This window comes from Ictalurus furcatus, chromosome 7 (assembly GCF_023375685.1).
Source record: "Ictalurus furcatus strain D&B chromosome 7, Billie_1.0, whole genome shotgun sequence".
NCBI lineage: Eukaryota > Metazoa > Chordata > Actinopteri > Siluriformes > Ictaluridae > Ictalurus > Ictalurus furcatus.
In genome coordinates this window covers 24500889-24615326 of record NC_071261.1, presented here as the reverse complement: position 1 = coordinate 24615326, position 114438 = coordinate 24500889, and the positions used below count along the sequence as shown (strand labels likewise).

General features: G+C 40.1%; 9 protein-coding genes across 14 annotated transcripts; 1 reads left to right on the top strand and 8 right to left on the bottom strand.

The window, feature by feature from the left end:
- Nucleotides 1-1207: 1207 nt before the first annotated feature.
- pygmb (phosphorylase, glycogen, muscle b) lies at nucleotides 1208-16397 on the bottom strand. The gene is made up of 20 exons (XM_053629395.1): nucleotides 16037-16397; nucleotides 14357-14458; nucleotides 14057-14135; nucleotides 13855-13958; nucleotides 13576-13707; nucleotides 11942-12053; nucleotides 11629-11711; nucleotides 11317-11460; nucleotides 10296-10388; nucleotides 9353-9499; nucleotides 8072-8235; nucleotides 7683-7797; nucleotides 6593-6694; nucleotides 5996-6143; nucleotides 4378-4436; nucleotides 4069-4210; nucleotides 3627-3834; nucleotides 2986-3120; nucleotides 2694-2760; nucleotides 1208-1656 (listed from the first exon to the last, which is right to left on the bottom strand). The coding sequence occupies exons 1-20, from the start codon at nucleotides 16277-16279 to the stop codon at nucleotides 1507-1509; spliced, it is 2529 nt and encodes an 842-aa protein (XP_053485370.1). The 5' UTR covers nucleotides 16280-16397; the 3' UTR covers nucleotides 1208-1506.
- Nucleotides 16398-18963: 2566 nt separating this feature from the next.
- On the bottom strand, nucleotides 18964-32097 carry sf1 (splicing factor 1). Its single transcript, XM_053629396.1, has 12 exons — nucleotides 31685-32097; nucleotides 29593-29721; nucleotides 27512-27587; nucleotides 23259-23411; nucleotides 23074-23163; nucleotides 22673-22856; nucleotides 22444-22559; nucleotides 21599-21706; nucleotides 21299-21482; nucleotides 20863-21085; nucleotides 20532-20696; nucleotides 18964-20403 (listed from the first exon to the last, which is right to left on the bottom strand). The coding sequence occupies exons 1-12, from the start codon at nucleotides 31914-31916 to the stop codon at nucleotides 20081-20083; spliced, it is 1983 nt and encodes a 660-aa protein (XP_053485371.1). The 5' UTR covers nucleotides 31917-32097; the 3' UTR covers nucleotides 18964-20080.
- Nucleotides 32098-33868: 1771 nt separating this feature from the next.
- On the bottom strand, nucleotides 33869-38631 carry rbm4.1 (RNA binding motif protein 4.1). Of its 2 annotated transcripts, none has more exons than XM_053629397.1 (3): nucleotides 37684-38631; nucleotides 36543-36982; nucleotides 33869-36074 (listed from the first exon to the last, which is right to left on the bottom strand). In XM_053629397.1, exons 2-3 carry the CDS (start codon nucleotides 36952-36954, stop codon nucleotides 35200-35202), a joined length of 1287 nt encoding a protein of 428 aa, XP_053485372.1. In that variant the 5' UTR covers nucleotides 36955-36982; nucleotides 37684-38631; the 3' UTR covers nucleotides 33869-35199. The 2 variants fall into 2 exon arrangements, with proteins under 2 accessions (XP_053485372.1, XP_053485373.1); XM_053629398.1 differs by having other exon boundaries at nucleotides 33869-34938.
- A 544-nt stretch (nucleotides 38632-39175) lies between these two features.
- LOC128610222 (RNA-binding protein 4.1) lies at nucleotides 39176-43019 on the bottom strand. 2 transcript variants are annotated; one of them, XM_053629399.1, is made up of 4 exons: nucleotides 42946-43019; nucleotides 41706-42139; nucleotides 40563-41314; nucleotides 39176-40345 (listed from the first exon to the last, which is right to left on the bottom strand). In XM_053629399.1, the coding sequence occupies exons 2-3, from the start codon at nucleotides 42115-42117 to the stop codon at nucleotides 40581-40583; spliced, it is 1146 nt and encodes a 381-aa protein (XP_053485374.1). In that variant the 5' UTR covers nucleotides 42118-42139; nucleotides 42946-43019; the 3' UTR covers nucleotides 39176-40345; nucleotides 40563-40580. The 2 variants fall into 2 exon arrangements, with proteins under 2 accessions (XP_053485374.1, XP_053485375.1); XM_053629400.1 differs by having other exon boundaries at nucleotides 42939-43014.
- A 524-nt stretch (nucleotides 43020-43543) lies between these two features.
- rbm4.3 (RNA binding motif protein 4.3) lies at nucleotides 43544-47830 on the bottom strand. Its single transcript, XM_053629401.1, has 4 exons — nucleotides 47715-47830; nucleotides 46260-46703; nucleotides 45496-46152; nucleotides 43544-45191 (listed from the first exon to the last, which is right to left on the bottom strand). The coding sequence occupies exons 2-3, from the start codon at nucleotides 46666-46668 to the stop codon at nucleotides 45524-45526; spliced, it is 1038 nt and encodes a 345-aa protein (XP_053485376.1). The 5' UTR covers nucleotides 46669-46703; nucleotides 47715-47830; the 3' UTR covers nucleotides 43544-45191; nucleotides 45496-45523.
- An 8577-nt stretch (nucleotides 47831-56407) lies between these two features.
- On the top strand, nucleotides 56408-58553 carry tifa (TRAF interacting protein with forkhead associated domain). Its single transcript, XM_053629390.1, has 2 exons — nucleotides 56408-56550; nucleotides 56732-58553. Exon 2 carries the CDS (start codon nucleotides 56770-56772, stop codon nucleotides 57343-57345), a length of 576 nt encoding a protein of 191 aa, XP_053485365.1. The 5' UTR covers nucleotides 56408-56550; nucleotides 56732-56769; the 3' UTR covers nucleotides 57346-58553.
- Nucleotides 58554-60962: 2409 nt separating this feature from the next.
- Nucleotides 60963-76087, bottom strand: LOC128610217 (cornifelin). Of its 4 annotated transcripts, none has more exons than XM_053629391.1 (4): nucleotides 75920-76087; nucleotides 63547-63670; nucleotides 61596-61756; nucleotides 60963-61446 (listed from the first exon to the last, which is right to left on the bottom strand). In XM_053629391.1, exons 2-4 carry the CDS (start codon nucleotides 63653-63655, stop codon nucleotides 61162-61164), a joined length of 555 nt encoding a protein of 184 aa, XP_053485366.1. In that variant the 5' UTR covers nucleotides 63656-63670; nucleotides 75920-76087; the 3' UTR covers nucleotides 60963-61161. The 4 variants fall into 4 exon arrangements, with proteins under 4 accessions (XP_053485366.1, XP_053485368.1, XP_053485369.1 ...); XM_053629393.1 differs by lacking the exon at nucleotides 75920-76087 and adding an exon at nucleotides 75439-75457; XM_053629394.1 differs by lacking the exon at nucleotides 75920-76087 and adding an exon at nucleotides 75390-75408.
- Nucleotides 76088-81770: 5683 nt separating this feature from the next.
- Nucleotides 81771-100285, bottom strand: fxr2 (FMR1 autosomal homolog 2). The gene is made up of 18 exons (XM_053629389.1): nucleotides 99944-100285; nucleotides 99597-99797; nucleotides 96516-96568; nucleotides 94813-94906; nucleotides 94265-94336; nucleotides 91148-91296; nucleotides 90727-90820; nucleotides 90502-90618; nucleotides 90035-90205; nucleotides 89518-89596; nucleotides 88930-89039; nucleotides 88551-88637; nucleotides 86819-87038; nucleotides 84668-84847; nucleotides 84331-84531; nucleotides 84128-84226; nucleotides 83809-83903; nucleotides 81771-83591 (listed from the first exon to the last, which is right to left on the bottom strand). The coding sequence occupies exons 2-18, from the start codon at nucleotides 99645-99647 to the stop codon at nucleotides 83481-83483; spliced, it is 1983 nt and encodes a 660-aa protein (XP_053485364.1). The 5' UTR covers nucleotides 99648-99797; nucleotides 99944-100285; the 3' UTR covers nucleotides 81771-83480.
- An 8678-nt stretch (nucleotides 100286-108963) lies between these two features.
- Nucleotides 108964-112868, bottom strand: si:dkey-165a24.9 (probable G-protein coupled receptor 132). Its single transcript, XM_053629388.1, has 4 exons — nucleotides 112535-112868; nucleotides 111930-112048; nucleotides 111214-111796; nucleotides 108964-110186 (listed from the first exon to the last, which is right to left on the bottom strand). Exons 2-4 carry the CDS (start codon nucleotides 111937-111939, stop codon nucleotides 109838-109840), a joined length of 942 nt encoding a protein of 313 aa, XP_053485363.1. The 5' UTR covers nucleotides 111940-112048; nucleotides 112535-112868; the 3' UTR covers nucleotides 108964-109837.
- Nucleotides 112869-114438: the final 1570 nt, after the last annotated feature.

Here is a 114438-nt window from a genome sequence, read left to right as displayed (position 1 = left end):
AAGCATATTTACAGGAAAACAAGACAACCTATAATTTAACTTGTACCACAGGGCTGTTGAATTCTTGATTCTGATTGGACAGAAGGTGTTGAGAGGAACTTCAGGATGCGCTGTTATAGGAAAATAATCAACTCCAGGGTGGTAACACATCACACACATCTCACAACCCAGTCTTTGATATTGTCGTGTTTTATTCCTTACTTTTAGCATCCTTTTCAGGCACAAAAAAGTCTCAAGACAAACATTTGATGAGAAAGATAAGAAATTTGCCTTTGTTAATGTTTGTAATGTTGATGAAGATTACATTCACTGAGCTATTTGTGAGAACTTATCCAATAGTCTATTCCATGACAGAGAGGCAATAGGCATGTGCTCTGTGGTATACTTTATTTCATTATTATTTTGAGTTGGTTTTTGCTGACAGATGTTGGCCCATGCTGTATGATCTGTCAGCTATTACAACCAACAGAGGATTAACATTCAGAGTACATTACAGAGGCACAGGTCCAAACTGCCATAGCTTATAGTCATGTACGTATAGCCATCACTTTTTTGACTATGATTAAACATATATTACACAGTTTAATATTTTTCACACTCCAGTGAAAGCACTTTGTTTAAAACACACTTCTAAATCTTCTATATTTTATTAAGCATAGATTTAAAAATATTTCAGTTTTTTAAAGTGGCTTGTTCACCAGTCTCTAGGGTTAGGACTTGTTGCATCATCTATAGGCTCTCATACACACTAGCACACATGTTCACGCACACAGACACGCAAACTAAGGCAGCTTTTCTTAGCGTGCTGTCAAACCGAGAAATTCCAGGAGCAAAGACAGCATAATGTATGTATGTAGAAGTGCCACATTACATCCCTATGCTTTTTGTGTGATTTACATGAATACTGAGCTTTAATGACTGAATGTCAGTTTATGTGACGTGACGTGATTAATAAACGGCCTCTATTAATATTAAAAACATATTAAAGCACTTCAGAAACACTACACACAAAATCGTGCAGGAATATCTCAATGACTCCAAGCAAGTAACAGTCATCCATGTGGCTGAATATGAGACACTGACAGAAAGACGTTCACTTAAACCTTCAGTGGTTGCTCTATATGTCACAGTGGGTCCACGTAAATTCTCTATAACTGGGTTGATCTTTGGTTAATGAGAAGAAGACAAACTAGACAGACCATATTGATACATTCAAAAAAAATATATTAAAACTATTAAATGCTTAGCTTTCTGTTCCCAGACCCATTTTAGTTCATCTGAGTAACATGAATAAAACATTCCTTTCTCGTGTTATTACACACCACACTGAAATTAATTTCTGAAACTGAGGCCAGGGAACCAGATCTCACAGGACAGGAAGACATTTGTAACACAATCAAGTAATGACAGAATCACACAGCACACATCTCCACAAGCACAATGCAGAAATTAACTAAATGTGAGAACAACTCCAGTTAAAAGAGCTTTTGAATGCTGAGTAGCTGCTTAGCGAGGGTCGTCTGGAGCGGCGATCTTCTCCAAACTCGGCTCCATACCCCAAATCTCACGGGCGTACTGAGTGATGGTCCTGTCACTCGAGAACTTGCCACAACCGGCTATGTTGTGGATCACCAGTTTGGTCCATTCCTTAGTGTTCTGTTTGGAGAACACCATTAATCATTAGTTCAGCTATAAATTTATATTTATATATAATACAACCATAGACAAGTATAGACAGTGACAGAAAGTGCTGTAAGACTCATCATATGACCACAAACAAGTATGACATAAGCTCACTGGAGAAAAAAAAGAATTAGCCACTAATAGAAGCATCTGAATATAACATTTCAGTCAGTAGTGCATATAGATGAATGTAAGTTTAGTTAGCTGTTGGTCAGGCTATGAGGTTTGCCTTTTAGGCTTCATGTCCAAGCAGAACACAACATTGACACTCTTCTGTTGCAGGATGACAACTGTAGGGTCAAACCTGTGTGTGACTTGTTCGATATACATAATCAAACACTCTGGCACTTTGACTGGTCAGTAAAATCCCATCTTAAACATTTAGGAGCAATTATTTGAATTGTGTGCAAGTGGGTTTAAACTGACAGGAGCTACCTCAAGACACTGGAGATGTTATTAAGGCAAGGCAAGGAGAGGCACAACCAAGTATTAGGAAAGAAACTAGACGTCATATTATTTATTTATTTATTTATTGCCCAGGGAGCTTAAGTGGATGAAGAACGGAGTGAGACCTACGGTTTAACACAAAAGTGCACTAAGTGCTAGTACTCAAGTGTGTTACAAAAGCTATAAAATACAGACAAAACTGCATGTTTATACTAAGGGTTTTGGGGTTGTTGTTTTTTTGTGTGGAAACAGATTTGTGGGTTATAAACACTTGTCAGAGTGTCTGCTTGATTATAGTTTATATTAAATGAACAACTACATTCCTAGAAAAAAGGGTACTATACTGAGGTTTGAAGGTTACCTTATAAGTATATGTTTGGGTTAGAGAAATGGAACCAGTCACTGAACCTGGTTCTAAATTTCAGGGTACATTTTGTACTTTGGGAAACACAATACCTTCATGCACAGCTGAGAAACTCCAGAGTATTGCATTTCTATGTACTTGTATTTAGAAAAGTGGCAAATGTTTTTCAACCTCTACTGAAAAGTTGCTGCGCACTAACCTTGTACACAGTGCTAACTCTCTCCTGGCATTTAATATAGTCCTCATAGTCCGCAAATACTTTGAACCTGCCAAAGGGAAACACAGACAATAATGGTATGGATATTTAATTAAGAATTTCCATGTGCCAAGACTAGGGAGAGGAAGAGGGAAAATCTTCTGTTCATATGTATAAAAGACAGTATAATGTTACTAATCCCCAATCGTAAAACATGCAACATTCTTATTCAAAGCCTATTCATATGCAACAGAGCAAGAGTTTAGTTTCCTGCCAGGGAGGAATTAGTTCTGACCTGTCATGATTCATCAGCATGTTGACGATGTCCTTGAAGAGGTCTGGCTGAGTGGGACTGAAAAATCCTCCAGAAATTTGATCAATGGCTTGCTTTAGCTCTGGGATGCGGTTGTAATACTCAGCAGCATTGTACCTAGAATGCATAATTATATGAAGAAAAAATATTTTTCAAACCGTGTTTGAAACTTTGCATTCAAACAAATTATCTATTTGCATTCAAAGTCCCATTTCTATTCGTATTTTTGCAAAATGGGACAAGACCAGAATGGGAACATCTCCTTACAAGACAATAGAGTGCGATCATCAAGCTGATGTCTAGAATTTACTTTTAAAATAATTTATGTTTTTAATACAGATAAATTAATCACTGCTTTGCTCATTCTCGTGCAAACTGTTCGAAGAAAAAAAAAACACATCCTTTACTACAGAGGCCACACCTCCTTCACTGAGATTGACAAGTACAGAGGCCACATCCCTTTCACTGAGATGTTGATGTTGTATCAGACTTTAGTAATGCAGAAACACTGTATACGCTCAATCATGAAGTCTTGTCCAATGCATGGTAACTTGAATGGGTCTGTCTTACTCATAGAGGGTTAGCATTAGCTACCCAGATTCATAAAGCAAATTTTTTTTTACCCTTTCTTATCCATGGCCTCGACATCCTCCACTCTCATTCCAAATATGAAGAGGTTTCCTTCTCCGGCCTCCTCTGCCATCTCCACATTGGCTCCATCCATAGTGCCGATTGTCAGAGAGCCATTCAACATGAACTTCATATTTCCTGTTCCAGAAGCTTCTGTCCCTGCAGTGGAAATCTGCTGAGACAGGTCAGCTGCTGGGATTGCTACATAGAGAATGTAGAGAAACGGAAAAAGATAAATAATTGTCCAAAAAAAAAAAAAACAATATGACTGTCAGAAAAATCCAAACATAAATCTAAATATGATGCAACTTTACATGACCACTGATCCCACAAATGGGGGAAAAGAAGCAGATAAGAAGCAAGGAATTATAAAGAGTACTACAGCAACCTTTTGTGAAATTGTAAACAAACTGAGTTTATAGCAAAACACCAAACCTTTCTCAGCCAGTGTAACCCTGTAGTTCTCCAGGAAGATGACTTTAAGGCGGTCTCCCACCACCGGGTCATTATTCACCACCTCTCCAATAGATGTGATGAGCTTAATGATCATCTTAGCCATGTGGTAGCCTGGAGCAGCCTAGTGTAAAATAATCAGTAACACAGCATGATTCAGAAGAATATAAAAACAGGAAAACCTCTCACTATTTAATTCCCAGTCAGCTACTGAGCGAAAAATAGCCAAACTAATTTATCCACATAATCACAACTCATGAAATAACCAAAACAAGACACGATCACACTCACTTTTCCTCCGATCATAACCGTCCTGGGTGTCCAGGCCTTGTTTGGTTCCTTTCTGATACCTGAGTGGAGACACATTAGTGTTATTTAAGCTCTACAACAAGGATCAATTGATTAAAGTGTTGATTAAAGTGAAATGCTGCACCATGTTCAAACAAATTAGTCTGTATAAAACTATTCCCACTACCAGCCTTGTTTAACGAGCCAGACAACCCAAACTGCAGCCTGAGATATTTTACATAATTAACAGTTTAAAAAAATATGCACACTGAAAAATACATCAAATGTTAAAGCTGCAGTGCTTAGGATTTTTGTTTAAAAATAAAAGAAAAATCTATTATATTGAGTCAGGAGAGAAAAAAAAATACTTAATATCTTGAATATAGTCAAATTTTTTTAGTATTTCCTGTTATAAGATTGCAATAAACTAAATATGAGATTATTAAAGCTATTCTGAGACATTTTTGTAAAGACATTTAAACTTTACATTTTCTTATTCTATTGGCAGATCGTTTTCCTTCTTTCTAGAAATAAGTGCTTAAAATGAGAAAACTTAAATTAGTAAAAAAAAAATTAAAAAAAAAAAAAAAGGAAAGAAAGAAAGAAAAGAAATAGGTTCCATAATCTTATTTTTTATGCTAAACTTATGATAGGAAATACTAGATGAATTTGACTATATTCAAGATATTTTCACTTGACGTTATATTTTGCAGTGAACAATTCGCAATCAGCGCCGGGTCAGGGGTGCCGGGTCGGAATTGGTGGAAAATATGTATGTGTACGTCATACACAAAATCAAATATGTCAATTTTAGGCATGAAAGATGTCTGAATATACAGACAAGAGACACAGCCAGTCAATCAGGAGGGAGAGAGAGTGAGGGCGAGAGCGAGAGAGAGAGAGAGAGAGAGAGAGAGAGAGAAAGAGAGAAAGAGAGAGAGAGAGAAAGAGGTTTAGCTTTTTGCTGCACAGATAAGGCATTTATATGTTCTCTAATATAGCGGGAAGGTAATAAATAATAGTCAGCCGATTAATCCTCCTTGTGGGATCTGTATCGTTACCCAGTAGTTGTGTTATGATAGAGTAATTGTGAGTTTCAATGTATTTGTGTATTTCAAACTCATCAGGCGAGTGTCTCTTCCGCTTGCCTGATTAATTGTCATATGACTTGGAGCGACAGATCCATTTTATACTTATATAACATATAACTATAACAGAGTCCCAGACCTGAATTTGTTTTTGGGTAGTTAGATTTAAACAGTTTTAAATCCATCGTGGTTTAATTTGCTCCTGCATTTTAACGTAGATATTTTACATCAGTGTAAACTTTACATTGACACTTAAGACACATGAAACAAACAGGTGTAAACGTCACACATATGATGGCATTTGAATAATTCAATTAAATCGAATGTTAATACTTGGGAAAGTAAATACTTTTAGGAAATATATAAAGAAACACTTTTTTAAAAATGCTGCAAACATTATACATAAAATTTCACTGGAAAATTCCTGGTGGTCTGGACATGTCTTATGTGTCTAAGTGTAAAGTGTACTGGATACTATCATTTTACTATTAATCACTGGTGATGAGAAGAGTTGTATGAAACGGTGTAATTACGGTTATAGAAAGTGATGATGTGCAGGCAGTTCAACAGCTGCCTCTTGTACTCATGGATCCTCTTCACTTGAATATCAAACATGGAGTTCGGGTTGATTTTAACCTTATAATGCTCTTCGAGATGCACAGCAAATTTCATCTTATTCTCCTGCAAATATAAAGTAGGTAAAAGGATGAAAACAGTAGAATATGAATCTAGAAAGACAAACCAAAGGACCCTTTATGGTGCTAGATTTCATCTATTTTTATATAAACGGGCCTGATGTTCCCAATATTTGTAGCGTTCTCCCTGTTCCAATATACCTACAAGACTTGTTTCAATGCAGATTTTAAGCAGCTCAAGCAGACAATTTAATTGTATTTGTTTTTATAATAATAATTTTTCAAACAAAAACAACAGATACTCATAAAGACTTTAAAAATTACCCGAACTGAGAAATGCTTATAGATGAAAAAGTCAGAGCATGCACTTAAATCTTATAATTATAGAAATTGAAGCTCAACGTTATTTGTTGCATAACAGCACAGTGTTGATATTCCCATCATCTGTCTTTCAGCACAGACTATACTGAGGATGAGCTCGAGTCGTCTCCTCACCTGTTTGATCTTGGCAACATCTCGGATGAAGGCCTCATCATCCACAAACTCCAGGAGTTTCTTCAGCTGATCCAGATCACGAATGTAGTCCTCACCGATTCGCTAATGTGTAACGTACAGGATTACATGGCACAAGCTTTAAAACCCATTTATCTCCTCAGTCTATTTACAATACATACTGGATCTTATAATAAGCAACATATTTTTTAAAAAACACGCAGTACTATTTCTCATTTACTGTCTATGCACCCTCCAAGTGATTCATATATGTGGGGCAGCCTGGGAAAACTCTTCACTTGGTGAAATGTTCTGCTTTATATAGTCCTAAAAATGATTTACCTGTTTACCTCCAAAACTGAGACGGGAAACAAATTGCCATTAATTATATTAAATGTTTCTATATTTAAAAAAATAAAAAAATATATATGTATATATATATACACACACACATATATATATATATATAGATATAGATATAGATATAGATATATATAGATAGATAGATAGATAGATAGATAGTATAAAAAAAATACTATAAAAAGGAGTAAACAGTAATAAACGAAAAAAAGGCAATATTAGATGGTTAGATGGTTAGATAGTAGATGGTTAAATCCATGCTGAGTGTGGCGCAGAAGCACCACAGCTGATATTTGTTGATAAACTGAACTGAACTGTCTAATGTCTAATCTGTTTTGCTACAGCACATAGCTAGCCAACAACTGTGTGGAGAAATCATAAATAGCTAGCAAGGTTTTCAATATCTTGAAGCAGACTATCTGTGTAACTGTTCATTAAACTGTCTCTTTACCTAACATGATCATTGCAGGAAGATAGCCAGGTCAAGATTAAAAAGCGAAAAAAAAAAATCCATGTCATTTGCATGAAAAATTTGTGTTTCTTAAAGTAGAGGTGTCGAAGTTTATTAAAGGCAAAAACCACCATTTTTGCCAGATATGTTTTTGATTTTTCAACATTTTGGACAGAATTTAGCCACAGTGATACCCGATGGGTTTTCCCAGACCGCCTTGTCAACTTATAATCAGCACCACATTGAAAGAAGGGCAAAGCTTTTCACTTTTGCACCTCTCACCTCAGCAATGACTTCCGCAAGGCCAGGGTTGCACATGACTAGCCAGCGGCGAGGGGTGATGCCGTTGGTCTTGTTCTGGAACTTCTGTGGGTCCACTTCATAAAAGTCCTTAAACCTGGAGACAAAACACTGTTTTCAGGAATGGACATTTACCAGAGCATATAATAACATCGTAACTCATCAAATATAAATCTATATAACAAGATGTTCCCATGGACTGTAGTGGCCAAATGAAGGTATTTAGTCATTTTAGCTTTGTGCACTTTAAACACTGCTGATCAGGATGTCACATTTCTGCATGCTCCCTAGTAAGTCATCTTCCCCAGAAAAGCTTCTCAGCACATGTATAGCTGCTAAATCTGATCCTACATGTAGTAGTTGACCCTTACACTGTGTTTTTGATGATTTCTGAGTGGATTCGAGCCACACCGTTTACAGCATGAGAGCCGACGATGCACAGATGAGCCATGTTGATCTTCTTCAGTCCTCCTTCTTCGATCAGAGACATGCGCCTCAAACGGTCGTTATCACCAGGGTACAGAGTGGAGATTCGCTTGAAGAAATAAAGAGATATACTGATCAGGTAAACAGGATGACAACAATAAATTGATGGACAACCTCCAGCACCACCTAAATGTAAATCCTAAATACTCATTAACATTCTGGATTAGATCATATTTTACATCTTTCAACCTCACAGACTAGCTGGATCTGGAAAAAGTTATATAAGTATATATGGGATATATATGGTTGTTTATTTCATTACAAACTGGAAATAAAAAGGTTTTAGAATTTTAAAATATGTAAAACAGAGAAAGCAAATGTTCAATATTAAATATTCAAGATTCTGCACTATTTCTAGGTCACTATTTAAACGTAAGCAAATTAGTGAATTTGACCATGTTATCTGCTTTGTGCAAAAGGTCCCGATTTTCCTCATTCCTAATCTCTTCTATCGAAGCATGTGTTCAGACGACACTCCGATGGATTCGCTCTAAAATGGATCATAAGATTGTGCTTCTTGTGAAGTCCATGCCGGCATGAGTGCACGCTGTCGTTAAAGGAAAAAGTGGGTGTGTCAAATCCTAAGAAACTCTGACGTTCATATAAATATTTCAAAGATTCTACTGTTTACTCAAGTTGTTCTCAGTAATATAATTTGTGATGAAAATTGTTGGATTAAATGAGAAAAGAATGCAAAATAGAAGCATTTTCACCAGTGCTCCCAGACTTTTTTACATCACAGTAAGTCTAACTAAATCCATTCCAGATTGTAACACTACAAAATGTGGAAAAGTTCAAGGGGGGTGAATACTTATGCAATGCGCTGTAACTATTAATTACACTTACTAAAACTAATAACCCAGATACACTATCTGCTTGTGATGCGCTTCTTCCTCTCAAACAGGCTAGGGATTTGTCCACCTCTGCAAGTGCTGGTTTGCATACTATGCACAGCATACAGCAGGTTTCAACCAGACACACAATTAAATACAGGTGTAAATGCATGTGGCATACAATCCGACCAAGTGTAAACATGTTCTTGTCATTAAATATAACATTAATATTTAAAATAATTAAATAATTAAGTCGCTTTGGATAAAAGTGGCAACTAAATGAATAAATGTAAATGTAAATTAAAATATAATAAAGAGGATTTCTCAGCTGACCTCCAGGTGGTGCTGGTTGATCTCGTAGATGATCTCCAGGTGGCGAGGCAGGAGGTTCTGGAACAGGTCGACAGGCCAACGCTCCAGAGCCTCTGGAAGGACGGTGTGGTTAGTGTAGGCGCAAGTACGCACGGTAATGTCCCATGCCTGCAAGATGAGAGAGAGAAGAAGAGGACTGAAAACACATGTAGGATAGGATCATGTTAGGAATAAAACCTGACGGGGGTCTGCCGTTATAGCAAAATAATCCGTGACGAGGTGGTGTGACCGATATGCATCATACCATTCCTCTATATTTGTTAAGGCTAGCATTTTTTACATTTATTAATGAACAATATGTCATATTTTTATCATTACATTTTTTATAGTTACATTCAATGTTGTGGAATGTCCACGACAAGTTAGTTCACCATCACTTTCTTGAAGTTAATTAAAACACACACACACACACACACACACACACACACACACACAGAGCTTGTCTTGTTACTGAGAAACTTGAAAAGCACAAAATCCTCCTCTCTGCTACTCTCCTGTGGCAGAAAACGTACTTAATGTGACTGACACTGGAGACTCCTTCCATAAATGTTAAGTAAAAGTCTCCTTATAGAATCATTATTGTTATATATTTTTCTTTGTTAAATAGAAAGCTGTCTTTTAATTGGTTTATTATTAGGTTTAGATTATGTGGAGAGTCTACCACACAAATCCATGTGAATTACAATAGAAATAATAATATTGTATTCAAACAAGCACATTTATATAAACCTGTGACTATCAGAGCTGTGCTGTTATAGAAGATTATAGAAGATTAGTCAACAACTTCTGACCAATCAGATTCAAAAGATAATCATCAATATATGCCTGGAGTAGTGGCCTGGAAAAGAATTTTACTATTGTATGTTATAATCTAAAGTACACAATGGAATAGACATCAGCATACTGTTTCCCAGGAGACTTTCTCCTCATCCAGCAGGATCCTCATCAGTTCAGGGATAGCGAGGGCTGGGTGTGTGTCATTCAGCTGGATGGCCACCTGAATGGCAAAACAAAGCAAGACAGGAAACAATCTCAGCAAGGAAAATCTCTCAGAATATACTGAATTACTCAGCTGAATTTAATTATGAGGGTGCATTATATGTATTAGTATATATTCTGTTATATATAATATTTTCTGTTCTTTCTTTTTTTTCATATCCTTATCAATCATAACACATTTACACATGATCTGTCAGTAGGTGTTGAGATAAGATCTTCCTTGCAATGTTATAAATGTTTTATTGTACATTTTACAGTAAAGTAAGATTTTACACTGTCTCAAAATCTAGTCTTAGAGTACCTCACAGTTTTATTGTAACGTTCAGAAAAAAAACATGTACACTTAACTGTAATAAGACTTTTAAAAACCCTCTGTGTGTTTAACCCTTTCTCGTAGTACACTGGCGTTCAATCAACTTATCAGTCATGTTCAATCAGTATAAACAAATGAATTATTTTATCACCACACGTCTGTTATAAGATTAGTCAGGACACTGTTGGGTTTCTGTATGTAGAGTATCATGACTCTATGTTTAGCTACTGATGAGAAGGGCGATGGGAAAGGGGAGGGGTGTGAGCCTCATGCTGGACAAACAATTCACACCTCTCCTCAATAATGCTGATAGAGATAAATTGGACAGCTAAAGCTTTTTTGATCTTTTTTGAACTGTCACAATAACATTACAACATTTAAACCTAGTAGGCTATGTAAAAAAATAAATACTTATGACCAGCTGAAAGTTCTTAAAGTCCCTGAGTGTATACTTTCATGTGAACCATTAACCACTACTGTGGGGTGTGACATCACAAATAAATTCAATGCTGATCACATTCAATGGCCCCCCGAAAAAAAAAACACATCCAGAAAAACATTTTTTTGGCCTCTGGTAATGTAATTGATCTATTTGGAGAATTCCGGTTCTCACCTTCTCAGGTAACTTGTTCAGGTCTGTGCGCACCACCTCTGTCGAGCCGAACTTAGAGGCCTTGAAACGGCGGATGATGTCCTGAAGAGTAGCAGCCACCACAAAGTACTCCTGTTTGAGACGGAGCTCCTTCCCCTCAAAGAACTGGCCCACACACACACACACACACACACACACAGACACACATTTAACAAATGCAGAGGTGTCATTTACTAACAATTCAATTCAACTGCAGTGAAAATAGCATACTACTTCATAGTGTGGCTATTTTCCTGTTGATCAGCTGAATTATTAATATAAAATTATACTCACATTGTCATTGGGGTAGAGCACGCGGGAAATATTCTCAGCCAGATTTCTGTCCAGAACAGCTTGGATGTAGCCCCCAACATTAACTGTTAAACACAGTGTGTATTAGTGTGTAACAAACGTGATTTTCAGATTCCTGATTTTCCCACAAGCATTTAGGATCCAAATTATTTCTACTATGTACATCACGTGTAAGAATAGTCTGAGTAGAGTAGTCTCTACAAATGAATAAAAATGTCTAATATTAGTGTTGATATTTAAAAGACATCGACAACAAATGGACAGTATATCCAGTGATTTATGCTGAAGTACTCACAGTCCTTGAGGTTAAATTCGCAGGGGGCTTTGGCTGACCACAGTCTCATGGTGTTAACTACATTGTTTCTGTATCCAGGGACTGGAGTGTCATACGGCAGGGCCAGAACCACCTGTTCAAACAAAACGGCCATGCTTTAAAAACAGCTTTTTTACCATCAAACACCAGCTCATGCCAATAAAGGCGAGACAATGACTATGGCATTTCAAAATACTTTACAATTAGTGAATAGAGGGACCGTAACTAAAGAATTACTGGCAACCCTGTCCATGAAGGTCACACCTATAATAAACGATGAACACGTTCATGAATAATGTTATAGTGCATTCATAAGCCGTTATGCGCACTGTTATTTATAAATTAGCCATGAAAATTCATTACACTTTGTAGCTATCTTTGTTATGCATTATGAGTTAACATGGTACATTTGAAGTAGTGTGCACATTAACACGTCACCTTTTGTTCTTTAATAAAAGAATTATACTAGACAAATGATGGGGAAATCATATTTAAAAACTTGACAACTTGTGAAATAACTCATCTACAACTAAACATAATGCACTAAGAAAACTAGAGCTGAATTTCTTTGTTATTGGTAATAAACACTGCTTATAATGCATTAACATTACGAACTCTGAAATCCGATATAAACGTTGTTATAAACTGTAACTTTTTAAAATATATATATATATATATATATATATATATATATATATATATATATATATATATATAATTATGTATGTGTATAAGATGCAATATTAATGTGTTATAACATGCTATGAATGTAATGTATTCATATGTAATTACACATTATGGCCTACATTATGGTCAAAAGTTTCTTTGCATAACACAAGTTTAAATGGGCGGTCTGATCAGGCCTAACTTCTGTCAGATGGGCATCATGCATATGCCACAATGCTGGAATTAGATAAACTATTGCTACATATTATTGCAGAGCTACTCAAATCTGAAACCCTCAAGGGCTTTATTAGCATCTTAATATCAAAGCTAGCTGTATTCAATTAAATTAGAGCTCAACCTACATGTACAGGTTTTGAAAACATAGTTTAGAAAATGTAAACATTTTTTACCTAGTCCTAAAATAATTTAGTAAATTATTGAATTATTGACATTCATTTTGTTTATCACTAAACTATCATCCCTAAACATGTTAGCTGAAAGGAGACGTGTTTATGATGTTTAAAAGTGTTTCTTCACCAATAACAATAATAATAATAATAACATTCTAAAGATATATTTTAAAGACTATGAACCAAGATTTAGCGAGTTTCATCATTAAAGGCTTGTTTTTACATTTTTTCCAGCCCAGAAATAAGCTCCTCTTCATCTATAACAGAGATCACCTTTTTCATTAAAAAGCAACTCATGATGCATATGTAGATATAACAGAAGGGTATGGAGTCAGTTGTGCGGAAGGGGTAGGATCGTAGCTGTTTTCACTGCATTTGAAGTTCATCTCAACAGTAGCAGGGAGCTCTAAAAATTACACACCGCTCCTTTAAATGTTTGTGATCTTTCTAACAAGCTGGTTCATTGTCTGTCAATTTTTGTGAAACATAATATTTCATGATCAGGACAGGACTCTACGTTGGTGCTGATTATGTTCATACCTGTGTGTCTACCCATTTGACTCCATCAGGATGGTGCTCCACTCGGCCGTAAAAGTGCACGGGGCGCATGTACTCGGGACGGGCCTTCTCCCACGGGTTACCATATCGCAGCCAATCATCTGCCTCCTCGACCTGTCAGACATCAGTCAAAGGCACTGTTGTGGAACTGCTAAATATGAGGTCTAATAACTTTAGACAGTACATTGCTGCTGCTCTCTCTCTCTCTCTCTCTCTCACACACACACACACACACACACACACACACACAAACACACTGACCTGCCAACCATTGACAATTTTCTGGTTGAAAATGCCAAACTCGTAACGGATTCCATAACCATAAGCTGCCAAGCCCAGAGACGCCATCGAGTCGAGGAAGCAGGCTATGGAGGATATACAGGAAGAAGAATATTTTTTCTAGAATGAATGACAAAACTCTTACATGCAGTTTAATAACAAACTGAGTCATATTGAATCTGACCTGCCAGACGGCCCAGGCCTCCATTGCCCAAGCCTGCGTCCTCCTCAATGTCCTGCAGCTCCTCCATATCCAGTCCCAACTACAGAGAGGATAGATTTAGAGACGTTTAATCAAGTACATGAAAGATACCACCTATCCTGAAAGGCACTTGTTGTTATTTGCACATTTCTCATTTCTCATTTCTCATAGTGGGGTACTCCCACTATGTGTCATTTGGTGAAGGCTGCATCACAGTTCTGTTCTGTTCTTTTAGTAGCAAAAATAGCTTTATTCGCCACTAGTTTTTACTGCATATCTCACCTGGTAGGTGGCCTCATCGCAGGCGCCCTCCAGGGCCAGATTGACCATGGTGTTCTGCAGGGTGCGCCCCATGTAGAACTCCAGAGAAAGGTAGTACACCCGCTGCAGACGGGGTGGGGGGGTGGGGGGGCAGGGGTTGGGGGATATGGGTGAGACGGTGTATTTGATCACAAATCAATACAATCATAATTACAATAAAATTTTATTTGTGTAACTCACACAGCTTTCAAATCATTAAGTTGCTAATCTAAGTTCATACACACATGATCAGACCAGCGAGGGTTAATGTGTGTGATATGTGCAGAGGCCCATCAGCTGGGTCTGTGTGCTCTTCAGTCCTTCACTACAATCTGTCAGCAAGGGTTCTCTCTCTCTCTCACTCGCTCTGTATCACCTCAGATTACACTTATGGTCTGTCACTGTAAGGAATGAAGTAGGGAGAACAACTGTGTGTGTGTGTGTGTGTGTGTGTGTGTGTGTGTGTGTGTGTGTGTATGTGTGTGACCTGGCATTTGTGCTTGTGTATAAATAACTGCATTGGTGAGTTTCTGAAAAGGTCTAACTGTCTTTGTGAAGAGGCCAGCCATTCATTCCACTCACACACAGACACACACACACACACACACACACACACACACACACCATAGAGAACAACATTACAACACAGACACTTCAGGGTTTTTTTTTTCCTAAAGGTGATGCCATTTTATTAATGTAGCTACATTTGCAGAACATAATTTGATGTTTTAAGTGACAGTGAGCTGCTCTGTGCTTTATAGTCACACAGCACAGCTGATAAATCAGCTTGCTTCCTCTCCGCCTTTCAGTCTGCAGCCTAAAAGTACAAACATCAATCCTCACATTGTACTTATGTAACAGGCTGAATGCATCAGGGCTGCCAGATTATCATCTCCATCCCTTACATAGCTATAAACAATTCCATATAAAAATAGAATGTACCTCTCCCAAATAGATCATGTTCCTTATACGTAAATAATAAATATAAAAATAATAAGAATTTTCAAAAAATGTCTTAATTTTAATCGAGTTTGGATTTGGATGTGTATGTGTTCTGTGAGCAGGAAAACACAATCTGGCAACACAGGGAAAGCTGATTCAAAGGAAGTGCACACAGAAGGGTAAAACCTGCAGGTTATATCTTTGTTAGGCAGTTCTCGACATTTGAAATACCCCAACACAGAAGCACACACACACACACACACACACTCAAAAGCTTACTATCCTTGTAAGGACATTCCATTAATACTATGATTAATTAATGCTAGGTTGACACCTAAATCTAACACTAATCTTAACCTCTAACCAAAAAGAAAGCTTTGGCTATTTAATCTTTCTATTTAATACAGCTTTGTTTTTTGTTTTTTTGCTGGGCCAAATGTCCTCGACAAGGTCAAAACTGTCAGATACCTCTGTGTTTGTTTGGATATTCGGTCCCCACTAAGATATAAACACTCGCGCGCACAGACACACTGCGCAAAATGGCTACGTGCTGACCTGCACACTAACCTACTGCATAGTATCCGTCTGAAACAGAACGCACCAGTGGAAACAGACTGTGCGTCACCATGGCGATCTCTCAGCCCGCACTACTTAGTATGTTAGTGCGCGGATTGGGACCGAGCCGCTATGTGAATGGAGGAACTGGCAATTCGTGCTTACTTTCGGGTCGGTCTCGTAGTAGTGCTGCTGTGTCCTGATCCATCTGCCCACTAGGTGGTCCCGCACGGTGTTGGCCAGCGCCAGGTAGTAATCCCGTTTCGTGGCCACATTGCGGTCCTTCACCAGGGTGAAATGCAGGTGCCGGTTGAAGTTGGTCTTAAGGTCGGCGACGTTTTCCACCCCGGCAAGACCGCGCACCGAGATCTGTTTCCTCCTGTCCTGGTCGGTCAGAGGCTTGGACATGGTGACAAGATGAGAGGCTTTATTTCAGAGAAGACGGTGAGCTGCAAGGACGCGACGTTTTAACTCTCTCTCGCTCTCTCTCTCTCTCACTCTCTCTCTCTCTCTCTCTCAGCTGCTGCGGTAGCGCCGAATAGCGATGTGTCATGGGGGTGGGCCAGTGGGAACTAGAGTTTTATACAGGGGGTGGCCACTGCTACTTTCGGGGGTACACACACACACACACACACACATACACAATGTTGAGATTCCATGTTTTATGGGGAATTTCCATAATGATTTTTATACTGTACAAACTGTATTTTCTATCCCCCTAAACTTATCCATCACATAAACATCACAAAAATGCATTTTTACATGAAAAAATGTAGTATGTATGATTTATAAGCTGTTTTCAACTTGGGGACCAAACATTTCTGGTATTGATAGTAATAACACACACACACACACACACACACACACACACTGTACTCACATGGTGGAAAGAATTGAGTCACCCTGTCTGTGTCTATAAGTGTTGTCCAAAATATTTTCAGAAAATAAAGCTTAAGCACTAAGGAGATGAGATACAGTAGTGTGTGTCTGTTACATGAACTGCTGAGTTTAAATTACTTCAAATATGATGTTTTCTTATTCTACGGTATCCTGCAACCATATTCTCTCATCCTCGGGTCGTCCGTGATTTGAAAACTGCACACGCTGCTGGTGAACATAAAATTTAAAAAACCCTCTTCTTTAAACAAACGATGTCAATCAGCATCAGCAACTGCCAGTAGTGAATAAAATGTTGGGGTGGCACCCGGGGTGGCCAATCGGATGTACCTTTTAGATTTGACAATTATTTACATACATTTTATGAAATGCAATGCATAGTGACATTATTCTGTTATTTACAATATAGAGTAATATTTTAGCAAACAACTGCAATAATAGTTATGCAAAGACAATCACTGGTCAAAATATCCCAAACGTTTTAGAGAGGGGGAAAAAACCCAGCAGTGAACCGTTTAAATGAAAGAGTCGGCTCTTATTGGTGAACCGAGTCAAATGATCCGACTCTCTGAAAAGAGCCGGAATTTTCATCACTACGCTGTACAGGCGCGCGCACACTCTCAGGTCCGTTAGGTTATTGCACTGTATGGAGCGTGCTGTTGCCAGGCAAGTTGCCAGATAGTGAGATTTCCCCGTCCAGCTGACCTTGTGCTAGTATTTTCACTTGGTGGTATTGTATCTAGTAATCCGACCATATATGACCATTTTATAGGTGAATAATAATTAACTGTAGACCGTTCGGTGATATAGGCAGTTTGTCAGCCTCCCAGATACATTCCTCAGAGGTGATCACCACATAATAATTACTGATCAAGCAATAATTTAGATCACAGGTTCCCAGCCCTGGGAATACTGTATATTCTTTATCTCTGTGCACTGCTTAAACACTTGGGTACAAAAAACTGTCACTGATTACGGTCTATTGCACCTCATGCTGTGATGTACATATAGGCCCTACAGAGTGTGAGTTGTAAAGTATGTCCATTGAATTAAGCACTGTCATATGTAGGGTATACAGTGTGTCACTGCAAACCAGCAAAAAATTAATGGTATGTACAAGCTTGGCCAATACTGGGGCAGTGGTGGTGGTTAAGGCTCTGGGTTACTGATTGGAAGGTCAGGGGGTTCAAGCCCCAGCACTGCCACAGGTGTGCTGTATAATGGCTGACCCTGCGTTCTAACCCCAGCTTCCTGACATGCTGGGGTATGTGAAGAAGAGAATTTCACTGTACTGTATGTGATCAATAAAGACTCATTAACAAAACTGGTTCTGATGATTATTTATAGCTTGGGGATGGTTCATAGTGAACTGAGGTTGGTTTTTATCAATGATTGTCCTAGAAACAGGAATCAACCTGCCAACCCTGGCAGAAAGCATCAATAAGAACTGAAACTACCATAATAAATAATGAATAAATAAAATAAAACGATGTGAATGAAGTGACTGCAGTTTTTACAGGAACAGAACGATATTGAACTGTTCAGACTTTCAAGAAATTTCACTTTTAATCAATCGTTTAAAAGTCATAACACTTTAAAGTATGGAAGTTTCTATTACTACCCTAAAATGGATTATGCTCCTAACAGCACATGCTGATGCATTTTATTCCTCTTATACTACAGCAGTTTGCCAACAAATTAAGTTTTAATGAACAACTTTTCATACTTTCTAACAGTTTATCTAATGCTGTAGAACAGTTATATGGCTGTAAACAGTCGGTCTCTCAGAACCTTAAATTTTTCTGTCCTGAAATTAAGAAGACATTAAGAAATACTTTTTTTTTCATGTTACCGATAAGCTGGAAAAAGCAGTGGCATCTGCACTGAAGCCTCTCCTGTGGCAGAAAACTAACCCCTACAAACCACTGAGACTGGACACTCCTTATTAAACACCACCATCAGAATAAAAAAAAATCATCAGCACAGAGGTTTAAATAGTTTTGTAAACGTGTCTGAGCACATGGGCTACAGGAGAGCTTTATATAGCAGCACTACCATAATAGGCACATTCCTGTTGAGATCCACGGCAAAAAGCAGGACGCTGAAGATTACCGGAATGACACTTTTCATTGGTCTTATGTTTTCAGGTTATTTGTATTGTACCTCAACCTTCAAAAAGAGAGATCACCATGGTGTTATTTTAATAGAAATGTAGAATCCCCTTTATTTTAAGAGTACAGGAACTTAACATATATTCACTTTGTCCATTTTGTACTGTACATACAATAAAAATAGTTGCACACTTTAGGACTGGAAAGCTGCACAAACAAAGCAAAAAAAAAAAAAAGCCTGGGGGGGGGGGGGGGTGGGGGAACAAAAACAAATTTAGACAACTATCAGAAGACCTAACAAACAAACCCAATGGACAAGGTTCACATCTTAAATCACTCTGTTTCAATTCCATTATTTTGCAGGAAGAACCCATTGTGAAGGTGCAATTTCCTGCAAAAAGACCTACACAACGGTTTATTTCATCACATCTTAAGCTTTCCTTTTCTTGAGGCAAAATCCTCAGACTTTCAACTTGTTTGAGTTGAGTGGAGCTCACGAAAAGACACTACAGTGAGAAAAGTGGGGCACAAGAGTGGGACGGTTTTCTTGCAGAAGCAGTCAGGAATACAAATGTAGTTAAACTCCTGTTTAACATCAATCGAGTGAAGTAGCTTCAAGTCTTTTATGCACAGACATTCTAAAATAAATCCTAAAACTAAAGACAACCAAACCTGGAACTGCAAAAGCACAACATAAGTGAAGAATATGCCCACCTATTTCTGTTACTATGTAAATGTGAAGCCATTTCAACTTTTATTTAACTGAAGTTATCATTACAAAAATATTCAAAACAACAAAATCTCTTTTTCTTTACCTATGAATTAACAAAAGAAAGCTTTTGGATGCCAAATGTTTTTGGATTCATTACAGAGGAAACTCTCTGATTTTGTAATGCATGGAAAAAAAAATTGGATGCTTAACATAACTGTTCAATTACTATGGTCTGGAATGTCACTTAGCACTGAAATTTGGGCCAACCAATGAAACGAAAGCCCTGCAAACACACATACCATTCCCTTCACATCAAAAAACAAAAATAATCTACCAATTGAGCAAACACTACAATTTTAAAATCAGAAACAAATTAAGTTAAGCAAATGTACATGTCAACTACGCCAGGCCCGCCCCCCGTATTAACAATCAAGTAGAACCAAGTCATGTTGTCCTCCAGCTTTTAGTATGTGGTTGATGTGGAGGTATTTAATTTTGGGGTGGTGGGGGAGGTGGGGCAGGTGGCATCCCAAATGGAGGCATTCCTGGGATTCCCATCATGGTAACAAAGTTGGGGTCCATGGGTGGTGGAGGTGGAGGGGGTGCATACATCATGCCTGCTGAGCCTGGTGGTGGTGGAGGGGGAGGAGGGGGGGCACCAGGGGGCAGTGGGGGCTGAACTCCAGGAGGAGGGGGCACCATGGAGGGGTTTCCCATAGGAGGAGGGGGCTGGGCAGCAGAGCTTGCTGCTGGCTGGGGTTGTTGCCATGGAGGCAGGTTACCCGTAGCTGGGGTAGAAGTGGTAGTGGTATCTGTAACAAAGACAAAAAAAAAAAAAAACCAAACACACAATTTAACACTCAAAAATTGAGTCTTGCGTTGAGTTGATTGAGTGCCATACACTCTAGTATAAAATACATTGCCTATGGTGTGTACTTACTCTGCTGCCATGGCAGCGGGGCACTAGTTGCCATGCTGCTGGTAGGTGGAGGGGGTGGGGCCTGCTGTTGCCAAGGTGGCAGAGGCCCAGATGGGGGTGGGGGAGGTTGGTTGTTTGGTGGCGGTGGGGGCGGTGGCATCATGCCCATAGGAGGAGGCAACAAACCTATAAAAGTGAAAAAGAATTTTAGGAGTTTGAATCAATACTTCCACATTTCATAAATACTACCTTGTGCCTTGTATTCTCCAATGCCATCCGTGTATGGTTCAATGACAAATTTGCTTTCTGCATTCATTTACAGGGTTTTTATTTTAACTGATTTGCAACTCACCCATCGGGTGTCCATGAGGAGAAGGGCCCTGGCCCATGGGTGGAGGGGGAGGTTGCATCCATGGTGGGGGCATGCCATTAGGGTTGGGAGGCATGGGTGGTCCACCCATGTTGGGCATGGGTGGAGGGAAATTGTGGGGACCTCCATGACCACCTGGACCGCCATGCATGCCATGGAAGTTTCTGTTGTCTGAATGGCCTGAGCTCATCCAGGGAGGACGGTTCTAAACAAGAGATAGGAGAGTGTAAGGAGGAATACGGAATAAGTGGGGTAGAGGGGTGTTTGTATGACCAAATCATACAAAATTTTAAATTGTGGGTGTGCAGTTCTGCTATTATAGATTTACTGTCCTTTAGAGCTCAGATCCACACTTATCCAACACCTGTGATCCAGATAAAGGTGGAGAAACAGAGCAGAACAACCCTGGTGTACTCACTGGAGGTGGCTGGTTGCTGTTAGGTCCAGTTCCTCGGGGGCCACTGGGTGGGTTGTTGTGTCCACCACCGGGTGCGGGAACCGGAGCCTCTCCCAGTTCGGCCATTAGAGACAGATACTCTTTATCCATACGGGCCTTATCCTGGGCTGACTGGGGTGGATCACCTTGCCTCTGGGTATAAGTACTAAAATGGGATGAGATTCTCGGTTGAATACATGACGTTCTCAAAAGTGGACACACTACTGCAATATAGCAAACAAACACTTCAATAGGGATTCAAGCACAGGTCTGGCCTGTTACCTAGTAAACTTGCAGTCAGAGGCAATATGTCCAGCTCCTCCACACTTCGTGCACAGGGTAGTGTTGGTAATGCTACGAGGCTCAGAATTTTGCCATGGGCGCAGAATCCTGAAGAAGGAAACAAGGTTATGATGAAGTGCTAGTAGACAGATTATTTGGTTAATTTCATAAACAGGTTGGCATGCTATTCATATGCCTGTAAGACATGTTTTATAGCAAATTACTGCTTTAAAAAAATGTTTATCAAGGTCTTATTTTTTTTCCTCTTCTCATTATCCATCTGTACTGAACATTACAATGCAATCAGTAAAAAAATTAAGGGGCGAAAGGAAAGAAGAAAAAAAAAAAAAAAAAAAGAAGGAAGTAACCGACAATTTCCACAGGAAATAAAGACATTCAACATGTTCAAGCATCCAATAATCCAAATTTCCTTTTAAATCAGTTTAGAACATCTGAAGTTATCTCACTCTAGTAGCTGTCAAAATATCTGCTGAGGCAAGACTCTGACCAACTCTTTTAAACAAGGAGGGAACTGGCTGGTTGTGTCTTGCAGACCCCAAACCTTCATTTTTTGCACTCATGTTGCCTGTTGATTCAGAAAACATCCACTCTTCTATCTATCTTTCAGAGTTTAACAGTTTTTGGAAGGTCAACTTTAAAAGGAAACATAGAAGGGGCTGTGCTTATGCTCAACAGTCAAATCATTTCAAAGCAGGCCGATAAACAGGTTTGTAACTGCGTATGGGAAAATTTAGAGTCGTTCTACTATAAGATTTGTCTTTCAAGAGTATGATACTTTGCTTGTAGACCTAGGGCTAGGGTGTATTAAGCTTGAGGACCATTACCTGTTATCGTCCTCTCTCAGAGTGCCATTGAGTCGAGCCAGCTCCCTCAGCTGCATCTTCCTCAAGTCATTCTGATCCTCTGGGGTCTCAATACCCTGCTTCAGGATATTACGGATCTAGAGAGAACCCAAAAAGCAAATTCAGCCACGAGGTTCACAAACAATTGAAAAATAATGTCACTGTAGGGTGGCCTATAAAAGAAACAGTGTGTCCTACAGTCCTAACTGACCTGCTCTACGGCCTTCTTGACGTTCTCCATGGTGTTGGCAGTGACCAAGGCGTGTAGAGGCTCATCCTCTCCTGGGAGCATCTGTCCATCCTTACGGCCCACTTTGCCCTCCTTAACAGAACCCTTCCCACGGATCATGATCTTAGCACAGCACTCTTTCTCAATGTTCTTCAGCGTGTTGCCACTGTGTACCATAGAGGAAGAATGCAAAGGCAGTCAAGTTAACTCTGCACGTACCCAGAGACCTTTGGTTCTGTTTAACTCAACGTGTTCATCTAGACCAAGGTTCTTTCAACGTGTTCATTCAACATGTTCATCTAGACCAAGGTTCAAGGGTCAATTTTAGTCTTGGACACCCTCACTGCATTAGCAGTGTCCAGTGATGTATGGAGGGCACATACCGTGGCCCAATGAGAAGTCCAACAAAGTTGATTTCTGGATACTCGTCCTGTGGGATCATCACTTTATCACTGACTCTGGTGGCTGGAGGCCTGAAACATTAGTAATTAGTAATGGTTAACAGACAACAGCTCAAAAGCTAACACAATCAAACTTGACCACCAACCGAGAGGTCAGAAACGCTTACTTATAGTCAGCAGGTGGCTTAAACTCAGGGTTCAGCCCAACCATCTCAGTGATGAGTGAATGCCTCTCCTCTTCCAGTTTTTTTCTGGTTCGGTACTCACGTGTGTTCAACCTCTTCCCCTCGCTGTTATAGATTGGCTCGGGAGAAGGGGACCTGTTGGGGAAATCGAGAATACAAAGACAGAAAAATGTACCCACAATTTAAAGAAACTAAATTCTTTAAAGGAACGGCAAACAACACTCACTTCCCTAAACCTAACAAAACCCTAATTTATTTTCAGCTGGGTTTTTTTTATGGTCACTTTAGAAGTGCACAGGATGCCCCAGAATCATATCACACCAGAGCATAGTGATGGGGAAAAGACTGTTAAGTTTGGCAGAGAGAAGGGGAAAAGCTCTTTTTTTTTTAACCACTGAGGAGGATTAGAAATATAAGGATGCTCTCAATTTTAGAGATGGCAGCATATGAAGCCTGGCTGGGATACCCAAACATCAAAACAGGTATTTTATCTACTGTATCTATAACAGGGGCAAAAAAAATGAAATCAATTAATGTCCACTTTGGACAAACGGGGCAACCAACACAATTCGGGATCAGTGTCTCTCTGTGGAAACTGAACTACCCCTTCACACTGGAGCAGGCGACACTCTGGCATGAGAAGTCTTTGGATGAGTGTAGTAGACTTCACACTCCTGAGAAGAGCATTCTAGCTTCGGCTGCAATCGTTACCTTACCCTTGGATGCTGCTGAAAACCTGTTATGCTGCGTTATGAAGCTCTGTGCTTGAAAAAGGTTACGAGAGGGGAATTTGGGTTAGAGAAAATGGATTATGATTAGACAATAAACCTTTGAGAGAGGTCTCAAAAAAAGAGAGACGACGTTAATAGGTTCATGAGAGACAGCGCAAAAAGAAAAGTGAATCAACAAAAAATACCCCCAAGATTCAAGTCTCTCGCGTTTGGCTTGTAAACTCCAGCGCTGGCAACCTGAAAGACCCTCAACATTTTTTTTTTTTTGGCGTAGTGGAAGTGGGGGGTGTGATCCTAAAATCCTGGAGTGAGCGGATCTTCTCAAACATACCTTGTTTTTGGCCGTGCTGTGGAAACTTTGGATTAGGATCATGCTGGAGAGACTATGGCAGGAAGAGATAGCTGGCTAGCAAAGAGAGACTCGTGCTTGAGCAACATTAAAATTCCAGCTTTAAAATTAAAGGCTTATGCAAACTATGTGCAAGCCATCATTGTCATTAGGGTTATGGTTACACCAGGAAGGACAGCATTCTCCAAGAGAGGTCTTCCAGGGTGGAAATCTGGCATACTGTGAAAATTCCTGGACAACGTGGTGTAATCCCCTTTATGGAAAATCATTAGTGACCTTCACAAGAGTCAGCAATTCAAAACTGGAGAGTGTTTAAAATCAGTAAAACTAAACTACGGATTTTAGTAGGGGCTGTCTTAGCAGAGCTTAATCTGAAATACAGAAAATGAATATGTATTTTAAAATGTTCAGCTACACGTTCAAACCAATGACTAAAAAGGGAAAACATACACCTACAACTGATTTTCTTCTTATTCACATATTCATACAACCCAGTTCTTTCAGCTATTCTTTAGAGCAGTTACACGACAAATCTCTATAACTTCATGCATACAACTGCACTATGTATACATGACAATTAAACAATAATAAAAAATAAAAAAAATCAAAGATTACAAATATATATACCCCATTCGTCTGGTGGGAATCAGCCAAAACCTTAATGATATTTTTTTTTTTTTTTTAAACATTTGATGAAGCACATTATATTAGACACCCACCACCAACATTAAGTGCTCCATTAAGACAAATTTTAAGCTCAAATTCTGTGCATGAAAAGCAATACAGTAAACTGTCACATCTAGTACAAATATGATTAAACATTGGAATTTAATTTTAAAAAAATTCTACTGCCCTATAGAAACATAGAAATCTACTGTACTCTAGAAAAGAAAATAGAAATTCTTGCTAATAATGATATCTGAATATACCTCAAATCTGGAATAACGTTACTCTCCCTGTATTATTTAAAGTAAAGGAAGCATGCAAAATATACAGATATCTAAAACTAAAAACAACTTGATAAACATTTTAAACAGCAAGTTGTTAACGTGCACCAATTATGCTTTTTCAGATATTACCTTTCATGTAGTGTTATACTGCTCTTAGTGAATGTAAAAAGAAAAGAGAAAAAAGTCTGCAAAGTATCAAAAATCGCAAAAAGTGCATGACAAATTATTATTTGTCGTATTTATTATACGTTATATTATTATTAAATTATATGTATATATGTCGTATAATTATTAATTTATTAATTAAGTTATTGACTCCCAGAAGAAGGAACCGATTCTGAAACAGCCAAAATGAGCAGTCAGTAATTCCAGACTCACTTCCTGTAATAACATACGTAGGCTTGTGACCAAAAAAAAAACAAAAAAAAAAAACCTCCGCCTCTGGTCTTCACTGGCTGCTCGCGAACAACATGTACTTTGACCCGCCCTCAAACACTACAGTTGAGGTTGCATCCTAAAAGAGTTAGGTTCGTATCTAGAAGACGTTGTTTTCCGCGCTGCAAAAGCAAGACCACGTTGCATGGACTCGCAAAGGATGAGGATATAAAGAGTCAGTGGTTAGAATGCATTTTAAAATGATACCACAGCAGTTCAACTCCGATCTTTGTTTGTGTTCCTGTCATTTCATGGACGACTGCTTCTCAAATCTAGCTGAAGTCAAGGCTGGATTTGTGAAATGATTATTTATTAAAGAGGGGCTGTACACACTTCATTTGGACCGTCTTGCACCTCTGGATCACAACCTGCAAGTTGGATTAATTATTTATGTATATATTTTCTACCGAGTGTTCCAAATGCGTAGTTTTGTGTTGTATACGTGTACAGCCAGTGCACAGCGGTAAGCCTCTGCTAACCAGCTAACTCACATTATTGCCAAGCTACATATAAACTTACCACCGAGAAAAGTCCTGTTCTCGTCATGCTTTGCGATGGTGGTTCGGGTTGATCTTCCAACATATCATTATCGGACTCGGGCTCAAATTGATAAGGTAAAACCGACATTACGGAGATGAAACTCTGATAGGGTAGTGGGTGTTTCCTTCTCGACACGCGCTGTAAACGGTAGACCAATCACAAAAGACTGGCACATCTGACAGTTTGGGGGGGGGGGGGGGCCGGGTAAATTATGAGAAAATTAAAGCACGTTTTGACCTTGGATGCATGTAAACCTATTGTATGAAACAAAATGAGGCACGTTTCAAAACCATAATAGGTGCACTTTAAGGATAATATACACTTAGATAAATATTTGTACTCACTTGAACTAAACTACTAAGGGCAGGGCTTAAAATAGTATTAAAGAAAGAAAGAAAAAAACCCACACATTTGATGGGATTTAATCCATTTGTATTAAAAGCGAGCCAAGATTCTAGTTCTAATGTGAAGGAGTGAATGACTGTAGAAAGGATAATCTAAAGAATTTAGTTCACTTGTGATGCCAAAATGTGAAATGCTTCCTTTACTTTAATATTAATTGCTTAGCTTAAAGGTGAATGCCAGCAAAACATCTCCAGCATTTTCATATTTGCCTTGCTGACAATTTAATATGATACTGCTTTCCAGTATAGAGAAATATTACTTCTGTGTTTTCTAATTAAACCATTATACATGTCTGGTGGTTGAAAAAAAATTAAGTAAAATAATTCTATATACTGGAAGGTGTTCATCTGGTCAAATGCCATTTTCTCAGCAGGTCACAGACTGACAAATACGAAAATGATTTTTGGACAGAATTACCCTTAAGTGCCAAGCGTTCATCATGCCTTTGCCTATCCAGGTAAAATGGCTAACTGAAAAGGGGGGGGGGGGCAACTACTTTGACCACCTATACATTGATAATAAAAGTGTCAAGCAGTATAATGATGTTTTTAAAGTGCTACATGTTAACTTAAATAAATAAATAAATACAGGAGAAGCAAAGACATGATATCCCCTAACGTAATACCTGGATGATTACCAAATTTAGAACCTGCTTAAACACTACCATGGCTACATTTCTAAAGACACGACTGAATTACTTTCCTTATATGTATAGTTTGTATAAAACAGAGCCATTTTCTTTTAAGACTTGGCTTCATAATTGACGACAGATAAAAAGAGGTAAAGAAGGTGTTACTGTTGTTGGGTTTAAATGGTTATTCCGACCTGTCCTCAGGATTAACAGGGATTCCCAGGTCTCCTGTACGCAGTTTACGAGTCAGGTCTTCGATCTGCAGTTGGACTGGAAGAAATCAGGTTAGGAAAGAAAACAAAAAACAAGGATGGAGAAAAATGTGGTTAGCAGAAAAAAACACCCAAAACAAAGAGAGCATTTCATTTCTCAGTGGCACAGTCTGATTATAAGTCGTAAAAAGAAACAATATGATTAACATGATGCATAAGACTTTCAGTGCTATAGAACATTCTGAAACCCTTCCTAATATCTGGAAAGAGCAGACATACAGCTTTGGACTAGGAATCATAACTCCTATGCTCCTAGGGAGCCTGTAATGAAAGCAACGTTTCTTAGACACGCAGCAGAAGCAGTATATACACATGTTAAACACAACTGAAGAAAAAAAACGGACAGTTAAAATTTACATAAAGTGGGAAGGGTTTCAATTTAATTTCACAATCATTTCACAAAACATTTAATGAGAAAACGTTCACTGAGGCAGGCTTCCACTGAATGCCACCACACTCTTATTTACACGTCTTTACTATACAGTTTCACACAACTTTCCTTTGTTTCTGCTTAAAATCACTGTTTTCAGGTTATTCTGAACAACGAGTGGTGCCACAAAAAGGAAGTCTGCCAGAGGAAAGTGTAGTTTCTCTGAAAACTGACAAGTAATCATTCCTAGAAGTTTAGTGATCCATGCTGCATCACAACACTTACATTTCACTGTTTTATTGTGAACGCACCAGATTTGCGTGGTCACCGAGAAGAAGAAGAAAATAAATAAATAAAAGCACAGGGAGAAAGTTTGGCTGAGGATAAAGTCTCAGGCTGTGTGAACATTGCTGATGTCTTTAATGGAAATTGACGATGACTGACAGAGCGCATGTGCTAACCTACAAGCCCGTAGAGACGGAAAGTTACGTTTTGTATACAGCGTACATGATGTGTTTCGCCTACAACGAGAAATACGGGTGCCAAAAATAACAAACAAGTGAAGATATCAGAACAATTTCTAGAACACTGGAATACAAGTGGGCTTCGGGAGGGATCGACTATCATATTTTATTACTTGTCATTAACTCGTACCATTATCAACAGGCCCACGTTAGTGGTGACTTACCAGAAACAAGATCTATCCAACTCAATGCATTTATCTAACTAAATGCATTTGCATAGTTATAGTTTCACATATTGGATTTTAGATTGTTTCCAGCAATGTTTGTAAAACAAATCATCAAACTGACCAAGGTTAACCTGGAATAATAATTAGGCCATTATGATTTAACCTGCCCAGAGAGGTTTGCGCTGCAAAACCCATGCAATTTAACAGACCTAGGTGAAATGGACTGAGGAAATATTTGTGAAGGGACAGAGTATAAGATTAGTCACATGCGGTTTGGAATACAACTGACAGAAATGGAGACACCACACTGATTACACAGCGCACAAACACACAAACACACACACACACACACACACACACACACACAGGTGATGAAGATGACTGCAATTCATGTTAGCCCCGCTTTGCCTGCTCTGCAGCCAATCAGATTCCGGTTAAACCCTTTTCCATGGTTAACATGAGCAGCAATGATATCCTACAGCCAGACAACTCACAACATCAGAGAGACTGTGGGTAATATTACTGGGACAATATTACAAACAACTCAATCACAGTGCACAGTTTGTGCGATTTGAAAACATCCCTACCACAATTTGAGGCCGATTTAACGTGACCCTGTATTCTATATGTCCAGACATTAAAGGACACCACTGCAAACGTGTAGAGCTGGACTGCAGCTCACTACGCTAGCAGCGTTCTGGCATGCATGTTCATTAATGTCTGAACAACATGTAGCGGAATCAGTTCAACAACCACGTCCTCTGAATGATGTGCAAATTGTTACGAAGCAATGGGCACATAACTTCTCGTACTGAAAAGAAATGAACTTAAAAGGGAGCTGTTGGGATGTAGAGAGGGAGTATAAACTTTGCACGGTGTCCACCAACAAGACAGATTAATCAATCTCAGACATTCAGAGGAGAAATCAAGTACCATAATTACCTATATAAGCTCTCTCCTGTTCACGAGAAAGGCCGGGAGGGATGACGGTGGGCATTCCTGGGATAATGGTCTTCTGATCAGGGGTCTCGCTGCTCCAGCGACTCTTTTTCCTCTTCTTCAGACTCATATCTGTCAGAGATGAGTATTCGGGTATCAATGAACAGCACCGTACCAAACGTGTACACATCAGATTTAGAGAAAGGACTGAGAGACTGGTGGTAGACGCATATTGTACCAACACTCCTTGTACATTTGATCGGGTGAATCATAGAGATACAGGATGCCGACTGTATCCCATCAGTTTCTGTAGTATGTAAACCCATTCATCAGTGAAAAGGCACCACCAGAGTGTGTGCTACTGCAGACACTTACAGGCCACTTTTTTTTTTTTTTTAACCCACACCAGCCTAACTGGTATGAAGTTATAACTGTACAACTTCACCCTTGTATATCTAGCCTTTCATCAGGATCGGTTTCTGAATATTCTCAACGAGATGTGTTTCAAACCCTAGTAATGGTGATACACTTTTTCCAGTGCCAAACTCCCTGCCACGCAAGTCCTGGTGTTGTGCTAATAATAGTCTACCAAACATTGTCTGGTCATATGGCAGCCTCAATCCAATCCATCGATGGAAAAATCGCTGATAAATTGTTCATAATGAAAGACAGGCTTCGATCGGTCATGCTTTACCTGAAAATGGCTAATGGGTGCCTAACCAAGAACACACACACAAAAATAAACATGCCTCTGTAAAGATGTTTTCTACCTAGCACTATAATAACCTTTGAGTACTGCAATAAAATTGTGTACATCAGTTAGCATAACTAAGTAGATATGATGATCAATGGTAGCAACTAGGGCTGGAATGATCAGTCCAACATTGATTACTTTGATCAGAAAAATACACATTATAGGCACAGAAACAAAGCAGACTTACAGGGACACCAGTTTGTATGGGATTTCTGTCGTGTTCAGTTTTGTTGTGACTGTTGCGCCCAAAAACACTTTATTGTGCTGTGGATTTTTTTTTTTTTTCAAAATTTGCGGCACAATTTGAAGCTTTCTGTTCTTTGTTTTCTTTTGCGGAAAACTATTTGAATCGGCGAATTGTATTTGCACGGTCTTTCGCAGTAATGTTTGTGGGTAAATGAGTAAACCTTTTAGCTGTACTCATGTTCGAAGCATGTGAATCGAAGAGGGTTTTGGCTGAATGTGCGTTGTGATGACGCGTCTTGGTCCAAATCTGCGTTAGTTTCGAAAACTTGCAAGCTTCTCCAAATATTGCGGCATTTGCTTGATTTTGCGTTAATTTCTGCGATTGCAAAAATCGCAAAATCATGGCGGGACCAGGGACACATCTGCTCATAACCATTGAAAAAAAAAAAAAACATGAACAGAAACAAACCACAGAAAGTCTGATGGTTTCCACTACAAATACCATTACAAACCAACAGTTGATAAACCATTAATGGTCCTTAAAGGGTATCCACTAGATACCATTTAAGGATCAGAAATGGCACCAACAGGAGGCAACAAATTACCAGTAGGGACCATTACAGTTTCCATTAAAACCATTACACGTTCTTTGAGGGTTTCTGTTTTTTTTCCGTCAAGGTACATGGTACATATTGCGCAATTACAAAATGGCGAACTCTGCACGTACACCTTTTCAATCTTTACTCGGACCAGCGTATACAATACCATTCCTCCTTGAATCAGCAAAGCACAGGGCACAGTGGTGGGTCCTTGTTGAAATATCTGGCCAATCAGATATTTTAAAGAAAGATCTCTCTGTAATTTCTATGAAATTGTACGTGCAGATAATGAACATGGCGCTACAGCGTGGGGCTGCACTGCAGTCTCTGAGCCGCGGCGAACAAACACCAGGCTTTGGCTCCGTAAATTATCGAATAATTCGAATAGTCGACTATGTGGTTTTAAAGAGGTTTTTAAAAACTTGTGCAAAAGTAGTCTTGGTGTCTCGCGCCTTCGAACTGAAGTCCTAGAACGTTCTGGAGCGGAAGCCCCGCGCGCGTGCACCAAAATTAGCTAATGCTACTTAAACAGTATCCCACGCATATTATACTTTACCTCCGATCTGAGACTGCGGTCCGACAATGGGTGGGGTTGGAAATGAACCAGCAGCCCCGGGAAATCCTGGGAAAGCAGCACCCGGCATCTGTGGAAAGTTTTGGAGCGGGAAAGAGGCCGGAGGCCCCGGCGGAGGCATTAAGCCAGCACCGGGCCCCGAGTCGAAGCCCCGTTTAGCGCCGATACTCGGGTGCAGCTTCCCCAGCGGGGTTGCGTTTGCTCCCGTTGCCATTTCCTGGTGTATTAATTTTTCCTCTATTCGGTCGAGTTTCTTCTACTAATTTTTTTTTAAATAAAATCATAAGACTAACGTCTTCACGAAATTAAACTGGACCGCACCGAATACTTTACAACCTTCCTGTGTCACGATATGGTTGGCCAAGATGGCGTCGTTAAGGTGGACAAAGAACGTTCAGGGTCGACCTAGACGCCTTCTCATTGGTCAAAATAGGTATCAATCATGACGTATCCAAATATTATTGGATGGATATTCTGTAGGGTTGTGCCGCCTTGATTCTTTATTTAATTTTACCGCTATTGGATGAATCGACGCTCAATAACCAGAGCTCAAAAATACCTCATGCTGAACACGCATGGAGGAGAGCCATGTTCACTACACAGTGCACTGGAGGGGAGGAGGAGGTTTGGCATTTTGTGCATCAGCTCTAAAAGCTATAACACATAGGGAATTTTGAGCAGCCATTTGTAGGGAATCGGGTTCTGTTTCGGACGTGGAATAACTGGGCGATTTCAGGGGTAGTGATAGCTGATACACGTGGATTAGAAACTCCAACAACAAAAAGCTCAGCCATTTGGATCTGGTCCGGGGAAATAATTTTGTCACCACCAGACTCCATGTCACAGTCAAAATTCCTGCAATACAATTTTCCGGTTTATTGTAGAGCGACACCTGAGCATTAGTTAAACTTCTCAATTGATCCAGTGGTCATAAGTGCAGATTTTCCAACTTTTTGATATGTGCATATCATATTTGATTACATATATGCATTCATTAATTCATCATGATCATTGGCATATCTAATGACAAAAAAGGGTATATGAAGATGGACGATTTTATAAACACACTTAGCATATAATAAAAATAGAATAATTAGAAAACATTGAATAGAATAGCTTTAATATAAGATAAAATAATAGTTATAAGGTAATAGTTACGGTTGGCATGGTGGTTTAGTGGTTAGTACCGTTGCCTTGCACCTCCAGGGTTAAGGGCTTGAATCCCGTCTCCACCCTGTGTGCGAGGAGCTTGCATGTTCACCCCTTACTTAGATGGTTTCTCTGGGTACACCGGTTTCCTCCCAGTCCAAAGACAAGCGTTGTAGGCTGATTGGCATTTCCAAATTGTATATAGTGTGTGAATGTTGCCCAGCAATGGGTTGGCACCCCATCCAAGATGTCAACAAACAACAGGCCACAAACTAACCTTCTACATATTTACAGAATACTATACTTTCTAGCAAGAATGCAGACAAAATGGAGCCATAAGTGAGTAGTCATGAAAGGTGAGTTATAATGAAGGAAACAGAAATAAAGTCACTAAAAGGGTCAAGAGTTTCCCATGTTCTTCTCATGTCCACACAGTTTCCTCCCACCTCCCAAAAACATGCAGGTAGGTGGATTGGCTACACTAAATTGTCCGTAGGTGTGATTGCGTGTGCATGGTGCCAAGCCATGGACTGGTTCCCATCCAGCATGAAATACCCCCTGTGCCGTGTTCCTGGGATAGACTCCGGGTACGCTGCGATCCTGACCAGGATAAAGCAGTTACTGAAGATTAATGATTAATGGTTTAATATATGTGGGTGTAGAGGTAATTATCATTATTTCAAACAGGACTCTGTGCTTGGGTGTCACAGGGTGCGTGTTAAGGTATAGCGTATATACAGTACACTCAATTGGTAGATTGTTAGGTACACTCTTACCTGAACACTGCTTCATCTGTAACACTTATACCAGTACAGATACACACTACAACATCACTAATAGTGATGTATCATTTGTGATGTGATGTTTATCATTAAGTTGGTTCTTTTAGGTGAACATACATTGTTTTGTTAGAATTTCAGTTTTATTTATTCAGTTGTAGTGTTTAATAAAATAAAAATGTGAAAGTTTTTTTTTTTTTTTATAACTACAAGCATATACAGAACACACAGACATATGTCTGCATACATTGCCTTTATTAAGGAATAAATTGCAGTACAACTTTTAATATTACAAGGATAAATCCTATCGCCGGTGCAACTGCTGCTACTACTACTGCTGCCTATGACCTTTCCACTGGGATCATTTTATTACACAAGAAATTGGTTCATTTAATTAAAAACATCATAACACACTTTGTAGTGGTCTAATTTTATGTAGTACAGATCTATAAATTTACTAAAGGGGTCAGTACATTTACAATAGTCAAACAGAGTTATATTTTGTATGAAATTGTATGAAGTACTGTAGAAGCTGGCCTTCATGATGAATATTCATGCTGAAAAATTGTGAAGCACAGGAGGTGAACTGATTGTTCCCTCACAGAAATAACAAAACCAACAGTATTAAAAAATAATCACTGAATTCTAAGCAAGTACCAAAACTCTTCTTTTTTTTGATAGTAACAGAAATCACATAACGAGTTTCAACAAAGAAAGAAAATCACAAAGAAATTTTACGACTGCTCTTCAATCTGACTTTTCAGATCAAAGCTGATATTTACTCGTTCGGTTCAAAATCTACAGGTAGGTCTCAATCTGCAATATACCTGGTTTCAGCTGATTTATTCTATACACTACATATCGATTTGCTCCAATTTTGATTTCATATTACAACATTTTTAAGTAGATTAGTCCACATCTACATTAAAAACCATGTAACATCAAAAAGAATTTAAACCCCACCCAGTTGAGGATTATAGATATTATTCCTTAATTAGTATTCCTATGTGCCTTACATGTAAAAGCTTACAGAATTCAAAATGTGGAATTGTCCCAACTACTCGAGCAGGATTCAGTATGGATCTAATCATTGTTTTATCTCCTTGGGAGATTAAAAAAAAAAGCCAAGAAACTGAAACCAATCTGAAGATGTTAATGAAATGCTACTCTGATAACACCTACAAGTAATACAACTATTAGAATAAAGCACCTAATCTGCTCCACCACACTCAAGCACCATAGTATTCACTGTATGGTTAAAAGTGATGACTGAATGACTGTGTCTGTGGAGGCATGATTGAAGGACACCTGCAAAAAAAAAAGAGTCATCACAACACAACCAGTTAATCATTAGAGCAATCAAGGATTTTCTGCTAGGATTATGACTGCACCGTTTGAATAAGCTTAAACAATAACAAAAATCGACCACAGAATATTTCACATGATAGCATGACTACTACTCAATACAGAATGCTAGACGCGTCCAAAAAACATCACTAGCTGTATCAACATCCACTGTACTGTATAGTCTGTGTTGTGCACACTTATGAATCGCGCACAGGTGTTAGCTTAATACGCATAGCGTGCCCGGTCGGCGTAAGGATCCCGCGGCATGTCAAACGCAGAGCTCCGAGGAAGCGAAGAGATGGGGGCGACATGCGCACGATCATACGCGTATCCTTCCACCTCGAGGGGGAGCCTTCGAATTGGGCTCCTATCACGGCCGTAGTACGAAGAACCCGGAGCCTGAGGAGGAGCAAGGGGATTTCGCTCATAGAGGTCAAGGCTAGACGAGGGCATGCGCTCTGTGCTTATGGCCGAGGACGCAGGGGGAGGAGGAGGGCCGGGAAGCGGGACAGCTTGTCTGTCATCAAAATAATTGCCTCCATAGGGACGCGCACGATACTTTTCGTAGTAGTCCACCACCCCGTACGGATCCCGTTCATCATAGGACGCTCGCCGCGCAGGGAACCCGGGCACCGCGCTGCCGTAGCTGACGCCACTGCTGTATGCCGCCTCACTGCCATACGTCGCGCCCATGCCGTATCCCGCCGCGACACCGAAACTCATCGCACCATTATAGCCCGTGCCCGTGCTTGTGCTCGTTCCCATGCCTGTGCCCATGCCCATGCCCCTGCCATACCCAGGACCCCCATAACCAGTACCACGGGAGAAGCCTTGCACAGGCCCATAGTTGCTGCCAAAGCTCGGTTCGCCATTGAAGCCCTGTTGGAAACCGCGATCACCACCGCCGCCACTCGTACCGAACCGGGGAGCGCCATATCCCTCTGAGCCCTGGCCCTCACGATAGGAGCCGTTCTGGTCCAGTGGGCACTCTTTGGACCAGTGGCCTTCCTGCCCGCACCGATAACAACCCGTTCTCTCTCCCATTCCCGGCGCTGTACGCAGGCGGCTAGTCGAAAGCTTCACGCTCATCAGTTTGCCTTAGGGAAAAGAAAGACGGAAGACAATTTCCACGGTGCTTCTTAATAAATCCTAGCCAAACAAACTGAAAATCTGGGTTGTATGCAGAATTTAAGACTGGGCTGAAATGTGGCTATGGAATTTCGGAAGGACTTTTAAAAATGACTTAATCATAAGTGGCTAAAAATGATTCAGTACACACCTCAATGAAATACCTCGAGATTCTGAAGCATGCACCTACACAAAAACATTTATTTTATAGCTAACTTTTGAACAAGATGAAAAAGGGGTCAGTACTCCACTGAAATATGGACTTACTCAGATTTCAATGATCATATGGCCTCTGATATTGTACATGTACTTACCCACCTGCTTCACGCTATAAAACGGTACAAAGCGTTAAAACCACAATCTAAAACGCTTCAGATTTTGGATCATGAACACCTTCCATGGACAGGCAGACAATCTAGCTGTATATGCTGGTTCACCTTGAAATGCCGTGTTGTCTAGGCCTCGGATGGCCTCCATCGCGTCCTCTACCCGCTCCATGTGGACGAAGGCATAATCCTTTACTATGTCACACTCAACCACAGGGCCAAACTCTTCAAACTTGGCCCGCAGCTCTTGGTTAGTACAACTACTACTGATATTGCCTACGTGGAGCTTGGTGGAGGCTTTGGGTTTCCCTCGGCTCATCTCCACATTCATGGCCAGACCGTTGAGCATATAATGGTGAAGGTTGCGAATGGCTTCCTCAGCCTCGGCTTTGTTTTCCATGTGGACGAAGCCGAAGTTCTTCACGATGTCGCACTCGGATATTTTACCATACTGAGAGAACAAGGACCGAAGCTCGTCTGTAGTTGTGTTTGGGGAAAGGTTCCCTACGAAGATTTTGACCATTCTGGTGCGTTGAGGTCACAACTCAGGCCTGTATGGTGAAGCAAAAACACAAGTAAAAATAATAGCAACACTAACAGGTTAATATTTTTTTTCTAATAACACTCTAAGAAGAACTTAAAAAAAAAAAAAAAAAAAAAAAAAAAAAAAAGGTGCTTAGAAGATCTTAAAATGTACCCAATCCTCATTTTAATAAGAACCCCACCAGATGTTCATCATCAAGACCAGAAGTATTCATCATGGCATAAACACATTACTGGAAACAGAAATGGCACTTAAATGAGTGTGTGTGTGTGTGTGTGTGTGTGTGTGTGTGTGTGTATAATATAAGCTGCATGTAGCGGCTGGGCTTTTTCTGTTAGAGAACAATAGAGCAACGTGAAGGCAGAAACCGGAGCTAGCTTACAAGCAGCACCAGATTCACAAAACTGCCCAAACAAACACAATACACAGTACTGCAGAAGTCTAAGCGACGGAAATACAACTCATTATCTACTTACCTGATTATCTGCTTCCGCTCACCACAAATACACCAGCCAACAGTTCACTCGGTACGACTGGAGGATTTCAAATGAAGTGAACTAGCTAGCGAGGCTAATATAAAGCTGAGGCGACATCAGTGCTAACAAATATCGAAACCAGTGCTTTATCATCAATAATCATATCAACACCTGAGTCCTGTAATCAGCTAGACTCTAAAGGTGATATATATATATTGATTTAGCGACGTACCTTTACAGTAGTTTTTGAGAAATCGCCGGTCTGGCTTCAAATGGCGAGGACACACACACATACACGCGCACGCGCACACGCTCTCTCTCTCGCTCTCATTCACACGCGCACTCACACACACGCACACACACAGCGATAGAACACGTTCATTACTAGAGGCATGAATTAAACGAACTCTTAACCAAATGTAAGGTTGAACACACTGCAGTGTAAAGTAGGGGTTCACAAACTTTTTTACACACTGATCCCTTTAACTGCAAAACACGTTTTCACACACCCTTTGAGTGCAAATTCATTTTCAGCGATAAGCCATCTATTATTTGTTAATGTGGACATTTTAAGCTGCACTGTATGACCAAAGGTTTGTGGACACCTGACCGTCACACTCCTTCCTTTCCACACCATTTGCTACCCCAAACTGTTTTCCACAGTTGTGTAGGATGTCTCTGTATGCTGTAGCATTGCTTTCCCTTTCCATGAAGACATGGTTGGTCAAGGTTGAAGTGGAAGAACTGGAGTGTCCTGCACAGAGCCCTGAATTTCACCTCACTGAACACCTTTGGGGTGAACTGGAACGCTGACTGCACCCCAGGCCTCCTCGCCCAACATCAGTGCATGACCTCACAAATGCCCACAAACTTCTGGCCAGATAGTGTATTGATGTAGAGTGTGGAGACATAGAGCTTTTCTTTTTTTTAATTTCTGAAATTTCCACCAACAGGCCTACTTGTGATTTAGGATTAAACTGACCAGTCAAATATTTCTAACTTCTCTTTAACAAGCTTTTAGCTTGATAGGTTTTCTTACACCTTGACCTATTTGTAATAGGTTGAGGATCGTTATGATGGAGACTACAGAGGACTTCTGCATAAATCTGGATAAGAGTATCAAATGCTTTAAATGCAATGTAAAAAAAAAAAAAAAAAAAACAAAACTGTAGGAACTTAATATAATAACTTTGATAATGGTAGTGTCTATTTTCTCCAGACTTTGAGAACTACTAAATACAGAACATATCTATAGGACTACAAATGTATAGTGATTAATACTGTATATTGTAACTTTTTTTCTAGTTTAGCAAAAATAAGCATATTTTTAATCTTTGCACTGAGCAATTATGCACATTTGTTTTTGCTCTATTCGTATTTTAAAATAAAAAAATTTGTCATTTCACTGCTTTGGCAATGCTGTACCACTTCAACGGACACGAGAGTAAAGTTAATTGAATGTTTTTTTTTCCCTTACAAAAAAACTGAATTGTGTTCCTAAGGAAACCTGAGTCCAGATTAAATAAAAAAGTCGGCCAAACGTGGTCATCCCCATTGACACACCTTAGTTAATTTATTGTAAATTAAATCATACAGTTTGCAGTGAGCAGCCAGGAGGATCAGGAAAATGTCAACACTGAACTGGACATAAAAATATATTAGTTTAAGGGTGTAGGGTCGATATGTTTGGTTTTGAACCTTAAAACAAAGCGCAACACAGCACATTTTTCCACCATAAAGTATTGGTTTATTTTAAAAAAAAAAAAAATGAAGATACAAAAAACACGACTTCTTGAGGGAAATCAAATTTATAAACATCACAGATCTTACCAAGGCGCCCATACAGAAATGACTCTCACCAGAAGTCACTCAGGAGTCCCGAGTGATTGCTGGTCAGCACATTTCTATATTTACTCGATCTTACTTTACTATTATGTACAATCCTACCTCAGCTTTTCACCATACACTGCCACAAGGCAAACTCTGCACAAGTACCAGTTTTTCAAATAATCTAGCCCTGGCCTCTTACAAAATATCCTGTTGCCAATAGTCTGTACGGAAAAAAACTGTCTTTAAAGCATGTGTGCATGTAGAGATAAAATAATCCTTTCTTTAATCTTTCAAATTCATGACTGATGTACTTTACTTTGAATCTAATAAACTCTAACTCACCCTCAATCCCACATAGGGACAAAAAGCATCCAGAATCTTGATGTTACTTGAACATCTCAATTTGCCACTGTTCCAGCTCCCTAATTAAGTGTGCAGTATGAGAGACGAACAAGCATCAAGTAAGTGACAAGTCAGTGTCACAGAATGAAAGTAATAGGAATGTTTGTTTTGGGTTTCATTTTCTCCATTAAGCTTGGGGAAACCCCTCACTTAAACAGTGATATCAAGAACTAAAACAGATCGTCATCACATGACATGCAATGCTTGCTAAATGAAATAAATCTTGAAACTGGCGGTGTATTAGCACCCCCAAACAAAGCACGCACACAAAGTAACTAAATGGTAGATCAAATCAGGTCAGAAGCAAACAGCGACAATGTTTCTCAGTATTTGTGGAAAACTTTAAAATATTGTAGAAGAAATCTGCAAAAACTGAAATGCAAACATGCAAGGAACATTCGTACAAAGACTTGAACAGAAAATGTATAATAAGAATTTAGTATTCACACTGGGCAATGCAGAAAAGTCTATCTTAACAGCTCTAAATAAGTCTGAAAGTTAACCATTCAGAAGTTGAACGTGACTCTACATGATAATGGGCTGCATATGTCTTCTCAGTCCTGCTTCCTTCAAATCCAATCGTGTCTCCGGAAATATTTCTGTTCACCAGAGGAAGGTTGAGGGAATGACCGCTAAAAGAAAGTCCTGCTGTTTGAAAGCGCCTGGAAAGACAAAAATTTAGAGGATACATTTCTCAAGTCACCACTCAGACTTAGCCACACAACCCGAGAGAAATTCTTTCCCTTTACGACTTTAAACACTTGACGTGTTACATAATCATATTTCTTTGCTCTTAAAAACTGTCAGTGAAATGTGCATCGCAATACACCCTTGCGATCAGAACAAAACCACGCTGAGTCACGCCCCCCATTCGCTCACCTTGGCATTGCGCGCGGCTTAGATTTCATACCGAGCCCGGTCAGTGGGGGTGTCCCTGGCCCGCGACACGCTGTACGAGCTGCTCCTTGAAACCGGGGAAAGACGCGAGCGCTCATACGAGTAGCCCTCAGAGCCGGCGCCGACTCTTCGGATCGGGCTACGGTCCCGCGAGTAGTACGCCGAGGCCGCGGTGGCAGAGGACGGTGGCGGTAGAGCACGTCGGTCATAAGGGTCAAGGCTGGAAGGAGCCAACCGCATCCTTGAGAGAGAGGAAGAAGAGAGAGGGGGAGGAGGGGGAATGGAGAAACGTCTATCCTCGAGATAGCTAGAAGCAAACGGCCGAGCCCGATACTTCTCATAGAAATCGATGCTGCCGTAGTGCTCGTATGAGGTGGCCCTCTCTGGTAAGACACTCATCGGTTTGCTGAGGTACCGAGTTTCCCCAGCATACTCTCGTGAAATCCCGTAGGTGGGGGTGTGACTCACTGTCGGGACAGGGGGCAGTGCTGCTGGATAGCTCCGGCTGGGGAACGCTGCAGGGCCTCCACTGCCAAAAGCAGGACCTGCTCTAGGGAAACCCCTGGCACCACGGATTCCCCCCATGTGACCGCCGCCAAAGCTACCGTTCTGACTGCGCCTGCAGTCTTTGGACCAGTGACCGGGTTCTCCGCAGACGTAACAGCCGGTTATGTCTCCCATGCCGGGCACAGTGCGGAGGCGACTGGTGGACAGTTGTACATTAATCACCTTACCTTATGAGAGGAAGAGAAGACACGCAAGACATTGTCAAATAAACTTTCGCTTTTGCCATCACATCCAAGAGCATGAACAAAACCCATAACGCACTGACTCACTGTGGGATCTTGTATGCATCTAGTTCTTGATTAGACTATGTATTTACTTACGCACTGAAACGTTACATGAATGTAGACAAACAAAACGCTACTTAATTAGAGAGAAGGTTAGGAAAAAGTAGCGTGGCACCCGGTAACCGTAAAAAAACAAACAAACAAAAAAAAACTATCGCTTCTTCTTAGACAGATGGGAAGAATTCTGCACCTACTCAACTAGAAATACAAATCAAGAAAAACTTTAAACTCTGAATAGCTCTGCCTTTCTTCGTTTTTCTGTGAGAGAGTTCACCTTGGAAGGTAGCGTTGTCCAGCGCATTGATGGCCTCCATCGCATCTTCTCTTCTCTCCATGTGGACGAAGGCATAGTCCTTCACAATGTCGCACTCAACCACAGGACCATACTCCTCAAACTTGTCGCGCAGCTCCTGATTAGTGCAGCTACTGCTAATGTTGCCTACGTGCAGTTTGGTGGTTCCTTTGGGCTTCCCTCGACTCATCTCCACATTCATGGCCTGCCCGTGCAGTTCGTGGTGGTGAAGTTTACGCACGGCCTCCTCGGCTTCCTTTTGGGAATCCATGTGCACAAAGCCAAAGTTTCTCAGCACGTCGCAATCCGCAACTTTGCCATATTGCGAGAAAAGACTGCGCAGGTCTTCTTTGGTCGCACTCGAAGAAAGGTTGCCGACAAAGATCTTAACCATCTTTACTGCCGATTTATTGTTCCTGGGTAGAAAGTATAGTTGCGAGATTTACGTTATACAAGTTTCGTCGAGCGATATGGTTTAGCTAGCTTGCTAACAGATCACTTTAACGCGAGTCTAATGAGCTCGGAGTTACTCACCGGCCCTTGTAACTTTATTATTTTTAACCGCGGCATAACGCTCATGTATGATTAACGATGAAATGCCAAGGGAAAACACACGCACACAACCGACTACCGAAAGCGTTAAACGGAGCGGTATAGGAGCTAATGGCCCAGCTAGCCAAAACGATAGAGTTGTGCTAGCTGTATTATTAATGCCATGTTGCAGTCGGTAGTGTTCAGTCACCTCGGCTTTTAACCAGCATCGGGGGTTTATCAGGTGTTCAAACGTCTGAATCTCTTGCTGAATAAGAGTTTGAGCGACGACGCGGACGTCTGTGAGTAACCGGCCGTGAGTAGGTCGCTAGCAAGCCTGTAAAGTTAGCCAACACTCCGTTAAAACCGCCCACGAATGTACTAAACAGTGTGTAAATACACACCAGTGTATGTTCCCGTCAGCCACTCAGGGCGCGTTTCTGGTTTTGTAAACTATTTAGTACAGTGCGCGTAAACCCGTGTTATCAACACGAGGCCATAAAAGTTAGCCATAGCTAGCTAACCGAGTTAGCTCCCCGAGAGACGTAACGAAAACACTAGGCAACAACAAACAAAAATAAAGAGGGGCAAACAAGAGCAAATATTCTGCTATGGATTTATGTAATCTAAGAAACAAGTAATAATTGCATTTTTATAAGATAAGCATTCGTTTCAAACATTCACCTCTTACCGTAGAAACAACTACGAAAGCAACCGCCAAATGAATAAATCACGAAATGGCGTCGCCAGGAAGTCGACAAAGCACTTCCGGTACGGGGAACGCTCCACACAGCGTTTCACCAGCGTTGAAAAATGTCGGTAAAAAAACAAAAGAAAACCTTACATATATACAGTCCGTTGTCTTATGAGAAACTAATCGGTAATTAATTAAACCCATAATTACAAGGGATCCTTTATTTTTTGTATTATTTCAGTGTGAAGCGGGCGACGGTAGCTCAGGGGGTAAGACGCTAGACTACTGCTCAGAAGGTGCCGAGTTCAAATTCCAGCACCACTAAGCCGTCACTGCTGGGCCCTGGAGCAAAACCCTCAGCCATCACCTGCCCAGATAAGGGCGTCTGCTAAATGCCATAAATGTAAATGAATTAGTCCTTTATCAGGTTAATACTGGTGTGACAGTTACTGTCATGAATATACACCTGTGTAGAACAACTAGTTTTAACATAAGCTAAATATTATTGCTATATATAAAATATATATTTCCATCTCTTGCATTCATTCACAACTATAATGGAAAGAGTGTGGGTGGGGAAAAAACACAGTACAACTTTTGCCAAAATAATATATATGTTTTATTGTGCAATTTCATGAACGGCTGCTCGTCTGAATGTTATTCCAATATAGTTAACCTGCATGCATTAAGGTATCAAACAGTTCGAAAAGAAACATTTACAAAATGTTCACAACGCCCCATACCTAAGTAACAATCCCATAGAAAAAAATATATAAACCCATGCACGACCTGACCTGGAACAGCCCTTTTTTTTTTTGATTCCCCTGGATGCTTGCCTGTGCTACATAAAGTCCAGCCATGAGGAAGCGTTACCTGATCAGCCAGCTTTTCTAGTTTTGGCATGTTCACATATCTACAAATGATTTATCCAAGTACACCCTCACACAGCACTATAATAAGGATTGTGGAACAATGCTCAGGTTTCCAAACCCAGTACTACACAGCTTGAGTTTATACTTTTATATGTATATGGTTTAAAAACAAGCCAAAACCCACCCTTTCCCAGTGAAACTTTTTAGAAAAGAACTTGCAGCAAAATATCTACCTTTCTTAAGTTTCCTGAAAACTCCAATTATCAAACAGCCTTATTGCTTTTCCTCCACTTGCAACTTAAGACATGCAACATCATTAAAACACCACAATCAACTTACCTGAGTTTGTGTCAGTCAACTGGCAAGCAGTTTAATAAAGTGAAGGGCTGATTGTGTTTTAAAGTGCTTAAAACTTTGTCAATGGGCAATTCAGGCTCACAGCATTCAGAAGAGATGTTAGGCATGTGGGAACAGGTGGTTTAGAGTTAGAAGGGGATACGAGGGGCACAATCTAATAGCGAGCATCGCTTAAGGTGTCAAATGATCTATTGCAGTGGACATGGCAATATTCTCCATTACTAAGAGACAGCTAGCAGGAAGTTCCAACAGCGCTGCACCTCCCTCACGCACGCTCAAGTGACGCATTTATCGTCAAACTGACACACTGGATTATTTTTAATTAATATTAAAGTGATGTTTCAAAGGGAAGACAAATAAAGATAAAACAAATCGACGCATTAGTGTGAGACTTTTTATTTAAAAAAGAAACGATCCCTAAAAGAGTACATCGTATTAGAGGGGATGCCATTCTGACTAAATGTCAATCTAAAAGGAAAAACCTCAATTGAACAGTAGTCGCAATTATTGCTGACCTATTAGATGTTTAGATCGCAAGGCGCACATGTGTACCCATTAATTCTAAAGACGTGGCACTGTTCAAACGTTTTTACAGGGTTGAAGAAACAAAAAAGGGATGGGTTTCAAATAAAACAAAAGCGTTTTGATCTCACAAAAGGAAAGAAAAAAAAAATTACAAAATGTACACAATTCTGAACAAATAACAGCTTTAAGAGTTACCGGCTTGACAAGATCTAAAACTTTTAGCTTGTCTGCTGGATGCTTTCAGTCCAATAACCTACTGAACTCTATACAGTAAAAAAACAAGCCGAACAGAATAAGCAAATTACAGTTTAAGCAAGAGGACGAAATTGAGTCGGGTAAAAATCATTTAAGTTTAAAGCGTGAAGTCCGCACTAGAACTCTTCTGATAAGCGAGGCGCAGGCAAACGAAACGCGCTCCGTCAGACGAGGGGCGAATCGCGTCATGTGCACCTGGAGGCAACGACGACGATCTTGTCGAATAAATTACACCTGAAAAGAGAGCAAACCACATGAGTCAAGTGCCTAGGAGAACCATTTGATACTGCACTGATCAAGCCCACTGTGCCTTTTTTAAATTATACACAATAATGCCTTTTCGCAAAGTTTGTTTACTTTTACGCGCCTTAGCTAGACCACATGGTTAGTTCACTTTAGCCTTAATCATATTAGCTGATACAGCTGTATATTATGCATTCCCCTCACGTTACGCATCAATCAACAGCACGCAACGCAGGTTTAAGTGAAAGACTGGATCTTGCTTTAGGAAAACACTTTTAAGCCCCTTAGGCCTCACCTTAGGTACACAAGTGCAGAGATTCACTTTAGTATGTATAGCGCGGAGGTGGTGGCGGAGGCACCCTTTCAGTGTAGGGGTCCCTGGAACGAGGCGCATTGTACATTTGGTTCCGAGACATGGAAAGAGGCGAGAGACGGGAGCGCTCGTATGAATAGCCATTTCCAGCAGAGGCTGGAGGGGCTGGCGGTGCCCTTCCGATGGGGCTACGATCGCGGAAAAACGAAGACGGCGGGGGTGGGAGAGGGCGTCGATCATAGGGGTCGATATTGGAAGGGGGCATGCGCTCTCTCATCATGCCTGAAGGGGGTGGCGGGGGTGGTGGGATGCCGCCCATACGGCGATCCTCATATGAGGGCATACCATAAGGACGAGCACGAAATTTCTCATAATAATCCACTACCCCATTGCCCTCACGATCACCACCACCGTAGCCACCCCCAGGAAAGGGGGGGCGTCTGGGTGGAGGGGGTGGGGGTGGAGGTACGGCAGGAGGGTAACCAGGAGGACCAAAGCGGCCTCTTCCAAAACCAGGAGGGCCTGGCTGTGGGTGGTCACCAGGGAAACGGGGTGGCCAATAGCCACCTCTCTCTGGAGGACCGTAGCCATCCTCATCTCGCGGTCGGCTTTTGGAGATCTGGACATGAATCCTTTTGCCTGGGAAATAAAGAAAACGGGCTATTACAAAAACACCAATAAAGCATCAACAGGCTCATCACGTGCACACAAACTCAATACAATCTCAAGTGCTGAGAATTTCCTACCTTGGAAATCAGAGTTGTCCAAACCCTTAATGGCATCCATGGCCTCATCAGAGTTGTTCATGTGTATAAACGCGAAGTTTTTTATAATGGAACACTCTGTTACCGTCCCATAATCTTCAAACAGAGCTCTAAGCTCATCCTCTGCACCTTTCTCAACATTGGCCACGTGCAGCTTGACCGGGCCCTGGTTTTTGCCATGGCTGGCCTCAACATTAATGGGAGTGCCATGTAGCTTGTACAAATGGAGGTTGCGTATGGCCTTTGTGGCATTCTTGCGATCGTCCATATGAACGAAGGCAAAGTTCTTGATGATAGCACACTCTGTGACAGTGCCATACTGAGCAAACAGACCTTTGATTTCATCACTCTCTGCCTGGGGTGGCAGGTTCCCAACGAAGATCTTCACCATTGTTTGGGTGAACAGAAAGCAGAGCCTGAAACACACTGTGACAAATGGATAGGGTTGATCAGATATGCAAAACAATCAGTCTTGAAGAGAAAACGGGTGGAGCAAGAATAAGAGCCCTCCATCTCTATTCATAGGAGTAAATAATCAACTGTTCATTAAAAGTGTACAATTTCATATTATGTCTGAAGTTAAACGTATCTAACAGGAGCACTGGGCCGCTAAGCGTACCTGCTCTCTGAAGACACGTTTACTAAACCAGCCGGTTAGCTCTCTATACAACATGGCGGTGCATGATATAAACCAGGTGTATCCAAAACAAATTTATTTTAAAAAAAAATCTTATAGCACATTCTAGACACAACGGACTAAACTCGGTTATTAATCCGACTTCATGCAGGATTACGATAGCCTTCTTCACCTGGCTAGCGTGCTAATGCTAAGTCCGCCAATGGGATATACCATTTCACAATAAATTTCGACCGCGTTATAGAAGCGTTCAAGAACGCAACAGACAAGAAAACATTTACAAGATAGCTATGACATTATTTACGTTATATGTATAAGATTTAAGGTCGGCTTTACAGCCTCGTTACACGGTTGGTAGTGTACAATGAATGGCGGAAAGGCGCGAGGCAGCGACTTAAAATGGCGCCCGCTTTAGCTCTGAAGCTAGCTAAAGAGGTAACACGGACTGCCTCAAAGTGCTAAATGGATAAACTTATTTTCGGATATGTTGAAAGCGGCTTTTCAATTAAAACGAGTTAGATAAATTTTAGTTCGGTTTCACCGAACAGAGTTTTAGCACTAGTTTCAAATAACACTATTACCGATATTTGCAAACGCAGCGATATCGAAAGTTAACACTGCAAACTAGAAACAGAGCAGCTGAGGCGCAAAACAAACTTAAGGAGACTAAATATACAAACACGCGGAAATTTCGAATTCGGATTTCGAATCTTCAGAAAACAGCATTTCATAGTACAAAAATTGTATTAACACTATTATTAACAACAATTATTACCAGTACTGGCCTACGAACAACTTACCACTTCCCCCACGCCACAATGAGAGGAAACAGGAACAGTTGTCGTCTTAAATCTGCTGGTTTTAGCCCCGCCCGCTCACACGCTCAGCCAATCAGCGTGAGGCTACGTCCAAAACGCATACTTCCATACTGTATCGTTCATAAAATAGTACGTATCACAGACGGTACCGTACTAATGAGTACAGTAGTATGTGTTCTTGGACGTAACTTGAACATACCGCAAGGATGCGCTCCTTCTAGCGGGCTTAAATGAGACAGTCAGTACGTTTACATGGACAACAATATTCCGATATTAACCAGATTAAGGCAATACTCTGATTAAGAAACTACCATGTAAACATGTACACACCTTAATCACACTATTAACACTATTAACAACGAATTGTGTAGTCTTTTTCTAGCCATAAGGTCATACTCTCTTATTTTTAGAATTATTCTCATAACTCATACTGATCTTTCATAAACAATCTTGCTGCATTTTTATTATGTACAGTTGTGAATCTGGATTTATAACTGAGGAAGTGGGCACAAATGTGCACACTCAATACAGTAAACCCCCAAGGCAAGGTGGTCTGCCTTTTCCAATGTCTGTATATTTTTAGTATAATTTTTAGGGAAGGCCAATCAACAATTTTTCTGTTTCATCAAAAGTATTGGGTAATTGAGCAGCAGTGGTTCAGCAGTTAAGTCTATGGATTACTGGGTTACTGCCCAGAAGGTTGGGAGTTCAAGCCCCAGCACTGCCAAGCTGTCACTGTTGGACCCTTGAGCAAGACCCTTAATCCTATCTGCTCCAGGGGCACTGTATCATGGCTGACAGTGTACTCTGACCCCAGCTTCCTAACAAGCTGGGATATGCAGGAAAAAAAAAAGAAAAGAAAAAAAAGAAGAATTTCACTGTACTGTAATGTATACGTTACAAATAAAGGCTTCTTCTTTAAAAATGGTGCCTACTCAGTTAATTTAAACCCAGTTGTTATTTGCATTTGGCTATCATTCTAAATATACTACTGTTTTTTCCTTGAACAAACTCCCCATTCTTTATCATACCAACTTTAATCGTTTTTTAATTATTATTCCGTTCAGACTAAAACAGGAATTCAACCAGGTTTTGATCATGAGACCCAATGTTTTCAGCTTATTTACATAAACAATCTACAAAAAGCATGCAGATTCAATCAACAATACATCTGTTAGCACAACCTCCAGGTTTCTATGAAACTGAAATGATTTAAATCAGCATCAAAGTGGTTTGAAAACTCATGTCTGACACGTAACACCAAAGAATGTTTCTATATGCTTCTCATCTAGAAGATAATTTAACATCTGATAATTTAAATCACCTAACTACAAAACTTCCTTGTAAATCAAGGAACACCATGGCAGTACACTGTGTTTATATGTGGAGCTCACTCTGTGCTGTTTTGTATGTACAGTTGAAAGAAAATGAATGCACACCCTTTAACTAATTTCCTTATTTATTTGGCCTAATCTGGAAATAAAATAGAATACATCTACACAGTACACAGCATCATATGCAAGCATGTAGTCTACTAGCATAATTTTAAAAGTCAGAACAGTCCAGACTTAGAGCTGATACAGTGTATACAGCTTGGGGGAAAATGTTGTCCCAGTATGTGGTAGTCTTGGTTATAATTGCCCTGCATTGTTTTCCAGAAAGGGTTGCTTGGGCAACTGTGTTGCCTGGGTAAAGATAATCAGCACTTCTTGTTTGTTTCCTAATCTTGGAGACAGACAGGTTCAGGAGGGTGGTCACATTACAGCCAATTATTCTCTCGGATGATGCTCTGTAGCCAGGCCTTGTCCTGTGTGGTGGATGGGCTGAACAAGCACGAGAACAACACTGACTGTGGTAGATGGTACATTTTCAATTGCCTCAGAAAGTACATCCAAAGGGAGATTTTCCTGAGAGTACTCCAGTACTAAGAGAAGAAAATTGTTGATCCACCTACAAGGAGAGTCCAACACAGACATCTGGGAGAGTTTGGCCTGTTGGAGCTAAGGGAAGATTAAGTGCAGACAGAATCTCCAGATCTGTGCAATTCAGATGTTCAGGGTCTGTTTCAGATGAGGTAAGACAAATTAATGAGAATTTCGGAACAAAAGCAAAGCAACGGATATATAAATAAATTATATATATATATATATATATATATATATATATATATATATATATATATATATATATATATATATATATATATATATATGCATATGTTGTCGTTTAGGTCATAGATGATGAATTATATGGACAGAGTTAAAGGTCCAATGATTGATAAATAATGTCTGTAAGGCACGACATGACAGTTGATTAACACGAGGCTTTATTAAGGCTGGAAATATGGAGACAGACCATGGAGGAGGGAGGGGGACGGCTGGGGAGTTAAGGTGACAGTGTGAGCACGACTTGGTAAGAGGTGTGAACTGTGAGAGGGGAGGTTGGGTGGGGTGAGAAGTGGGGTTATTTTTCAGCTTTTCAAATCTGCAGTAGATCTCGTCTTTTGGACAGTTGGTGGGCATCAGTTGGGAGTCTAGTTCTTTTTTTTTGGTTGATAAGAGTCTGCATTTCTTTTTAAAACTAATGATGGCTCATTAACAGAGGAGTATTTTTTCAGTTTCTGCAGTTTGAAGGTTTTACAGTGTATGCTTGGCTGTTTTAAAGAGGCCTTTATCCCCACTTATAGAGATATAAATGTAAAAAAAGGGAGACACACCTTGTCTGCCATTCCTAGAGCCATCTTAAATCACACAGCTATAAATGTTACAGCTGTCATCTGATATAATTTTTTGTTGTTGTTGTTATTCCTATTTTATATTATAAAAGAATACAGGACTACAATCTTAGGAAAAAAATAATATCGACAACCCTTAAAAAGTAATATCTAGAACCCTTAAGATTTTATCAGATTTTGCTCTTCTGGGTAACCCTTAAAGGTTCCTTAAAGCGTAATTCCTTATCGTGAAGGGTTCCAAACTATAACAGTTACATAATCTTTTGAGGATGTACAAAATATCAAATTTGAAATTGATGAGGATGAGAATAAATGGTGCCACCACACTGCCACAGCACTGCCATGTCCTGTTTCAAGCGCTTAGGAGAGTTGCCATAAGACACACACACACACACACACACAAGGTCAGATAGCAAAGTCTCTCAGTTTATTCAAAAAGACAAGAGTTTATATATCAGACAATCAGACAGTTAGGTGCCTCAACAACAGTGTGCTCATTGTTCAAGGTAAAATGGTGGGCCGTCGGTACATCCCGTACCAGGTGCAATATAAGAGAAACTAGGAGAGAACGAAACATTCCTGTGATATTGGTTGTTGAGGAGACAAGAAAAAGGTCACAGTGTTCTCAAGAGAGAGAGAGAGAGCATTCATAAACTCATGAGCTAAAGTAAGAGAGCATGCCATATTAATATTTATCAATAACCCTTTTAGTAAGCTAAGAACCCTTGGCTATTTTTCTACGAGTGTGGAGAAGTATGTGATTTGGAAAATGAAAACTTTCACACAGTCACAGATAGGGTGTAACTTATATAGAGGGTTTTCTTACTCTCTATACAGTATGTACATTGATGTGAAAAAATAAGTACACCCCATGGGAATTGATTATGTTTTTGACATATTTGGACAAGCAATCATCTTTGAAACATTTGACTCATAGGCATCCACAGAAAAAGGCATTTTCTGAAGGTTTTACAGAACTCTTTATATCTTTGCATGATGACACCACACACCTCAATAGCAAAGGGAACATCAGACGCTAGATGTGAGAGATTTAAATAAGACAGGTCTTTTGTCCTCATCAATCCTGAAAAATTTAACAATAATTTTCAGGAGTACAGAAATAAATTAACTTCCTGATGAACACATTTAATCATAATTTAATAGGCTGCAAACACTGACGAGATGTCATGACCGCCAAGGGCAATTCCACCATGGACCATTAGAGGGCATGTCTGTGTTATGCTTGTGTTATGCTTGTGTTATTTGCACAATGTTTTTGATTAGCTAGCATTTTTCTTAGTGTTTACTTTCTAGTTTATTTAGTTCTGATAATCCTGGTTCCTAGCATGTTTACTCCTCGTGTTTGTTCCTTAAGTCCGTTTCCTTGAGCCCGTTCCCTGTGTTGTTCTGCAATAAGTTCTGCATGTGTATCCGCCTCTCTGAACTCTCCCCCGTGACACAAAAATAAAAATGACAACCATAAAATTGCCTATTTGGGAATTGTGAAACCTTAGCTGTGTCAGAAGTATTCTGCTTATGAGGAAGGCATGCATCAAGACTCTTCTCTGTTCTGGCACCTAGTTGGTGGAATGAACTTCCCTTAGATGTCCGAACATCTGAGTCCCTTGCAATCTTCAAACAATGACTAAAGACCTACCTCTTCCGGAGGTACTTAAATTAGCACTTTAATAAAAAATGAATTGTGTTGTCTGTGCATTCTCTTACTCTTACCCCAATAGAGTTTCTGACTGATGGTATTCTTTGACCTAGTGAACCAGTATCAGGATGTATTTATTGATAGAGACTTCAAAGCATATCTGTAAGTCTCTAAGTTCATCTGCCAAATGTCATAAATGTTCAATCAAATGTAAGTAGAAAGCAGCTGACTTGATGCCTATGCTGTCTCAAAAGCCAGTTGTCTTATAAAGACAGTGGTTTAATATTGTGAAAGTAGCTATAAGAAAATGCTTCAAGACAGGCCACGTTACACACATACGTTAATGGTAACTAATCCTAAAGTCCATTATATAAGATGGAATAAAGCATGGATAGGGAAAATGGAACTAATATTCTACACCAGTCATTTCTCACTAGAATAAAATCTTAAATCAAAAAATCTCCGGTGTTTTCCATTGGTATTTTTGTACAGGATGGCTTACACACTGGATCATGGGATGAGTAGGACAGTGTATTCAAAAATCAGCACCTTGGAAAGCAGTAGTCAATGAAAACATTGATTAGGACATGCCTTTATGCGTTCCTGCCTCCAAATACAGCCTTACTTGGAAATGAAAATAACAACAACATGGAGGATTATGGGTAAATTGTCAAGCCGAGTCATACTCAAGTAGCTCAAGTAGGAATAGCTCAAATACAAAAAGTGTTTTTCCTGTTCACAATGAACAATCCTAAACTAGGTTGAACTAGGTGAGTTAGAGCCACGATCCTCAAACTGGGGTCAGTGAAATATAGGGGGATCCATGATTTTAAAATGTTAGTGGAAATTACAACCCACCTTTAACAGAGTTATTAAAGTAAGTACTGTATTGTTAAGGTTACTTACATATGTGACTTAGAACAGGTTCAATCCAAGCCTAAATAAGTAAAAAACAAGTAGGCCTATAAATAATGTTAACTTGAATCTAATGACAATTCATTCATTTGTCCTCAGTAATCACTTTATTTGAGGTGGGAAACTGGGAAACAGTGCCCATGAGATGGGAAAACACCATGACCATGTCAGTGCACCATGCATACATACACATTAACACACACACATTCACACCTAGGGGAAATTTAGTCAATTCACCCTCTTGTATGTTTTTGGGAGGTTAGAGTAAACCAAAGAACCCCACACAAGCATCAAAATGGGTAAAGCATCTACACAACACTGCATCATCTCTAATAACAATTTTAATTTTAATATAAATACACTCCAGGGGGAACAATGGACCAAGCCCAAATCATTCAGCAGGAAATTAGCCAGAATTAAACAAATAGATAAAGTAACTTGTTATCTGATAGCTTTTTCCTTTTTCCTTTGATTTCTTTAAATGTTTAAGACTTGTGGGCAGCGTTTTTAAAAATTATTATTATTATTATTATTATTTAACATTTTGTATTTTTTTTTACTTTATTTTAATTGTGTACACCCAGACATGTGTTTTTGACATAAAACATTTTAATCATGACTTTTCTTTTGCATACAAGAAGAATAGAATACAAGAAGAAGAAGAATACAAGAAGACTTTTCCTTTGCATACAAGAAGAAACAGTGAATTTCTCTGTTTCTAACTTTCCCCAAAAACAGTTCACTACAGCAAATGGTGGCACAGGAGGTCTCAGGAGTGCATTTGTTTAATTCTTGCAATTTTTCTGACCAATGGTGTGGAGTTATTATATTTAGTTCCATGAAAAGCTTAATATTTTTGCCATTTTGGGCTTGGCCCATTATTTATTTATTTATTTATTTGCTCAGGAGTTCTGTTAATGTTCCTAATATCTAAATATCTTGGATGATGATTATAAAATAAAATATTTTTCACTTAAAGGGGTCCATGGCAGCAAATAAATAAATAAATAAATAAACAAATAAATAAACAAACAAATGAATAAATAAATAAATAAATAATAAAAGTTGAAAAACCCTGAGTTAAACCCCGACCATGAAGACGGCCTTCAAGATGTCGTCGGGGATTTCCCCAAGGGTTCATGGCCAGGGAACAAGGGAAAGTTAAAAAGAGCACTGAAACAGAAACATGGTCTCAAAGACAGAACTGTGTATTATGGTGTCTATATCTGTATCTATATCAGCTACTGCTCATATATATATATATATATATATATATATATATATATATATATATATATATATATATATATATATATATATATATACAGTATCTCACAAAAGTGAGTACACCCCTCACATTTTTGTAAATATTTGATTGTAACTTTTCATGTGACAACACTGAAGAAATGACACTTTTCTACAATGTAAAGTAGTGAGTGTACAGCTTGTGTAACAGTGTAAATTTGCTGTCCCCTCAAAATAACTCAACACACAGCCATTAATGTCTAAACTGCTGGCAACAAAAGTGAGTACACCCCTAAGTGAAAATGTCCAAATTGGGCCCAAAGTGTCAATATTTTGTGTGACCACCATTATTTTCCAGCACTGCCTTAACCCTCTTGGGCATGGAGTTCACCAGAGCTTCACAGGTTGCCACTGGAGTCCTCTTCCACTCCTCCATGACGACATCACAGAGCTGGTGGATGTTAGAGACCTTGTGCTCCTCCACCTTCCGTTTGAGGATGCCTCACAGATGCTCAATAGGGTTTAGGTCTGGAGACATGCTTGGCCAGTCCATCACCTTCACCCAACAGCTTCTTTAGCAAGGCAGTGGTCATCTTGGAGGTGTGTTTGGGGTCATTATCATGCTGGAATACTGCATACTGATCATGCTCTGCTTCAGTATGTCACAGTACATGTTGGCATTCATGATTCCCTCAATGAACTGTAGTTCCCCAGTGCCGGCAGCACTCATGCAGCCCCAGACCATGACACTCCCACCACCATGCTTGACTGTAGGCAAGACACACTTGTCTTTGTACTCCTCACCTGGTTGCCGCCGCACACGCTTGACACCATCTGAACCAAATAAGTTTATCTTGGTCTAATCAGACCACAGGACATGGTTCCAGTAATCCATGTCCTTAGTCTGCTTGTCTTCAGCAAACTGTTTGCGGGCTTTATTGTGCATCATCTTTAGAAGAGGCTTCATTCTGGGATGACAGCCATGTAGACCAATTTGATGTAGTGTGCGGCGTATGGTCTGAGCACTGACAGGCTGTCCCCCCACCTCTTCAACATCTGCAGCAGTGCTGGCAGCACTCATACATCTATTTCCCAAAGACAACCTCTGGATATGACGCTGAGCACGTGCACTCAGCTTCTTTGGTCGACCATGGAGAGGCCTGTTATGAGTGCAACCTGTCCTGTTAAACCCTGTATGGTCTTGGCCACCATGCTGCAGCTCAGTGTCAGGGTCTTGGCAATCTTCTTGTAGCCTAGGCCATCTTTATGAAGAGCAACAATTCTTTTTTTCAGATCCTCAGAGAGTTCTTTGCCATGAGGTGCCATGTTGAACTTCCAGTGACCAGTATGAGGGAGTGTGAGAGTGATGACACCAAATTTAACACACCTGCTCCCCATTCACACCTGAGACCTTGTAACACTAACAAGTCACATGACACTGGGGAGGGAAAATGGCTAATTGGGCCCAATTTGGACATTTTCACTTAGGGGTGTACTCACTTTTGTTGCCAGCGGTTTAGACATTAATGGCTGTGTGTTGATTTATTTTGAGGGGACAGCAAATTTACACTGTTATTCAAGCTGTACACTCACTACTTTACATTGTAGCAAAGTGTCATTTCTTCAGTGTTGTCACATGAAAAGATATAATCAAATAGTTACAAAAATGTGAGGGGTGTACTCACTTTTGTGAGATACTGTATATATATATATATATATATATATATATATATATATATATATATATATATATATATATATATATATATATATGATAAGGTCACAGTAATAAAGTAGACAAAAATAATAAATACTGCTGTAATGTTTTGAGAAGAGCTTCTTTAAGGCAGGACAAACACCGGCACGTGATAGATTTATTTTCTATCTGGGTCTGATATATTATAGTATTGTGTGTTTGGGCACAAAAAAATAGTTCTACAACCTTACAAGTTTTAAATCCGTGATTGCAACACTGAGTGTCACATATCTGGAATAAATTTCATTATACAGTAGTTTATTTCATATCGAAATTATTTAAAAGAAGGCTATTGCGCAACACTGGACTTTCCATGTCACGTGGAGCAGTTGTTCTATAGGAGCTGACGCAATCACCTTCTGTTTCCGCCCCTTGTCTGTGTGTGTGTTTGAAAACAACAGAGCTCCGTTAGTTTGAAGATGAGCAATGTGCTACACAGTCGAAGAGTGTTTCACTCCAAAGCAGAAGACAAAAGCAGGACGTGTTTAAGATAGTCCTTTGGTGTTAAAAGGTAGGCTAATCCAAAACAATAATAGCAAAAGTAGCAGCACTTATTTATTTAACTTATGTATGTAGTTATAACAATTCATAACTACTCTTTTTTAATGTAACTGTACACCTACTATGATGTTTAGCTTGTGAAGCATACCTACCTGTGTTAAAATGGTTTTACTTTGGTTTCTGTCCTGTAGTTAACATTCTAAAGAGAAGTCTGAGATCACCCAGAACAATGCTGGCTGTATCTCAAACCATGGTGACGGAGGAAAGCCTCACCTGTCTCCACATTCAGCTGTATCATCCAGACCAGTCCACGCAACCTTTGTTCAGCTTTCTGCGCATGAAAGAACCTTACAAGATCAGCGCCGAAGATCCCATCAGGCTGGGCCGAGATGGACAGTCGTGCTCGTTTGTGCTAAATGACACCCGTGTCTCCCGAAAGCAGCTCTCCATCCAGGGGTATCGCAAGGCTGGTAGCCCAACCCTACACTTCACTGTGCAGAACATGAGCCAGAGAAGCAAGGTTATGGTAAACGGGTACGAACTGGGCCATCTGGAGCGGGCTGATCTGCAGGAAAAGGCCCTGCTCAGATTTAGCAAGTATGAGTTGCTGATTTGGCAAGAGCCTGGTGAGGCACAGGACAGATTTGAAGTTTTGTTTGAAAAGCTGAATGTTTCCCCGTCAAGGGAAATGGGTATAGACGTGCCGTGCAGGATAGCAGTGATGGATACAGGTGTGAGAAACTGTCAGAATGGATCACCAATGAATCCAGAGCCACTGGAAAGTGATGAGACACTGTATATGTAGCAGTCAAGAGAACATATTTAGGGATCCAAAGATGAGCTGAGGGGTTATTTTTAGTGCAAGGATGGGTACGAGGCTGCTGATTTAGCACATGACATTTCCTCATTTCATTGTGTATGAGGACAGACATGTTCACAGTTACAGAGTCTTGGTTCTGTTCTGTCGTTCTTGTCATGTTTTTTTTTTCTTGCCTGAACTCTATCTTTTGATTCTGTTACTTAAATACTTTTTGTAAATTGTTGACAAATAGTTGAACAATATTTTGAGTAGCATTTCTGACTTGTTTACTATATTTTTTGCTAACTGCCACTGAGGCAGATGTTTAGCTTCTCTCTCTGTATAAAATTGTCATAAACACTTAACTGCACATTATTATTTATCTATGACTATCATTAAGACTAACTACCATGCATTTATTTAGTATGTACATATGTAGTGTTACACAGGCCATGGTGAAGTGTACGATAGCATACCATCCTTTTAGAAAATGTGAATTAGTTAAAGAAGCATTATTATTATTATTATTATTATTATTATTATTATTATTATTATTATGAACAACTCTCTCTTTTTTTTTTTTACCATAATTCTGTTTTAAACAAATAAAAACAATCTTGCAAACTTGCTGGAGTATTCAAAAATTTATTCAAAAATATTTAAAAAATTAAATGATATGAGATAACTTGTACTTGTTGTACAGTAATTCCAGTGAACACATTGTATGAACTACTGTGAAAGAAAGGGTGGACAATGTTTTCTCAAATATGTCAAGTATTCAGCACATTCTTTCAGTACAGATTACACTGAATGATAATAGACTTGAATTGGATTTAAAGTAAACAGGTCACATCTGGGTCATCAAGGCTCCTGTCTTATCACTAGCTATAGCCCTGTGAGAACAACAAAAAAAGCCAACACTGCCCTGGGCTGTTTCTCAGTAACCTGCAACAGGAAGCTCCTAGTCAGACACCCAGTCATAAGACGTGGCGCAGTGCAGAAGCTAGAAAACATATCTGGTTGATGAGTTACATTAAAATGTCTTTTGATAATTTGTAGGAGAGCCCTCTAAGATCCAGAATCAGCTGCTAAACCAATGAAAAGGCAAAAGGTTAAAAATAAAAATCAGATTTCATTGTTTGTTTCTTGTATGTTTGAAGGAGACACACAAACTATGTAATGCTATATTATCATCATATTCAGTAACTGCTTTATCCTGGTCAGGGTTACAGTACATCCGGAGCCAATTCCTGGAAGACTGGCTAAGAAATACGACCTGTATGGGACCATTGATAGGCGCCATACACACACATTCACCCACTTGTTCACACATGGGGCAATTTTAGAGTCACCAATTGACTTACTGAAATGTTTTTGGGAGGTGGGAAGACACCTGAGTACCTGCAGGAGATCCATTGGGAGAACATATGAAACTCCACACAGCCCTGAGCTTAGGATCAATCCCCATCCCCCAAAGCTCAATACACATAAGAACAACAACAAAAAAAACCTGTCCAGCAGGTTTATGGCACAGGGCCATAAAATTACATGACAGAACTCTTATCTTATCAGTATAGGTGGGTACCGATGGGAGAAGGATTCTTAAACTCAGTTAAGTTGAAGGTGTATTAGAAACCGAAAGAGTTGAGCTCATGGTGAAGTTGAAGCACTGAGGGGAATTTACTTTATTTCACTGAGTGACACCAGTTTTTGTCATAGCAGAGTCAAGGGTTATAGTAAACTGAAACTAAAATGATGAAATGTTTTGTGAACAGAAATGAATTCAGCGAGAAACTATGTATAATGTGATAATCATCTCTAGTAAAACCAACTGAAATTTATTTTTAAATAAATGGGTTCTATGTACACAAATGGTACATGATGATACAACTACAACTAAATGAAAAATGTCATGGTGTTCTCTCTACATTATCCAGTTTTCTCCCACTTCCAAAAAACTTATTGGCGACTTTATATTGCACCTAGATGTACTCTCTAGATCCAGGGTGCATTCCCACTTCCCACGCGTTCAGTGTTACAGTATATCCACCACAGCCTGATCAGGATAAAGTGGATAACTGGAGATGAATTTATAAATCTTAAACATGCCACATTAATTAAACATTAATAAAACAAAACAAAACCCCCCAACATTATGATGACATTACAAAGGACCATAACTTGCAGGCCCTATAAGATTACCTGGTAAATTTTAGTTTTAAGTATTGTCATCAGTTCTATTACAGTTGTCCAATGGTATAAATATTTCCCATTGTAGATTTAACGATAGTTTCTGGTTCAAACACCTGCATATCACCATGACTGCCACTGTTAAATAAAGGGTGAACTTGCACACAGTTAGATCAGGTGTATGGTAAGGAGAATTGAGCACAAACAGGTATTAAGACAGAAAAAATGAATTCAGGTCTAAAAGAGTTTATTATCTTATACTATCATCTCCCTGTGTTCATGTTTTTGATAATAGCTGAAGTTTTGCTAGGCATGCCACAGGCATGCCATTTCTACCGCTTGCTTGGGCTTGAACCCCTGATCTTCCAATCACCAGAGCAACCCAGAGCCTTAACCACCAAGCCACCACTGCCCCCACCTGTTGCCAAACTTATTAACAAATTCAAAAACACTGGAAGTGTTGCGCACCAACAGAAAAGTGAACGTCCACAAACAACCACTGACAAAGGCACAACAGCCGTGGTGCTGGCATACATAGTCCCCTATATACAGGGTTTTGGGATACCCTGTATATAGATGTATGATTCATAATTTGTAGTACTAGCCACTGTATTGCTATAATTTATAAGAACCTGTAAGAATCTATGAATATGAACAATTTTGGATGATTCCAGATTGTGAACAAAGCTCTAGATGCCAATTTGTTCTGGGAATCTGTAAAATAGAGAACGATATTATAATATATTCTAGAGCCATGGTTCTCAGAGTCCCCAGAGTCCGTATCCAGCATAACCAGGGGGTCCATATTTTTTTAAACTTTTAATCTACTAGTTTAAAAGTTGTTATGTCTCTAAATAATATCAACTTAAATATAATGACAATTTTAATAAAAAGGGGTTCTATGGGTAGAAAGGCTCCAATTAATGGCTAAAGTATTATTTAAATAATGTACCTAATAGTTTAATAGTTTGTATTTAAAAGAGGTCCCAATATTTAATAAGCTACAATAAATTTTAAGGTGGATATATTTATCATTCATTCATGCTACTATTACACATTATATCATCTATTACACATTATTTCCCAACACTGCCCTGGTGATTTGACAGACACTGACTGTGTATGAGTAATGAGCTCGATGTTGTGAATGATTTTCTGTTGTGGCAAGAACATGTGCTTTATTTACTTATTTGTTTTTAGCCACAAATCTACTGTATATTGAAGGTTTCAGCTATCTCATTATATATCTATAATATCTCATATTATCTATTATTGTCATAGGATATCACTGCAATAACATCAACAAGTGGCTATGTAAGTTAAAAAACCTAGACTAAATACCATATTTTAATTTGTGCTAAACCCTCCAAATGTTTTGAATTAGAAGGCTCACACATAGTCAAAGAATAAAAAAAACTGATAGTGCTGCATAATTAATATTGTGAAGTATTATGTTTTAATGATGCCTCCAAAGAAAAAAGGAACAGTTTTAACACAAAAATAGACTTTGTATACTTGTTGATATATTCTTTCAAACATACATAACGAACTGCAATCGAAACTATAAAAATGCAGGAAAAGAGATTCTACATAAAATACACTTTTTATAGAATTCTGTAGATTATATGTAGCTTATACAGCCGGATACAGTCCTGCACCATGAGGGTCAGTTGACTTGGAAGGCTGGGCGTACATAGGAGGGTTATTAGGCTGCAGTGGCTGGTAGCCCGGATTCACAGCAGGCTGCTGGTAGGACGGATTCACCATCGGCGCGTTCGCTGGTGCTTGGTAGGTCACGTTCACCGGCGGGTTCACAAACACCTGGGGCTGTCTGCGGAGCTTCAGCTCTCTGGCCATCTGACACCATGAGCAGATTCCACAGCAGGTCACCACGCAACAGTCATCACACATTGTGCCCTTGTAGGAGACAAGTCCACAGCAGATAACATCAGTCCGACAATCCAAAAAGCGTACAACTCAGTGCTGTTCTTTGGCATATTTGATTTTGGGTGCATATGGATTTGGAGCTGTAGTCTAGCCATAGTGCAGCTCAGAACATCATGTACCTGGATGCGGTATCTCTCTCTCATGGCACTTCTCACAGAATAACCAGCGGGTGGTATGAGGGCCCCGAAGCACAGATCCAGCAGAGGGAGACAAAGGCATTCTCCAAACTCTTGGCTGGTAGTACACATCAAACACCAGGGGCACCAGAAACCAAAACAGCCTGTGCAGACATATTTTGTGTAAATAAAAAAAGGAGATTTAAAATAAAAAAGGTAAAATAAGGATTGTAGGTAGTTCCCCCGGTGTATCTGACTTACCTTAGCCCCCTAACCTGTTACCTTTGCGTTTTCCATTCTGCCTGTCAATGGCTTTTTAAGCAATTCGATTTGGTGTAAAATATTTTACACAGACACATATCAGAAGACTTGTGTCTGGCTTGTCTTTAAAAAATAGTTCACTGTAAATCAGGATACCCCCATTAACTTGTGACTTGTGAACTTACAGTACCCTCTATTAATATTGGCAACCTTGGTAAATATGAGCAAAGAAAGCTATGAAAAATTGTCTTTATAGATCAACATTTTGATCTTTTGTTAAAAAAATTCACAAAAATACTCTGCTCTCATGGATATCAAAAAATTGCAAACAAAACACAGGTTTATCAAAAAAATTATATATATTTGTTAAATATAGGTATGCAACAATGATTGGCACCCTTTTAGTCAATACTCTGTGCTACCTCCCTTTGCCAAGATAACAGCTCTGAGCCTTCTCCTATAATGCCTGATGAGGTTGGAGAATACATGGCAAGGGATCTGAGACCATTCCTCCATACAGAATCTCTCTAGATCCTTCAAATTTTGAGGTCCACGCTTGTGGACTCTCCTCTTCAGTTCACCCCACAGGTTTTCTATGGGGTTGAAGTCAGGGGACTGGGATGGCCATGGCAGGATCTTGATTTTGTGGTCAGTAAACCATTTTTGTGTTGATTTTGATGTATGTTTTGGATGATTATCATGCTGGAAGATTCAACCACGGCCCATTTTAAGCTTTCTGGCAGAGGCAGTCAGGTTTTCATTTAGCATCTGTACAGTTCTGGAGACTTCCTGACCCCAAGATGCAACTAACTTTTTTTAAACAAAATATCAAAAGATTAAACAATAAAGACAAATTTTCACAGCCTTCTATACTCATATTTACCAAGGGTGCCAATATTAATGGAGGGCACTGTATTTCTTCTCTTTAACTCCAATTGTCATGACAAGTTTTAGATATTAAAATCAAGTTTATAACAAGTATATATATATTAAAAAAATGAAACTTAAAGTAATCCATTGTCTTGACTTGTAAAATGTAACGTTATGAGTTGAATCTTGTCTTCAAGTTGGGTTTACTCGTGTTTTCAAGGTAGCAGGTGAATTACGTTTCTAAGTTTAACCACCTGAAACGTTTTAGAGTGTTGTCGTTATAAACTAACACATTTCCATCATATTTTGTCTAGGTTATCTGGGTTTTTGAACATGTATTACACGACACAGGATGGAGAAACCATTATAACTATATTATATAGAGCTTCATACAGTAAATACAAAGGAGTAACAAATAACATAACTAACAAATACTCAAGTATTCAAATTATTTGGCCAGCAGAATAGTTTTAAGTTGTTTCTCCATTTTCTCTCACTAGCTAGGTCTATCACGACATTTTCCGGCTGGGAGGATGAATTTTAAAATGGAAAATTCCGTTTTAAAAACATGATGGCAGGCTTCACGTGTCTCGGACGAAGCATGTAGTAGTCGTACACGCTTCGTCCGAGACACGTGAAGCCAGCCATCATGTTTTGGAACATGGTGAGCTCATGCTGTGTTACGTGTGGTTGAGCTCATGCTGTGGTTGAGCTCATGCTGGTTGAGCTCATGCTGTGTTACATATAAATGCAGCATATAATAACTGAATTAAAAAACCACCACCTTTCCTCTCAATCAGATCATTTATATGCATATACTCACAGACGCTCATGTCGTCGCAGCAGTCACACAAGCCAGTGCTCCATGTGCTAGTTTTGGCATAAGCCGGCAACATCACCCCTGGCTGGACGGTGATTGTAGTATTAGCCATTATAGTAACTCAGTCCTAAAGAACACACACACACACACACACAGATCATAAATGCAGGTGCCAACATAATGGTACAGTAATACAGTCATCACAAACAATTTTTAACAATGAGCTCATATCAGTCTGGTAATTTGGCATTAAAATTCAACCAGGTCAAATGACAGTTGGCAAAGGGATCAAGAATATAGCAGTTATGAATACAGCAAGATCCAAAAGTGGTATAATGACTGAGTGAGAACGTCACAGACAATCCAAAGCCAAATTCATGTGTGGAAACTAAACTACAGTGCTGGTGGTTGAGTCGTATCTTATGGAAGGTTGAAACAACTAGTCTTATACCTTATTTTTAAATAGTCTAACAATTAAAATCATTCATTCATCTTCAGTAACGGCGTATCTTAATCCAGGTGCCGATGAATCTGGCGTCTATCCCAGTAATAGTGGGTTTGAGGTGGGTATATATTTTGGATGGCATGCCAGTCCGTCACAGTGCACCAAGCACACATATTTGCATATCTACAGGCAATCCACTGCAGGCAATCTACCTGCTATCTTTATACGAAGTGGCAGGAAACCAGAGACCACAGAGAAAAGCACAGAGATGTGTAGAGAACATGTGAAACTCATGTGGCTGACACTTTTATTCAAAACAATTTACAGCTGAGATATACAACTGAGCAAGTGAGGATTAGGTGTCTAGCTCAAAGACCCAATCTCAGCAGCTTGGTTGTGGGATTTGATCTCACAACCTTCCGATCACTAGATGCTGATTTAACTGTTGGGTCACAGAAAGCCATGAGAGCAACAGTAATCCAAGTCTGAATCACGGATCCTGGTGCTGTGTGTATACATTATTCTCCCTCAGCAAACAAGGATTGGCTGACATTTTCCGCATCTGACATTTGCTTCATTAGTTTTGCCCTGGAGCGACATGCTAACAAAGCGTAGAGCTTTAGCATTGTGCAACTAATTCGATGCAGCATACTTTTGTCTACTTTTGATAACAGTGTCATACAGAAACCACATACCACGTGCATTCAAAGTTAGTTCAATCCTCAACATGGTTTGAGAATGTTATGACAAAGACGTGTATGTTTATACAAAGCTAATGTTAGCAAATATTATTTCCTTTACTTGTTAGCATTGAAGCTCCAGTGACAAATTAAGGAAGAAAACATCAAATGTTTTGGGTAAATTCCAACAAACTGTTGCCAGAAAATCGGAAGCACACAATTGTATATAATGTCTTTGTATACTGTCACTGGAGCTAAGAGGCACAAACTTGTTCCACCATGACCACGCCCTTGTGCACAAACTGAGCTCCATGAAGACAGTGGCTGTGTCCGAATATCCCTACTACAGTGATATACATGCTGAAATTGTTTTTTCCCAATAAAAGATAAAAATATATTTCAGATTAAGCTCTGTTTTTACTAAACGTCTTAATACATGACACTGTATTAAGACCTTATTTTCAGATTAAATTTTTACTTCTTGTCTTTCATGCCATTCCAAATGCCACCCTGTTCAGATATAAACCCTTATAGGACGCCATCTCTGGCAAAGTGGATTATTGAAATTTTTAGCATAGTCAGTCCAGCAACCAGCATGTTTTTAGAGGTCAACCAGAGAACCTGGAGGAAAATCACATGGACATATGCAAAACTACGCACAGACAGTCATTTGAGCTCAGATTACAAACCTGAGCTGTGAAGCAGCAATACTGCCTATTGTACTGCCCTAGGTAAAATCCTTTTTAATTCTCAGTAGGGCATTTGGTAATCAGATACCTACAAATCTTTTTTTTTTTAAAACACTGAATCACTGCACAAAGTGAGAAACCACACATCAGTTTCAGGATAATGAACGATTAATGCCTTCATAGCATCAACAAGCTAGGAAGTTAACATGAAAGATGCCTATCTTGACTCGTGTGCTGTGGTCAGATACGACCAAAATCAGCTTTTTGGGCTTTGCACACTAATAATCTGCACATATAACTTACCCTTGGTAAATTACCCCTGGTAATGATGCTTGAGGCTGTTTGTTAAATGAGCCCAGGGGCGCTTATGTGGATTGATGGAATTTTGCTAGTTACCAGGATATTTTAGCTCTGCTTAACCTGGTTAGTTCTTCCAGGAGGTTAAGGGTATTCCTGCTGGGTCTGAATACTTGAATCAGCACCCTGAACTGATTCTAGTCTTGTCTAGGGAAGATTCTTCACATAGAAGAATTCCTTGCGAATAGTGGACTGATTGAAAACTCTATAAGTCACATTTGTGCATGCAGGTTTGCAAAATAGTAGACCAGACTACTGTTTTTAAGAGGACCAGAGATCAATTCTCTGAAGCGATCACAGGCTTGAAAACACCAATCACACTTCAGCAAAAATACCAAACTATGGTGTCAGAGCAACCCGAGTTCCAAAAAATACAATAAAATAAAAGCAAGTCTGAAAACAATCAAGTTCGTGAGCGCAAACGTACTTCCAAATCAACAAATCAGCCGAAGGAACGCAAACACAAACAACTATCTCAGTCCTCATCTCTGAACCCTGAAAAGGGAAACGCACAAATCTTAGAATATAAAGGAGGCTAATTTTTATGAAGGGTGCCAATAATTCTGAAGTTGCCTGCGTACCCTGAGCACTATCTGATAACAAGCTGAAACTTGAGGAACTGTTTTGGATGAGATTTACTCATACATTTCACAATCCAGTGTATAGAAAACCGTTGCTGAAAAAGAGTGTCGTTTCCCCTAACCTGCCATTGTGGTAAAGAAAAAAAGACGAAAAGAAGAAGAAGAAAAAAAAAACACATATTGTAACACTATCACACACTCATTTAGACATTTTTCAGCTCCTGTCTCATCAACATGTTCAGTTAACAGAAGGCTTGTCTTTCTATATAACATGATTCAAACTACATGTGACTTTGGATTTGACACGTACTAACGCTTTTTTTTTTAAATTAAATGCTTCATGTGTTTGAAATAAAATTCTGACAGTAAACATGAATGTTTTTTTGTTAACTTAATAGCTTCAGTTTTACACAGGGATTCTTCAAAGTTCAAGACTGTAAACTTTACTTTATAAACATAGTGAGGCATTGATTTTTTTTTGACACCTGATCTCATTATTCACATCTGCAACAAAGTCTATGAAAGTCCTTCCCCAGTTTATAACAGTACCTTAGTAAAACAACAATAGTTCACCTTCCCCTGTATTCATCACTAAGAGGAGCGTAGCACACACACAAAGACAAAAAAAAGCTCAGAAAATTAGTATACGTTTCCATTTTGGTCCAACATTTCACTTGCAAACATGCATATGAGTCACAGGCAGATGAAATCCACCCAGACTAATTTCACTGTTTCTAATTTCCTCTTTCTGCATTCTCCTTTCATTTTCTAAAGTGTACAGTGCATCCGGAAAGTATTCACAGCGCTTCACTTTTTCCACATTTTGTTATGTTACAGCCTTATTATAAATGGATTAAATTCATTATTTTCCTCAAAATTCTACAAACAATACCCCATAATGACAACGGGAAAGAAGTTTGTTTGAAATCTTTGCAAATTTATTAAAAATAAAAAACAAAAAAAAGCACATGTACATAAGTATTCACAGCCTTTGCTCAATACTTTGTTGAAGCACCTTTGGCACCAATTACAGCCTCAAGTCTTTTTGAGTATGATGCTACAAGCCTGGCACAGCTATTTTTGGGGAGTTTCTCCCATTCTTCTTTGCAGGACCTCTCAAGCTCCATCAGGTTGGATGGGGAGCGTTGGTGCACAGCCATTTTCAGATCTCTCCAGAAATGTTCAATCGGGTTCAAGTCTGGGCTCTGGCTGGGCCACTCAAGGACATTCACAGAGTTGTCCTGTAGACACTCCTTTGTTATCTTGGCTGTGTGCTTAGGGTCGTTGTCCTGTTGGAAGATGAACCTTCGCCCCAGTCTGAGGTCCAGAGCGCTCTGGAGCAGGTTTTCATCAAGGATGTCTCTGTACATTGCTGCATTCATCTTTCCCTCGATCCTGACTAGTCTCCCAGTTCCTGCCGCTGAAAAACATCCCCAGAGCATGATGCTGCCACCACCATGCTTCACTGTAGGGATGGTATCGGCCAGGTGATGACTGGTGCCTGGTTTCGTCCAGACATGACGCTTGCCATTCAGGCCAAAGAGTTCAATCTTTGTTTCATCATGGTCTGAGAGTCCTTCAGATGCCTTTTGGCAAACTCCAGGCAGGCTGTCATGTGCCTTTTACTGAGGAGTGGCTTCTGTCTGGCCACTCTACCATACAGGCCTGATTGGTGGAGTGCTGCAGAGATGGCAGTTCTCCTCTCTCCACAGAGACACGCTGGAGCTCTGTCAGAGTGACCATTGGATTTTTGGTCACGTCCCCGACTAAGGCCCTTCTCCCCCGATCGCTCAGTTTGGCTGAGCGGCCAGCTCTAGGAAGAGTCCTGCTGGTTCCAGACTTCTTCCATTTATGGATGATGGAGGCCACTGTGCTCATTGGGACCTTCAATGCTGCAGAAATGTTTCTGTACCCTTCCCCAGATCTGTGCCTCGATACAATCCTGTCTCGGAAGTCTACAGACAGTTCCTTGGACTTCATGGCTTGGTTTGTGCTCTGACATGCATTGTTAACTGTGGGACCTTATATAGACAGACATATATAGACATAGCCTTTCCAAATCATGTCCAATCAACTGAATTTACCACAGGTGGACTCCAATCAAGTTGTAGAAACATCTCAAGGATGATCAGTGGAAACAGGATGCACCTGAGCTCAAGTTTGAGTGTCACGGCAAAGGCTGTGAATACTTATTGTCACGAGTTCCCCTTTAAGCAGCGCACTGTGGAGCATGTGAGCGCGCGTGCACGAGCAGGTGCGCGAGCACCTGCTTTTCCCTTGTGGACAATCATGACATTTCTACGCGTGCATTTGTTTATGTTTCTGTCATGTCTCCTCCCCGTTCTGTCACTGGTTGTAGTTTCACGTGTGTCTGAACTGCCCTCAGCCGTCAGCTATTACGACGCTGAGTAGGTTTGTATAAATATCGCGCGCCTCCCAGCACACGACGCGGAATGTTGAATGAGTTAGACAGTCGATTAGTTTAGAGTCCTTACGATAGATAACCACAGTCACAGTCCATAGTTTCATGTTTCGATTCATAGTCTTAGTCTTAGTCTTAGTTCATAGTTCATGTCATGTTTAGTTTCGTTTGTTAAGTTCACGCTGGTTTCTCTGCTACCAGTCCCTCGCTGCTGTTTATGTTTCATGTTTGGTATATCGACCCTGTATCCCAAGACCACGACGTTGATTCCTGCCTTGCCTCGTTTATGCCTGTTTGCCGATCGCCTGAACCTTGCATGTTACTGGATTACGTTTTTGGATCACGTTTTGGATTTGTCTGCCTGTCTCTCTTTAAATAAAACTGTTGTTCAACCTGCGCTTGCATCCTACCTTATCTCCGTTGCGTCACGAAACGTGACAGAACATTCCGCCAATCATGGATGCAGCACGAGAACGAAGAGGACGCAGAACCCAGAGGTCCACGCCAATCATCCCCGCCTTGGATTCTATGCAGTTTTCGCAATGGACTTTCATGGACCTTCCCGATTGGTATGATGGCTTCTTTGGTTATCCGGACTATTTTATGATTGACTGCCAGAGTTACTTCTCCAGCCTGTTTGACCCGAAGCCAAGGGAGAAACAATGGATTAAGTTCATGATGTCCGGATTTTTTGGCCCAGCTCGCAAGTGGGCACAGCGAGTAGCAGCCATGAGACCCCGGGTACTGGAGGACAGTAGGCAGTTCTCGGACCTGTTTCTGAGGGAGTTTGGAGAACCAGGGCAGAGCTACAACTTGGATGAGCTGTTCAAGGGAGTTAATGTGGCGAACAGTGCTGATCTTCCATTCCACAGGCATTATGAGCGGATGAGCCACCAAGTTGATGTTAACACGGACAACCAAGTCCCTGAGGTCCAAGTCCAAGTCAAGTCTCCAGTCACTGAAGTCCAAGTCAAGTCTCAAGCTTCTGAAGTCCAAGTCAAGTCTCAAGCTTCTGAAGTCCAAGTCAAGTCTCAAGCTTCTGAAATCCAAGTCCAGTCTCAAATCCCTGAGGTCCAAGTCCAAGCCAAGTCTCAAGTCCCTGAGGTCCAAGTCCAAGTCAAGTCTCAAATCCCTGAGGTCCAAGTCAAGTCTCCAGTCTTTGAAGTCCAAGTCAAATCTCAAGTTCCTGATGTCACGCCCAAGTCTACCGACCCGGTCGCCCAAGTTCAGCCCACGCCCAAGTCTACCGACCCGGTCTCCCAAGTTCAGCCCACGCCCAAGTCTACCGGCCCGGTTGCCCAAGTTCTGCTCATGCCCAAGACTACCGACACGACCACCCAAGTTCTGCCAAAGCCCGAGTCTGCCAACACGCACAGCCAAGTTCTGCTCACGCCCGAGTCTACCGACTCGGCCGCCCAAGTTCTGCCCACGCCAAATCTATTCGTCTGCCGACACGCACAGCCAAGTTCTGCTCACGCCCGAGTCTGCCGACACGCACAGCCAAGTTCTGCTCACACCCGAGTCTGCCAACACGACCACCCAAGTTCTGCCAAAGCCCGAGTCTGCCAACACGCACAGCCAAGTTCTGCTCACGCCCGAGTCTACCGACTCGGCCGCCCAAGTTCTGCCCACGCCCAAGTCTATTCGTCTGCCGACACGCACAGCCAAGTTCTGCTCACGCCCGAGTCTGCCGACACGCACAGCCAAGTTCTGCTCACACCCGAGTCTGCCGACACGCACAGCCAAGTTCTGCCCACGCCCGAGTCTGCCGACACACACAGCCAAGTTCTGCTCACGCCCGAGTCTGCCGACTCGGCCGCCCAAGTTCTGCTCACGCCCGAGTCTGCCGACACGGCCGCCCAAGTTCTGCCCATGCCCAGGGTTCACCTGGTGATCTCAGAGCCCCAGCCTGAGATCTGCGAGGTGATCTCAACTCCAGAACTGCAACCTTCCAGTTCAGCTGTGGACGTTGCTCAGCCTCCCTGCTCAGCTGTGGACGTCGCTCAGCCTCCCTGCTCAGCTGTGGACGTTGCTCAGCCTCCCTGCTCAGCTGTGGACGTCGCTCAGTCTCCCTGCTCAGCTGTGGACGTCTTTCAGCCTCCCTGCTCAGCTGAGGTCGTCGCTCAGCCTCCCTGTTCAGCTGTGGATGTCGTTCAGCCTCCCCGCTCGGCTGAGGTCGTCGCTCAGCCTTCCTGCTCCATGGCGAACATCGTTCCCCCCTCCTGCTTCGAGGAGACCCACGCTCCTCTCCCGGGCCTCACGGAGACCCACGCTCCTCTCCCGGGCCTCATGGAGACCCACGCTCTGCCTTCATGCTCCGCCAAGGACGTCGCTCCACTTTCATGCTCCGCTGAGGACGTAGCTCAGCCTGTCTGCCCGGCTGTGGTCATCGCTCTGCCTACCTGTTCAGCTGAGGACATCGCTCTGCTTCCCTGCTCTGCCATGTACGTCGCTCTGCCTTGTTGTTTCGCCAGGAACGCCGTGCGGTCTCCAGGCTCTGTTTGGGACATTCTACCCAGGGGGCCGGGGCCGCCAATGGAGATGGATGTTTCATGGCACTCCGGGAGTGGTGCCCTTGGGGGGGGTTCTGTCACAAGTTCCCCTTTAAGCAGCGCGCTGTGGAGCATGTGAGCGCGCGTGCAAGAGCAGGTGCGTGAGCACCTGCTTTTCCCTTGTGGACAATCGTGACATTTCTACACGTGCATTTGTTTATGTTTCTGTCATGTCTCCTCCCCGTTCTGTCATTGGTTGTAGTTTCACGTGTGTCTGAATTGCCCTCACCCGCCAGCTATTACGACGCTGAGTAGGTTTGTATAAATACCGCGCGCCTCCCAGCACACGACGCGGAATGTTGAATGAGTTAGATAGTCGATTAGTTTAGAGTCCTTACGATAGATAACCACAGTCACAGTCCATAGTTTCACGTTTCGATTCATAGTCTTACTCTTAGTTCATAGTTCATGTCATGTTTAGTTTCGTTTGTTAAGTTCACGCTGGTTTCTCCGCTACCAGTCCCTCGCTGCTGTTTATGTTTCATGTTTGGTACATCGACCCTGTATCCTGAGACCACGACGTTGATTCCTGCCTTGCCTCATTTATGCCTGTTTGCCGATCGCCTGAACCTTGCATGTTACTGGATTACGTTTTTGGATCACATTTTGGATTTGTCTGCCTGTCTCTCTTTAAATAAAACTGTTGTTCAACCTGCACTTGCATCCTACCTTATCTCCGTTGCATCACAAAACGTGACACTTATGTACATGTGCTTTTTTGTTTTTTATTTTTAATAAATCTGCAAAGATTTCAAACAAACTTCTTTCACGTTGTCATTATGGGGTATTGTTTGTAGAATTTTGAGGAAAATAATGAATTTAATCCATTTTGGAATAAGACTGTAACATAACAAAATGTGGAAAAAGTGAAGCGCTGTGAATACTTTCCGGATGCACTGTACATTGTAGATGGTACATTCATTTATACACCCATGTTATTACTGAACAATGTTCATTTGTTCAACTATTTATTTAGACATCCATTATTATAATTATTGTAAGGGACAAATACTTTTCGTGCGCTGAGCATCAAAATACAGACGCGGATTTCTAAAATCTCATTCAAGTTTTGTGGAAGAATACAATTAGAAATTGCATGTCTGTGCAAAAAAAACCTAATCCATGAAGCAATGGTCAGTAAGATACAGTGCCCTCCACTAATATTGGCACTCTTGGTAAATATGAGCAAAGAAGCCTGTGCAAAATTCTTTGTTGAATTGTCTTTATTGATTTAAACTTTTGATCTTTTGTTCAAATAATTCACAAAAATACTCTGCTCTCACGGATATCAAACAACTGCATACAAAACAGGTTTATAAAACAAAAATTGGTACCCCTTTAGTTAATACTTTGTGCTACCTCCCTTCGCCAAGATAACAGCTCTGAGTCTTCTCCTATAATGCCTGATGAGGTTGGAGAATACATGGCGAGGGATCTGAGACCGTTCCTCCATACAGAATCTCTCCAGATCCTTCAAATTTCGAGGTCCACGCTGATGGACTCTCCTCTTCAGTTCACCCTACATGTTTTCTATGGGTTTCAAGTCAGGGGACTGGGATGGCCATGGCAGGACCTTTGTGGTCAGTAATCCATCTTTGTGTTGATTTTGATGTATGTTTTGGATCATTATCCTGCTGGAAGATCCAACCACGGCCCATTTTAAGCTTTCTGGCAGAGGCAGTCAGGTTTTCATTTAATATCTGTTGATATTTGATAGAGTCCATGATGTCATGTATCCTAACATAATGTTCAGGTCCTCTGGCAGAAAAACAGCCTCAAAACATTAAAGAGCCACCACCATATTTAACCGTGACCATGAGGTACTTTTCCATATGGCTACCTCTCTGTGTGTGCCAAAACCACCTCTGGTGTTTATTGCCAAAAAGCTTTATTTTATCTGACCATAGAACCCGATCCCATTTGAAGTTCCAGTAGTGTCTGGCAAACTGAAGATGCTTGAGTTTGTTTTTGGATGAGTAGAGGCTTTTTTCGTAAAACTCTTCCAAACAACTTGTGGGTATGTTGGTTACTTTGGATTGTAGTTTTGGAGATTTTCTGACCTCAAGAGGCAAATAATTTCTGCAATTCTCCAGCTGTGATCCTTGGAGATTTTTTGGGCACTCGAACCATCCTCTTCACAGTGCGTTGAGATAATATAGACACACGTCAAATTCCAGGTTGATTCATAACATTTCCAGTTGACTGGAACTTCTTAATTATTGCCCTGATGGTGGAAATTGGCATTTTCAATGCTTGTGCTATTTTCTTATAGCCACTTCTCATATTGTGAAGCTCAACAACCTTTTGCCGCACATCACAGCTATATACCTTGCCTTACCCATTGTTACGAATGACAAAGGGAATTTGGCCTATGTGTTGCCTCATATTTATGTGAAACAGGAAGTCATGATTGAACAATTTCCTGTGCCTAGTCACACTGGTGTACTAAAAAAATGGGAAAAAATCAATGGAAATATACTTCAAATATATATTATCCTCATATGAATTCATAGGGATGCCAATAATCGTGCCACAAATATATTTAACACATTTTTTTTTTGATAAACCTGTGCTTTGTTTGCAATTGTTTGATATCCATGAGAGCAGAGTATTTTTGTGATTTTTTTTTAACAAAAGATCAAAAGGTTAAACAATAAAGACAATTTTTCACAGCCTTCTTTGCTCATATTTACCAAGGGTGCCAATATTAGTGGAGGGCACTGTAAACTTCCTAACTCAAGTTTACTCCAAGACAGAAATTCTGACTGTATGACAGTTTGTTAAGCATATTAAACATTCCATCTTAAATACAAAGAATATAAATTGTACAGTGAAATTTACATTACAGATCCATGAAGGATGGATTTTTAATTTGTTTACCTAGAGCACTACAATTGTACCATAATGAGTTCTTTCCTGACAGAATTATAGCATTAAGGATTAGTCAGTTAAGCAATAAAAAAAAACTAAATAGTAAAATCAATTTTACATTCTAATAGATGCAAAAAAACACACATTGTACCTGCTGGAGTTGGATGGAAGATGTGAAGCCAAAAAGCAGACGGACTTTCTCTCTTACGTGCCTGTGTGTGTGTGTGTGTGTGTGTGTGTGTGTGTGTGTGTGTGTGTGTGTGTAAAATGTCAGCAGGACTGTGGACAGGTACAGGGACGGACATAAAAGGCACACCCATACTTTTTTTACACTGCTGTTTGTTTTGGCAACAATGCATTGGTGTAAAGGCAAATAATCCTTTTTTTTTAAAATGACAATCATTTCTAGAGTGTCCAAATTGTCCTTAGTGGGGTCAAGCACAAATGCTGTACCAATATAAGCTTTAAAATTTCAACTTTAAGATTTATATCTCTAGATAAATAACAGGCTGTCACTGCCATTGTGTTAAGACGTGACAAAAATTTAGAAGAAAAATAGCCTGATGCTACATTAACTGCAAATTTCCTGAGCATTGTACAGATGCTTGTAAATCAGATTTGAATAACTTAATCATAGCAAAACAAACTGCGAAAGGTTTGTGGCCGGAAACCCGAATGTTGCACTTGTATACCCACGAGGTACTTTTACTGCAGAAGCATATCAAAAACTAAACCTTGCCTACTGTTAGGTTAGTTGGTTGTCCCTATCAAAAAGGATTCCCAGGCCTTTAGAACCCTTAATAACCTTTAATTAATCCTTAAAGAACCACTTTTTTCTAAGAGAATACCAATAGGAAAGACTAGAGTTGCTACATTTTAAATACCTGACTGGTTCTAGGTAAGAATAAAATAATTAGCAATTATTTAGAGATTGTACCACACGTTTAACCAGTTAACGGATACTATGTTTACTCTCAGAAAAAGCAGGAAAAAAGGTCAGTAGACTCTCAGCTTTCCTTGTTGCTGGTGTGCTATCCTCAAGGGTACATCTTTTGTATCTTTAGCCTGTGTGGTTCCTTGAAAACGTCAAGTAGCTGTAGACATACCTTTAATGTAGGACTCGAAAAGCTAATTAAAGGTAAAAGAGTGGTCTTTATAGTCCGGTGATATAACTGAAATAATTTTAAACGCACACTACATTCACATTACCATGTAATATACACCCTATAGGTATGAAAGGCGTAGCAACCTGGTGAAATGGAAAGGTACAGGATTCTTGAAGAGTTTTGCTTTGGTACCTTTTTGCTGACAAGAAAGCAACTACACCGTTAAAGCTTCCTCTAGGGGAACGTTTTGGAGAGAAAAAAGAAAAGAAAAGAAAAAAAAAGTTAGCATCATTTATGATAACGTCTCGAGTACATCTTATGCTTTGGATTTTTTTTTTCCATGATTTGCGATGACACAGTTCTTCCATGCGCCCATGCTTTAATTCTATCTTTAAATTTTATTTATTTATTTATTTTAAAGCGTAATAATAATAATAATAAAACAACAACAACATTTGTACAAGCTTTGAAACTTGGTGATGGTATGGACCATTGTGGCTCTCGTGTCAGTAAAAAAATAATAATGAAAAGAATCACAGCCGAGTTTCGTTTATGTTTAACGTTTGCATCTAGTTTTATTGCATTTTACTGATGCCTGAACACAGCCATAAAAAGGTAACTACGTGGCGACGAGTTACAAAGAAAAGAAACAGCATAAGTTTCGATTTCTTACCAGTCTTAATCCTTCAGGAAGATGGTGGTATGTAAGCCACAGCCCTGTACTTGCTTGGTAAAAGACAGCCCCTCTGTATTGTTTGTCAGCTTTTACTCCCCTGTGGTTAATGCGTCACATCCAGTCACTTCTTCGCCTTTATGCAAAACGTCCACCTGAGTGGTAATGTCCTCTTTTGGTCTCCAAACTCTCGTCTAATCCCTGCTCTGTGAATAAAATGCAGCTGTATCGAGATTTAAAGTGTAGACCAAGAAACTTAAGGAGCAAGAGTGCAAGTTGAGTTTAAGGCTGTAGCATCAAATATTTTAGCGTTTATTTCCTGGTATTTACATCTAGATGTGTTAAACAACATAATACATAGAACTTTTTGTAATCAAATCACCCAATTTGTAGCTGAGCAAAAGTATTGGAACAGATAAATCAATAAGTAAATAACATTTTAATATCCGGTTGCATATCCCTTGCTTGCATCAAGCCTAGCACTCAGTGTCATCACCAAATTGTTGGTTTCTTCCTTGTGATACTGTTCTAGGCTTTCACCACAGCCTCCTTCAGTTATTGTTTGTTGTGCTGGGTTTCTCGATCCAATCTCCTCTTCAGGAGGTGAAATGCTGCTCAGTTAGGTTAAGGTCTAGTGATTGACTTGGCCAATGTAAAACCTTCCACTTTTCCCCACCCGATAAAGTTCTTTGTTGAGTTGGCAGTGTGTTTTGGATCATTGTCTTGCTGCATGATAAAGTTCCTTCCAATTAATTTGGATGCATTTCTCTGACAGAGAAAATGTTTCTGTAAACTTCTGAATTCATTCTGCTTCCAACATCAAAATTGCAGCTGGGTTTCATTTATGATTAACATTTGAATCTAGTTTTATTGCATTTTACTGATACGAGAAATCAGGCATAAAAAGATAAAAGGTAGCAATGAGATACAAAGAAAAAACACCCCCTAAGTTTTGTTCTCTTAATAGTTACATCATCAACAGAGATTAGTGAGCCTGTTCTAGAAGCACCCATGCAAACCAAAGTCATGACACTACCTCCACCATGTTTCACAGATGAGTATGTTTTGGATCATGAGCAGATCCTCTCTTTCTCCACACTTTTCTTATTGCTGATGAGTGGTTTGCATCTTGTGGTATGTCCTCTATATTTCTGCTCTCAAACTTCTTCGAACGGTGTATTGTGATACCTTCACCTCTGCCCTGTGGAGGTTGCTGGTGATGTCACTGACTGTTGTTTTGGGGGTTTTCTTCACAGCTCTCACAAGGTATCTGTCATCAGCTGTTGTTGTTTTCCTTGGCCGACCCATTCGGTGTCTGTTGCTCAGTACACCAGTGGTTTCTTTCCTTTTCAGGAGATTCCAAATTGTTGTATTGGCTATGTCAAATATTTGTGCAATGCCTCTAATTGACTTCCCCTCTTTTCTCAGCTTCAAAATGGCTTGGTTTTCTCCCATAGGCAGCTCTCTGATCTTCATGTTGGCTTATCCTTTTTTAACAACAAATGCAGTCTTCACAAGAGAAACTGAAGGCTAAAACCAAGAGTAGATGTTCAGAACTGTTTATTGTTTAAACAATCAATATAACAGGACACACCTGGGTAACAAGAAACACCTGTGAGACACATGTTCCAATATCTTTGCTTGTCTAAAAATTGGGTGGTCTGATTCAAAGTGTGTTATATGCCGTTTAACACATCTACATACAAATACCAGGAAGTAAACGCTGAAATTCTAAACTCTCTTCTAATATACATCGTTTGAGCTCAAACCCGAATTTCTTTAACCTACAGCAAAACAAATGAATCAGTTTATATAGTTTAATTCACACTTTCAGAAAAAATAGCACTAAACTGCACCTTTGCTTGGTGCTGAGCTGCGATCCTAAATCAACCTTTAATATCTATCTTTCATTTGGAAATGTAAAAAGATTTAAGTTACATAAGGTGTACTTTAAACTTTTCTAGGTAAACAATACATACTGAAGGTACAAAAGATGTACAAAAGAAGGTACCTTCAACTGAGAGCATTACCTCAGCAACAATGGCACGGTTTCGTACCCTTTCTTTTCCAGAGGTTCCCAGCCCTGGTCCAGGAATACACCTTGAACTACATATTTTAGTGTTTGCCATGCTCTAACACACCCACTTCAACTCATGAAATGCTGGTAATTAACCGATTAAATAGATCAGGTGTATTGGGAACAGAGAAACCACTGAAGTGTGCAGGACAAAGGGTACTCCAGAACCAGGGTTGGGATCCTGTGTTCTAATGTATACAAGGACTTTGACTTAGTTGTTGAGTGCTCATTATGCTTATAAACATTAAACAACCATAAAGACAAGGAAATAGAGAACACTGGTTATATAACACACACTTGCTAGTATGAACACAAGTGGATACTATATAAGTATTACAAGTGAACAAGACTTTTATTCAGATGGTGTGCATAGTCTGAAATGTGTCTATATAGAATAGGCCATACAGCCCCTGTGGATGCAGAACTACATCCTCTGCTATGCCTTCCACAGTGCTCTGACTGCACCAGAGGACCAGCCATGCAACTTCCTGTCTGTATGCAAACTCCTTGACTGTAGTCTCATATGCAAACATCAGGAGATTAACAAACATATCCTTGGAGGTGTAGTCATTACCTTATAAAATTAGTTTTTTTTCCCCCAATGCCAATGGAAATTCAAGCATTTATTAGATAAACCTGAAATTAGGTCATAAGAACGGATTTTGTTGGCAGGGCCACTTTAAAAACCACAGAGATGGTTTTCATTAGAGGTGAGGCATGACTGTGAGCAAAGCAGAGGTTGAAGTCACAGCAGATGGTATAATCAGTAACTTAACAACACTTTTAGCAAGCTGTGCAGTAGGGAACTTTGGATGGCCTGCACCTACATACTAACTGTGGACATCTAGTTTTCTGTGTTTGGAGGGTAAATCAAAAGCTGTAGCAGGGATTAAAGTCAAATCAAATGAAACAAGGGAGATTCCTCGTGTGACCAGCAGAGGACAGCAGACAACTGTAATTTTCACAAAAGTTCACCAGGAGAAGTAGGGCAAAAACAAAAGAGCATGTAAACCAGGGGCATTCAAATGATCCAAGGTTTCACACTGTCAGTTTAGCTTGCCATGTTGTAGATGGTTGAAGATTTTTTATCAAAACAGATTACAACTACAGAACTGACATAACTTAAAAAAACAAACAACAACAACAAAAAAAACAAAACATTGCCAGTCTATACAAGTAAGCCAGCACTATAAGGTTTATCCATAATCCTGTTCTGCTCTTTTCATTTCTTGATGAGGCAAAAAAAAAAAAAAAAAAAAAATTAGGTGCCAATTGCACATAGTTGCTCTAAGCAGCAGTTAATTTCCTGTCTGCAGTGTTCTGATGGTAAACCCTCATACATTGTGGCTTGCAGGATTACAGTTTTCAGACATGTTTCAGCTTTGATGTGGAATTTAATTGCATTGATATATGGTGTAGTAGACTGTCCTGAAATAAAAAATGAGACTGTAAAGAAACTATACAAGGAACCACTCAAACAAGACAGGTAGTGTTAAAATACCATATTAAAACGTATTTGCCACATCCTGATTTCTTCTGTTTTTGTGTCTCATATACTAAATAGTTTTAGATTTCTAAATGAAATACAACATAAAACAAAGGCAACCTGAGTAAACACACTACAGGTTTTTTTTTTTTTATTAAAGCAAAATAAATAAATAAATAAAATTTTCCCAAACGTATCACCAATGTGAAAAACTAATTTCCCCCTTAAATTTAAAATGTGGGTGTGCCACCTTTAGCAGCAATGACTGCAACCAAACGCTTCTGATAACTGGAGATCATTCACTCACTTCTAGAACTAGACCCTTCCCAGACTGATGTATTTCAATCAACTTCATCATTCTGGAATTTCTTTCAATTTTGGCTTAGGGTGTTACTGGGTAAAACCTTTTGACCAACTACACGTTGTTGAAAAACTTTTATTTAAGTGTTGATTTGATTTAACAGGGCTTGTAGTAATCAGGCCTGGTTGCCAGATTACTGATAAATTGTTCTGAAACAATTTAGTACGAGATGTACACAAAAACAGATTAAATCAGGCAAATACTTTTTCATAGCACTGTATACAGAGACATCTCTACATTTTTTTATGAATCAAAGCCTTGTTTCAGTGGCTATTTTGTACCATTTTAGTTTACAGTGGTGCTTGAAAGTTTATGAACCCTTCAGAATTTTCTATATATTTGCATAAATATGACCTAACACAAGATCAGATTTTCACACAAGTCCTAAAAGTAGGCAAAGAGAACACTAATTAAACAAATGAGACAAAAATATTATACTAGGTCATTTATTTATTGAGGAAACTTATCAATATTACATATCTGAGTGGCAAAAGTATGTGAACCTCTAGGATTAGCAGTTAATTTGAAGGTGAAATTGGAGTCAGGTGTTTTCAGTCAATGGGATGACAATCAAGTGTGAGTGAGCACCTTGTTTTATTTGAAGAACAGGGATCCATCAAAGTTTGATCCTCACAACACATGTTTGTGGAAGTGTAACAAGACACAAAGATTTCAGAGGACCTCAGAAAAAGAGTTGATGTTTGTCAGGCTGGAAAAGGTTACAAACACATTGCTAAAGAGTTTGGACTCCACCAATCCACGGTCAGACAGACTGTGTACAAATGGAGGAAATTCAAGTCCATTGTTACCCTCCTCAGGTGTGGTTGACCAACAAAGATCACACCAAGAGCAGGATGTATAAGAGTTCATGAGGTCACAAAGGAACCCAGGGCAACTTCTAAGCAGCTAAAGGCCTCGCTCACATTGGCTAATGTTAATGAGTATACAGTCAGGAAAACAACAATGGTGTGCATGGCAGTGTTGCAAGAAGAAAGCTACTGCTCTCCAAAAAGAACATTGCTGGCCCTCTGCAGTTTGCTAAAGATCACATGGACAAGCCAGAAGGCTAATGAAACAATATTTTGTAGGTGGATGAGACAAAAATATAATTTTTTTGTTTAGATGAGAAGGGTCATTTTTGGAGAAAGAAAAACACTTCATTCCAGCATAAGAACATTATCCTGTCATGGTTTTCACCCGTTTTGCTGCCTCTGGGTCGGGACGACTTGCCATCATTGATGGAACAATGAATTCTGAATTATATCAGCGAACACTAAAAATGTCAGGACATCTGTCCATGATCTGAATCTCAACAGAAAGTGGGTCCTGCAGCAAGACAACTCTAAGCACACTAACCCTATACAATAACCCTAAGTCATTCTACCAAAGAATGGTTAAAGAAGAGTATAAGTTAATGTTTTGAGATGGCCAAGTCAAAGTCCTGACCTTAATCCAATAGAAATGTTGTGGAAGAACCTGAAGCAAGCGGTTCGTGTGAGGAAACCCACCAAAATCCCAGAGTTGAAGCTGTTCTGTACTGAGGAATGCGCTCAAATTCCTCCAAGCTGATGTGCAGGACTGATCAACAGTTACCAGAAATGTTTAGTTGCAATTATTGCTGCACAAGGGAGTCACACCAGATACTGAAAGCAAAGATTCACATACTTTTGCCACTCACAAATATGTAATATTGGATCATTTTCCTCAATAGATAAATTACCAAGTATAAAATTCTCTCATTTGTTATATTGGCTTCTCTTTATCTACTTTTAGGACTTTGATGTTTTAGGTCATATTTATGCAAAATATAGAAATTTCTAAAGGGTCACAAACTTTCAAGCACCACTGTAGAGGAACACAATTAGCCTAAATGATCTTTACATAAAGAACAATAAAGCTATGAAATAAAAGGCTCATTCCAGAAATATTTTTTTCATTTCCATTTTATTCTTTTTTTAATGATGTGAAAAGTACAACCAAAAAAGTTTGAGAGCAAAAACCAAGATGACAGTAATGTGAGCCAAAGGGAGACACGAATCCCCCGGTTGCGTCTTTTTTTGACCGCGACAATCAGGAACGCGACAGACATCCTGTTCCGTATAAACACCACGCTTGCCTGGCCTCCGAGGCACGTGGATTAAAACTCGGGTTTAAACCTCCTCGACCAGAGACCCAGGAAGTCTAAACTGTGTAGTGATAACATTGGAGTGTACTGTATATTCACATACACAATCGTGTGTGTGCGTGTTTGTGTGGCTCTCAACTTTTCTGAGGCCTGTTGTTCCCTACACAACATGCCTTCTTGATCACTAGGTTGTGTACAACCCCAGCTCATCCAGTAGGGGGCACCACAGAGGAGTCGTCACCGTTTAAAACGTTCAGCAGGCACAGCGAGAATAAACCACATCAATCTACTGTGGTGTCAAAGCTGCAACTGGGTGCATTATCCATCACTTTACCACACAATCACGTTCCACACACCCTCTCAGAAACAGCAGTGGTTTTTGGGGGGGGTCAGAGGCACTGATGTACGTTTGGGTATCGGTTCTGGGAAAATTAGCAATCTGGGTCTGGCAGGTTTCTACCTGTATGTCTGTGTGTGAGGCTGTTCCTGATGCAGCCATGCCTGTTTTCCTCCATAATGCAAAGCACAGAGAGGTGAACACCCATCCTTTAACTAACATGGCTGCATCCCTTCATCTCTCTCGATAGAGTCGGCTCTCAGACGATGTAACAGTTCTCCCAATTTATGTCTACGGTTGCATACTAACTACACGTGTACAAACGTACATACACGCACGCGCACACACACGCACAATAAACGCTGTCCAGATCATGACTCCTACCACATATGAATGTTCCTACCTTCTTGTTTGGCATTAGTATCAAATTGTATCCTCTCTTCTCTCTCCTAGCATAACCCTGCCATGATGTTCTCAACTGGATTCTCGTTTAATTGAAGAAAAAAAAGCATAAGAAACAGTATCTGTTGTTCCACGAACAAAAACAAAAATGCTTGTTTTTTTTTTTTTCAAATTCAAGGCACAATGTCTTTCCTCCCCCACCCCACGTTAATCTTAGAGTACCTTAGCCACAACTGCCAGTCACATGAGAGGCTCCGCCCACATCCCCCACAATCTCTTGGCTAGCTCCTCCCCTCGCCTCTAACACTGTTTCAGAGATGCATCTAGTTGGGAATGTGACCAATCCCACACCAGTGAAGAAAAACAAACAAACAAACAAACAAACAAACAAACAAACAAAACAACGACAACAGTGACGAACAAAAAGAAAACTGTTTCTCCAAAAATTAAAACATATAGTCACGTCCTGTGTTCAGTTACGTCAGATTTTGGAAGCGTATCCACCAGCTCTTTTTTGGCAAGCTTCTCTTACATAAGCACTAAGTACTGATAGATAGAATAAACATACACCGTTTAAGTGTTTAAGTAGATGCGTTTGTCAAATTTTTTTTTTTATATCTTTTTCTCCTCAATCTCATATGAACTCAAGATTTTTAGTCGATTTTCACTCGTCTGTTTAAAGGTTTACGTAAATGCAAGCAGGGACAGATCGCTGTAGTGTCTTGCTCTAGACAATGGTCTCGAGTGGTGAGCTGACGTTTTGCGTTTTCCATTTAGGAAACGCCATTCACCAGGGTCAGAGTCTCCCCAGATGATGGAACACCATTGCTAGGGGAACGCTTGGACGGGGTATGCTCTTCCTTCTTCACACTAGTCCCATTCTCCTGTAGAGGAAACCAATGAGTTAATTGGTCTAATGCCTGTGTGTGTGTGTGTGTAATATGTCATTATATATATATATATTTATTTATTTTCAATTAAAAGTACCAAATTAAATTTTAATTAATTACAAAAAAGAAAGGGAACTACTGCAATCTTATTCCAAGTAGCAGTCAAACCAACAGCATTAAGCATTAAACTAAGCCATTAGGCGTTATGTACCTTAGGATGGGAGGCATGTTGAATTTCTTCTTTCTTCACTGGAAGGTTCTGTCTGCTCTGAGATTCTGCACGAGAGATGAAGTCGGCCACAGTAACTGCAAATGACAACAACAAAAATAAATGCATCAAACAACTCGGAAATGCTATGATTTGGTAGTTTCCCTTATGTGCACACACACACAATTGTGAACCAAGTCTAATTATGTCTAGAAACTGCATAGTTACACTGCAGCTGAAAAAGAATAATAATAAAAAAAAAAAATCTGCATTTTCCTGAACAAAGTTTATTTTATTTGTTATTTTAACATGTTTCTCTCACCTGGCTGTCTGTCACGGCTGGCAGAGCCCCCCTCTGGTCGGGTGGCACGATTACGGCGACGGCGGCTTCTGTTGCGCCTCTGGGGTTTGCCGTCATCATCTGAAAAGCAACGAGAGCAGGTCAAGGTCTCGAGTGCTGCATGATTTAAAGGAACCATCTTGCTATCATCAGAGCACTTTAAACTATGCAGGTGTTCATCTTACCCAGTCCATTCTCACTAGTAGCTGCCTGGCCATCCGACTCATTGGCGGCGTCAATCACACTGGGCTCCTGGTCGTTGCGGCGACGGCGGGAACGGCGACGGCGGTCATTGCCGCCCATGCTCTCGCTGGCATCGGTGTCTCCACCCAGATCACCTTCACCCTCCAGCAGGGAATAGGGGTTACTGTCAGGGTCCTTTAGCACTGATGAAATAAAGAGAGTATGTTATACACACACACACACACACCCCTCAAACTTTGCTGTGGTCAAAACACAGCTGCTCCTAAAACCACCGATACAACAATCCTCAGCGATCATACAAGCTGGCGAACTGGGTACCTGAGCTGATGGTGTTCGAGCTGCGGGATCCTGGGCCTCCACGGCCTCTGCCTGTGCTGGATCCTCGGCCACGACCTCCTCTCCGGGAGCCCCTCTCATCACCTCCCACTCCCCGGGGCCTAGGATCCCGCTCAGCCAGATCCTCCGACTCGGACGCATTGGACAACTCAGAGTTTGTTCCTATCAGAGTTCAAAATGCCAGAAGTCATCAGGTTTATTAGGACAAACCTTAACTTTGACCATGTTGTCTAGCATATACTTGGGCAAAGGCAGTACCCAGTGACTTACAAAAGGTCATGCAGCACCTGGTCAGGATTAAACCACATAAAAATACAGGTAGTAAATGCACCAACTGATTTAAATCAATCAGTGTGCACAAAATCAGCAGTCTGCAGACACATTTTAGCCACACGACGCATATAAATACATCGTATGTACATCAAGATCTAACAGATTTTACATTATGTAGCAATCTTTTGCACAGAAACGTACAAACACCACCACCGAAAGCTTCTTGCCTTAAGTGTTGAGCTGAGATTGCATATTATACAGTAATCTGTTGCATCTGTAAACGTATATGATGAAAAGCTAACAATGCAGAACAAATCAGGTTTTTGTAGACAGAATACACCATGTCCTGCTTTGGCTTCATATATTTTAAAAGAACAAAATACAGGGAAAAAAGAACCCAAATTACTTAAGATTTAATTCAACCCCGTGCATTGGAAATATTCAATCTATCCAATACAACCACAACGTCTGCGCAAAGATTTAATTTAACTGTCAAGAAGAAGAAGAAAAAAAAAAAAAAAAAAAAAAAAAAAAAAAAACAGATTTTTTATTTAAACCCTTTTACAGGGTTCGTACAGATGTTTCATAATGAAATTCCAGGACTTTCAAGGACTTTTCAAACACTTCTTCACTATAACGTCAGTTTAACTCCACGTGAGTGACAGGAGCACTGTTCCAACAACTTTCAATGGAAAGTCGCTAAATGGCGCTAGATGATGTCACACGCTAATTAGCATATTCATTACGTCATCGCATATTTGCATGATGCATTTGCATCGCAAATTACTTTTCCTACTCTGTGCTCACATACTGTATTTTAATACAGCCAAATTCCCAATAAAGTGGTTCTCATTTACATATTTTTTCTGTTTCTGCTGTCAGACAAGGGAACGATCCTGATTTTATAACTGCGATGCTATCTGACAAAATCATCATACACAAGTTAAAGACAAGCGCTGTGCTGTGATTTTACCGATAAATACATGTAAAATGATCACTCAGTGAGAATGTTATAAGTGACGATGTCTTTTATTCTTTCTCTCACACTGAATGTGCAGCTCCTCTCTGTCCCTCACTGAACAGAGTAGCTGCAAAGAGAGGTAGACCTGGGGCGGCTGTGGCTCAAGTGGTAGTGTGGATTGTCCACCAATCGTAGGGTTGTCAGTTCATTTCCCGTCCCACATGACTCCACGTACCTTGGGCAAGAAACTGAACCAAGAGTTGCTCCCGATGGCAAGTTACCGCCTTGCATGGCAGCTCTGCTACCATTGGTGTGTGTGAATGGGTGAATGAGACCCAGTGTAAAGTGCTTTGGTTAAAAGTGCTATATCTGCAGACCGTTTACCATTTACCTCCTGGGGGAAAGCAGGATCTTGCGCTCGTGGGGCAGCACTGAGTACTCTATTCTACAGAAAGTAGCCAAAGTTTGTCCAAAAAGTCTCTGGATTTGTCACTAGGTACTTTTTTTGGCAGAAAAAAAGCCACTAATGTGGCCTGGAAAGTGGACCGGAGCTGCCTTTGTTAAAATGTGTAAGCAAATAATGGGCCTGCAGCAGGGTCATAAAATCATATATTGAGTGAAAGGATTATATTCGTGTTCTATCAAAAAGAAATACTTTAAAGTCATTTACCGATTTTGTCTTTGTTGACTTTTTATAATTTCAAGCACTTTTTGAAACATCACTAGGTTAAAAAAAGGCCTACTTTCAAGGTTTTCCAGTACTTACATTTCAAACAGTCAAATTCAAAACACTTCGAGCACCTTGTACAAACCCTGCTTTTAAATATTCCAACCTTTCCAATCTGTGTCTTCAAAACATACAAAGCAATAGTGGAAGAGATCATGTACAGTTGGCTCACCATAACCAGAGTATGCATTGTTGGACTTGCGCCCACGACCTCGTCCACCGTACGTGCGGGAGGTCTGTAGAGAGTTGCTGCTCTCGTCAGTCTGGTATCCCCTCTCACGGTCACCGGCTCCAGGTGCCCCGGAGCGGTTTGGGGCGCCACGGTAACCAACACCGATCTGACGAAGCTGCTCATCAATCTGCAGCCGCTCCAGACGCAACTGTTCCACCTCCTACCGTTGAGAGACACACAAACACAACAAGCGGGCTTGATTATCATCATCAACATCATCCGATAATATCGGCACAGAATAAAAGTCCCCGAAATACACAACACAAAGCTAAGTTGGTAAGATAAACTGTACCTATACATCTATAGTGGTGTATAAATGTATAGGTATAGTGTACTACACATGTATAGTGGTGGCTAATTAAACAAGCCTGTTAATATACAAGAAAATAAGAGATATTCCCGTTAAGGTGAATCACAGGTGTAGAGATGACCAACATGCAGAATCTTGCGTATTAGTAAAGCTAAACTACAAAGACAGCAGTCAGTGTGTTCAGTAAGGGGAAGTGTGTGTGAGAGGATGTCACTGCGGTGTGCGACAGCTGCATCGTTGAACAACAGCTGAAGGGTGGTACACTGAAGGCTAGCGCAGGGGCTGAGGGGCTATTCTGGGAAGCACAGAGCCATGTAGCTTGTAATCCATCCATCCAACATACCCTCACCCCCCCGGAACTGCCCTAATGGTTATCTTTAGCTGTTGGTGGTTAAAAGAGAGGTGTGATCAGCAGGTTTCCATGAGAGAGTACGTCAGGTGACCAGTCTAGATTGAGCCGCCATCTCCAGCGCTGCAGTGAGCTTAACATGGCCGCCTGCCATTTCTGCACATAATCAAAAACGCAGGTCTGTGTAATCGTTTTTAAATTAAGATAGTATTTGAACATTGACCTCTCATGTCTCCGCTGACTGCTAATCTTGGATACCAAGGGAAGGAAAAAAAAACAAAACAAAAAAACAACCATCACCCCTGAAGCACTTTTATAAGGCGTTTTCGAGTTCAACTGCACCTCGCCTTGACTGTAAGCTTATCTGGTTACAGACAGGGGAAGAGATGAAAAGACAGTCGTCAATTCGGACAGTTCCTTTGCTTAGCGAGTTGCCGCCGGTGACGAGAACATTTTTTCGCAGAAATTTATGGGTGCAGGTTGATTAAAAAATAAAAAATGCTCAATGCAAATAAATAAAAAATAAAGTCATGCGTTCCCTTACTCAGTTTTGTTAAGAGACACACAAACTGACATTTCACTGTAAAAAATCTAAGTATTGTTTTCAAAACAGTGCGTCTATATGAGGGCTTCCTATTCTTCAATTCTTCATGTAAAGTCTGTATTGTTCATCCATTTAATTAGGATAAACACAAGATATGTTCATGATTACATAAAAACATATAACCTACTGACGGGGTGTATAACACCATTAAATACATCACACATTTAATCTGGAACAACATCTTTAGGCATTTATTATAGTTGCCAGAGGAGCTAACAAATCAAGATTTAAGTTCCGTCCTCAAACAAGACGACTCGTAGCTTGTGCAGTCGGCAGGATTCAGCTGGCTCTAAAAAACCTGAATCTGCCTTACTCAGGCAGATTGGTACAGGTGCACTGTACTAAGCCAAGTGGTGATGGAGCTGCGTTAAGTCGAACACAAATATAGTATCCTCAGAAGTCAGCTAACCTGCAGGTAGGCCACATGGTACTCCAGCAAGGCTTGGGCATTACTTATGTTTTCTTTGGTTCCTACAAAGATGAAGGGAACCATACCCTGAAAGATGGGAACACAAAAGACATAGTAAGTTACACTATTTTATGAAAGCAAATAAACATACACATACATTATATATATATATATATATATATATATATATATATATATATATAAAATATATAATATATTATATATATATATATATATATATATATATATATATATATATATATATATATATAAAATCAGAATAAAGGTCTATAGTGTGTAGTTTCTATAGTGTGTAGTTGTGACTATATGTCAGTCAGAACTACTGAGAGTTGTGTGTTGATGGTGTTTGGAGGCTTACCTCCTCTCTGGGCAGCTTTTTCTCATTGTCCCCTTCAATCCGAACACGCACCACACCAGACTTGTCCACAATTTCCTGGATGATTTTGCCACTTTTCCCAATAACTTTGCCTAGATGACACGAGAGAGAGAGAGAGAGAGAGAGAGAGAGAGAGAGAGAGAGAGAGAGAGATTTAAATGTGACTGATATTTTACACTACCAGCTACAGTCAAAATTTTATTTAGTGGGCATTTGAACCTTGCACTCATAACAGCAATAACTTTCTAATACTGAGAGTAAAGCATCAGAAGAATCATTTAAACCTTGTGAGAACGTGGTCATTTGTAAAAATCCAGGATACATATGGAATGTGGCACTGCAGAAAAATCACTCCGATCTCAGCAAAACATCCTGTCTGAACCTGACTCTCGAGGGTGTCCTTTGGTGTCTCTGAGCTACCGTCAGTAGTACTGCTAACGTCAGTAAAGACTGCTCCTAAACTATTCTTAAGACTAAAAGCCCAACTTTGTTATTTCCCCCCCAATTCAAGATGACAACCAGATGTCTCATTCCGCTAAATGATCTCCGTGTTTCACAAAGTAAACTCACCTACAAGATTCCTGGGTACCTGGAAGGAGTCTTCTTTAAACTCTAGATATACTCTAGCCTGTTTCACAGCTTCGGGGGTCTGACACAGCAAAAGAGTAGAGGAGAGAACAGAAAAGAACATGTTCAGTCATTTCACACATATTGAGAACACCCTATTATTCTAGTTCTCAGTTCTTTCAGAGAAAATGAGCAACATAATTATGACAGCATTTTCTGGGTTTCATTAAAATCGTGTTCAGCAGTTAAGTCGGGAGTTTTCGTTTGTCCTTAAGACAACATTATACTTGAATATCGCCTGGTTTAAAGTTGCTAGAGGGCGAGCACCTTTTGATCGATTCCCTGTTTACAGAACAGCTTTAGGCATTGTACGTTACATCGCATTAAAACTCTTGCTTACGTAACCACTGGTTAAAAAAAAAAAAAAAAAAAAAAAAAAAAGTACCGCAGGACATACTACAAATGCAAACGTGCCAACACAACTGCAGTTGCCTGTTCGTTTTACTTAAAACACACACACCTCTCCGTAGATCCTGAAGGTGCAGCTCTCCTCCTCAAGCTCAATGGCGGTGACCCCAGGAACCTTGCGTGCCTGCTGGATGTTGGCGCCGTGGGAGCCGATGGCCAAACCCATCAAATCCTCCCGCACCCGTACCTCCTCCTGATAGGCTGATGCCAGCTGTTTACTCGTCTGAAGCGCACACACGGTGGCAAGACAGACATTAAGCTTCTACTTATTTTCTTGCTTAATCATGCAGCATAAGTTAAGATCCCTGCAGTGCAGTTCCTAAATTTTGATTCTCTTTTGACATTTGCTGTCTTTTTCTGCTCCAACATCCCATCATTAACTAACAAATGACTAAAAATGATCTGAAGATAAATCACTAAACTAGTGTATTTCAATGGGAAGGAATTTTATAACAAAAAAAAAAAAAAAGTGTTTCAAGGTTTCAACGTTGACGTTTGAATACGTGTGTGTGCACGCACCTCGAGGTGTTTGGTGGCCTCCTCGTTGCGAGACATGAGCATGAGCTTGGTGCGAATGCTGCGGAAATGCATGTCACTCAGAAGGGAGGCACGCTTCACTGTCGAGTCATTTGTGGACTGTGGAAAGACAGCGTTTCCTGTTCCATTACCGTGCACTCGAGGGAAAGAAATTACTACAAGGAAAGAATAATGAAGGAGAGGACCAGAAACAGAAAATGTACTGACCAGTACAACCAGCTCATGTGATGAAGTGTTGTAGAAGATGCAGTTGGCCCCGATTGCTTTCCTGAAGTCTTTGTGGATGTTGTCACTTAAGCAGCTGCCACATTTAATCAAAGTTTAAAAGAAAAAAAAAAAACATTATGGTTGAGTCCATCTTCTCATTCTTTCCTCCTCTCTTCCCTGTCTCATCATCTACCAACACCGCAGACATCAAATGCACGTGTTGTGTGAACCAATCTGTGTATTACAGCTATCAAATTCTTTTTGACTAAAGAATCATTTAGCTAAAAGCTTAAAACAGACGTATATTAGGTGCTTGAAACGGTAACGTCCAATCCTAATACAGAATACATAAATACGACGAAAATATGAAGCGTCACATTTGTTGTGACCGCTCGTGTGTGTATGAAGGCATCACACTCACATTTCTCTGAGGTCCTCGGGCACAGCGATGGTGGTTTTGTAGAAGGAGTTGCGAGTGGAAGGGCTGTTGGGGTTGACAGGCCGGATTCTTTCGGATGTGACTATTTCGTTGTATGTGGCGTCACATGCAGCATACTCGATTACATAGAACTGAAAACACAAAGTCCACACAGCGAGAACTTCCTTCAACGAGCCTATACAGTTTACGTCAACGAGCCTCTATAGTTTACTTCAATGCGTATACCAATAATGTGCCTCTATATCATTAATATACCTCTTAGAATAAAACTACATGAAAACAATTAAAACCAGTAAACATGTTACTAGCAATAAATAAAAACATTCATACAGAGCACATTTTACAGAAATATGTGTGTGTTAAAGAGCTGCAAGTAAAACACAAATAAATACAAAATAAACACTGGTAATGAAAAATAGTTCTTCTGAAACACAAGACAAAGGACAAGTCATGCACTAACAATGTTCTTTCTCTCACACACTCACCTCCAGCTAAAGAAGTTCAAAGACAGCATTGTGTTGTGTATTAAGCTCAGAGGGAAAAATAAATAAATCAATAAAGCAGTCATCAGTCTTTTGGTCAAGGATCGATTGGGTTGATAATGTACTATAACGCCGTGCACAGTGTTATCAGTGAACTCCATGGGAGGACTTTTATTCTGCCTAGCATCTCGCTGACCAAATGAATCAGTTCATTAACTTCAATTCAGTTTTATCATATAGAACATTTGACAAAAGATACTGCCACCAAGCGGCTTTAAAAGTCAAACGCTCACGCGTTGAACCAGGACCAGACCCACTTACCCCAACCACATCATTTTTAATCAGAGGTGGAATCAAAAGAGCTATTCTAACACACACCACGTCCAAGCGTGATGTACTACTGTGCTGCTGATGGAGTGGATGAGATCGCAGCAGCAGCTTGAGCTTCATATTAAACCAGAAGATCGTTTAATGCTGCACATTACCGAAAGTGCTGTCATAACTGAGTTAGACAGCCTGTGTGTGTGTGTGTGTGTGTGTGTGTGTGTGTGTGTGTGTGTGGGGAAGAGAGCTAACCAAGGTGCTAGCAAGAAGACGCAAGAGCAGTTGTGAAGGAAGCCAAGTGTTTTGCTCTATGCAGTATTTTCACCAGGGTGCTGCTGCACACGCGCGCGCGCACACACACACACACACCCCAACACTTTGCCAGCATGATAGCATGCAGCATTGTGTACATGCCCCACAGAGAGCCTTCACTGTAATAGATTATAATAGTGTTGGACTCCAAGTCAAGCGGACAAACGTGGGCAGTGGAGAACAGCTTAAAACAAAGCACACTCAATTTGGTAAAGTCTATTTAAACATTAGGGTCAATTTTAATTATTTAAAGCCTAAAACTAAACGAAGCATTACAACAGTGATACGAGGTAAAAAAAATTAATTAATAAAAATGCTCAAACATGGTCATTTTCTATGCAATGCTGCTATCACAGATGAAGCCACATCTTAGAGGTACGTTTATGGGTAACTGGGTCAAGAGCTATGTATCTGTGCTATTAGGCCAAAAATGTGCTCCCAAAGGGCTTGAAACGCCTCAAATCAATATTCACGTTCCAGGTCTGAGGGTACAAACGCACAGCTCAACAGTGCAGATGTGAGCCTGAATGCCAGGATTCAGGTTTAAGACTAAGCAGTATCATGTAATGCCATCATTCACCTTGTAGCTCTATTCAATACTATTATTCGAATATAAAGATAATCACCTCTGGAATTACTGCAATAAACACGATCGTTATGGAAACTCAATAACAAAGCATCACTGATGCTGAATTACAATTGGCCTAGCTTATGACATTACTCAACTTAAAAAGTTTGGCAATATTTAATGAACACCAATGGGGTATACGCTAATTACTATAGTTATATATTATATTAAGTCAACTCTTTTTATTCACCCAGCTTTTTATTAGTACCAGCTAGCATTATGGGATCACACTGTCGGCCATTCTTCTGGCTTACTCGCACAAAACTCATAAAAATAAATAAATAAAAGACAGCAGAGAATATAAATACAGAGCTACCACAGAAACAGACTTCATTTTATCTACATTAGTTGAGGATACATTTTCAAGCTTAAAAGTTAACAAGCTCTTTTATTGCCCTGAGCCACAGCATGCATGTTTACTTTATAAGCAGGTTAAACGCGTTTAGTCCGAAGATCTTAACAGGTTAACTTTGCTGGATTTTTATGATTGCTTTCTCGGTATTGGAGGACAAGAATATTTAGGGAACACGTGTGTTCACTTCCATCACCTCATGTTAAACTCTTCCAGTATACACTGATTCCAGAGTACAGCTCAGACAAAGGTCTCACTTTTGAAAAGCCTTGAATCATGTCATGTTAGCAAGTAAAGTATCATACAACCAAATTTTCAAAGATGGGAAATGTACACGTATTCACACACCTCTTCTTGGATTTCTCTTGCCTCGTGCGTTGATGTATACCTCGGCCCATTAATTAGTCGTTAAACGCGCTATGCTTGTACTGACGTGTGTAGTTCATTTGTATACATCCCAGCATTCTGTGTTTTAACTGAAAATCCAAGTTATAGCATCCCGAGGGTCAAAGTTATACATAGTGGCAGAATTCTGTTGATATATTTAATTGCATTTTTCCTATTAGAGAAAGTTGTACACTAATCACAAATAAGGATGATTAAATATAAAATAACACTATTACATAGAAGGAGTTCTGACAAAAGAAGTGCATGTACACAAAGCATAAGAATCTGAAAAGTTTGATCCAGATTGAAAGTTAATCTACATGCTAGCAAGAATGAGCATCTCTGTTCGGTGCCTATGCAAGTAATCATTTGAAAGCCTCAATGACTATAAGCCACAATCACAAGCTGAGTCTTCTCCTCTGAACTCACTGATGCACTCAGCTATGTGACGTGGACTATAATTTGAAACAACAGAACTGGACGTGAATGGGAGGTGTGTATGGCCCCTCCCAGATTTCATGCTATTTATGATAGGATAAATGAACAATGAAGGAGAATTCCTACAGACACACAAACACGGTAAGCACGGTGAACCAACCAAGTCTTAGACTCACCTCGCCCTTCATCATCCTCACCCTCGCCAGCCACCAGCCACAGGGTTCTTGTTCGTTTGCTCGGGAGTACACCTGACACACAACAGATACACAAACAGGTGAGTGTGTATGGGTGGAGTGTGTGAATTATTACGTGCAAAGAGGAAATTCAAAAGGTAATATCTGTGACATAAGTGCAGCGCTGTAAACAACTGAATTAGATGGTGAAGAACGTAGTGGGACATGTGCATATTAAGCTCTTTTAGGAAGATTGAGTTTGGGGGGAAAAGACTCAGATATTTACAACCAAAAAAGATTTCAATCAAATCTATATATATATTAAAAAACAACAACAAATGGTTGATGCAGATAAACTCAGGATAAACCAACAGCACCATGTGTGGAAGTGGCCATGTGTCAAATGTCAGCCATGCTTGCTAATAGCCCCCAACAGCTGTCATGTTGAGAACTAAGGGGGCTGCAAGGCGATCTTACACACTGCAATGGTTAACAAAGGTGTGTAAAGTTGTGACTCAGACAAGAGGTGTCTGGGGTAACAACAGCCTTACCTCCACTTCCTCTCCCTCGCCGATGTCCTTGTGGTAGTCGGATGGGGGTGGCAACCTCACATCACTGAACGGTAGCTGTCTCTCTGGTTGCCAGCTATTTAAAAAACAAACAAAAAAAGAAACACATATGCACACGCATCCATCAGTATCTTAAGCAGAAACACGTTTCCGCATTTAATTCTTCGCAGGGAACAAAATCTAAGTTAACCAAGTACTAGATTAGTGTCGTCACACTCAGACCCCAAGACACTACTGGCACACCCTGATCACACTATGTGGCTTTCAATATGCACACATTCATTCACATTTCCCATTGCACAGAATGTAAATTGTTATAAATCCAACATCACAGGATATTTGATGGAATTTCTGTTTTAAATGCTTGAGCATGTTTAGCAGTGCAGCCCCATACCATATTATTAATGTGATGAGGACTATTCTCTTCACCACAAATGGCTAACAACTTCCAGAAACTCTGTTTTGGTTTTTGGCAGAGATTACTTTTTCCTCAGCGTCAGTTTAATGTACTAACATGTTAAATCTGCCACTTTAAAAAGTGGCAGCGTGTCATACCATAAATATTCATCAACACATCATCCTCTATAACGTTAAAGTATTGGCTTCTGTTCACACCCTCCCGATAACTTCCTGGTAACTGCATATGGCCTTTCCCCCCCAGTGAACATTTATGTCAGTCTTCCCAGGACTTCCTGCTGGGATCATACTTGACCAATTCCTGATTAACCACCGGCGAATTCCTTTGTAAAACTGACTGTGTGAAAATAGTTCAATGGATTTTCAATTCTAGTAAACGTCACGTATATCCTTATGTACAAATGCGCCGTCTGCATTAGACCTGTTTGGAACACATGGAACAGCACGGGACAAAGATTGCCACCAAGGCACCACCCATCCCTCTCCTGCTCTCCATCACACACACACATATCTTAATCAATATGGTGAATCATTCTTAAACATAGGTAAAAACCTAATGGGACATGGGGTACGCCAATATTTTTTTTTCTGAGCCACTTGTCAGAATACAGCACAATTTAAATGACAGAATTATTATAAACTGAAGCATTTATGCAAGAGCACAGGTGAATGACTACAGTTGTAGTTGATGGTAGGTCAACGTAACCAGCCAAGAATGGCAGGGCTGTCATCAACCCCCCACCCCAGTTCACATATCTCGTACGGCTATTTCTGTCTCACCCTCATCAGGGCAGACAGAGACAGAATGAACATGACTGTGCTAGGGCTTGTATGAAAATATGGCCCAGTGAGTATACTGGTCAACTTGCTGACAGGGAATTGTTTAGTTCAACATCATGAATGCTCAAATGGAAGTGTAGATTAGAGAAAATAAACAGAAATTGCGAGAGAGGACAGGAACAGGAACGGAGAAGGTGGCGGGGTTACATAAAAGAGAGAAAGAGACACAGAAAGACAGGCTAACAGGTGCGGAGAGAAAGAGAGACGGTGACAAATCGGGGATTTACCCAGAGAAAGTTGGGTTAAAAGAAATGGACAACACTAACTACTGGGTGAAACATCATACATATAAATGTTGTTAGACGTGTTGTTTAAGGTCAGGTGGGCCCAAAAACTGAGGAAGTCGATTTAGACTGTCTGTGTATTGCTTTAGGGGTCAAGGGTCTTCCACTAGTACTCAAAACCCATTAGAAGTGACATTAACTTACTTGTTCTCAAAAACTATCGTGAGGGAGTCTTCATGGACATCTTTGATGAATGCCTGAAAGGACACAGAAGAAAAAAAAAGAGCATGTTCAGCTTCACATAGATGCTTGACCGTGATAAACCCGCACTAAACAGAAAAATTTCCTTGTAAAGAAAAAAAATTAAAACTGCTGTAAATGTTTCTCGTTTCTTGATGCTGGCACAGCCATTTTATAGGGAAGCAGAAGAAACAGCACACAAGTTTCTCTCTCCACGTTCACATATTCCTGACATCTCTGGTCTCAAGGGGCATGAGAGCCCTTTCAAGTTCCCTTGACAGTCAGGCCAGGTTTTGTATACGGATGAACACACCCACATAGTATGTGACAAAAGTTTGTGGGAAGTGGTGGTCTGGCACACATCACAGGGAAAGTGAAATACGTATTACGAATAGCCCACTAGGATTATGAGAACATAAGAGATACACAGAAAGCGAGAACCCCTTCTCAAAATCTGTTCCTCATCAATCACGCCACCACTCAGTTTTATCAAGACACACCTCTAACCCACAGCACAGGATGAGTGACGGAGCTGGCAGGGTGATGCTGCCTAATATGGAGCAGCGAGGAATGGAAAAGATAAAGAGAGTAAACCAAGACCTCTGGTATACCACCTGCTTGGAGAGACACCTTCTTGCCTTCTCATTGGTTTCATGTTCTTATGTATGCACGTTCCACTGCACAACATCATAATAAGTTTACAATATTAAATAAAACACTTAGACACATGTATGCAAGATAAAAACTGAAAAATCTGTTCAGATGGTACTTAAAATATCTATTAAGCATCTGTATAAAAGCGTTGTCGAGTTCCAAACGTTTTACAGTTCAGTAAAATGTGCTTGATGGCCATAGGGGTTTGGCATGGTACAACGGGAGGATCTTCACCAGTCAGTCAAAACGCACGTGTTAGTCTTGAATGGCCCAGTCGGCATCTGGTAAACACTATTTGGTCATGTCTAGATGTAAAATTATGAGTGTAATTTCTTTGGATCCTGAGTTTATTCTGTATAATTCTGTTGCACTCAGTCCATTCTGATCGCCAGTGACTGGTGATAAACGAGTTCATTAATGGCGACAGGTCAATGCGATATCCACACACACAGCACTAACTTGCTTTGCGTTCAAAATCAGTACAAAAACATAGTTTAGAAAGAGTTTGAAAAGTGTAAGCTGAGCGCATGAAAGAGGTGTGTATGTTACAGTCGCCATCCATTTTGGGACACATGCCTGAAGACTAATGACGTCCAATGCGTCCCTTGCATGTGCCACTCTTCCAAATGAGAACGTAGCCAGTCCCTTTTTGGTCCGAGAGCTCTGGGAGCATCACGGCTTTCTGCATTAGATGGGTCATCAATGAAACAATCAGCACTGACCACCTACATGACTATGATGTAGCATAAACTGCTCAGTAGACCATCATTTTCAATTCGGCAAGTAAACCCTTGGCAAATGTCTTAGCAGTACCAGGAACTCAACTGTAATCAGACCTCTGTGCAGATCTTTAAACCACAGAGGTAGCCAATTATATAACTCTGATATCGAAAGTGAAGAGATCCAAGCATGCGTTTGATTTCAATCCCCAGTTACAATGTGACGAACTGAACGTAAAACTGACAGACCCGGTAATATCCATCGTAGTATCGCAAAGACCTAATCAATTCTCAAATACAGGTGAAGGACAGGTAAAAATTTTTTACAGAAGTGCAAGAGAACAATCCAACTATAAGTCCTTTTGCAAATTTGTAAAAAGGATTTAAAAAGTTAATAGAGAAAGCAAAAAAAAAAAAAAAAAAAAAAGGGGGAAAGCCATGAATAAGGAAGTGATGAGGGAGATAAATATTACCAAAAGGAATAAGCAATAAGTGAAATTATTAAAAGGATCAGAGTGGTGGAGGAGAGTGAAAACGTGACGGCACACAGCAAAAGTAGCAGTGAACTAAATGAACTTCTGATTCGAGTTAAAGTTATGCCGACCGAGCAGAACTGGATTCAGCCGAGCCGAGAGCAGTGACTGCACTGAGCAGCCGTGGGGTGGGGGGTTGGAGAGAGTGTTGAGTGTCAGGGCTGAGATCACCTGTTCCTTTTCCACCTGCTCTCATCCCTCAGATTCAAACTTTCAGACAACTAATGTCACCTCTCAGTATAGAACGTGCACTACACCAACACTACTACAGCAACTAATAATCCCGTGAGAAAACCAGAGCAATATTTTGCACTATTAAAGTCTCTGCTTTCACAAGCCCTGAAATGAAAACGCCAAGGCATCAAACATTATGAAACCTGTGGGTAGAACGCTGAGGTTTATACAACCGGTATCAGTCTGGTTGAACTGGATTGGGCTGCCTAATCAAACTGGAGCAATCGGAAAACTTTAAACCGAAAGGGGGTTTCTGGTGTCGGGGAAATCGTGCACACATGGTTAATAGCAAGGCTCACTCGTTAAAAGTAATTACTGTGATCGTGAAGACTGGAACGATATGACTCGGCTTGTAGTGAGTTGATCCTAAAAGGTGCCCATGACAGGCTGTATGAGATACGGCACACAAGCACACTGTTAATAGATGGAGCAAAAGTCTAAAGCCTTGTGCCACTACATACTCCAGACTTCCTATGTTTCGCTAAAGGTCACTAAATATCATGAAGAGAAGAAGTGTGTGCTGCTCATTTGGGAGGATGTGTTAATGCAGATAATAAAGGAAATGTCCAAGCACACCCGAGTCAGAACCTTAGTGTCTGTACTCTACGTTCATTTGACAACACATCGTCTGGAATTTTTTTTTCCCAAAACACTTCCTGAATGTCCACATTTCTCCACAGAGCCTTCAGTGCTGCTCAGACCTGTGAAGGAACGGTGGAAAAGCGAGCTCACCGTGTGCCAAGGCCTCCTTCACAACAAAGTGATGGCGAACCTCGTTTCATGCATGAGATATGGTATAAAATCCTAGCTCGGTCTAGGTCTTATGACGAGCCACTTAAACAACGGTGTTGGGATTTGTCCCGGGTTTAAACTCGGCACTTTTGGGTTTGACTGAAGTGAGTTACCTTGTAGAAGGCCCCGTTAGAGCCGCGCACCTCCACCGGCAGCCCGTCCATGGCGGCCGCTGCGTCCCCGCTGCTGTGCCTCTCCGCGGGTGCTCCTCCGCCTCCACTGTGCGGCTCCGCTAACAGCCCCAGCTTCGCCGGCCCTTCGCCCGTCTCCGGCCGCTTGCGGATTTCCAGCGTTTCGGTGTGGAGGGAGAGGGGCTGGGTAAGTTAGCAAAGAGATGTCTGCGGTTAGCCTGTTAGCTCCCCTTAGACACCCCTGGTATTACAGCAGAATGAACTCAATAACGGTAACGTTAGCACTAGATAGCTAGCCGTCGACTGACCCAGAGACAGTTTGGTCTTACTTGTGTTGTTTGGACAGTTGAGCCGCGCCGGTCCGGCTAATGCAGCTAGCTGCTCGGGTCAGGATGCAGGCTGTCGGCTAATGTCTCAGGCGATGTTAGCAAACAGCTAATGATCGCTAATTAGCTCTCACGAACACCGCCTCCCTCTGTTACCGGGCTACTAGCTAAGTAACACAGCAAGTAAGTCTTACTGCTTATGTTTAGGGGACAGTATGAGTGTGCGTTATGGCGTAATTACGAATCGCCTCAACGCGTCGTACAGCTAGCTTAAAAATCCTCTTATCGCCCGGCAACTCCTCTCAGCCCCGTTGCCCGTCCTCCCCTCGCACGCGCGCCGTCCGAGTGAAAATTCGCGACTGTGAATGACCCCCCCCAAATGCCCACCCCTACCACAGCAAGCTCCGCCCACACTACGATTAGCCGCCGGCGATTGCACAGAAGCCCTGCCATTCAATAAGAACACCGCTGCTTATTGGCGGAGCCGTTAGAGGCTGGTCAACACAAATCCAGTGCCTGAACTGCTGATTGGTTGTAGTTTCTCTGTGCTAAATTTAGCCGACTCGTTCCACGATCCATTCCGATTCACAAAACCATTTGTGTACACATTTGTCTACGGCGTATTTATACAGCAACTACACGGCTGTGGTTCTCAAAGTATTGTACTCTATCTATCTATCTATCTATCTATCTATCTATCTACAGTTATCACCGAACTGATTACTATAAAAATAGTTCTATCTATCTATCTATCTACCTATATATCTATCTACAGTTATCACCGAACTGATCACTATCAAAATAGTTCTATCTATCTATCTATCTATCTATCTATCTATCTGTCCATTTATCTATGTATCACTGGCTACTATCAAAACAGTTCAAGATTTACTATCACTTGAGCTAAATATGCTTGATCCAAATATCAATACGTTACCAAGTAGAAATAATATCTACCTGCAGTTTTAACACTGCTATATATATATATATATATATATATATATATATATATATATATATATATATATATATATATATATATATACACACACACACATACATACATACATACATATATATATATATATATATATATATATATATATATATATATATATATATACACATACATATATACATACATACATACATACATATATATATATATATACATACATATATACATACATACATACATATATATACATACATATATATATACATACATGCATATATATATATATATATATATATATATATATATATATATATATATATATATATATATGTACAGTATCTCGCAAAAGGGAGTACACCCTTCACATTTTTGTAAATATTTGATTATATCTTTTCATGTGACAACACTGAAGAAATGACACTTTGCTACAATGTAAAGTAGTGAGTGTACAGCTTGTGTAACAGTGTAAATTTGCTGTCCCCTCAAAATAACTCAACACACAGCAATTAATGTCTAGACCGCTGGCAACAAAAGTGAGTACACCCCTAAGTGTAAATGTCCAAATTGGGCCCAAAGTGTCAATATTTTGTGTGGCCACCATTATTTTCCAGCGCTGCCTTAACACTCTTGGGCATGGAGTTCACCAGAGCTTCACAGGTTGCCACTGGAGTTCTCTTCCACTCCTCCATGACAACATCATGGAGCTGGTGGATGTTAGAGACCTTGTGCTCCTCCACCTTCAGTTTGAGGATGCCCCACAGATGCTCAATATGGTTTAGGTCTGGAGACATGCTTGGCCAGTCCATCACCTTCACCCAACAGCTTCTTTAGCAAGGCAGTGGTCATCTTGGTGGTGTGTTTGCGGTCGTTATCATGCTGCAATACTGCCCGGCAATCATGCGCTGCTTCAGTATGTCACAGTACATGTTGGCATTCATGATTCCCTCAATGAACTGTAGCTCCCCAGTGCCGGCAGCACTCATGCAGCCCCAGACCATGACACTCCCACCACCATGCTTGACTGTAGACAAGACACACTTGTCTTTGTACTCCTCACCTGGTTGCCGCCACACACGCTTGACACCATCTGAACCAAATAAGTTTATCTTGGTCTCATCAGTCCACAGGACATGGTTCCAGTAATCCATGTCCTTAGTCTGCTTGTCTTCAGCAAACTGTTTGCAGGCTTTCTTGTGCATCATCTTTAGCAGAGGCTTCCTTCTGGGACGACAGCCATGCAGACCAATTTGATGCAGTGTGTGGCATATGGTCTGAGCACTGACAGGCTGACCCCCCACCCCTTCAACCTCTGCAGCAGTGCTGGCAGCACTCATACATCTGTTTCCCAAAGACAACCTATGTTGCTGATGATATGATGCTGAGCACGTGCACTCGACTTCTTTGGTCGACCATGGCGAGGCCTGTTCTGAGTGGAACCTGTCCTGTTAAACCGCTGTATGGTCTTGGTCACTGTGCTGCAGGTCAATGTCAGGGTCTTGGCAATCTTCTTATAGCCTAGGCCATCTTTTTGTAGAGCAACAATTCTTTTTTTCAGATCCTCAGAGAGTTCTTTGCCATGAGGTGCCATGTTGAAATTCCAGTGACCAGTATGAGGGAGTGTGAGAGCGATGACACCAAATTTAACACACCTGCTCCCCATTCACACCTGAGACCTGGTAACACTAACAAGTCACATGACACCGGGAAGGGAAAATGGCTAATTGGGCCCAATTTGGACATTTACACTTAGTGGTGTACTCACTTTTGTTGCCAGCGGTTTAGACATTAATTGCTGTGTGTTGAGTTATTTTGAGGGGACAGCAAATTTACACTGTTACACAAGCTGTACACTCACTACTTTATATTGTAGCAAAGTGTCATTTCTTCAGTGTTGTCACATTAAAAGATATAATCAAATATTTATAAAAATGTGAGGGGTGTACTCACTTTTGTGAGATACTGTATATACTCAACACACACACACATACACACACACACACACACACACACACACACACACATTTTAGCATTTTAAATAGTTTGGGTTCTATGGCTAAAAATGTCAGGAGCAATAAGCCAAAATAGCTCTTATAAATAAATACAATACGTTCATTCATTAATCTTCAGTAACCACTTTATCCCGGTCAGGGTTACAGTAGATCCAGAGTGTGTCCCAGATACACCGGTTGGGAATACACCCTGCATGGGACGCTAATTCATCACAGGACACCGTACACACACACACACACACACACACACACACACACACACATGCAGACAGAGGGCAATTTATCATTTCAATCCATCTACTGTCATGTTGTTGAAAGGCAGGAGGAAACTGTAGAACCCACAGGAAACCTACACAGACACGAGGAGACAGTAACCCCATTTCAGGATCAAACCAGGGACCAGCTGTGAGATGACAAACATAATATCAAATCCATGCCTCCAATATAATACATATTTGCCAATATTTGTACTGTTGAACTATATTCATAAAATAAACCTGTGCTGTGATCATAAGAAGGTACATGGGAAGGCAAATGGTTCCTGCCTGTAAGAAACCCTGTCCTAGTGTATCAGTGAGATACTATCTGTAACTTTGCAAGTAATTTGACACAGATTTGCTCTTAAATATGATTATGGTGTAAAATGTAGTTGACCTTTCCCCACCCATCATTAGTATGATAATAGATGCTGATTCTATCTACCCAATAAATATATAGATATGTATATGGAGGATTTTAGCCATCTGGATAATGATAGTACCATGCCCTGGAGTTTAAGTTGATGAAGATGCTTGGCCACATTTGAAAGGGTTTACCCAATCACAAAGAAGTTTCCTCACTGACTGGAAGTCCAATCTCAATGACTTACAGGGGATACTTTCATTCAGGATGTCAAGTTTTACACTTTGGCCTGTTATTATAGCCATACTGGTCAGGTCACATGGCTGACCACATGGATTGCCAAGATATGTCAGTGGAAAGTTTCTCAAAAGCATGTTTACATCATGTTAAAACTTTGTGTTCAGATTACTGCTAATATATTTTTTGTTATTTTTCTGTGCTGTCCTAGAAAACTCTTCACACAGTGAAATGCCTTTTTTTTTTTAAATCTATATTCAGTTGTGCATTTATTAGCTGCTAGATAGGTGTAACCATTAAACTGGTAACTCAGTTGATAGAAAATTCTAAAAGCTAAAAGTTCATCCGGTCATGTGAAAAAATAAGTACACCCCATGGAATTTATTTAGTTATTTATTTACATATTTGGACAAGAAAACATTTGATCCTTTTTGAAACAGTGCCTATCAATAAAAATGATACACCCTATCAAATGACACATAAAATTGACATTTTGTAGTAATTTTCACAATTTAAATGCCCCCCCCCCCCGAAAAAAAAAAAACAGATCAGTCACAAGGAAAAAGTAAGTACACCCCTACATTTACCACACCTTTATATCCATAAAATTAGATTCAGGTGTTCAGGATTGAGTGCCAGTGATTAGAACCTACTTAGGGAGTACAGGTAGAACCTGTCTTGTTTTAACCTCTCACATCTAGTGTCTGGTGTTCCCTTTGCTATTGAGGTGTGTGATGTCATCATGTCAAGATCTAAAGAGTTCTGTAAAGCCTTTTGAAAAAAGGTTGTGGATGCCTATGAGTCTGGCAAGAGATTTAAAAAGATCTCCAAATTATTTGAAATACATCATTCCACTGTAAGGAAAATCATCTACAAATGGCGCAGATTTGAAATGACTGCCAAAATGTCCAGTACTGGCTGTCCCATTTGGGTTGTATTGTCCCAAATACAACCCAAGAGCAGACCGTCTGATGCAAAAAGAAGTCTCCAAGAAACCCAAAATTTAATCACAGGATCTGCTAGTAAGTCTTGCAACTGTTGGTGTCAAAGTGCATGCTTCTACAATCAGAATGAGATTGCACAAATTTGTCCTGCATGGGAAGTGCACCAGGAAAAGCCTTTGCAAGACTACAGTTTGCCAATGAGCATATTGACAAAGACCAGGCCTTTTGGAATAGTGCTCTGGACAACTAAATCAAGGATAGACTTTTTTTTGCCACAGTAACAGCAGACATGTTCGGCGCAGACCAAAGACAGCTTTTCATGAGAATCACCTCATACCAACTGTGAAGCACGGTGGTGGAAAGATTTTGGGTTATGATTTGGGGTTGCTTCACTGCTTCAGGGACTGGACAGCTTGCATTCATTAATTCAACTATGAATTCTGTATCATATCAAAGAGTGCTTGAAGATAATGTGAGGCCATCTGATTGAAAGTTGAAGTTAAACCAAAAATGGACCTTTCAACAGAATAATGATCCTAAGCACACTAGCAAATCCACCAAGGAAAGGATCAAAAAGAAGAAATGGAATTTATGGAATGGCCTAGTCAAAGCCTGGATTTGAATCCCACTGAAATGTTTTTTTTTTTGGAGGGGGGATTTGAAACAGGCAGTACATGCAAGAAAAACCTCAAACATCTTGCAACTGAAAGAATATTGCATGGAAGAGTGGTAAAAATCCCAGAAAGCCTGGTGGACAATTATGCAAAACACCTACAAGAAGTTATTTCTGCTAACGGGGGCAATACTAGCATTTGAGACCAGGGGTGTACTTACTTTTTCCATAGAAGAATATCTCATCTATTTATATTTCTGTTGAATAAATGATTGAAAAAGCTAATTTTCCTTGTGGGTTTATTCAAGTATATCAACTTTATTAATAGGGACGGTTTCAAAGATGATCAAATGTTTGCTTGTCCAAATATGTCAAAAAAGCCAACAATTTCCATGTGGTGTACTTATTTTTATCACATGACTGTATACCTATTAAACTTTGGACAAAACCTATGGACAATACCATGTAATTTATAGTGAATGGAACTTTCCAAGGTAGTATTACAAAATTGATTAAAAAAAGGGACCAAGGGAACAGCTGAAGACAGCAGATGTGGGAGGTCTGGTTGAGGTTATTTGATCCAGTCACTCTGACATGTTCTGTATCCATTAGTGACTGATATTTTAACATGACCATGAGCTGAATCAGCAAAATGCTTTATTGAATGAGCATTCTGACTCGTTTCTGATGTTAAACTTATTTAAAATGTGTTTTCCTGTGTTTTATTATATTCAGTCATTGACCATTGAAGATCCTCAAAGGCAAAACAGGTGCTGATAAACAGACAAATGTCAGCTGTAATCACAGGCAACCCCCCATCTGAAAAATAAAAACAACAACAACCCCAAACTGCTTACATTTTGTTTATTCAGGGTTCTCTTTATTGCCAGTGCTGTCAGTGTTTTGATTTTAGTTAATACCAGCAGAGGGCAACAGAGCTTTTTCTATCACACACTTGGATAATTCATAGCATGCTTGTGGTGTGTTGGGTGAGTTGTCCTTTCACGCCTACGTGAAATCAAGGGGTGTTTCATGAAGAGACATAAACAACAGGTGATGATGTAAAGAACTTTGTGTAAGGTGACCTTTAACTCTTAAGTTGTACTACTAGCAGAAAAAAACTGCTTTGTCATGTAGGGTTCAGATTTCCTTTATGTGTGTGTATGTGTGTGTTTTTGTTTTGATGCAGAAGGGCTGTAAAAGTAAAATGTAAAATCTCATGTAAAGGACAGAATTATGCTTTGTGCAAAACAAAACAAGAATTTGCATTGAATTTGAACTGAATTTGCATGTTCTTCCTTTGGATTTCTTTCGGGTATTCTGATTTCCTCCCCCAGTCCACAGACATGCGTTGTATGCTGACTGGCATTTCCAGATTGTCCACAGTGTGTGAATGGGTGTGAGAGTGTGTGTGCGATTGTGCCCTGTGATGAGGTAGCACCCTGCTCAGGGTGTTCCCCGCCTTGTGCCTCACCTTGTGCTCTCCTATGACCCTGTGTAGGATAAGCGGTATAGAAAATGGATGGATGGATGGATGAATTGACAGTACAGAAAACAACAGCAAAAATTAAAGTAGACCAATAAAACAATGCAAATACACTATATTGTTTATACCTTTAGAAAAACAGGTTTAAAATATGCCACAGAGATTATTTAGTACTTGTAATTTCTTAAAACATGTAATCCATTATTCCTCTATCCATTCTTCCCCCTCTTGATTCAGCTTTATATGACAACAGAGAACAATGTGTAATATTTTCATTTCTGGAATGAACAGCCGCAGGATATGGAAATGGAACGTCTTGTCTTTGCCCCAGATCTCACACTTGGATGTTCACTGAAGTTTTGAGTCCAGTCTGGGAGATTCATAGGTCTGTCTTATTTATATTTTTCCTGCTCAAGCATGTCTGGAAAACTCATAAAGTGTTTTTAAGCCCCTTTATGGTTTTCGTCAAGCATATTACCAGAGGGAAAATAGAATTTTGCAGAGAACTTTAGTTTTGTTGTAGGGCCCAATGACTGAAGGAAAAAAAGGGGAATAAATTTGGTCTGTTGTGTGGAAACAAACTCTTTGGAAAACTAGTCATGAAAAGGTCAAAAGCTCAGGTGTGAGGACAGCTTGTACTTAACCATTCTCCTTAACATGTAGTAAATGTTATTCTAATTACAGAACTTTCCCAGACAGAGGGCAACCATATAAAGAATATCCTTGTGTGTCTAAAATGGTCTGTGTATATGTGTGTGTATCTGTTTACCAGTTGTTATCACTAGTCCAACTGCCTTCATTAAAAATAATCATTAAATCTGTTTACTATAGACGCAACAGTCTAAGCAGTCATAAGCTAAATCTTGTTGATCCTGTTGTATGCTGCATTTGTCAATTCACTCATGCATTAACCGGTAGATCTTGACGTTCAATATGGCAAATGGCGACAAATCGCAGTATTAAGAAAATGGTGCCAGTGAGGCATCTACTTATATAAAGTGGTGCTTGAAAGTTTGTGAACCCTTTAGAATTTTCTATATATGTCTCCATAAATATGATATAAAACATCTTCAGATATTCACACAAGTCCTAAAAGCAGACAAAGAGAACCCAGTTAAACAAATGAGATGAGATATTATACTTGGTCATTTATTTATTAAGGAAAATGATCCAATATTACATATATGTGAGTGGCAAAAGTATGTGAAACTCTAAGATTAGCAGTTTAATTTGAAGTTGAAATTAGATTCAGGTGATTTCAGTCAATGGGATGGGAAGTGGAAGTGTATCATGGCATAAACAAAGGGGATTTCTGCCTGTCTGCAGTTTGCTAAAGATCACTTGGACAAGCCAGAAGGCTATTGGAAAAATGTTTTGTGGACAGATGGGACCAAAATAGTATTTTTGGTTTAAATGAGAAATGTTATGTTTGGAGCAAGGAAAACATTGCATTCCTGCATAAGAACCTTATGACATCTGTGAAACATGGTGGTGGTAGCATCACGGTTCGGGCCTCTTTTGCTGCATCTGGGCCTGGACGGTTTACCATCATTGATGGAACAATGAATTATGAATTATATCAGTGAATTCTAAAGGAGAATGTCAGGACATCTGTCCATGATCTGAATCTCAAGAGAAAGTGTGTCATGCAGCAAGACAACGACCCTAAGCACACAATTTGCTCTACCAATGTTTTGGAACGGTCAAGTCAAAGTCCTGATCTTAATCCAATAGAAATGTTGTGGAAGGACCTGAAGCAAGCAGTTCATGTGAGGAAAACCACCGACATCCCAGAGTTGAAGCTGTTCTGTACTGAGGAATGGGCTAAAATTCCTCCAAGCCGATGTGCAGGACTGATCACCAGTTACCACAAACGTTTAGTTGCAGTTATTGCTGCACAAGGGAGTCACACCAGATACTGAAATCAAAGATTCACATACTTTCCCACTCACAGATACGTAATATTGGATCATTTTCCTCAATAAATAAATGACCAAGTATAATATTTTTGTCTCATTTGTTTAATTGGGCTCTCTACTTTTAGGACAATCTGATGATGTTTTAGGTCATATTTATGCAGAAATGTAGAAAATCCTAAAGGGTTCACAGACTCTTAAGCACCTCTGTATGTGTGTGTGTGTGTGTGTGTGTGTGTGTGTGTGTGTGTGTGTGTGTGTGTGTTCTCGCTCACTGTAATCACTATTTGGATACAGTTTCATTGCCTCTTAATGGACCGTTCACTGTATTGTTCTGACTGATTTTTTCTCTCTTTTTTTTGTTGTTTTAGAGATTTTAGCAGTCAGCATCCCATCCCAGCGACAGTACCATACTAAGTTTAAACAAATAACATTTAGTTAATTCCACATGAATCACATTCCTACTAAACTCCTGGGCAGTTCCAGGCAAAACTCTAGACTGAAATCTCGAGCTCTAGCACTATAGCGACATCTCTGAACACACCGTATTTGAAGAAGACTCGTGAAAACTGAAAAAAAACCCCATACATTTTATTTCAGTTTGGTAAAGGTAGTTTAAAAATCATAAATGTATAGAAATCCTAAAAAAAAAAAACCCCACTATGGTAAATAAAGTACATGCACATTTTCACTCCTAGGAACGGTACGGTTTGTGCACATGTCTGAAAAATGAATAATATTTGTAGAATGCTGCCTGATTAAGAGCATAAATTTTACTGAATATGACGCATAAGACATTTGAACAATTCATACATGCTAACATGAAACTTTTTATTTGGTTTCAGAGCCTGCATGCTTGGCTGAAGGTGTTGTCATCATAGAACTGCATATCACTGCCTGACACGTAGCATCTGTATGTCTCTCATTCCAGCAGACCCAGTAACACAACAGATGCAATCAGAGCTCTGACAGGCCATCAATCAAAAATCCCCAGATAAGCCTTTTAAGCATCTTTATTTTTTCTTCATAAAAACAACCTGCAGGCTTTTTTTTTTTTTTTAACACAAAGAAACCAGTCTGCCCCTGGCAACTACACATCTTCTGGGTCAAAAGTCACGGACCCTCAGACCTACGTGAGCATGCAAGGCAGGGGAGAGATCTCTGGAGCTCAAGACGAGCATTCTGACAAAGGAAAATATAGAAGAGGGGATCTAACAGTGTGTTTAGACTGGTTAGTCCGTAGCAGATCCTGTAGTACAGGTAGATAGAGCGTTCCAGTGCACACTGGTCTTCAGTTAGAAGCAGCGCTACGAATCTATAACCGCCCACCATGTGATAGGGGCCGAAGACCACGATGAAAATGATGGTGATGACCGTTAGGGTGCCCACAATTTTGTTGCGCTCATGATCAGTGATGGAGGGGGAGTTGTGGAGTGTTATCCCGATTCTGGCAGAAGTGCAGCTGTCGGAAAGAAGGGTAGATAAATTGACAAGGTATATATAACTGGAAAAAAAATTATGTGCTTTTTAATTAAAGATTCAAACATACTTTTTATGAACAAAACATGATATGGAATGCTGTTATAGGAAATCAACTGTAGGGTGGTGTGATGTGGCTGGATGTGAAGCAGAGTTACTATTACTAGCACAAAATTGAGTATATCTCCTAAAGTGTTTTATTCCTCTTATACCACAGAAATTTGCCAACAGTAACATTAAAAAAAATTACACAGCATGCTTTTTAAATGGTTTAGTTACATTAATGTTGTGGGAGACAACTTAGTTCCTGTTATCAATTATATTATAACAGCTATAATCAGTCATTCCTTCACCATCCTCTTTTTTTTTTATTTATTTTTTATTTATTTTTTTTTTCTTCACTCTCTTGAAATTATTAACACACTGTTATCACTCAGCTTGACATATTACAGAGTAACCAGAATGTGCAAACTCCTTTTCTGAGGTGGAAAACCTACTGACTGTTACAAAGCACTGACACTGGAGACTAATTCCATAAATGATAAATCTTACCTTTACAGAAAGATTTGCTATATCAGTGGTTATACATTTTTCTCTGTTAAATAACAACACTTAAAAAACCCCAAAACGATATATTATTAGGCTTATATTATGTGAGGCTCCACTACAAGTCCACTACAAATGTAGGAGGTTTTACTATAGAAACAATAACATATTAGCGCAAGCACATTAATATTAACCTGCGATTTTAATTACAGCTGGTACTACTGTCAGAACTGATGTTATAGAAAATGAAATAAAACACTTTCAGACTAACAGGATTGAGAATTCAACAGTGCTGTGGTATAAAGATTATTAATCAATAGAAACAGTATTATCTTTTGTCAAGATATTGTATTTTTGTGCACACACACACACACACACACACTCACACACACACACACACACACACACACACACACACACACACACACACATAAACACACTTTTACATGAATTCACTCACTTACCCAAGTATAGAGCATGGCATCAGGAAACCCAGGACCACTGTGGCTATTTTAAAGTATGCGTATCTTGGAGTGACGGGATAGTGCTCCAGACACAAACCCTCCTGGGGCTCAAATACAGATGGGTAGAGACCAATTAGACAGAACAGGAACACAAGAGTCCAGACGACCACTCCAGAGAACGCAGACAGCCGTACATTCCTCACACGACGGCTGCTTAATGGGTATACAATGGCCAGACAGCGGTCCATTGCTATGAGACACAGAAAGGCGATGCTTGCATATACGTTCACGTAGAAGACATAGCCCACCAACTGACATGCGATGGAACCATAGGGCCAGCGATGATCTCTCTGAAGATAGAGGATCCACAGAGGCAAGGTGAGCAGTTGAAGAAGATCTGAGAGCAGGAGGTTGAGGATATAAACCAGCTGAGTGCCAGCCCCGCTTGAGCGGCCCAGCTGGTAAAGTCCCCACAGTGAAAGCAGATTTGCTGGCAGACCCAGAGAGAAAGCTAGGCTGTAGATGTAGGTTAGTCCAACCCGATCTGTCTCCAGTGGAATGTGGCAGCTTCCATTTGTCAGGTCTGTGGAGAGAATCAGGAAAAGTGGTGGCCTTACATGTGAGCAGTCTGCCTCTGGTAGCGCTCAACATCAAAGTTGGGGACTCAAATCAAATATTTTGTTATGCATCAGTGCCATATTCTAGAAATTACTCACTCATAAACATGATTTCTATGACATTCCCACGTGAAAGACATTTGAAGGGTTGAACATTTAGCTGTTCACACCGCCGGGCTCTAAACGTTCCAGCTGTCCATGCAGTGCATGTGTTGACCCTTGGAAAACAATGACAGGGAGTTATATGCAAAAAAACAACAACCCTTCATTACATTCAATAATCAAACACATACTGCAAAAAAGTCACCCTAACAAGTGAATGTATCTTGGATATAGTCAAAAGTATCTAGTATTTCTTATTATAAGATTACAGTAAACCAACTATAAGATTATTAAACATATTTCAAGCCATTTGAACTCATTTCAAGATTGAAATAGTCTTGTTCTATTGCAGATAATTTTGCTTCTTATTAGAAATAAATAAAATGAGCAAAATTATCTGCCAATAGAAGACTATTTCAATCTTGAAATGAGTTCAAATGGCTTGAAATACGTTTAATAATCTTATATTTGGTTTACTGTAATCCTATAATAGGAAATCCTTAATACTTAATTTGACTATATTCAAGGTATTTCCACTTGCTAAGATGCCATTTTTTTTGCAGTGCATTCATTTCTTCTGAATTGCGAATACTTTTCCTTACCTTACATCTGCCTATGATGGGAGACTGTGCTCAGTGTGCAAAGACCTGTGAGAGTCAGAGTGCATAATTCATCCCTCCATGAGGGGCTTGTCTGAAATTTTTGATCATTTCCCCCAGCAGGAAGCCACTTCTACTGCCTTTGAGCAGCCACATCCTGGGGCCTTTCTCCTCAAGAACAAAAACACATTCGAGGGATACGAGTTTGGCCAAACTGTTCACACCGACGGAAGGGCTGCTGAGAGACAAGCGAAACACCCTCATTCTACTTTCATTTCCCATGTGACACCCAGTCCCCATTTGTACTGTCATTTTTATGTGAAAGTTCATGAAGTTTTGGATAAAACTTGTACAGTACAGTATATCAAAAGTATATAATTTTGAAGGTGACAGACTTGGTATTTAGTATATTGTTGGTTATAAAGTTAAGAAAATAAAAGTTAAAAGGACAATGGTAGCTCAGAGGTTAAGACATTGGACTACTGATTGGAAGGTCGAAGCAGTCTGAATAATTCCAATGATGTTGGAAAGTAGGAAATTCATATATTAGCACATTTCAGTCACTTCACTTCTCAATATTCAATGGTGGCTAATGCTAGCTAGGATTAGTAATTTTTAAGCCAGCACTGATTATGCTAATGTGTGTTGTCACTAATGTTCTAGCCAACAGTATTGCACATGATAACTAAAAGTCACATAAAATACACAAAAGCCAAATCTTCGATCACTTGTTCTGATCTTGTGAAAAGTGCAATAAAGAATTAACCAGAAAGGTGAACGCCATGCGATCTTAATAAGCTATCATAAGTGAATATCTAGATGCCATACTCACAGTACACTGTTTCTCTGGTGAGATTCTGTATAACATGAAATTCAAACTGACCTAGATCATATGGTCATGAATGAATGTGTAATGAATAAAGTACAAAGTAGGAAATCCTGATGAAACTATGTGAACTGAATTTGACTTAGCAATTCAATGCTCAAAACTAGAGCGTGAAATTGAACACAAAGAAGCCTTTCCCCCAAATTCCCAGGATTAGATCAGTACTACAGATTGTTTAACTTTGCTCACAATTTTGGAATGCCGAAAACATGCCATCTGCAGTTTCATAGAAATGGACAATTATTTACAGAAATCAATGCTGGGCAGTGAAATCTTTACATTTTTGTAAAGTTTTAAACATGTTTTGAAAAAAAAAAAAAAAAGGCGTCTGGCTTGCTTATGTCATTCTTTTTTCTTTATGTTACATGATGTTTAATTAATTAATTAATTAATTGATTTTTTAATTGTATTTTTTTCAAAGTAAAATCTATCTTTTGTGAAGATAGATCCTAGAGGATGGTGATGAAATGTTCATAGAGGATGGAGATGAAAGCATGGCTTTAATGCATGCCGAGATGATCAGGGATCTTAGTACCAGAGAGCGGAAAAAGACTATTGGGGAATCAAGTGATGTCTATCCTCATTGCTGATCCAGTAAATACTGAAAATGATTGGTTTCTATTGATTTTAATATTTTTAAATCCTTTACTTCAATATCCATTAATATAATGAATAAGCGGTCCTGGACAAATGTCTTCATATTGACCTCTGCTTAATTTGTACTGCCTTTTTTTTGTATATACAGTGGGGGAAATAATTATTGGACGTGTCAACATTTTTTCATTAAATATATTTCCAATGAGGCTATTTACATGAAATTTTCACCAGACATCAGTATTAACTCAAGAAATCTGGAAAAATAAGGAATTCACAACATTAAAATCCATAAATAAAGTTATGTGTAATAAAGTGGAATGACACAGGAAAAAAAGTATTGAACACGCTAACTGAAATTTATTTGGTACTTAGTGGAGAAGCCTTTGTGTTTAATGACAGATTCAAGACACTTCTTGTATTCAGG

What these genes read in the sequence shown, in the direction of transcription:
- rbm4.1 (XM_053629397.1), bottom strand. Translation starts at nt 36,954, where the DNA reads ATGGTCAAAATCTTCGTAGGGAACCTTTCCCCAAACACAACTACAGAC. An exon ending in AGACAACACGGCATTTCAAG is followed by an intron (nt 36,075 to 36,542) that starts GTGAACCAGCAT and finishes CTTTTCCCTAAG; the next exon opens with GCAAACTGATGAGCGTGAAG.
- sf1 (XM_053629396.1), bottom strand. Translation starts at nt 31,916, where the DNA reads ATGGCAACGGGAGCAAACGCAACCCCGCTGGGGAAGCTGCACCCGAGT. An exon ending in TCAAGAAGGCCGTAGAGCAG is followed by an intron (nt 22,560 to 22,672) that starts GTCAGTTAGGAC and finishes GGTTCTCTCTAG; the next exon opens with ATCCGTAATATCCTGAAGCA. An exon ending in ACAGCAACCAGCCACCTCCA is followed by an intron (nt 21,086 to 21,298) that starts GTGAGTACACCA and finishes TCTCTTGTTTAG; the next exon opens with AACCGTCCTCCCTGGATGAG.
- si:dkey-165a24.9 (XM_053629388.1), bottom strand. An exon ending in ATGCCATGCTCTATACTTGG is followed by an intron (nt 110,187 to 111,213) that starts GTAAGTGAGTGA and finishes TCTTTCCGACAG; the next exon opens with CTGCACTTCTGCCAGAATCG.
- fxr2 (XM_053629389.1), bottom strand. Translation starts at nt 99,647, where the DNA reads ATGGACGGGCTGCCGGTGGAGGTGCGCGGCTCTAACGGGGCCTTCTAC. An exon ending in AGGCCACCAAACACCTCGAG is followed by an intron (nt 90,206 to 90,501) that starts GTGCGTGCACAC and finishes TGTGCGCTTCAG; the next exon opens with ACGAGTAAACAGCTGGCATC. An exon ending in ACCATGTGGCCTACCTGCAG is followed by an intron (nt 87,039 to 88,550) that starts GTTAGCTGACTT and finishes TCTCAACGGTAG; the next exon opens with GAGGTGGAACAGTTGCGTCT.
- rbm4.3 (XM_053629401.1), bottom strand. Translation starts at nt 46,668, where the DNA reads ATGGTGAAGATCTTCGTTGGGAACCTGCCACCCCAGGCAGAGAGTGAT. An exon ending in GGACAACTCTGATTTCCAAG is followed by an intron (nt 46,153 to 46,259) that starts GTAGGAAATTCT and finishes TTTATTTCCCAG; the next exon opens with GCAAAAGGATTCATGTCCAG.
- pygmb (XM_053629395.1), bottom strand. Translation starts at nt 16,279, where the DNA reads ATGTCCAAGCCTCTGACCGACCAGGACAGGAGGAAACAGATCTCGGTG. An exon ending in CATCATCACTTTCTATAACC is followed by an intron (nt 4,437 to 5,995) that starts GTAATTACACCG and finishes GTCTCCACTCAG; the next exon opens with GTATCAGAAAGGAACCAAAC. An exon ending in GGTTACACTGGCTGAGAAAG is followed by an intron (nt 3,835 to 4,068) that starts GTTTGGTGTTTT and finishes TTCTCTATGTAG; the next exon opens with CAATCCCAGCAGCTGACCTG.
- LOC128610222 (XM_053629399.1), bottom strand. Translation starts at nt 42,117, where the DNA reads ATGGTTAAGATCTTTGTCGGCAACCTTTCTTCGAGTGCGACCAAAGAA. An exon ending in GGACAACGCTACCTTCCAAG is followed by an intron (nt 41,315 to 41,705) that starts GTGAACTCTCTC and finishes TCCTCTCATAAG; the next exon opens with GTAAGGTGATTAATGTACAA.
- LOC128610217 (XM_053629391.1), bottom strand. Translation starts at nt 63,655, where the DNA reads ATGGCTAATACTACAATCACCGTCCAGCCAGGGGTGATGTTGCCGGCT. An exon ending in CTGCGACGACATGAGCGTCT is followed by an intron (nt 61,757 to 63,546) that starts GTGAGTATATGC and finishes ATGTCTGCACAG; the next exon opens with GCTGTTTTGGTTTCTGGTGC. An exon ending in GAGAGAGATACCGCATCCAG is followed by an intron (nt 61,447 to 61,595) that starts GTACATGATGTT and finishes GTCTCCTACAAG; the next exon opens with GGCACAATGTGTGATGACTG.
- tifa (XM_053629390.1), top strand. Translation starts at nt 56,770, where the DNA reads ATGCTGGCTGTATCTCAAACCATGGTGACGGAGGAAAGCCTCACCTGT.